Here is a 140,876-nt window from a genome sequence, read left to right on the forward strand (position 1 = left end):
TCCTAAGAACAACAACATTCTCTTGTATCAACCCAGGACATTTCACATTGATAGGAGACTTATCTATGCTCCATGCTCCAGTGCTAGCTATTACTCAATAGGGAGCCTGTAGTATGCGTCTTTCCAGCGTATGATCTAGACTAGGATCACATGTTTACTTCTGTGCTTCTGTCATCTGGAGCAATTCCTTCTCTTTCACCTTTCTCATTATTATTATTATTTTTTTTTTGGGTCCGGTCATGGGGCCTGAACTCTGGGCCTGGGCGCTGTCCCTCGGCTCTTCAGCTCAAGGCTAGCGCGCTACCACTTAAGCCACAGCGCCACTTCCAGCTTTTTTCTTTTTGCTATGTGGTGCTGAGGAATCGAACCCAGGGCCTCGAGCATGCAAGGCAAGCGCTCTACCACTGAGCCACCTTCCCAGCCCTCTCATTATTTTTTCAAAATCGAGCCCTTTCCATCTTCTTCTTTTAATCGATTATTTCTCACTTTACATTTATCTTTTCATTTTATTTACTTTTGATAGTTTTGGGATGGAATCCAGGGCCTTGCACAACCTAAGGCAAGGACTTTACCACTGAGATACATCCACAGCCCCTGTCTGTGTAGATTTAGAGCATGAACTCCTAGTATGACTGTAACTCATACTATATTCTTGGGGTGGGGATTTCCACCTTAAGGGAAAGGGATTCACAGAACTTTTCAGTTCCTTTTTGGGGATTAAGCCTTGAGTTGTCTTCAAAAAATCAGATTTTTAATGCTGGATGCAGGTAAGCTCATGCTTGTAATCCTAGTTACTCATGAGGCTGATATTAGGATCACAGTTGGAAGCCAGCCTAAGCAGGAAAGTCTGTGAGATTCTTAACCTCCAATTAACTAGCATAAAGCCACAAGTGGAGCTATAGCTCAAATAGGAGAGTGGTAACTTTGAGCAAAAAGTTAAGGGACCACGCCCAGGCTCTGAGTTCAAGTCCCAGTACCAGCATACACACACACACACACACACACACACACACACACACACACACACAAATCAGATTTTCAAAACTAATAACGGCACCATTTCCTCTCTGCTAATGGCCTATTGGTACTGGGCCTTGAACTCAAGACCTCATACTCTTGTTTGGCGTTTTCACTCAAGGCTGGCGTTCCACCACTTAAGCCAAACCTCTACTTCCATGAAGCATTTTCTTTTTTTTTTTTGGGTCCAGTCATGGGGCCTGAACTCTGGGCCTGGGCGCTGTCCCTCAGCTCTTCAGCTCAAGGCTAACGCTCTACCACTTGAGCCACAGCGCCACTTCCGGCTTTTTTCTTTTTGTTTATGTGGTGCTGAGGAATCAAACCCAGGGCCTCAGGCATGCAAGGCAAGTGCTCTACCACTGAGCCACCTTCCCAGCCCTGAAGCATTTTCTTTAAATGTATTATCTTTTTTTTTCTTTTTTCTTTTTGTCAGTTGTGGGGCTTGAACTGTGGACCTGGGAGCTGTCCCTGTGCTCTTCAGCTCAAGGCGAGAACTCTATCATTTGAGCCACAGCACTACTTCCGGTTTTCTGGTGGTTAATTGGAGATAAGAGTATCATGGACTTTCCTGCTTGGGCTGGCTTTGAACTGCGATCCTCTCAAATCTCAGCTTCCTGAGTAGCTAGGATTAGAGGTGTGAGCCACTGGTGGCTGGCTTTAAATGTATTATCTTTAAATAGTTGTTCAAGGGGGTTTCAATTAACATTTCAGTTTATGTGTACAATGCATCTTGATCGGTTTGAAACCTTTGAGAGCATTTTCTGAAGGTCACAGGGACATCTTCATTGCAGGATTCAATTGTCTTCAGAATCCTCAGATCATGTGGTCCACAGCATCCACCATGGCTGTAGCCTCCCTGGGCCACACTGGGCTTCCCCAGGCTCTGCCCCATCTCCTTGTCAACAAATGATCCTAGCTGTGGGGGCTGCAGGCTGCTCTTGCAGTGTGAAGGAGCTGAGGGGCCACCTCTGGAGGTTGCTGATCTTGTGTAACCCTTTGACCCTCCCTTCCTGTCCTCACAAGGGACCTGGACTGGTTCACAGCCTCCTGGAGAGCTCGGCTTTCTAGGAGTTTCAACATCCCCTCTCTTCTTCTTTTTCTTTAATTGGTTATGGGGCTTGAACTTGGCTTGGAGGTTGTCCCTCAAGGCTAGAATGCTACTACTTGAGCCACTACACCATTTCCGGTTTTCTGAGTGTGTTTTTTCTTTTTCTTTTCTTTCTTTCTTTCTTTTTTTTTTTTTGGAGCTGAGAGTCTCATGGACTTTCCTGTCCAGGCTGGCTTTCAACTGAAATCCTCAGATCTCAGCCTCTGTAGTAGCTAGGATTACAGGTGTGAGCCACCAGTGCCCGGCAACATCCCCTCTCTTCTTCCTCACCATGGCTGAGTTACTTCTCACCCTTCTATCAAAGCCATGTCTTTCAGGCCAAAGACCTCTCCCTTCTTCCCTTCTGCTGCTTCTTCCTGGGTTTGTGGTAACAACAACAACAACAACAAGACATCCCTGGTGGTTCACACCTGTAATCCTAGCTACTCTGGAGGCTGAGATCTGACCATTGTGGTTCAAAGCCAACACAGGTTGGAGACTCTTATCTCCAATTAATCACAACCGGTGGTGCTCAACCACTTGAGCCACACCTCTACTTCCAGCTTTTTTTGCTAGTGAATTAGAGATAAGAATTTCTTGGACTTGTCTGGCCAGATTGCTTCTGAACCTCAGTTCTCAAATCTCAGCCACCATAACCAGTTTATTAGTTGAGATGGTATGTGTGTGTGTGTGGGGGGGTTCTCAAGGACTGTTGGCCTTGAACCTCCTGAATAGCTAGGAATACAGATTCAAACCACCTTGCCCACCCAGCACATCTCATCTTCTATCTATCACTTCTAGTTTTCCTGAATAAACACCCTACCTTGTTGCTGTGCTCAGTCCTTTACATAAAATTTCATTGAATATATTTTAGGTTTTTTTCTTTTTTTTTGATGGTCATGGGGCCTGAACTCTGGGCCTGGGCACTGTCCCTCAGCTCTTCAGCTCAAAGCTAGCGCCCTACCACTTGAGCCACAGTACCACTTCCGGCTTTTTTTCTGCATATGTGGTGCTGAGGAATCGAACCTAGGGCCTCATGCATGCCAGGCAAGCGCTCTACCACTGAGCCACCTTCCCAGCCCTGAATATATATATATTTTATTTATTTATTTTATTTTATTTTTTTTTTGTCGGTCGCGGGGCTTGAACTCTGGGCCTGGGCGCTGTCCCTCAGCTCTTCAGCTCAAGGCGAGCGCTCTACCACTTGAGCTACAGTGCCACTTCCGGTTTTTCTGGTGGTTTATTGGAGATAGGAGTCTCACGGTCTCTCCTGCCCGGGCTGGCTTTGAACCGCGATCCTCAGATCTCAGCCTCCTGAGTAGCTAGGATTACAGGCGTGAGCCACCAGCGCCCGGCTCAGCCCTGAATATATTAAAAAAAAAAAAAAAAGAATCTATGAATTCTTTTGGCCATGTTTTCAGGCTCAGGGCATTTATAGCTGGATTCTTCCTCTAACATTTACTGGTTGTGTGACCTGGAGTAAATTGGTCACTCAAGAGGACACTGAAGAGGACAGCAGAAGTGCTGTCTGGCTCAGTGTAATACACCAAGGCTCAAAATAGGTCAGTGGCCATTGCTGTCTGAAGGAAGCAGATACGTGCCTGGTATGGGGTATTGGTTTCCTCACTGAGACATACCAAGTGACAGTTACTGGGTGATGTGAAAGGCACAGATAGCTCTCTGACCCCAGCCTTTTAAGAATGGCTGAGTTAGGACACTTGTGTTACCTGGGTGTGGCTCCTGTGGAGCTGAGCACTGTCCTTAGGAGAGTCCTGTGGGAAGGAAGAACACACCAGACTAGGGCTGGAGGCGTGGCTTAGTGGTAGAGCTTTTGTCTAGGGAGTGTGAGGCCCTGAGTTCAAGCCTGGGTACCACAAGAGAGAAAGAAAAATAGAATTAGGACAGATTTATACCTGTAATCCCAGTACTTAGGAAACTGAGGCAGGATGATTAGATGCTTGGGGTTTTTGTTTGTTTAATGCTAGCACTGGGTCTTGAACTCAGAGCCTCTAGATCTTGCATGGCTTTTTCCACTCAAAGCTGGTACCCTGCCACTTGAACTCTACTTGTGGCTTTCTGCTGACTAATTGGAGATAAGAGTCTCCTGGCTTTGTCTGCCGAAGTTGGCTTTGAACCTCAGACCTCAGCCTCCTGTGTAGCTCTAGGCCAAATTATGAGTTACAGGTTCTAAGTTCTAAGTCAGCTTGCCACATGAGGGGACTGTCTCTAAAAACAAAACCAAACAACAAACAGATTAAAAGGAAGAGATAGTAAAGTGACTCACAGGTTGCTCTGTGAAGGGATAAAACCACATTCCTAGATGGACTGTCAAAAACAACAGCAATAAGAAGAAACAAACCCATTCCTTGGTTAGAAAAAATTTTAAGTTGTTGTTATTTGTTCTGTGCCAGTCCTGGGACTTGAACTCAGGGTCTGGGTGCTGTCTCTGAACTTCTTTTGCTTAAGGTTAGCACTCTACCACTTGAACCACAGCTCCACTTCTGGCTTTCTTGGTAGTTTAGTGGAGGTAGGAGTCTCACAGACTTTCCTTCCCCAGGCTGGCTTCAAACCCTCAGATCTCAGCCTCCTGAGTAACTAGGATTACAGGTATGAGCCACCTGTGCCCATTTTTAAGTTTTTGAATAGTTAACAGATACACATGGTTCAATAATCAAATGATAAATTCACTGGGAAGCCTTATACTCCTATCTAGTTGTTAAACTGAACTCAAAATTAAGTAAAACTATTATTATTATTATTGTTATTATTATTATCGGAGTTTTTTTGTTTTGTTTTTGTTTTAGTTGGTTGTGGGGCTTGAACTCCGGGTCTGGGCGCTGTCCCTCAGCTCTTCAGCTCAAGGCTAGTGCTCTATCACTTGAGCCGCAGCACCACTTCTGGTTTTCTGGGGGTTTATTGGAGATAAGAGTTTCATGGACTTTCCTGCCTGGGCTAGCTTTGAACCGTGATCCTCTCAAATCTCAGCCTCCTGAGTAGCTAGGATTACAGGTGTGAGCCACCAGCACCTGGCATCAATGAGTTTTTGATACTGGAGTTTGAACTCTCACCTACTAGGGGCAGGTGATTACCACTGAGACATGCCTCTAGCCCTGGTTTTGCTAGTTATTTGATTTTACTTCGTACACTAGTGGGGCTTGAATTCAGGACCAGGTGTTCTCTCATTTGGCTTTTTTCCTTTTTTTGGGGGTGTGTGTGTCAATCCTGGGGCATGAACTAGGGCTTGGGCACTGTCCCTGATCTTTTTTTTGCTCAAGGCGAGCATTCTATCACTTGAGCCACAGCTCCACTTCTGGCTTTTTGATGGTTAACTAGAGATAAGAGTCTCATGGACTTTTCTATCCAGGTTGGTTTTAAACTACAGTTCTCAGATCTCAGACTCCTGAATAGCTAGGATTACAAATATGAGCCACCTGCGCTTACCTCATTTGGCCTTTTCACTCATGACTGGTACTTGACATTTGGGGTGCTCAGTAGCTGTGACTGTCCATATTAGACAGCACAAGTAGAGAACGTGTCCATCTTCACGGAAAATTCTGTCAGACATTACAAATTGAACTAATCCCCTATGTCTGGACACGTGGTTTGTTTCTAGTCTTGGAGTAGATCAGAAAGAATAAGGCCCAGCCTTGGGAAACAGGAAAGATGGTGGAAATTATCCCATGAATTTTTGATCTTTCATCTTAGATCTTGCCAACGTAGGAGGCCCCTACTGGAAGAAGGCTTTTGGATTTGGGGTAGAGTCTTGATCAGGCCTGGAAGACAGACTGGGTCTCCTGCTCGAATCTTCTTTGTGTGTGTGTGTGCGCACGTGCATGTACATGCACATATACCAGTATTGGGACTTGAACTCAGGGCCTGGGCACTATTTCTTAGCTTTTTTATTCAAGGCTAGTACTCTACCACTTGATCCACAGGTCCACTTATAGCTTTTTTTTTTTTTTCCACTTCTGGCTTTTTTGATGGTTAATTGGAGACCAGAGTCTCATGGGCTTTCCTGCTTGGGCTGGCTTTTAACTAGAATGGGGTACAAAGCCAGCCAGTTTTGAATGAGCCAGCTTTATTTTTTGATTATGTATATATATATTTATTGTAAAAATACTGTACATAGGGGTTACAGTTACATGCGTAAGGTAATGAGTACATTTCCTATCAAGCATTGTTACCCCCTCCTTTGTTTTTCCCCTACCATCCCTTTCCTCTCCACTTCCCCAACTCCTCTCTTCCCCCTAAGTTGTAAAATTTATTTTTCACATAGTGTCTGAACCAGCTTTATGAAACTGGAAGTGGAGGTGTGGCTCAGGTGGTAGAGCTCCAGCCTGTAAAAGGTTGATAAAACTTAAACACTCTGGAGAAAGAAGAGGATGGGATAAGTAATGGCCCACCTATAAGGTAGAAGAGCGTAAGGCAGGTATATTTGGAGGAAAGAGAAAGATGCTCAGTCACTAGATCCAAGTGTCCCCAGTGATTGCACAATCCTTCCATCAGAAATGACAAAGTGACAACAGGCTGGAAATGTCACCCCTGCTGTGGCTCCATTCATCACCACAGGAAGATGCCACTTGTCTTGGTTGTCATACCAACTTTTCTCAGAAGGGGGCAGCACAGACTCATTAAAGCCCTGTTCCCAGGCTTAACCACTAAGCCTCCCTCCAAGAATTTCCTCCTCTGTGGACTGTTCTTGGAAAGGCCCTTCCTGCCAAACCAACCAAATTTAATAGATAATCATTGATTACATTTCTCTTGTTTTTTTCTTTTTGTAACTCATGGTCTGGTCAGCAACAGGCAGAGATGATGTTGGCTTGCTGAAACGGTAATCTTCCATACAAGAATTCCTACTTAGTCTAGCCTAGCTTTATTTTTGCTAGGGTGTGTATGTGTGTGTGTGTGTGTGTGTGTGTGTGTCTGTCTGTCTGTCTGTCTGTCTTTCTGGTAGTGGCCTGAAGACCCCAGGGTATGAGGATAGTCTGGCACTGACTGAATTTGTTCTCCCCATCTCAGATTTTGGCTACAACCCCCCCCCCCCCCCCCCCCCCCCCCCCGCCTCTTAAAGAGGTAGTTCTGGGCAAGAAGAAATGTGACCACTTGGTCCTAGGCTACCTGGAAGTGGCCCATCTCTCAGATATGTCTAATCTGTCCTTGGCTAGGCTGTTAGCTGTCCAAGAACAGGAACTCTTTTGATGGGTCACACAGTTCCTGGGATTAAGAGCAGTGCTGGGCACACAGCTGATGTTAGTTAAAGGATTGTTGAGAGGGACAGCCATTGAGGAATCAGGAACTAGATTGCATGTGAATGTGCCAATCTTGGAGGCTTGTAATCTGGGCCTCTGGGCCTGGATAATGTCCCTGAGCATTTTTCTCAAGGCTGACAACTCTATTTATTTATTTTTATTTATTTATTTATTTTTTGGGTCTGGTCGTGGGGCCTGAACTCTGGGCCTGGGCGCTGTCCCTCAGCTCTTCAGCTCAAGGCTAGCGCTCTACCACTTGAGTCACAGCACCACTTCCGGCTTTTTTTCTTTTTGCTTATGTGGTCCTGAGGAATCAAATCCAGGGCCTCAGGCATGCAAGGCAAGCACTCTACCACTGAGCCACCTTCCCAGCCCCGAGGCTGACAACTCTACCACTGAAGCCACAGCTCTACTTTCGGCTTTATGATAATTAATTGGAGAGGAGAGTCCTGCCTAGACTGACTTTGAACTTCCATTCTTACACCTCAGCCTCCTGAGTAGCTAGGATTATAGGTATGAGCCACTGCTGCCTGGTCAGGAACTAGATTAAACAATAAGTAAAAAAGATTAAGAAATAAAATGAAAGGGAAGGGAAGGAAAAAGAGGTTCCAACCCCTTTCAAGGACAAGGATCCAAGGGCAAAGCTCTGGTCTTTTCTGGATGGGGGTATGGCAAAAGGCAAGAACTGGATCCTCTTCCCAGCAGACTCAAGGAGAATCCCACCTTGACCCACCTTGGAGGTCCCTGGCTGTAACAAGAAATAGAGACGACTTTGCTCATCACTCATCACCTGGGGGTGCTAGTAACCTTGGCAGAGGAAAGGCATAAATGGGGTCAGCCTTGGGGGAAAGGGCTGGCTCACTACAGGGTCTTCCTCAAAAATAAGATAGTCCTTCCCCTCCGCCCCCCCCCCCCCATTCCTACCAGAGTGCTGCTAGTCAGTGGTTGTGACTTCCAGGACCGAGGGAGGAGGGGCACTATGAGGAGGGGCACTATGAGGAGGGATCACTTATGGCCAGCCCCAGGCCTGATCTGGCCTGGGGACAGTGCATGGCTCACTCCGTGGGTAGAGTGGGGATAGGACAATTTGAGGGGATTCTCACAAATTAAATGGGGAAAAGGCAACTGAAAAAGTCAAATTCAGGCTAGAGATCGAGCCAGCCCCAGCACGGAGGGCCTACCTCCTCTTCACTAAGATAAAAGGAGCAGTGGGGGACCAGGACAGTAACTCCAACAAGACTGTATATTTTGGAGGTGTCTGCCCTATATTGGCCATGTGCCTTGGGCAAGTCATTTTACCACTCTGAGCCCTGGTTCCCCAATTCTAAAACGAGAACATCCATACCTACCTTTGCGGGTCATTGTCAGGATGAAGGAGAGAAAAGCTTGCAAGTCTTTCTGTAATTAGCAGGCATCAGAGATGACTCTTCTTGAAGGTCAGAGGCCACCCGGGGTCCCACTTGGTGACACTGCTAAGTGTCCCCCACACACACTCTCTCTGCGGTCTGCAGTTTTTTAGCCTGCCCTGTTCCATAGATGTCCCCATTCTAAAGCCACTGTGGGTGCAGACACAGGTACCGCTGGTTGAAGTGGGACAGGTATGGATCTTTGCCCAGCTCCCAATAGGTTGGGGGGAGGGTTCATGTTTGCAGATGTTTCCCTCTGGTCCTTAGCTCATCTCGGTGCTAAATAGAGGAGAGACGTAAGAGGTGGGGGACCTGGAAGGGGGTTCCCTACCTTCTCAGCCGGCAGAGCCCCAAGAAGGGGACGCAGCCGTCGCGCCCCCACGTCTCCCACTTGGGGTCTCCAAGCCGCACCCCGCATTTGTGCGCGATCTTGCAGCACCCCCAAGCCCTCGACCCCCTTTCGCCCATCCGCTGCCAATCCCCCTGCCTGCCCACCCCTTCCCCCGCGCCCCCCGGGCCCCGGTTCCTGCCTGGCGGGGACTCGCGGTTCTAGGACCCGGAGGCGCCGGGGAGCGCGCCCGCCGCCGCCGCCGCCGCCGCCTCGGCCTCGCCTGGATCGCCGCGGGCTCGGGCAGGTGGAGCGGCGCCCGCGGCCTCCTCCGCGGCAGGTGCGGCGGCTCGCATCCCCCTCCCTCCGGGCGCGCGATGGCCGCGGAGGACCCGGGCCGGCGCCCGGCGCCCGCCCCTTCCCTGCAGCCCGCCCCCCTGGGGCCGGGCGCGCGGCGGCGGCGGCAGCGGTGGCGGCGGGGAGCTGCGGTTTGCGCGCACCGGGAGCGGCAGCAGAAGTTCGAAAATCGCCGAGGGGGGAGCGCGCGCCGCAGCTTCCTGCCCCCCGGCCCAGCCCTCGGGCCCCGGCGGCCGGCAGCCTGACTTCCTCCCCGCGCCCCAAGCTCACCGCCCGCTCCCATCGGACCGGACCGGGCCGCCCCGATGGGACGCCGCGCCCCGGCTCCTGCGCGCCGCTAAGCCGCCTGCCGCCCGCCCGCCCGTCCCCGCGACACCCTGGATCTCCGAGGCTGGAGGCGCCTGGCCGGCTGGGTGGGGACCACCATGGGCAACGCGGCCGGCAGCGCCGAGCAGCCCGCGGGCCCCACCGCGTCGCCCCCCAAGCAGCCCGCCGCCCCCAAGCAGCCGATGCCCGCCGCCGGGGAGCTGGAGGAGCGATTCAACCGCGTCCTGGTGAGTGCGCGGGGTGTCCGTGCCCGAGCCACCGGGCGAGGGGCGGCGGGGGCTCCGCGCGCGTCCCCGCCCTCCGGGGGCTCAGGTGCCGCTTGGAGATCCCCAGCCCGGCGGCTGCCCCCCTCCGGGAGGGTGGGAGGGACAGTGGCTTCTCTCCGTGACTTAGCACTCTCCACTCCCCTCCTCCCCCCCCCAAAAAAACTTTCTTCTGCAGTGGCCCAGGCTGGCCCCCCCACCCCCAGCCCGCACCCTCCTCCCACCCTCCTCGGCTTGAAGGTCTTAAGCAGAAACGTCCTGCGGGGAGGGTGGAGCGGAGCTCTCGCGTGGGGAGCTCTCCACGCCACGCAGGCCCAGCTGTGGGGTGCAGGTCTGGAGCATCCGCCCTTCTGTGTCTCAGGGTCAAAGATGGAAGGGTTACGATGCAGCCTCTTACAAGCCCAGGACTCAGTGAGAGCTCTTGGTTCTGGTTTGCTCTGGTGTCCCGGCAGCTGGGAGGCGGGTGGGTAGGTGGTCAGATCCTGCGGAGCCAGCCGGCACTTGTGTTTCTCCTCCCCCCCCCCCCCCCCGCCCCCGTGACCCTCCCCCTCCACCCATATGGCCCAGGAGGCATGTGCCCCTCATCCGGGTGGGGTCTGCGTGGATGGGTCACTCTGGCTTGAGGTGAATGAAGCAAAAGTCAAGAAGCTCTCATCCCTTCCTCTTATCACCTGCCTGGGAAAATATTTTTTTGGAATTTACTCTTTTTTGGGGGTGGAGGGTCAGTCTTGGTGCTTGAACTCTGGGCCTGGGCACTGTCCCTCAGCTCTTCAGCTCAAGCCAAGTGCTCTACACTTGAGCCACAGTGCCACTTTCAAGGGAAAAAAAATTTTTTTGGGGGGGGGGTGGAGGGCTGGGGAAGGTTGCTGAGTCTTTACCACTGGGGAGAAAGCCATCAACTCAAGCTGAGTTCAGAACAGTCAAAACATGTCTGGGGTGTACAGGCCAGTGCAGTGAGGGGTCCCCAAGACAGATGGGAGGCAGAAGATGCAGGGAAGAGGAAGGGCCACCCATTCTCACTTCCCTCTCCCTACCTCAGCCCTCTTCCCTGCTCCCTTTCTCTAACTAATTGCCTGGTGTGGCCTGTCTGCTGTCAGCTGTCTCTTACTGGACACTGGTGACAGGCAGGAAGGCAGGGTTGTTTCCCAGAGCACTTCTCAGTCTGAGCAGGTTGGCACTGCAGGTCTGAGGGTGGAGACCCCTGCTGGGGGAGGAGGGGCACAGGCCACAAAGTGGTGTTGGCTCCATCTTTGGCCCTTTGACTCCCTCTACCCTTTCCCCCCACCTTCAGCCCATCATTCAGCGCTACTTGCTTGATCCTCTGCATGGCCCCCAGGGGGGTCATCTAACAAATAGTTCCTGAGAATGCTGACAGCTGCCCACTCCAAGGGAAAGTTAAGAGGGGCTCTGGAGGAATGTGTGGTGTGTGTGTGTGTGTGTGTGTGTGGTGTGTGACCTTGTGAAGGCACCTTGCTTGGGTGGGGAGGAGGAGGGACTCAGGCCAGTCCCTGATTAACCCATCTCTTCACCTGCCCTGAAGAGTCCTATCCCAAACCCAGGCCTCAGCAAGGCTAAGCTGACTGACTAGATGGGGGAAGGGAACATGAGATACAAGGTTTGGGGACCCTCTTGGGGGAGCCTGAGTTGGTGATGGTCCCAAGATCCCCACAACCTTATGGGGTAACCATGAGTGTGTGACCATCTCAGCCCCCTGTGTGTGTATAATAGGGGTAGGATGGGCTTTGGAGGTGAGGGGTGAGGTCTAGGTTCTAGGCTGTTCTCTGTTATGCATGGTAATGGGGAGGAGTCATGTGAATAATTCAGATCTGGGAAAATCCAAGTCTAGTGTGGACAGTCCCACGCAAGTATGGAGCCTTACTGTCCCAGGTGATTTGTGGCTGTAACTGACTGGCTAAGTCAAACAAAATGTCACTGGAGTTGGGTAGTCCAAACAGGCTGTCTGTGTCACTTACACTATTTTTGCCTGGAATTGTGTCCTTGTGGCCCTCATCTTAGGCAACCCCTCCTAAGCTGGGTGCTGGTGGCTTATGCCTGTAATCTGAGCTACTCAAGAGGCTGAGATCTGAGGATTGTGATTTGAAGCCAGCCTGGGAAGGAAAAGTCTATGAGCCTAGTATCTCCAATTTAAAAAAAAAAAAAAAAAAGCTAGAAGTGGATCTGTGTGTGGCTCAAGTGGTAGGGTGCCAGTCTTGAGTGAAAAGCTAAGGGACAGAGCTTAGGCCCTGAGTTCCTATTCAAACCCCAGTACTGGCATATGCATGTGTGCGCGCGCGCGCGCAGACACACACAGACACACACACAGACACACACACACACACACACACACACAGATACACACACACACCAGATGGACTGGGTTAGTGTGGGTTGGTCAATCTGCTTTCTGGCTTGGGGTGGAGCAAATTGTAGCAGGGGTGGAGAGGAGGTCTAGAGAGGGATCTTAGAGGTGTTCTGGTGGCTGGGCAGCAGCACCCACTGGGCCTCCTCCCCCTAGGCTCCCAGGAACCCCACTGTGTTTATACCTTCTTCCTGGGGAAGATGCATCTTTTGCCCTGTTATGACCAAGATCAATCTTGGCTAAAAAACGTGGCTCTTCTTACTCTCTACTAGCAGGGATATGACAACCCCCCCCCCCCCCACCTCCTGTGATAACCTTGTCCATCGCTTGAGGCTGCCCAGGACAAAAGATCTGGCTGAACCCATAAGTCTGGCCATGAGTATTTCAGAGAGTAGCTCCATTTGACCTCCCCATTTTAAGGGTCAGAGCTGAGTCTCATCCCTAGGGTATGTCTTAAAAGAAGAATCTAGAGAGGGGGAAGGGGCACACCTATAGTCTGGTCAGCATGGCCTCAGAGCACCTTTCCCTGTCATTTCATTGTGGCCCTTCCATCCTGGTGGGGAATAGGTCCCCATACCCCAAACTGCTCCTTTCCTGGACATGGGATTCCTCTTCTGGATTTGGGGTATCTCCAGCAAAGTCTCCCCATCTGGGCAGGAGGTGCAGAGAGCCCCTGTGTGCTAGGCTGTGAGAGAGGGGTCTCCTGCTTACAGTGGGGGTGGGGAGGAAGCGCAGGTTGAGCCAGGGTTTCCGGCTGCTGCCTTAGCAACGTGGAGGAGCGTGGCTGCCCAGCTCCATGGGCCTGCTGGGATGGTGGGAATGCCAGCCAGCCAGGCTCCAAGCTCGCGCCTCTCCTACGCCCTGCCCGAGGCTGGGTGTCTTCCAACGTCTTCCTGCCTTGGGAGGAGGCATATGGGGTGAGGGTTTGGGATGGCTTGCCAGGAGTGTCATGGGTATAATGGGGCATAGGGTACCCCGACCTGCCTGGGCAGAGAGCAGCCTGTATCCTAGGGGCTCAGGGATAAGTGGAGGTGGGGCTGAGAGTGATGTTTGCACACAAGAGAGCATATCCTATGGGTAAGGATTTAGCCCTTAGAGTGATCTTACCCATGTCCAAGGACCTGGACACTTGACCAGGCTACATGGGGCAGTCACAACCGTTCCAAGCAGGGCCTGGGCCCTGGAAAGCTTGACTCTCGTCAGGCCCTTTAGAGCAGGCTGGTGTCTCCATTCTGCCAGCCTGTGATGGAGGTGCATCTCCCAGGCCAGCAACTCCTCTGGGGTAGAGCTCCTCAAGTTTTGGGCCTGCAGCTAGGGGTAAGGGTGGGGTGGCTCAGACTCTACACTTCCTTCCCTCTATCTCCCACACACTCACTGGGGTGTCATCCTGTGGTCAGATGCTGGGCTGGGCAGAGGCTGTGGGTGACATTCTCAGCAGGCAGGCCTGGCATAGACTGGCCTAGAAATGCAGAGATGTGGTGGACATGATTCACAATGGCATCTGGGGCCTTTTGGCAAAGAGCTGGGTAAGATGGGCAGGAGCAGGTGTGGTTGCTCTTAGGGGCCAGCCATCTTGGTACTTTTCCTGGGAATACAAAGTTCTGGAAGGTGGCTTGGGCCTCCCTGCCTTTGAAGGGACAGAGGTTGCTCAGGAGAAAGGCAGGGAAAGTTTCCCAAGTTTAGGGGGCAGAGGTAATCAAGTTTGGAGATTGAATCTTATCTTTACCAATTACTATCTTTGTGACCTAGGGCAAGTTACTCAACCTCTCTGAACTTCAGTATTCCTTACATGTAAGGGGAACATGGTAACTACCACACTGTGAAGATAATTTTCTTTTTTCTTTCTTTTTTTTTGGTCATGGGGCTTGAACTCTGGGCCTGGGCACTGTCCCTCAGCTCAAGGCTAGTGCTCTACCACTTGAGCCACAGCGCCACTTCCAGTTTTCTGGTGGTTTATTGGAGATAGGAGTCTCACGGTCTTTCCTGCCTGGGCTGGCTTTGAACCGCGATCCTCAGATCTGTCTCCTGAGTAGCGAGGATTACAAGCGTGAGCCACCAGCACCTGGCTTAATTTTCTTTTTTAAAAAAAATAATTTTAGTGGTTATTTTTCCTTTTATTTTATTAATCTTATGTGGTATCAAGGAATCAAACCTAGGGCCTCATGCATGCTAGGCAAGCACTTTACCACTAGGCCACCTTCCCTGCCCAAGATAATTTTCTTTACATGTAAATTATACATTTATTGTTATAAAGAGGATTAAATAGAGTGCTTCACACAATGCCTGGTCATGGGGAAATGCCCATAGCTGTGCTTCATGGTGAGCAAGAGGGTGCTGATCTGGTTCTCTCCATGTTGGAGCCCCTTGTCTCCTCTCCTCAAGAACACCCTGGGTTGCCATGCAGGTCTTCAGCTCTGATAAAGCAGGCCACCTCCCACCCAGCCATTACACAGGTCTGCAGCAGCGAGGCCTAGACTGAAAACTGCCTGGTGGCCGGAAACCACGAGAGGGAGGGCCTACCTCTCCTGGAAGGTGGGGCTGCGGTGGGGCCAACGGCAGCTAGCACGGCAGCTAGTGTGTGCACATGAGGAGGGGTGGCAGGCCTCCACTTCCCCACACCCAGGGGTGCTGGTGGGGGTGTTCCCCAGTGAGTAAGAGCTCAGTATGGGCAACAACAGGAAGTGTAGGGTGCTGGGTGGCAGGAAGAGGCTCTGGCTGGCTGTTATGGGTTCTTCAGAGCTGAGGGGACTGGGGCCGGGCTATCCACAGCAAACCTCTGGGAGGAGGAGGTCAGCATCCCATTGGTCTTTCTTCTGAGGAAACTGAGTCCTGTGCAACCAGTTTGCCATCTAGATATCCTTGGGTAGTTAACTTAATCGCTCCATACCTCAGTTTCCCTTTCCTGCAATAAAGGTTGTAATAGCATCTTCTTTGCAAGCTTTTTGTTGAGATTTAACTGAGTGAATAGATGTAGAGTCCTTAGTTGGCGTTAGCCCAGAGGAAATGTTTTGGGAGAATTTGTTTTATTGCTGTTGGGTTCCTGCAGCCTGGATAATTTGGACAGGGTCTGGTATCTTGGTTCCTATTCTTGTCCTATATTTGCTTCCAGGGACACAGACCTGCAGGGGATGCTGGGGCTCAGATGGGAGGAGCTGTTAGCCTTAGGAGATCTCAGCACCTGAAACAGGGTGGGTCACTCCCATAGCTTCCTGTAAGCCTGTAAGAGCACCACAGAGTCTGTATCCGGAGATTTTAAGAAGTGGATTCAATTGATTGTTTCTGCAGATGTGCCGAGAGCTTAAAAGCCAAGATTGAGGCTACACAGCGGTGTAGGGGGGATATAGAATAGAGGCTGGGGGTTTGCCTGATTTCTGGCCTAACAGTGGGCTTGATATCTATATTTGGGGGCACTTTGGGGCTTGCAGGGGAGGGTGGGATTCAGCTATGGGGAAAGGATGGGCTGGTGGGTTGGGGCCTAGATGCTCAAATGGAAAGTGAAACTGCAGGGCGTGGCCCTATCCAGATGTGGCTAGAGCTGTCAGCCTCCTGGGATCGCACCCTGGGACAGAAGTCAACACAGGGAAAGGGGGGGGGGGTGTTCCTAGTATGAAGTAGGAGCCTGCAGGGGCTGAGTGTGGATGTATAGTGTCTCTCTCTGACCTTAGGAGGCACAGGCAGGGAGGACGATGGTCACCATACACTCTAATAGAAAAGGGAGGGAATTAACCCCTTTCCTTGACCATACCCCATATCCTTCCTCATCTGACCCAAAGCACTAGGGCAGCTGGGAAAGGAGCTGAAAGTTCAGGGACAGTGCACAGGCCTTGAGTTCAAACTCCAGCACCAGTGTGCACGCACACACCCACAAACCAAAACAAAAATAACAACAACAACAACAAAACAGTTTCTAGCGCTTTACCACTTAGCCACAGCCCCACTTCCGGTTTGCTGGTGGTTAATTGCAGATAAGAGTCTCACAGACTTTCCTGCCCAGGCTGGCTTTGAGCTGTGAGCCTCAAATCTTAGCTTCCTGAGTAGCTAGAATTATAGGATTGAGCCACCGGTGCCCAGCCAGAGCCTGGGTCTTTTGAGTCCCACTCTGGTCCCTCCACATTACAGATGTACCCTTCACCACACATCTGGACTGCTTGGCCCTTCCTGTCTTAGCTGAGCGATGTTTGCTTCCCCCAGCACCCATGCCATCCCTCTTTGCTGAGGGGCCTGGTTAGGGCCCTGCCCCTGTTTTTCAGAGTGGCCTCATGTCACCCTGAGTGAGTGGCATTTGCTGGCCCCTCTCCCACTCCCTGGGTGCCCATCTCCTTGGTGGGCACAGCCACAGCTGGGGAGCAGCTGCTAATTAGCGCTCAACGCTGTCAGAGCTATTTCTGATTTCAGAGCCTAAATTTAGCACGTCTAGCAGGCTGGCACATGGGACTGGGGCCTGAGGAGGCCCCAGGTGGGGAAGGGGCACCTTGCCCTCCACCACTGTTGGGATGGATGCTCTGAGCAAGACCCTGGAGAGGTTTCTCCTTTCCATTGCAGCATATACCCTGAGACTGCTCGGGAGGAGAGGACCAAAGCTGTGGCTCAAAGCCAGCAAGCTTCTTTTTTTTTTTACTGGCTTTGTAGGTGACCTTGGGCAGGTCAGGAGACGACTCAGTGCACCTGTGGGATGGGCATAGCAGCAGTGCCAAGGCAGGCAGGGGGCAGAAGGCCTGCCAGCAGCATGCAGGGCACTGAGTGGTGCCTGGCATAGTACACATTCAGGGAAAGCTGGCTGCCATGACTGTTGGGTTATGATCATGACTTGAGGGCCATTCCAGCACCACACATTAGGTGAGGACCCAGAAAGTACCTGTTAGTAGGTGGCAGTCCCTTCTGAGGTTCACATGCTAGGGCTCTGTGCCTTCCTCTATCGCCTGGCATCAACTTCCTTCTTTTTCCCCAGGCCCATTCACCTCAGTGCCACTGCTTCCCTTTGTCTCTGTACATTGGGAGTGGATCAGAAAGGGAGGGACGTTAGCCTCCAAGCCCCCTAGCAGAGCCTCCTCCCCCCCCCCCCATAGCCTGAAGGCCCCTTCCTGGACAGTCTCTCTCTTACTGCAGGAGAGGGCCCCTGGTCTGGCCCCAGGCATGGGGGGGGGTGGGGGGGTTTGCAGTGGTTTCCTCAGATCAGGCTCTTACACAATGCAGGGGTGGGGGTGGGGGGTGAAGATGACGTACCCTACCCCCAGCTGACCCAGGAGTCTGGTGGGTGAACAATTTCACCTCTCAAGTAGGGCCCCAGCCGGAAAAGTTAGGCAATGGGGGATGAGAACACCCCGTTTCCTGTTATGTGACACTAACTCAAGGCAGTGATTTGGGGGTGAGGTCTAGCCAGAGCTCCAGCCCTAGGCTTAGCAACCAAGAGAGGAAGCTGGCTGAGGAGCCTCAGGTGGGTGTGGCTCTCTGGCTGTCCCAGCCATGTGTGACCTTTCCTTAGAGCCACGTGATGGCGTGTGTATGTTCCTGATGGCCAGGGCTGGTGACAGTCCAATACTGGGTTTGTACTCCCCTGGGAGGGGGTGTCCCATATCGTCCCAGCTTGACTGAGAACTCCATGAAGACAACTACTGGTTTTGGGGGCTTGCTATAGACTTAAGCCCTCCATAAACTGGAGTTTCCTGAATTTCCTGAATGAACTAGCTTGTCTTCTGGGTGTGTTAGGGAGATTTGCCAAATGCTGGGGTCCAGAGAGCCCCAAATTCTGGCAACACATGGTCAATTCCGTAGCTCTGAGCTGGACTGTATTACAGGGGCAGCATGGCCAGGAAAGGACCAAGGCAGAGCTCTTGCTGAACTTTCTTAGCCTCTGAGGAGAGTTCCATTCTGGGCCACCAGCACCACTGCTTAGTATTCTACCTATGCCTTCTGGCCTCTGACACACCTTCAGCCATGACACAGCTTCGCTGCCCCTTGTGTCCTGTCTCATTCCCTCCCTCCCTGAAGGGACCTGGTGGGGGTACTGGAGAGGGTTGGGGAGGGTTGCCTCTGCCCTTGCTGGCATTGACACTCTGGACTGAGTCTGTGCTCGTGGGATTGGGGTGTCTGATGGCATGTGGGAAGGGGGTCATTGCCTGATGGCTGCAGCCGTACCTGGCTGGTGAATGCTCCTTTGCTAGCTTCCTGCCAGGATAGAGGAAGCTAACACAGCTTGGGGAAATGAGCCCAGGGAAGGCATGTGACTGTCTCATGCCAGGTATGCCAGGGAGACAGTGTGTACGTGTGTGACAGAGCCCAGTTAGATTTGAATTCAGATCCTGAGTCCAGGAGAGCCAGGTGTGGTAGTTCACACACAGAACTGCATCACATGAGAGGCAGAGGCAGGAGGATCACAAATTTCCATATGGAGTTTCAGGACAGCCTAGGATACATACTGAGACCCTGTCACAAGCACACATAAAACCCTGGGTCCAGACAGGGAGGCAGTAGCTCACGCCTGCCTGTAATCCTAGCTACACAGGAAGTTGAGGTCTGAGGATTGAGGTTTGAAGCCAGCCTGGGCAGGAAAGTCTGTGAGACTCTAATCTCCAATTAACCACCAAAAAAGCTAGAAGTGGAAGAGTGGCTCTAGTGCTAGAGCTCTATCCAGCCTTGAGTGAAAAAGCTAAGGGACAGTGCTCAGGCTAAGGCTGAGTTCAAGCCCCAGTACTGGCAAAACAAACTGTGGGTCCCTTTCTAGATGCTGGGTTATGGGGGATATGCGCTCTGCCTCTCTGGGCCTCGGTTTTTTCCATGGATAATAGCACTTATTTCCTGGGTGAAAGAATGACACAAGCCTTCCGAGGGAACTTAGTTTCCTGACAATGCCCTAACATTCTCATCATGTTGGGGTCCCAAGCTCAGGCATCTTTCCTTTGTTTCTCCCCTCCCAGAACTGCATGAACTTGCCCCCAGACAAGGTCCAGCTGCTGAGCCAGTATGACAACGAGAAGAAGTGGGAGCTGATCTGTGACCAGGTGGGCCACCCTTCCCTGTGCCTTGATGCTCGTGGGGCTGAGATCCTGCTCAGAGGCTGGCTGGGGTATCGTCTGGAAATGCTGGTGGGGGGCTCTGAGGGACTTTGTATCCCCATCTCCCCAGAGACTATGGGAGATGTGAAATGGCAGGGGTTGGGCCTCTCTTTACCCTCCTGTCCTGGGCTGGAGAAGGAAAGGGGCAATCCTGGGTTGCCTACTGTAAGAGAAGAGAGGGAAGGGATCCTTGTCCCCACCTTTCCCTGTGGGTCCGAGGAGAGAAGATGAAGCAGCAGCCTTCAAGGCCAGACAGTTCAGACTGCTGCCCCTTGGAAGTCAGTTTAAGCTCTGGGCTCACAGTTGGGCAGCTGCCCAACTCAACTGGGCAGTGTCCAGCTGCTGGACACTGGAGTGGACTTCTCCCAGTACTGGGGGGGGTAGGGTCTGACCGCTTTGGGATCTAGAAAGGCAGGAGGTGAGTGTGGCCTCAGGCTGAGGTATGAGAACTAGAGAGTGCGAGTCATCCCCCCTCTCCCCCTCCTCCCCGGGCCTGGTGAAGCTTCCTGCTAATGGAATGGGCGGGCTGGCTGGGCAGACATCTAGCTGGGGTAAGGCTGGGCTGAGGACAGAAGTGGAGAGTGCTCCTGAGGGGCTTAGCCTGGCATCTCAGAGGGGTGGAGCGGGTGGCTGGGCACATTTGAATGCTGTGGGTTGGGCTGAGTGGGAGTTCCTATGGGTGGGGTCATCTGTGAACTCTCGGTCTGGGCGCTGTCCCTCAGCTCGTCAGCTCAAGGCTAGCACTCTACCACTTGAGCCACAGTTCCACTTCTGGTTTTCTGAGTGGTTTATTGGAGATAAGAGTCTCAAGGTCTTTCCTGCCCGGGCTGGCTTTGAACCACCATCCTCAGATTTCAGCCTCCTGAGTAGCTAGGTGCCCCAGGGCAGACAGGTGACAGGATGGATCCTCTGCACTATGCCTCCAGACAGCTCTGGGATACTCGAGGCCAGGTCTTTTGGGTTTGTGCCTTAGGTATTTCTGATGTAACTTAAGATAGCCTGACTGGACTGGGAATGTGACTTAGTGGTAGAGTGCTTGCCAAGCATTCATGAAGCCTTGGGTTCGATTCCTCTGTACCACATAAACAGAAAAAGTTGGAAGTGGTGCTAAAGCTCAAGTGGTAGAATGCTAGCCTTGAGCAAAAGAAGCTCAGGGACAGTGCCCAGGCCCTGAGTTCAAGCCCCAGGACTGACAGAAAAAAAAAGCCTGAAAACCCAGGAGAGAGAGAGAGAAAAAAAAAAAGGAACACTGGTAGGGGACCTGGTCAGTGGCTCTGCAGCAGCTCTGGCCAGCTCCCATTGGATACCCCATTTATCTCTCCAGGAACGGTTTCAAGTCAAGAACCCCCCTGCAGCCTACATTCAGAAGCTGAAGAATTACCTAGATACTGGTGGGGTCAGCCGAAAAGTAGCTGCTGACTGGATGTCCAACCTAGGGGTATACATCTCCCCTTTTATTCTAAACCTGTCCCCTACCTGCACCTTCCAGGCTCTGGGCAGCTGGATTAGCTATATGTGTGTGTATGTGTGTGGGGGGGCATTTACAGGAGACACAGAGTGCTTTTGGTGGGAATTTTATAGGTTCCTTTGTGTATCCTGTCTACATTTACATAGGTACGCTTATATGTGTATGTATGCACTCTGTCCTGCAGAGATGTGTGTGTGTGTATCATGGGTGTGTTTTTGGATGTATGTGTCTTGTATACTCCTGAGCCCATGAATAGAGGAGAGAGTGAGAACAAGGATGGGGGTGGGGTGGAGAGAAACATACTCATGTGCCATGTGTCCATGTGTGGGTGTGTGGGAAGCCCTGTGTGTGTATCCAGGGTGTCACGTTGGCTGTTTGATGTGTGTATGTGTGCATGTAAGCTGTATGTCCATGTAGAGGTATGTACGTGCATATACCTTGTGTGTCCCCTGTATGTGTGGGTGAAGAATGCAGAGCCCTTGAGCACGCATTGTTAGGGCAGGCATGTGGAGGTGGTGGGGGAGGACAATCGTGAAAGGCCTTGAGTGTAGGGTGGGAGTGGGTACTGCTGGCTGCTGCTTTAGGACTTGATGGGCCTGTGGGAGGTGGGGCTTCACCCACCAGACTCTGTTCTTGGCCCCTAGTTTAAGAGGCGAGTTCAGGAGTCCACGCAAGTGTTGCGGGAGCTGGAGACCTCCCTGAGGACCAACCACATTGGGTGAGCCAGAACTCAGGTCTCCCCCTCTGGGCCTCCCACAGCCTTAGGGCTTCCCCATCCAACTCCCTTGCCCCTGGCACAGGGCTGGCTGGGCCTGTGGACGTCCTCCAGGTGGAGGCCTAGATGCTTTTCTCCTCTGCTCCTCCCCATCCTGGAGCTTACGCCTGAGCTCAGTCCCTAGCATCACAGAGTCTCTTGAGGTGGAGGGTAGGGTGGGGCTCTTGCTGTGCCTGCTTGGTGCCCACTCGGGCAGGCCTACTTCCTGGCTGGAACTGAGCGAGTTCTGTGCCCTGCAGGTGGGTGCAGGAGTTCCTCAATGAGGAGAACTGTGGCCTGGACGTGCTCCTCGAGTACCTAGCCTTTGCCCAGTGCTCTGTCACGTAAGCCCCCCCCCCCCCCCCCCGATGCCCCTCCTCAGACCCTTGATCCTGCTCCTCAGACCCTCAATCCTGGCGTCCCTTGGCTTTGTGCCTTCCTGCCACTTCCATGTAGCCCTTGCACTTGGCTTGGGACAGATCCCTTCCTGATGCCTTCCCTGATCAAGAGAGGATATTCTCTCTCCCTCCATTGTGCTCAGCACACAGCCCAGAACATAGTGTCCCCTTCTACCCCAGGCTTTCCTGCAGATGTCTCACCTTGCAGTTCTCTCTGCCCACTCGTGTCCCCTGAAGTCCCTGCGTCTCTTCTCCAGGTATGACATGGAGAGCACAGACAATGGGACCTCCAGTGTGGAAAAAAGCAAGCCCCTAGAGCAGTCCGTAGAAGATCTCAGCAAGGGACCATCCCCGTCTGCGCCCAGAAATCGTCACTTGACCATCAAGTATGTGTCCCTAAGACAAGGTGGTGGGAAAAATGGAGGATTCAACCTTACAAGGCTTCTTCTAGCCAGGCCCATCCAGAGTGCTAGCTAGGGGCTGGGGAAGGGGCAACCAAGCATGGGGGATTCAGAATCAGCCTCATGCAAGGCTCAGGATGCTGATATGTTAAGAATCCTTCAGAGGCTGGATTCTGACTGGGTCTGGGGTAAGGAGGGGTTTCTGGGATGGTGGAACCCTTCTTGTATACATCTAATCCTTGTTTTCTCCCATGCGGCCTCCAGGTGCCCCCCTTCTCCCCGGTACGTAGCCACCTGGTGGCAGGTGCATGCCTGGCTGACTTCCTGGGGTGGTGGTGGGTTGGATGAGGCATTCAACTGATACTATTGGGCTGGGTTGCTGTGACCCTAGCCTGGGTGTCCTGCAGGAGGCAAAGAAGGGGATGGATGTGACCCTGGAGCATCATGGGGGACTCAGCTCTTAACTTTGGGTCAAAGGACCAATTGCATGTTAAATCCCAAACACTCACAGTTTGTTTGTCAAGTTAGACACTTTTGTTAGCATTTTCTATGTTAGGTATGTGGCAGATTACCCTCCAAAATAGATCATGCTGCCTTTTAGGGGCTCACAGTTTAGAGGGGGAGGGAGTCAGTTCGGTAACAGGTGGTCACAGAGATGTGACTGGAAAACTGCATGGAGCAATCAGGAAGGCTTCCCAGAAGAGGTGACACTGAAACTACCCAGATGGAAGGGGCCTTTTGAGCAGCATGAGGGCAAGAAAGGGCATTCCAGGAAGAAGGAACAGAATGAGCAAAGACCGAGACACAGTTCAGCAATGATGGGAAAGGGCAAAGGGGAGGACTGGGCTGGGTGGAGGTGAGGGGCTCCAGAGAAGTTAGGAATGTGATAGAATCGTCAAGATTGATGGACATGTGGAAGTCACAGTTGGCAGTTCTGCAAAAATGAAAACCTCACACTTATGGGCCAAATGTAATTCAGCATACTCCCTGATAGAACTTACTAGGTGCCAGGCGCTGTTCTGAGCTCATCTCATAGTTCCAATAGCCTTGCAAGAAGGTACTATTGCTGCAATTACTTCTTACAAATAAGGAAAATGAGGCTCAGGAAGAGAAAGTTACCTGTGTAGTAAGTGAACTGGAAAGTTTTTGAACCACAACAGTCTGCATTCACAATCCGCCTCTCAAGATGGAAGAGGAGCCCAAGGAGCGGCAAGCGCCACCTTGTGGAGAGCTTTCTCACCGCTGTTTCCAAGTGTTGGCTGGTCTTCTCCCTGCCAGATTTTTACCCTCACAACACAGCAGCCCTTCTTCATGCCTTGGCCTGTAAGGGCCTCCCCAGTGCCCCCCATAGCAAGTGAGATCCCAGGTTTGAGGCCCGATGACACCTACCTTACTCCAAACTGGCCTTTTTGGTTGGGTAGATAGGAAGCCATTACCTGAGGTTCTCGGAGTTCCTTGTCTCTTACTTGCTGGTAGAAGAAGCAGGAAGTTAAGGCTTGGGCTGATTCCTGCTGCCTCTCCCATACCTGCCCAGGATGACCCCCACTCACAGCAGGAAGGCCCTACGGAATTCTCGGATCGTCAGCCAGAAGGATGATGTCCATGTTTGCATCATGTGTCTGCGTGCCATCATGAACTACCAGGTCAGTGGGGGGCATGGGGTTGGTGACCTGGGGGACTAGTCTGGGGCTTGAGGTTCCGAATTCAATTGTCCCTTTGTCCTGTCCCTCACCAGAGAACCTTGGGGAGAGAATCTAGGTGGTTTGGCAGAGCATCTTGAGGCTGATGAGTCTTGAGAAGAAGCCCATATTTTTGTTGTCTATTTGTCAGGTCCTCTTGAGTGGTCCTGGGTATCGCTGGGGTATGCTTGGGTGTCACATGGGATACCATGCAGGGTTCACAGAAGAGCACTGGAAGACCCAGAGTGAAGCTTATCTCTCTTGCGTCTCTGGCCCATATGGTTTCACTATGTCAGGGTGCCCAACCCTGGCTTCTGAACAATATGAATTTTAATGAGGGGCAGTGTTAAGGTTTGGCTGCTGCAGAGGAGGTTATGGCTGAATAGAAAGACTTGCTGAGCTTGAGAGTATTACAGACACGAACTGTCATGGCTCTGATTATGTTGGAGGTGCTGCTAGTCTCAGGGGCCTGCCTGGAGTGCTAACATCTCCTCTTTTCCTAGTCTGGTTTCAGCCTTGTTATGAACCATCCAGCCTGCGTTAATGAGATTGCTCTGAGCCTCAACAACAAGAACCCTAGGTGAGGTCCACACTCATAACCTGTCTCCTGCTTCACCCCAGTCTACTCTGTTCCCACTCAGTTCTCAGGATGGCCTCCCAGACGCACCACCCTCAGTGCCCCATCCTCCTCTAGCTGGGACATGCCCACCTTTACTAGAGATTGTTGTTCCCTTCTCTCCTCAGAACCAAGGCTCTGGTGCTGGAGCTGCTGGCAGCTGTGTGCCTGGTGCGGGGAGGACATGACATCATTCTCGCAGCCTTTGACAACTTTAAGGAGGTACTGGAGTGCCCATCCACACACACCTGCCTGCCCCTCTGGTGTTGCTTAGAGCTCCGTTGCTGACATTTGGAACCTTGATGGGATAGCTGGGGATGCAGGATGGGAATTTGGGGGATCCAGAGGATAATCTGGCACAGGGAAGTTCTGAAAGACGGGTACAGAGTCAGGTAAGTATGACAAGGACAAGGTCAGCCTTCCCTCAGCCTTACAATCCAATCAATCCTTATCAATCCAGTCATCCTGGGGTTGCCAATTCTGTTGAACAGGTTTGTGAGAGGCAGATGCAAGGAACTGTGGAGCATAAGGATGTATATGTGCAGTTATTCCTTTAGTGAATATTTACTGAGGGTCTACTATGTATCGGGTAAGGGGTGGATCCTTGCCATGTGTCAGTGAGCAAAAGAAACAAAAAGGAGGAGATGACAGATAACAAACTATGAAATTAAGAAGAACATGATATAGTGCATGGAGCCAGGCACCAGTGGCAGACATCTGTAAACTCAAGGCTGAAATCTAATGATAGGGGTTTGAAGCCAGCCAGGACAGGAAAGTCTATGAGACTTACCTTTTTGTTTTTTTTTTTTTTTTGCCTTTCTGGGGCTTGAAATCAGGGCCTAGGTGCTATCCCCAAGTCTCTTTGTGCTTAAGGCTAGCACTTTACAGCTTGAGCCACAGCACTACTTCTGGCTTTTTCTGAGTAGTTTATTGGAATTAAGAGTCTCACGGACTTACCTGTCTGGGCTGGCTTAGAACTGCAATCCTCAGATCTCATCCTCCAGAGTAGCTAGGATTATAAGCGTAAACTACTAATGCCTGGCAAGACTTATCTTTAGTTAACCACCAAAAAGCCAGAATTGGAGCTGTGGCTCAAGTAGTAGAACACCAGCCTTCAATGAAAAAGCTGAGATAGTGCTCAGGCCCTGAATTCAAGCCTTAGTACTGGTATGCATGTGCATATGCATGTACACATAATAGAAAATAAGAGTTTTGGGTGAAGAGATGTTGAGGAGGCAGGAGAACAAGTTTCAGGGTAGTCAAGGAAGACTTCATTGGCAAGATGAGACTTGAGCGAAGCTGGAAGGGAGTAAGGGCCTGAGCATGGTGTCTGTGTTAAGGGAGAACATACTACACAGTTTAAACAGCAATTGCAAAGGCCCTGAGGTGTGAGGGTGCCATTGTATATAAGGAGAATGAGAGTGGAGTGGGGTTTAGAAGACTGATAGGACCTGATAGAACTAGAGAGAAGCCTCTAGAGGCACAAGAGATATGACCCAAACATGGAGGTTGAGCCACTGGGTCCTCAGTGAGTGTCATCCCCCTGACCCAGGTGTGTGGGGAGCAGCACCGCTTTGAAAAGCTGATGGAATATTTCCGGAATGAGGACAGCAACATTGACTTCATGGTAAGCTTGACAGCACAGGGCTAAGGCCTGTTGGGTACAAGGAGTGGTTGTGGGGCTGTGCTCTGGGCTTTGTTCTAGCCAAGTGTGAGATCTGATTGGACAGTTGGGGGTTAGTGTGGGGGTGGGAGGGCTTGGGCTGCAGAGGACATGGAGGTGACAGACCTGGGTTAGTAGAGTGGGAACTGTGGAGAGGAAGACTTGGGGATTGATAATGAAGTCTGGAAATCACTGAACACCAATCCAGTGGATCAAGACTTGCTGCTGTCCCTGGTTCCCAGGTGGCCTGCATGCAATTCATCAACATTGTGGTCCACTCGGTAGAGAACATGAACTTCCGCGTCTTCTTGCAATACGAGTTCACTCACCTGGGTCTGGACCTGTACTTAGAGGTGAGTGTTGCAGCCATCCTGACTCACCTAATGCAAATTTGGGTTCAAATCCTGATACTGCCAGGATGTACTGATATGCTACGGCCTTGGAAACTTATCAGTGAAAGAAGCCAGATACAAAAGGCTTCATAGTATACGATTTCTGTATATTAGATGTCCAGAATGAGTAAATCCACAGAGATAGAAAGTAGATTAGTGGTGGCCAGAAATGGGGAGGAGAGAATGGGAGTGGCTGCTAATGGGTACAGAGTTTATTTCCAGGCTAATGAAAATGTTCTGGAGGCCTTATATAGTGGGGGCTCATGACTACTTCGAAGGCAGAGAATGGAAGATCAGGGTTGAAGGCTAACCTGGACAAAATGTGAGACCCTATTTTTTAAAAAAAGCTGAGGACTGGGAAGGTAGCTCAGTGGTAAAGTGCTTGCCTCCCATTCATGAGTCCCTGCGTTTGATTCCTCAGCACCACATAAACAGAAAAAGTGGGAAGTGGCATTGTGGCTCAAGTAGTAGAGTGCTAGCCTTGAGCTGAAGAGCTGAAGAACAGCACCCAGGCCCTGAGTTCAAGCCCCATGGCCAAAAAAAAAAAAAAGCTGAACCACACACATACTGGCTTTAGCCAAGAGCCAGTGGCTCATGCCTATAATCCTAGCTACTCAGGAGGCTGAGACCTGAGAACTGTGGTTTAAAGCTAGCTCAGGCAGAAAAGTCTATGAGACTCTTAGTTCCAGTAAACTACTTAGAAAAAGCTGGAAGTGGCACCATGGCTTGTGGCTCAAGTGGTAGAGTGCTAGCCATGAGCACAAAGAGGCTCAGGAACAGCCCCTAGGCCTCAGGACCTACTTAAAGAAAAAAAAAAAAAAGGTGGCTTTGGTGGTCCATGCCTGTAATTCCAGCTTGGAAGGCAGAGGGAGGAAGACTGTGGTCCAAGGCTGGTAAAGAAATATTATCCAAGCCGGGCGCTGGTGGCTCATGCCTGTAATCCTAGCTACTCAGGAGGCTGAGATCTGAGGATCGCGGTTCAAAGCCAGCCCGGGCAGGAGAGACCGTGAGACTCCTATCTCCAATAAACCACCAGAAAACTGGAAGTGGCGCTGTAGCTCAAGTGGTAGAGCGCTCGCCTTGAGCTGAAGAGCTGAGGGACAGCGCCCAGGCCCAGAGTTCAAGCCCCACGACCGACAAAAAAAAAAAAAAAAAGAAATATTATCCAAGGAAAATCAAGTGAATGGGGCTGGGAAGGTGGCTCAGTGGTAGAGCGCTTGCCTTGCATGCCTGAGGCCCTGGGTTCGATTCCTCAGCACCACATAAGCAAAAAAAGAAAAAAGCCGGAAGTGGCACTGTGGCTCAAGTGGTAGAGCGCTAGCCTTGAGCTGAAGAGCTGAGGGACAGCGCCCAGGCCCAGAGTTCAAGCCCCACGACTGGACCCAAAAAATAAAAAAATAAAAATGAAAAAAAAAATATCAGGCTGGAGCTACCCCAGTAGTGGTGGGGGTTGTATGGAAAGACCTCTACCCACCCCAGGCCTCACCTCCTTCCTTCCATCTGGGGACAGAGGCTTCGGCTCACTGAGAGTGACAAGCTGCAGGTGCAGATCCAGGCGTACCTGGACAATGTTTTTGATGTCGGGGCGCTGTTGGAGGACACAGAGACCAAGAATGCTGTGCTGGAGCACATGGAGGAGCTACAGGAGCAGGTGGCACTGGTGAGCGCAGTCTCCGAGCCCAGCCCAGCGCACAGTGGGCCCACAGGATGTGTCTGTTGCAGGCCCTGAATGGCAGATCTGTTCTGGGAATGAGTTGGATGTGGCTGTCTGCCTGGCACCAGAGTTTGACCTAAATCCAAATCCCAAATTGGTCGTCTTTCTCAATGAGGATTCAGTGCACTCCCACGCTGCTGCGTGGGTCTGGTGCGGAAGCCAGGCACCTCCTCCACGGATGCATGGACCCCAATCCCTGACTGGGGGTCCTGGGGCCCCTCCTGGCTCAGTCTCCTCCTCCCCACCCACTGCTCCCCCTCAACCCGTCCATGGTACCTTAGTTTCCCCTCCTCATTCACTTGGGTCCAAGTGCCAGGCTCGGCCCACCCTTGGCACGCCGGGCTAAGCGGATGTGGGAGCCTCCCCCAGCCATCCAGGCAGGCTTGCCTGATGCCGCCCCCTCGCCGGCGGTGCCATTGCTTGGCCGAGGGTGGTAGCTCACCATGTGCTGGTGCCACAGCTGACAGAGCGGCTTCGGGACGCGGAGAACGAATCCATGGCCAAGATCGCCGAACTAGAAAAGCAGCTTAGCCTGGCTCGGAAGGAGCTGGAGACCCTGCGGGTGAGGGTGGGGACCACGCGCACGCGCGCGGGTGGGCAGGGGCTGCGGGCTGGGGCAGGGGCGCACGGCGGGGCCGGCCAGGGTCTCCACCCTGGGAAGAGGTATAGGGGCCCTGTCGGTGGGTGCTTACCCCTCCCTTGGGGCTCGCAGGAGCGCTTCAGTGATTCCACCGCCGTGGGCGCCGCCAGACGCCCTCCAGAGCCCGAGAATGACCCGGCACCAGCCCCGGCCCTGGGGCGGCGGCGGCCGTCAGCTATCGAGCTGAAGGTGGAGGAGCTGGAGGAGAAGGGGTTAATCCGCGTCTTGCGAGGCCCGGGGGATGACGAGGTCTCCATCGAGATCCTTCCAGGCTCCGGGGTCACACCGAGTGGTGGCTGCGACGATGCTCCAGCCCCGAGGGTGCCCACCGGCCTCCCGACCCCAGGTGCGCAGTAAGCCTCAAGCCGGGGGCGGGGGCAGGGGGATCGGGCCTGGGGAGGAGATCCTTGGGTCACACGTTGGATAGGGAACGGATGGAGCCGGGACGGTGGGGGGGGGGGGGGAAGAGGCTGGGACTGGGGGCGGGGCTCAGGTAGGAGCAGGTGGGTGGAAACGGCCCCCCCCACATGCATGCGCATGCGCATGCGTAGGGCAAGGAGGAGGGGAGACCACCCAAGCCAAGGAGTTGACACGCCCCTCCCCACCCCTCTCCGCCCCTCCCTGGTCCCGCCTCGCCCCTGATGCGCTCAGCTCCCCCACCTGCCACCAATTCGGAGTCGAGTCCAGGAGCAGCACCCCTGCCGCCCCCGCCGCCCCCACTGCCCGGCCAGCAGACCTCGCAGGAAGCCCCACCTTCGGCGCCCCCACCGGCTCCTCCCCTCCCGGGTAGCCCGGAGCCCCCACCCGCGCCGCCGTTGCCCGGAGACCTGCCACCCCCACCCCCGCCGCCTCCTCTTGGCACTGATGGGCCTGTGCCGCCCCCGCCCCCACCGCCTCCGCCTCCAGGAGGTCCCCCACATGCACTCGGGGAGCCCAGCCCAGAGATGGGCTCAGGTGAGTGGATCGGAGTCAGCGAGGAGGGAGGGTGGGAGGACCGGAGGTCGCAGAACCCTATCCCTCACATCCTCCAGGACCCTCTGCACCTGGCGGGTTACCTAGTGTCAAGACCTTACTGGACAGGTTCCTTCCGGCGCCCCCCCCCCCCCCCCCCCCCCGCGGCTCACCACTCCTTTTCCCATCCTAGGAGTGAAAGCCAAGAAACCCATCCAGACTAAGTTCCGGATGCCCCTCCTGAACTGGGTGGCCCTGAAACCCAACCAGATCTCAGGCACTGTCTTCACAGAGCTCAATGATGAGAAGGTGTTGCAGGTGAGTGGCCTGCCTTGCTCCCAGTGTGGAGGCCAGAGGAGGGGCCTCGTGTAGATCACGCTGGGCCATTGGAGTGGTCATCTTCTCCACCCAGTTTTTTTGTTTTTGCTTTTTGGTCGGTTGTGGGGCTTGAACTCTAGGCCTGGGCGCTGCCCTGAGCTCTTCAGCTCAAGGCGAGCACTCTACCTTTTGGGTCACAGCGTCACTTCCAGCTTTTTCTGATTATGTAGTGCTGAGGAATGGAAGCCAGGGCCTCATGCATGTAAGGCAAGCACTCTACCACTGAGTCACCTTCCCAGCCCCATCCACCCAGTTTTATAGATTGCGAGTCCTGGGGATGGGCATTAGGCAGAGTAGATTGCATGGAGGAGCAGGATTCCCTAAAGGCTTTCTTCTTCCTCTAGAGGGGTGCATCCCAACCTCCTCACTCCCCTCCCCCTGTCTAGCCTCTCCTTTCGAGTCCCTTTCCCACAAAGCAAGCCTTGGCCCTCCTTGTTGGTAGATTGTTTTCCAAAAGAGGTGGTGTTCTGCTTCCAGGCTGTTGGACATACTGTTCCCTCTGCCTTTCCTTTGGCTTTCTTTCATGGCCTTGGTCAGGGTTCCCTGGGTTGGGTGGTCATCTCACATTTGTGTTTCTCCTGTATCTCTACCTACCATCAGGGCCCGTGTGGTCAAGCTGGCTCACTGGTTTTTCTCTGCTGGTGGATTGTCAGTGCTAAGCTAGTGGGCTTCAGAACCAAACATAGTGCTCAACTAGGAGTAGGAAAGATCTTAACCCCACTCCCTACTTTTCTCCTTGCACCTTCAGGAGCTGGACATGAGTGATTTTGAGGAACATTTTAAGACCAAGTCTCAAGGGCCCAGTCTGGATCTCAGTGCTATCAAGGGCAAGGCAGCGCAGAAGGCCCCCACCAAGTCAACACTCATTGAGGCCAACAGGGCTAAGAACCTGGCCATCACCCTACGCAAGGGCAACCTGGGGGCTGATCGTATCTGCCAGGCCATTGAGATGTGAGTACCTGTGTTTCTAGACTTGAACACAGCTCAGTTCTTCTGTTAAGCCAAGGTCAAGCAAATTCCAGTACAGAGCCCACAATCATCCTGGTCAGGGAAGCGTGTCCTGTTTCTAGGCTAGGAAAACCGAGGCCATACTGTGAATCCATACCGTTTGAGACATCCTCACTCTCTCTTCCTCCTTCTGCCCAGGTTGGGCACTCAGGCTGAGGCATCTAGAGCTGGCCATCATCCACTAAAGTAGGCGGGGACCCAAACTTCCAATTTTCCTTGTTCTCTGAAGCTATCAGCCAATAGGAGATATTAAAGTCCAGTTATTCAAGAAGGGGTGCCATCTTGGTCTAAGGGACTGGTGGGTGTAGAGTGAGTTCCACTCTCTATTCCATCCAATAGGTATGACCTGCAAGCTCTTGGCCTGGACTTCTTGGAGCTGTTGACCCGCTTCCTGCCTACAGAGTATGAGCGAACTCTGATGGACCGTTTTGAGCGTGAGCAGCGGCCAATGGAGGAGCTATCAGAGGAAGACCGCTTCATGCTGCGATTCAGTCGAATCCCACGCCTGCCTGAGCGCATGGCCACACTTACCTTCTTGGGCAATTTCCCAGATACTGCCCAGCTGCTCATGCCGGTGTGGATGGGTGGGCAGGGTGGTGTGGCCTGGGCTGGGGGTGGGGAGGAGACATCTCCCAGCTTGGGCTCCAAAGAGAGTACCTGGGAGAGTACTTGTGGCTCCTGGTGGGATCTCCAGGCTCCAACCTATCTCCTCACTTCTCCCATCCCATCCCCAGCAACTGAATGCCATCATCGCAGCCTCCATGTCCATCAAGTCCTCTGACAAACTCCGGCAGATCCTGGAGGTGAGCGCTCAGGGAAAGGGTGCTTATAGATTGGGCCTACCCTTACCTGTTTGGGAGAGTATGAAGGAGACTCATATCTTGCCCACCTGGGATATAACATACATGCCCACATTCATGCTCAGAAAGCAGCTAAGGTGAGACTAGAGATTATTACCATGTGCACCTGAGATCGGCAGAAGGCTGAGATGCTCTCAGGATTATGGTGTAAGTTTGAGAGCAACCACACTATATCCAGCCAGAATGATGGCTGTTAGGAGCTGGCCTAGGAGATGTTAGAAACTCAGTTTGGGGTCAGACTAGTAGAGGAAAATTGGGTGTGCTGTGGTGTTGACAGTACATACATGTGAGATACGTATACATACATGTACATGTGCGGTGAAAAGTCCACTCAGAATTGTGGTGGGATGTGTGTGCAGGCTTCCTTCTTGCCACCGTTTCTCCTCCTTGTACAATATATACTCAAAGGAGCCTTCTCAGTCCTGGCACCATGTTGAATTTCTCCCATCCCTCCCAGATTGTCCTGGCATTTGGCAACTACATGAACAGCAGCAAGCGAGGGGCAGCCTACGGTTTCCGGCTCCAGAGTCTAGATGCGGTGAGCCGGGAGTACCTGGCCTGGGGCATGGGGGTTGGCTAGGGGCCTGTCCCTTACAAGGCATCCTTGTGCAGTTGTTGGAGATGAAGTCAACTGACCGTAAGCAGACGCTACTGCACTACCTGGTGAAGGTCATTGCTGAGAAGTACCCACAGCTCACAGGTTTCCATAGTGAGCTGTACTTCCTGGACAAGGCGGGCTCAGGTATGAAGCAACAGGGCCTTGGGTGGGGGCGGGGGCTCAGTCCAGGGGCCACTAGGTTGGGAAGACTACAGGTTATAATTTGGTGGGAGTGCTATCTGATTTCCTGACTCCATTCTTCCCTACCGCCTCCCCCACGAAGTGTCCCTAGACAGTGTCCTGGGTGATGTACGCTCCTTGCATCGAGGCCTCGAGTTGACACAGCGGGAGTTTGTACGGCAAGATGACTGCATGGTTCTCAAGGAGTTCCTGAAGGCTAACTCACCCACCATGGACAAGCTTCTGGCAGATAGCAAGACAGCTCAGGTGGGCTGGCAGCTGGCCTGGCTTGGCCTGGTGGTGGGAGGCTGGGCTGGGGGATGAAGGAGAACTTGCCATTACACACCCAATGAGGGTGTGGCTATAGGTGGGACCCCCCCTCCTTGGAGGGTGGGAGTGGGGGACCACCCTGCCTGGAGGAGCAGAGATGAGAGATGAAGTAAGTGGCTAGTATTCTGAGGCTGCATGAGTCTATGCTGGTGGGGCTGACGGCTGTGCCTGCAGGAAGCCTATGAGTCTGTGGTGGAGTACTTCGGAGAGAACCCCAAGACCACATCCCCCTCCATGTTCTTTTCCCTCTTCAGTCGCTTTACCAAGGCCTACAAGGTACATGGGTCTGGTGGCTGGGCTGGAGGCCCTATGGCTTCTATACGGGCAGTGGTAGGGGCAGGGGTTTCCTATAAGGAAGGGGGGCTGCCCTCACCAAGATCCAACCTTGGCCCTGCAGAAAGCTGAGCAAGAGGTGGAACAGTGGAAGAAGGAAGCAGCTGCTCAGGAGGCGGGTGCTGACACCCCAGGCAGGGGAGAGACGCCGGCACCCAAGGTAGGCAGCTATGCAGGAGCTTGGTGCAGGGGTGCAGGAATGAATACTACCTTCATCATCCTCTGACATCACCCCCCACCCTCACAGGTACTGCCCAAGAACAAAGGCAGTGCCCCAGAGGCCAGGCAAGGAAGTGGGTTCCTTGTGCACGAGCCACTGTCCTAGCTATGAGAGCCCAGGCAGATAGATACTCTAGGGTTGGGTGAGGGCAGAGATCCTGGAGCTGGAGCTGTATATTCCCCTAGTCTCCACCCAAGGCCCGGAGACAACAGATGGACCTCATTTCTGAGTTGAAACGGAGGCAGCAGAAGGAGCCACTCATCTATGAGAGTGACCGAGATGGGGCCATTGAAGACATCATCACAGGTGAGGGCTTGGCCCTGTTGGCCATGTTTCTTTCCTGACCTCAGTTCCGTTTCTCTCCCCCTAGGGGGTCTGACTGCCTTACTGCTTCTTGCTACTTTTTCTGTTTCTCTTTTTCCTTTCTCTACCTACCTCCTCTCATCCACCAAACCCCAGTGCTCAAGACCGTGCCCTTCACTGCTCGCACCGGCAAGAGGACATCCCGGCTCCTCTGTGAGGCCAGCCTGGGAGAGGAAATGCCCCTCTAAGCCCCCCCTCCAGGTACCTGCATGGCCTGGTTTCCAATCTGAGGACTGTGGGAGCAAAGTCATGCTTTCCTCTTCCGGATCAGTCCAGCACGTAGCTCAGATGTTTGGGGGTGGGAAAGGGGAAGTCAGATAAACCATAAACAGTGGCCTCCTCCACATGAACAGAGCCTCCATCCCTAGAAGGGTGAGCCTGTGCCCTGGGGTCTGATCCTGCTCTGGACAGACTCCTGAAAGGCCCACGTTTCCTCTGATTGCCAGATCTGCGGAACCAGCCTTACATCCGCTCGGACACAGGCCGCCGCAGTGTTCGCCGGCGCCCCCCAGTACCGCCCATGCAGGTCACTGCTGACCTCTCGCTGTAGCCGCTGCATCTGCAGGTGGATTCTGTAATGGGTGGCGCTGTGGGCAGGCTTGGGGCACCGGAATGGTGGGCCTCAGCTTGCCTGGGCCTGGCATCCCCATCAAGCAGGCACATTCTCCTTGCACAGAGGGCAGTGTTGGCCGCCTCCTCCTAAAAGCTGCTTGCAGCATCCCATCTCCCCATAGCCATACTTAGCCTGAGCAGGAGCCTGGCCTGTAACTTATGAAGTGTACTTTTGCCTCCACCGCCCCCCCCCCCCCCCAATATGCCCTTGACCCCGAAAACTCTCCTTGGACCTTATTTTTATACAAGATTAATAAAGATGTTTACAAAAGATCTTCATCTGCTCCATGCCTGTCTCCACCACACCCAGCTTATTTCATTCCGCAAACGCTTTACTTATAAGAGCTCTTCACAGCTGATCTCTGGGAACAGGCTGGCGAAGGGGAGAAGGGCTGCTTCTGCACTAGAGTTGGTGGGGAGGGAGCCAGCTTCAAGGGACGAATTTGCTCTGATGGCTGGCTCACTAAAGCTGCAGGAGGGAGCGAGGGAGGGAGAGGGGGGAGAAGGGAGGGAGGCCAGGCTGAGTAGCATTGCAGATCCAGAGGCAGCTCAAATTAGACACCCGCAAATCCTTACTACCTCATCCTGCCTTCCTGCTGCCAGCCCACTTCCGCCTTCCCCACCCTCTAACCTGGGTGCCTTTCCCTGATTTTGCCCCCTCTTCCTTACCGTCATCAAGCCTCGCTCTGTGCCTGTTGAGTCCCATTTCTTTCGGTTCTGCTCCCACTCTTTGCCTGCCCCTCCTCCTGCCCACCATCGTACCCCATCTGCTCTCCCACCCCCGCCCCATCTGCCCAGGACAGATTCTCTCATCCTTCTAACTGCAGGGCAGCTGCACAGCTGGTGCTCTGGCTCTTACCTTTGCATAGTGGCCTCAGGTTGATTGAGATCCTGGGGCGGTTGGGTTGATGGGGCTTGGGAAGGCGGACGTCGGGCATCGCTACGGGTATTGCACTCCGTGTCCTATAATCTGGCTGCATCCGCCTGGTCAGGTTGGGTATCTGAGAGTAGGGACTGCGTGAACCTAGGGGTGGGTTTGAGCATTGGGAAGGATGGGACAGTGCTCTGTGTGTGTGTGTGTGTGTGTGTGTGTGTGTGTGTGTGTGTGTGTGTGTGTGTGTCTACCTTCCACAGGCTGACCCAGCCTGGCATTTCCATTCCCCCAAGTCCCTCACCACAGACCACTGGAGTGCGCACCCGTTTTGTGCAGTTTGTGTAGTGAGAGTGCCAGCTCAGAGCTGGACAGGCCATTGACACGAGCTGCCTGGCAGAAGAAATTGAGGCCGGCATGGGAGCGCGAGGGATGGCCCTGGCTGTTCCGAATCTTCAAGCCTGGGGTCAGCCGCAGAGCCCGCTGCTTCTCCTGGTAGTAGCTTAGGGGGAAAAGGAGCAGTAGTCAGCTCATCAGACACCTCTCTACCTCACAGGTGAGGAAACCCAAGTAGCTACTTGTCTTTGGCCTGGGATTGACTTGGGGCCCAGGAAATGGGCCCAGAATTCAGGAATCTCATCTTAGAGGCAGGCCAATCAGAGTCTCTTCAAGGGACCAGCTTTGCCCTCCAGATCCTGGGCCTAGGAGCTAGGGAGGGAGAGTTGTATACACCTTGTCACCTCCTGCCCAGACTTGGAGGGCAGAAAGCCCTGGTGCAGTAGCTTGAACAGCACCTCTAAGAACAGTGTGTGCAGGCCCTGGGGATCAGATACTCGGTTGCTCTTCATTTGACCTGGGGGAAAAAGGGGAGATGAGAAGGGGCCTCCCTCCTCTGAGGCCAGGCCCACTCCCAAGGATCAGCCCTGTCCCTCACCCATGCACTGAGCCAGCCGGTTGTTGTCAGTGAGAACACCCAGAAAGTCCTTGAAGCTTACGATTCCATCACCTGAGATGAGAAAGGAGGATGCTGGGGGTGTTTGCCCCTGCACAAAGCCTGCCTGACACACACTAGAGACCCAGTCAGAATGAGAGTGAACTCAGCAAGGTTTAAGGCCAGGGTAATGACCAGGGCCAGCTTCCTGGGAGACAGAACTTTACAATGTAAAGACCAAGCCAGTAACTCTGTGTGTATGTATGTGCTGGTGCTGAGGCTTGAACTCAGGGCCTGGGTGCTATCCCTGAGCTTTTTCTCTCAATGTTGGTGCTCTACCACTTGAGCCACAGCTCCACTCCCAGTTTTTGGCAGTTCATTGTAGCTAAGAGTCTTATAGAATTTCCTTGTTGGGCTGGCTTTGGACTTAGATGCTCAGGTCTTTGTCTCCTGAGTAGGATTGCAGGCATGGACCACTGGTGGTCTGTTCAGGTCAGAGACTTTTGTAGACTGGGTGGCACTCAGTGCCTAGAGATGAAAGAGGACAAGAGAGCAGGGATGGGGGCACTCACCATCCAAGTCTGCCAGACGAAGAGCCTCACACATCTCCTGGGGGCCTAGTTGGATACCTACATTGCGCAGGGCAACTTTCATGCTGCGCATGTCCACAGTGCCTGTTGGGCTGCAACTGAACAGTTTGAAGATGTCCTGGAAGGCTGAGGGTAGAGAGTTGGGCAAATAGCCAGGTGAGCAGCACACATGGGAACCAGCAGAGGTTGGATTGTCCATTTGGACTAACTCTACACTGAGCATTATTATAGCTTTCAATACAGACTGTGGCTACTGGGCGTTGACATTTAAGTGCCCATTCAATCCATTTCCAAAACTCATGCTTGGATGCTAGTATAAAAAGCATTTAAAATTCACGTCCAAGGTCCCACTAGGCATTCTTCTGCCTCTGGAGCTACATTACTCTGAAGCATTGTCAGTGCCTGGTTTTAGAAAGCAACTATTGAACATGGTTGATACAGAATAAGTGATTCTTGCATTGAGGGGTCCCTGCCAACATCAGGATGTGGTCAGTGGAGAGCATTGGGTCAGTGATTCCTTCTACCCCCAACCTCCACCCCTCATTCTACAGGAATGGGAAGTGGAGAAACATTCATTTTTCCATCCTTTCTCCCTCTCTGCCTTCCTTTCTCCTTTTCATCTTTCTCTCCATAGATTGAAATGCCTTCATCCATATATCCACTAATCCATCTATACTCTCTTTCTCTCTCTCTCCCTCTCTCTCTCTCTCTCTCTCTCTCTCACACACACACACACACACACACGAGAGAGATTCTGGAGCAGGTATATCAGTGTGTCCTTGGGTTATAGAGATGAATGAGTTAGACTGGCATGGAAAGAAGGGTACAAATATTGGCTTTTGCCAATATATTTTGCCAATTGGCTGATCATAATCTCAGGGCAGGCAACCCCTTGTAGTTCTGCCCTGAGCTCCCCCTATTCATCCTATCTGTTCCCTAAGGCCCTTACCTGCCAGCTGCCGAGGTGTCAGGGGCAGCAGGTTCTCCTCTGTCAAGCTGCCCCAGGGAGGAGAGATTGAAACAGGACTTTGTATCTGCTATAAAGGAATGCCAGGCCCAGGAAGGCCTCACCCCAAACCCAGCACTCCCGGCTGGGCCTACAGCCCCAACCTTACCTCTGAGAACTTGTATCTGGATCTGACTGAGCCCGATTGGTAGCCATAGGGTCCTTGAATTCTTTTGCCTTCCGTACACTTCCCTCATCCTTTGTGGCTGTGGCTGTGGCTTGCTCCACGTGTGTCTGCTGGGCAGGACGAAGCTGCATCCTCCCTTTCTGCACACTGCCGGCCCCCTCCCATGCATCTCGTGTGAGCAACTTTCGAGGCTTCTGTGGAGACCTTAGAGGCAGGAAGAAGACAAGACGAAGACTCCAGGAGACCTGGGACCAGGCATGTGGCTGCACAGCATCCTTCTAGTATATTTCACATGAGGCTGCACCCACAGTCCTCCACCCAGGGGATTCTGGGGGTAAGGTGTGACATCCTCCCTCCCCCCAGCCTTAGTCACCTGTACCTTCTCTGTATAGATGGGGATCGCTTGCTCTTCTGCTCTCTGCTGCCTGAAAGGCAGAGTCACAGGCTCTGAGGCCGCTCCAGTGCCCCAAACCCACAGGCCCCAGGCTGCTTTTGTGGTAGATTTTTTTTTTTTGGCAGGAGGTATACCCTCTCCTTCACTAGCTTCTCCCTTCTGGGGCACCTGCTGTTTTTATTCTGCCTCCCTTTAAAGGCCTTTGAATTTGCAGATGCAAATTCTGGATGCCACTCAAGATGGTAGAAGCGTAGAAGGAGAAGCAGGCCACAGTGTCCCAAAGCTAGATTATGGGGTAAAACTGAGATTATGGGGTAAAACCCAATATAAACCCACCAGACACATTAAAAAAATTCCATGAAACCTTAACAAATTCAATAGGCTAGAAATCATACAATGTCTATTCTCAGATCAAAATGGAGTTAAATTAGAAATTAATAACAGGACTGGGAATGTGGCTTAGTGATAGAGTGCTTGCCTAGCATACATGAAGCCCTAGGTTCGATTCCTCAGTACCACATAAACAGAGAAAGCCAGAAGTGACACTGAGACTCAAGTGGTAGAGTGCTAGCCCTGAGCAAAAGAAACTCAGGGACAATGCCCAGGCTGAGTTCAAGCCTTAGTGTTGGCAAAAAAAAAAAGTAAAAAATAACAGAAAGAAAATCCTTAAGTTCTGAAGATTAAACAGTAGACTTCTAAATAACACATGGGGTCAGGCAGGGATGGTACATTCCTATAATCTCACCATTCTAGAGTCAGAAGCAGAGGATTGTTCCAGGCCACTCTGGGTGACAGAGAGAGACCTTACCTCAAGATCAAGTCAATCCCACACATCGGTCAAAGAAAAAAATCTTAAGAGAAATTTTAAAATATTTATTTAATTTTTTTTCTTTTTGTCGGTCATGGGGCCTGAACTCTGGGCCTGGGCACTGTCCCTCAGCTCTTCAGCTCAAGGCTAGCACTCTACCACTTGAGCCACAGCACCACTTCTGGCTTTTTCAGCTTATTTGGTGCTGAGGAATTGAACCCAGGGCCTCATGCATGCAAGGCAAAGCACTCTACCACTGAGCCACCTTCCCAGCCCTATCCACCCAAAATGAAAATAAAAATAGAAAGGAGAAAAGACAAACTACCAATAGCAGAATGAGAGAGGAACATTACTACAGATCTTGTGGACACTGGAAGAATGATAAGGAAACTTATGACTGTGCCAACTAATTTGAAAACTTAGATGAAACAGACCAATTCCTTGAAAAACACAATCTGCCAAAACTCATATATAAATAACCTGACTATACCTGTATCTCTAAAGTTGAGTCAATAATAGAGTGTATCATACCCAGATGGACTCACTGGTGAGTTATACCAAACATTTAATAAAATATTCTCTACAATTTCTTTGAACAGAACAAAGTCAAAGGAATATATCACTACTTATTCTATTAGGCCATCACTCTCATAATACCAAAACCACTTCCAGAAAACTACAGACCACTGTCTCTAATGAATATAAATGCAACAACCTTTGACAAAAATATTAGCAAATTGAATACAAAAATGTATAAAAATAGCTTCCCAGCTGGGCACTGGTGGCTCATGCCTGTAATCTTAGCTACTCAGGAAGCTGAGATTTGAGGATCCTGTTTTGAAGCTAGCTTGGGCAAGAAAGGCTGTAAGATTCTTATCTCCGATTAACCACCTGAAAACAGGAAGTGGAGCTGTGGCTCCAAGTGGTAGAGTGCTAGCCTTGAGCAATAACTAAACTGAGGCTGTGAGTTCTAGCCCCATGAACTACCCCCAACTTCAAAAAAATATATATATAACATCACAATCAAGTGAGATTTATTCCAGGAATGCAAGACTGCGTCAACATTTGGGAATCAATACAATCCATCACATAGATTAAAGAAGAAAAACTGCATGATCATGTCATAAAGAAAAAACATTTGGTAAAATTAATAACCTATTCAGTTTTTGGAATATTTAAAAACTCTAAGAGAACTTCCTTAAATGGGTTGAAAGCTTAAGTCATCACAAAAACCTGCACATAGGTATTTTTATAGTAGCCCAAACTTGGAAGCAACCAAGATGCCCTTCAGTAGATAAATGGATAAACTGTGGGACATATGGACAGTGAAATATTATTCAGTGCTAAAAAAATAACTGAGCTATCAAGTCATGAAAAGAATGGAAGAAACAAATGCATATAACTAAGAGAAAGATGCCAATGTGAAAAGGCTATGTACTCTATTATTTCCAACTCTTTCTAGAAAAAGCAAAAGGAGACAATAAAAGGATCAGAGGGTAACCAGTGATTGGAGGAAGGAGGGATAAATAAGGACAGATAAGGAACTTCTTAGGACAGTGAAACTATTCTGTGTGATACTACCATGTTGGTGTGTTATACATTTCACAAAGCCCATAGAAAGTACATTACCAAGAGCGAGCCCTAGATTAGGGGTTTGGGTGATGATAATGTGTCAATGTAGGTTCATGACTGTTCAATTGTGAGGGAGGTTGTATGAACAGAGACAGGGACTATGTATGCATTTTCTGTGCTTCAGCTGACTTGTGCTGTGTACCTAAAACAGAAAATTAAAAAAAAGAGAAAAGAACCAAAAACCAGTTGAGTGTCGGTTGCTCACGCCTATAACCCTAGCAACTCAGGAAGATATCTGAGGATCACTGTTCAAAGCCAGCCCAGGCAAAAAAGTCTACAAGAATCTTATCTCCAATGAGCCACCAGAAAACCAGAAGTGGTGCTATGGCTCAAAGCAGTAGAGTGCTATCTTCAAGCAAAAAAGAGCTCAGGGACAAGTGGCCAGGCCCTGAGTTCAAGCCCTTGAAACAACAGAAAAAATAAAATAAAAATCCTTAAACAAAAACTCCAGAGAGCCGGGCGCTGGTGACTCACACCTGTAATCCTAGCTACTGAGGAGGCTGAGATCTGAGGATCATGGTTCAAAGCCAGCTCAGCCAGGAAAGTCAGTGAAACTTTTTTTAAGAAATAATATATATCATTATTACTTTTTTTTTTTTTTTTTTTGTCTGTCATGAGGCTTGAACGCTGAGCCTGGGTGCTGTCCCTTAGCTCCTCAGCTCAAGGCTAGCACTGTACTGCTTGAGCCACAACACCACTTCCGGCTTTTTCTGTTTATGTGGTGCTGAGGAACTGAACCCAGGGCCTCATGCATGCGAGGCAAGCACTCTACCACTGGGCCACCTTCCCAGCCCCTCGTGGAACTCATCTCCAATAAACCACCAAAAAGTGGAAGTGGTGCTGTGGCTCAAGTGGTAGAGCGCTTGCCTTGAGCTGAAGAGTTGAGGGACAGCATCCAGGCCCAGAGTTCAAGTCCCATGACCAACCGAAAAAAAACAAAAAAACTCCAGAGAAATTCTGAGGGCCTAATGATATTTCTGACCCAGCCCTTTTTCCAACCCTCAGTTACACATCTCTTCTCAGTGTTTAGCTTCTGGCTCCTAGTCCTGTCCTTGTCCAATTGCTTCTTTTCCTCTTGCCTAATGCATTCTTCTGATTCTGGGCCCCTTTCTCTTCAAACCTCTCCTGGAGTCTTGAAACTGATTGTGGCCTTGGCAAGGAGCCTGAAGCCCAGAGCTAATGAAGAATTCAACTAGGTCTTGGCATTATAGCATACGCTTGTAATCTCAGCACCTGGGAGGTTGAGGCCAGGAAGATGCCAAGTTATAGGCCACACTAGACTAGCTAGTGAGGCCTTGCCTCCAAAAACAAAACAAAAGCTGGTGGCTCATGCCTGTAATCTTGGCTGCTCAGAAGGCTGACATCTAAGGATCTGATTCAAAGCCAGACTGAGCAGGAAAGTCTCCTGAGACTCTCATCTCCAATAAACTACTCAGTGCCCAGGCTAGCCTCTTCTCTTTCTCTAAGGCTTCCTTTTCCATGCCCACATCCATCTCACACACTCTGAATTCTTTTTCCTCTTTTGTAGCCATCACCTTGCCAGAAGCTCCCCAAGGCCTAACCCCAAACATGGGATGGCTTATACATTTGTGTGCATGCATTGTATCTGTGCCTGGTACAATGAGCCTCAGTTTGCCCTTCTTCAAGCTTTTGACACCATCCCTTTCCCATACCACGCCTCTCAAGAGACAAAAAGAACTCTCCTCAGATTTGTTCTTGCCTGCCAAGGCCCACTCCCAAGGGGAGCACCCCAATGGACAATCTCAACATGTCCCTGGCTTTGGGCTTAAGTAACTGAACTCTTGGACAGAGCTCTGCATTTTCTCAAGGGTGGTATGGAGTCTTTCTGGGGGGGCTAGTAGGTGGGAGTGGAGCAGTCCTACCCATGGGGAGTAAATAGGCAGACAGGCTAGGAACAGTGTGCTAGAAACCTCAGGAGTAGGTAGGGTGGGTACAACTAAAACATAGGGGTATCATCCTTAAAAAAATAAAAAAAAAATTGAGAACATTTGGGTACTGGTGGCTTACACCTGTAATCCTAGCTACTCAGGAGGCTGAGATCTGAGGATCTGGGGTTGAATCCAGTCCAGGCAGGAAAGCCTATAAGATACTTATCTCCAATTGAGCACCAAAAAAGGCTGGAAATAGGGCTGTGGCTCAAGTGGTAGATCACCAGCTTTAGCATAAAAGCTCATGGACAGCACCTAGGCCCTGAGTTCAAGCACCAGGAACCTCCCCTCCCCCCGCCCCACACACATTGAGGACAGAGCCCAAGCACAGTGGCTCATGTAATTCCAGCTACTTGGAAAGCTGTGATCAGAAGGATCATAGTTTCTGGCCAGCCTGAGTAGAACAGTTGGAGAGACCTAGGTATGGTGGTATGCACCTATCATTCCAGCTATAGCAGGAAGCATAAAACAGGAAGATGGAGGTATAGGCACTAGCTCAGGCAAATAACCAGTGCTAAAAAGTACTGGAAGTGTAGCTCAACAATAAACAGTAGAGCACCTGACCAGTAAAGGTGAGGCCTGGAGTTCAAACCCTAGTATCACCAAAAAAAAAAAAAAAAAGGAAGAGAGAAAAAAATCGAGACCAGGATGAAACAATCAGGTGAACTCATTGGTCCAGAAGGATTTACACAAAAAGGCTGGGGCCAGCACTGGAGGTTTTAATGGTTCTGTCTAGTCATTTCTCTGGAGTTCAGGGGATAACAGCTTAAAATGGATTTTCAGCAATAATGGACTCCCTTTCTTGGTTCCTGGTGGCACGGAGCTGTAACACAAGAGAGACAGTGTCACTGCAGTCCGGGGAAGAAGATAGGGAAGGGGAAATGGGAGGGGCCTTGCAGTTTGGAGGAGGCTATTCCAATAAGGGAATCTCCTCTTTGCTGGGCAGCTGGCACTCTGCTGCGTCTATGTGTTACCAGAGGCCAGGAACACTGGAGCCCTGCTCTCTCACTCTCTCTCTCATGGAAGTATCCTGGGCCCCAGGGCTGTGGTCATCCAGCTGGCTTTCTAATGCCACATGACCCTTTCCACCTTGAATCCAGGTGCCCACCCCAGTCCTGGAGAGCTCACCCTCCATGGTCCCCAGGCCTCCTCTGGCCCTGGCCTTGGCACTACACCTCAGTCCACCAGAACCTTATTTCCAGTATCCTCTATGAGGTCACTGAGGTTGGAGCTCTACTGAGCTTCTCCCAGGCCCCTGTTCCACTGTTGGAAACCCCACTGGGTTGTGTCAGGCATCCATCCTAGGGAACCCACCCACATAGACCAGGGCAGCCCCTGGTGGAGGAGCTGTGGCTTTGTCTTACTTACTCATCCTGGGATTCTTGGGAGTTCATGGTTGATGTCTGGACAAACTTCACTTCCCCTTCAAGGGTGGCTGTCTTGATCCCTGGCTTGCTGAATTCTAAGAAAGGGTGAGGGAAGTTTGTTTCTTGTTCAGCCCAAGTTTTCTGGAACTTTACAGTTTTGAGTTTCCCTGTCAGCTCTTGCTTCTCTTCAGCGGGCTGGGAGGGCTTTGTAGAAGGTTCTGGAGTCTTCTGTAGTACAGGTTTGAGCATTTTCTCCAAACTGGGCAAGTTCATGTTGCTAGTAGAGGCTATGGCCAGGGAAGATGCAAAGTTGATCAGATCCGATAGGCCGATGGGCGGTGAAAGGTGGGAGACAGGAAGAGAGGAGCTTACAGGTGGCTTCTGGGAGCATGCAGCTGGGAGAGTGGGAGTGGCAATGGAAATGGATTTCTTTTCTGGGTGGCTTCTGGTAGTCTTTTTGCTACTACCTTTGTCTTGGATTTCAATCACCTTTTGTAGGCTGTTCTCTGAGGCCTGGACAGTCTTGTCTGACCAGAAGAGGTGTCTGGAGGTCTGTGCATGGATGGAGCGACTTTGGATTAGTACCTTGTCCTCCTCTGAGTTGCTGCGGATCGAGTCTATGCTCCATTGGTTGAAGCTCTGCATCTCTGCCAGCTCCTCTGTGGTGGGATGGAAGGTTTCAATAGTATATTCTGGCTTAGAGCTGTCACTGCAAGATTCCAAGCTGTCCACCTTCCATATGGGATCCATGTTCATTTTCAGGCCAAAGTTTTCTTCCTGCTCTGGGTTTGGATCTTGGAACAGGGGTTTCTGTTCTACCGATTGTGCCCCTACCTGAAAGATTGCAACTAAAAGCTGAAGTAAGAACTAGGTACCCCCCTACCCACCATTCCAGGTCTCCCCTAGCGCCACGCCCCCCCCCACTACCTCTATCTCACTCACATTCTTCTGAAAGCCCCCTCCCCCATTTACCCTTTTTTGGAGACTTATGAGGGACAGAAAGGCTGGTGATGAGAGTAAGGACGTGGGCGAATGGGCCTTGGGATCTAGAGCCAGTGGCTTACACCTGTCTGAGGATTACAGTTCAAAGCCAGACCAGGCAGGAAAGTCAGTGAGATGCTTATCTCCAAGTAACTGCCAAAAGCCGGAAGTGGAGCTGTGACTTAAGTGGTAGAGCTCCACCTTTGAGCAATAAAACAATGGGGCAGTGCCTAGGCTCTGAGTTCAATACCCAGTACTGGCGTGTGTGCGCGCGCACGTGCGCGCACACACACACACACACACACACACACACACACACACACACACACACACGAGCTGATCAGGATTTTAGAAAAAGGAGCCTCAAAGAGCCCTGGCCCTTAGACCTTTCCATATCAGGGGACACTCACTTCTGCTGAATGATGGGGATGGCTGGGATCATTCCTAAGACAGAGAAAGTCAGGGTAAGTGATAGGTGGGCAATAAGGTGAAGAGGGTAATTTTAGGGAGAAGGGGGATCTCTGGAACCCTTGAGTCTCCCACAGGGCCTCTGTCAGGATACATCCAGTTTATCCACTCTGCTATCCCCAACGTACCTCACTGGGGTAAGTACTTCTTCCTTCCCTGAGTTTCAGAAGCTGGAGAGCTTGCCAATCCACCCCCAGCCCCAAAGCAATCCTCATTCTTATCACTCATTGTAGCCCAGACAGTGTGGCTCAGTTGGTTAACCAATGCTCAAAAAGTGTTCCCTATGGAGGTGAAGTCCAGGGCAATGCCTACTCATCCACCCATCTTCCCAGAGGTGGGAAGCTGTGTGTGTGTGTGTGTGTGTACATGGTCTTCTCAGCCCTTATCCTGAGTGTTCAACCATTGTGATCTCTGCTCCTTCTATAGCTACTCTCACCTATAGCTCTAGCCTTAATTGGGCAGCAGATTTTGAGGGGTCAGGCCCTATCTATGACACCTTCAGTGTCAGGGGCTGGACCCTGCCCTGTGGAGATTTTAGAAAGGAGCCAAATGGAGGGAGATCCTATAGGTGTGTATGAGGTACATGGTGTCAAGGGGAAAGGGCTAGAGTTGCTAGTGGGGGAGGTCCTACAATGATGGAGGGCTGGCTCTCACTGTTTCTCCACGATTTCCACCGAGGTCTTGCCACAGCAGGGAAATGCATTGGCACCTGTCAGGGAGAAGGAGGTGATGGAGGGAGCTGCAGGGTGGGTGGACAGTCCCTGACAGAACCTGGAACCAAGGCCAGAGATGCTGCCCGCCACCTCCTCCCTCTCCACTCTCACTCTCCTCATCTCTCCCATCCTCCTCCTCCTCTTCTTGCCCTCCTTCTAATGCTCTCAGTCCCATCGAGTGGAGGACTCCACTCAACATTCTGCCCATGCCTTGACTCTGGGATCTATCACCACCCTCCACCAGAGTTAGTGCCTCCTGCCTTCCTCCCTCCTGCTGCCATACCAGTATATTTTATGTATTTCATTGGCTACACAAAAAAAGAGAGGGCTCATTTGCCCAACATATCATGGCTGCTGAAGTGAGGACTTGAACATAGGTTTAAGAAATGAAATTCCTGCCAGGTACCAGTGTCTCACACTTGTAATCTTAGCTACTCAGGAGGCTGAGATCTGGACGGTTGGAGTTTGAGGTCATCCTGGGTGGAAATTTCTCTGAGATTCTGTGCTCAAGTAATCAGAAAGAGAACTGCAGAGAGAGAGAGAGAGAGAGAGAGAGAGAGACAGAAAGAGAGGGAGAGAGAGAGAGAGAGAGAGAGAGAGAGAGAGAGACAGAAAGAGAGGGAGAGAGAGAGGCATGCAAAGTACCCTGGCCCAAAATTTCACAAGACCCCCATCTCAACAGAAATAGTTGGGTATGGTGGCATGTGCGTGGCATTCTAACTTGAGCAGGAATGTAAATAGGAAGACTGTGATACACGCTAGGTGGGGGGAAAAGTGAGAGCCTATTTCAAAAATATCCAGAAAAAAAAAACAGTTTGCAACTGTAAGCCTTAAGTTCAATTCTCAGTACTTCCCTCCCCCAACATAAAAACACAAAAAATAAAAACCCAAAAAGCCCCCATGAAGTTGGACACAGTGGCTAATGCCTGTCATTCCAGTTACAGGACTAAATAGAGGATCATGGTCCAGGCCTCCAGGTCAAAAAAAAAAAAAAAAGAGACCCTATTCAAAAATAAAACAAAAAGGGTTTGGAGTCTGCCTAGTAAACACAAGGCTTGGAATGTAATTCCCCATAATGAAAAAGGAAACAAAAAACCCCCAAGCCAAACCAAATTTAAGCACCCTCCTCTCACCATAGAATGGGATGTTATGAAAATAGAATTATAAACGCAAAGATCCTACCTCAGTAATGGAGATTGGACACAAGTTCTTACTAGGTAAGTGCTCTACTACTGAGCTATATTTTCAGGCCCCCCTACTTTTTTGTTTCATTATGGAGCCCAGGTTGGCTTTGAACTCTCGATTCTCCTGCCTCTGCTTCCAAAATGCTGGGATTACAGGCATATACTACTATGTCTGGTAGAAAGACATAGTTTTGGCAAGTAGAATTGGTGAAAATCAAACAGAATAGCCCCAGAAAGTAGAATTAAAAGAAGATGCAGCTGGGTGCTAGTGGCTCACTGCTGTAATCCTAGCTTTAAGTGGCTGAGATCGGAGGATAGTAATTCAAAGCCAGTCCAGTCAGGAAAGTCCATGAGACTCTTATCTCCAATCAACTACCAGAAAACCAGAAGTGGTGGTGTAGCTCAAAATAGTAGAGCACTAGCTTTTAGCAAAAAAGCTTGAGGACAGGGCCTAGGCCTTGAGTTCAAGTCCCATGACTGACCAAAAAAAATAGAGATGCAAAATGACAAAAAAAAAGAATCAATCGGACATCTGGTTTTAAATTCTAGAAAAGAGATCCAAAAAGAATAGAGGATATGAAGAGAAAATTTTCTCTAGGCTGAAGGATGTTTACTGAAAGGCCAGTAGCACAGATGTTGAAAGATCCTTCCTGTGAAAATTTATTAAATCAGGAATAACTAACTCCTAAATGCTTCTGAAAGGTAAGACCTAGTAACCAACAAAGATAGGAAAATCACACTGGTGGCAAAGTTGGTTATGATTGTCTTTAAAATTCTGAGGGAAATGGTTTTTAACATGGAATTTTACATTCAGCAAAACTATCATTTCAGCCATGGAAAGACTCATAAAATGTACTTTCTCTTTTTTTAGGAAGATATTTGATGTACTGAAATAAGATGAAGGCATACAACAGAGGTCTATGACCATTCATTTTGGTGTGGAAAGATGGTACATGTTGGGCAGTAGATCTGTAAAAAAGAAGGCCAGATAGAATAATTGACTAGGGCTGGGAAGATGGCTCAGTGGTAGAGCGCTTGCTTTGCATGCCTGAGGCCCTGGGTTTGATTCCTCAGCACCATATAAGCAGAAAAAAAATTTTTTTTGCGCCGTGGCTCAAGTGGTAGAGCGCTAGCCTTGAGCTGAAGAGCTGAGGGACAGTGCCCAGGCCCAGAGTTCAGGCCCCATGACCGGACCAAAAAAAAAAAAAAATTCAGGTTCTATTTCAACATGTAGCTGTATGTGGTGGTATACATCTGTCTGTCATTCTAGTGACATGGGAGGCTGAGATTGGAAGGACTGAGGTTCTAGGCTAGACTGGGCATTGATACTCTAGTGCAGTGAAAGAAGCTGAGCATGAGGGCACACGTATGTTACCTCTACTATGGTGGGAAACCGAGGTGTGCACCTAGGCAGAAAGTAAGATCCTATCTCAAAAGCAAGCGGCATAACAAAGGATTGGATGCATGGCTTAGAAGTAAAGTGCCTGCCTAGCATGCACGAGGCCTGGAGTTCAAAACTCCAGTATTACTCCTGCCCTTAAAAAAAAAAGAACCAAATCAGATTTTATATCCACCTGAAGGTGTGTTGGTTGTTTACTTCAAATCCTTGACACAGGGCTGGGAAGGTGACTCAGTGGTAGAGTGCTTGCCTTGCATTCATGAGGCCCTGGGTTCAATTCCTCAGCACCACATAAGTAGAAAAAGCTGGAAGTGGCGCTGTGGCTCAAGTGGTAGAGCGCTGGCCTTGAGCTGAAGAGCTGAGGGACAGCACCCAGGCCCAGAGTCCAAGCCCCAGGACCAACAAAAAAAAACAAACCTTGACACAAACTCTGTGGATGCTTACTAAATAAATGTCTTTGCAAATAAACATTTCTTTCTTTTCTTCCCTCCCTCCCTCCTTCCTTCTCCTCTCTTCTTCATTCCCTTCCTTCCTTCCCTCTTTTCTTTTCTTTTTTTTTTTTTTTTTTGGTCAGTCGTGGGGCTTGAACTCTGGGCCTGGGCGCTGTCCCTCAGCTCTTCAGCTCAAGGTGAGCGCTCTACCACTTGAGCTACAGCGCCACTTGCGGTTTTCTGGTGGTTTATTGGAGATAGGAGTCTCACAGTCTCTCCTGCCCGGGCTGGCTTTGAACCGCGATCCTCAGATCTCAGCCTCCTGAGTAGCTAGGATTACAGGCGTGAGCCACCAGCGCCCGGCCCCTCTTTTCTTTTCTTGTGCTGGTACTGGGGCTTGAACTCAAGGCCTGGGCGCTGTCTCTGAGCTTTTTTTGCTCAAGGCTAGTGTTCAGCCACTTGAGCCACAGCTTCACTTCTGGCTTTTTGGTGTTTGGAGGTAAGTGTCTCAGAGATTTTTCCTGCCTGGACTAGCTATTTTTTTTTTTGTCAGTCGTGGGGCTTAAGTGCTGTCCCTCAGCTCTTCAGCTCAAGGCAAGCGCTCTACCACTTGAGCTACAGCACCACTTCCGGTTTTCTGAGTGTTTATTGGAGATAAGAGTTTCATGGACTTTCCTGCCTGGGCTGGCTTTCAACCGAGATCCTCAGATCTCAGCCTCCTGAGTAGCTAGGATTACAGGTGTGAGCCACTTGTGCCTGGCTTTAGCCCACATTTCTTACCTCAAGTGCACACCCTGTGCATCTAGACTAACATGGCCAATAGTATTCTGATGCTTGACCTTTGTCTTCCTTTCTAGTCTTTTTATTTATTTATTTATTTATTTGCCGGTCATGGGGCCTGAACTCTGGGTCTGGGCACTGTCCCTCAGCTCTTCAGCTCAAGGCTAGCGCTCTACCATTGGAGCCACAGCACCACTTCCGGCTTTTTCTGTTTATGTGGTGCTGAGGAATCGAACCCAGGGCCTCATGCTTGCGAGGCATGCACTCTACCGCTGAGCTACCTTCCAAGCCCTCTAGTCTTTTTATTATCATCATTATTTTTATATTAATATTAGGAGCTCGGACTCAGGGCTTTGAACTTGCTAGCTAGTACTCTACCATCTGGGCCATGCTCTTAATCCTTCTATCTACTCCTTCTTACAGCTGAGATTACAGCTTGTACCACCACACCTAGCCAGTCTTTTGTCTCTTGGTAGCCTCCCTCACAAAGCTCAGTTCATCCTACATTCATCTGAAATAGAAACCTGAGTCACCTATGACTTCTTCTGTAGCATCCTACCTTCCACTTCTGACTTGACCTTGGATGTGTCCCTTTTCACTCTTACTGCTTTGGTCCTCCTATCCTGGGTACCAGAGCCAACACAAACCTGTTTTATGGCCTGCTGACACTCGATGCTGCGTGATGCCTCCTTATTATGCACAGTGGCCCCAAGTTTCCTCTCGAGGTGGAGAAACACGTACAAGGTCACACGGCTACTGAAAACAGCATCCACTCCACTGAGTGCACTGAAAACAGGTCTAATGGCTCCCAACTCTGGGATGCTAATTATTGTGCTGTCTGCCAGTACTGGGGCTTAAACTCCCCAGCAGAAGCGAGAAGTGGGAGGGACTTGCCTTGGAGCCAATCTTGCGCCCTCCACCCGCCCCCTCCCCTGCATTCTCCCCTCCTCCCACCCTGTCTGGACCCCTGATCCATCCGCTGCTCATTTCCCCCATCCCACTCGCTTAGCAGCGCCACCACCCACCTCGCCGGCAGAGCCTCACCCGCTCCCACCTGTTACTCCCATGCTGACAGGGGGAGTCTGTGTCTGGGTGGCCGGGAGTGGGCTGGTGGTTGCTCCCCCTCCACCTCCAGTGCGCTTTTTGGCGGAGGGGGTAGGGGACCGAGAAGATACAAGGGGCGCAGGCGCCTGTGATGTCGCCATCTCTGTGACGTTTCCCGGGTCCCGCAGACTGAAAACTGCGTGGTTTTCCCAGTGGGTGGAGGCGGCCAATGGCGCTGTTCCCAAGGTTGCGGGAGGCCTGGGGCAGCAGGGGCTTCTGCAGCTGGCAGATCGGGAGGAGGGTGAGCATGGGTCCCTGGAATGTAACAGGGCACATGGCCTCTGCTCTTCCTTATGTGGGTGCAGAGCAGGCTGGATTGAACCCAAGCTGTGCACAATGCACACACACTTGTGCATAGCTTTAAAAAGGAGCCAGATCAGACAAGGCATCCTGTGCAATGGCACTTCTTCTCCTTCAGGCTTTGCTCCACGACCAAGGAACTCACTTCAGAATCCCAACCCTATGCAGATAAGCAAATGCACAGCAAGAGCTTAGACCCACACTGCTGTTAGGTGGTTTTTGTTGTTTTGTGCCACTCTACCACTTGAGCCAGGGCTTCGCTTCTTTTTGGTGGTTAATTGGAGATAAGAATCTCATTGATTTTCCTGCTCTGGCTGGCTCTGAACCACAACTTCAGTTCTCAGTCTCCTCAGTAGCTAGGTACACGTGTGAGCTACTGGTATGGGGCTGTCAGTTCTTTTGAATCAAGCATTGGGTGGGTGGGTGGAGGGTGAATGGAGGCTTGCCTTATACCTACCTTGGTATCTGGTCAGTGCCCAGGCCACTTGACTTCCTTCTTAGTGGTACTGGTTGTCTGCCTTGGTAAAGTATGTAAAGTACGTAGCCTTGGCATCTCCCCCCTGCTAACTTCCCTTTTGCCACTGAGTGATGGATGTCTACCCAAAGGTAGAACTGGAAATACTGGCAGGAGGAGCCCCAAACAAGGGCGGGGAGGGGGTGGGGGGGGACTTGCAGAAGGCTAAGGAAGGCAGCTGTCAAGAGTCCAGTGAGCAGACAGGCAAGCGAGGAGACATCTAAAGAGGCCCAGAAACATGTCATCACTGCAAATTTTATTGCTTAAGAGCTCTGTACAGTTGAAGGCTGCAGCACCAAGGCTGTGGTTTTTTTGTGTGTTGGGGCCAGGGTCTCTTCCTGGAGCAGCTTGGATCCATGGGAAAAGCTGAATAGAGGCCACCTTGGCTAGACATCGGGTCCTAATGTCCCTTCCCCCAATAATTCACAGTTGATTTAATGCTACATGAGTTCTAAGCAGCTCCCCCTAAGAGAATAGGCTGGGCTGGGACCATAGGGTAGGGGTAAGGAGAGGCTCATATTAAATCCATGGGGCTCCAGAGGTCAGGCACATGGGGATGGGTGAGGACTGTATCCCTTCACCCATCTCCAGGCCTGCTTGTGCCCTCCCAGAGGGCATCCAGGAAAGTGCTTGGAGGTTATCAGTGTGCAAAGTGCTGCTGGCAGTGCCCTGCATCCAGAAAGCTGGCATGTTGAGATCGACAGCATGGCCTGGGAGCAGTAGCGCTGACATCTGCCTCCTTCATCATTTATCATGTCTCTTTTTTGTTGTTGTTGTTGGTTGTGGGGCCTGAACTCTGGGCCTGGGCACTGTCCCTGAGCTCTTCAGCTCAAGGCTAGCACTCTACCACTTGAGCCACAGTGCCACTTCCTATCATGCCTCATACACAGGCCATTCCTGTCAGGTGGCTCCCCCATGACTTTTCATTTTCATAGATGAAGGAGTTGAGTGCCAGCTAGTTGGGCTGGATGCTAGGTCTGCTAGACCCAGGGTAGATGTGGTGGCCAGCAGCAAGGGAGACACATGCTTGGGGGCTGCGAACAAATTTACTTCAGTACCTTCTCTGGTCCTTGGCTAAACTAGAGTTCAACTCAGGACCTGTGCTGTGACAGCTTAAAGGGGGGTGTATTCTATCAAGGAGCCTACTCAGTGTCAGCCATTCCTTATGTGTCATCCACTGGAGGTTGATGGCCAGGGCACCAGGTATGGGGTTAGAGGACCCACTAACCCCAGGGTGGGCATATTTGCTGCCTTGCAGCTCTACCACTTGGGTGTGAACCTTTAAGACTCTCCTACCTGCCTGGGCTCTGAGAGGCTGAGGGGCTCATCAATCCCCTGCAGACCTAGGCTGGAAGTGATTCCCCCAGCTATGGGCAAGTGACCATTGGTTCAACTTGTTTGGAGCAGCTCAAAGAACCCCCTCTCTGCTCCTGGGACTCCTGGGGGAAGCTCCTCCTGCTTACTGCATCTCCTCACGCAGGTGGAATATTCTCTTGGCAAGAGCTTGCAGGACTCAGATGGAAGTCCTAGGAGGCAGTTCATAGCCCCTCATATCAGCTCTGTTTTCACCATTGAGCCCAGGGACAGCAGATCCCCTGCGTCTCAGGGCAGCAGTGAGCACCAAGAAGGAAGGCTGCTCTGGGTAGAGTGGAGCCAGTTGTGGAAAGCAGGGCTAGGGTCTGTTCTCTAGCTGGCCATGTTTGATCCTCCAGTTCCAGGCAAAGCTGCAGTCAGGGGCCAGGGTGCACTGCAGGTCAATGCCGGAGTCTGGTACCTCCATGTCATAGCGAACAGGCTGTCCATCTTTGGTCACCAAGCTGAAGGCTGTGGCCGGAATCTGAGGGATGAGCATACCAATGGTCTGAGAGGATGGCATGGGATTCAGAAGCTACTTAGAAGCATAAAGCTGATGCAGTCTCCAAGCATGTTGGCGTATATCTCCTTCCAGCCAGCCAGGCAGCCCTAAGGCACTGTCTTCCTTTCCTTCTGGAAGAGTGGGAGAATCCATCCTGGCCCAGTGTGGGTCCTGAGGAACCTCAACCACCAGGGCCCATTTTGCTTTGATACCCCTCAGGGAACACTTGAGGCCATGTCTAGCTATTCCTTAGGGTCCTACTTCTACTTATTTGAAAGTTCTCCTCCTAGAGGGCCAGGACTCTGCCTCTAAGTGTGTACATGTCCACTTACCTGGCTGCTAATGCCAGTGGCGATGTCTCCCACCTTGACCCGGTGGAATTCCCGGATGTGCAGATGTTCACCATTGAGAGACTGTATTTGGACTTTGACACCTAGAAGGTAGGCAAGGTGACAGGAGGCTGTTGGCTCCCTGAGCTGAAGTGGCCTTTGGCGTGGGCCATGGAGGCTGTGAGCTAAATGACACCTTCATTCTGGTAAAATCACAATATAAACTATACAACCAAGCTTCAAAATGAAGACTTTTACATGGCATCTTTTTTTATCAACTGACCCAAATCCCAGGAGAGGATGTAACAAACTTGTTGCCCAAACTTGTAAGGCACCAGTGGCTCATGCCTATAATCTTAGCTACTCGGGAAGCTGAGATCTAAGAACTGTGGTTCAAAGCCAGCCTGGGCAGGAAAGTCTGTGAGATTTCTATCTCCAATTAAATAACAAAAGCACCAGAAATGGAGCTGTGGCTCAAGTGGTAGAGTGCTAGTTTTAAACCTGGGACAGCACCCAGGCCCTGAGTTCAAGCTCCAGGACACACAAAATAAATACTTGTGGGTCCTGGTCCTGTCTTTCAGAAGACATTCATTTCAGCTTCCTTCTCAACCCCAGGAGTGGCTGCTCTCCTCCCCAGGCTGGGGACTTTCTGAACCTCCTCAGCAGCCAGTCAGGGGACAATAGTTCTCTACTGGCCTACCAGGAAAGGCTTGTGAGCCAAGAACCTCATGTTCTGGGTGCTAGGCTCCTTTTCCCCTCTCCCTCAGTGTCAAGGCAGGCCTTGAACTCTGCCCTGCACCAGGGCCCCCCATCTGGTATGAATGGGTCCTTGGAGGGCAGGGAGGAAGTTTGCCGTACCATTAAAGTAGCTCGGGGTGTCAGTGGGCCGCCCCCGGGCCAGCACCATGCTACAGCTTGAGCTTCGAGCCTCTGCCTGGCTGTTCCATGAGTGCACGCCGGAACTCAAGGTGTCCTGAGAATTCTGAGAGGCCTTAGATGGGTTCTGAACACAAGAGTGGACACAGACTCAGGTCCCTGTGCTCAGGGCTTCGTTTCCTTTGGGGCAAAGGGGCCCTCTCCCACACCCTCTGGAGGTGAGACAGTTCTCAAGTCCTAGGCTGCAGGAGGGCAAGTATATTTCTGTGGGGACCAAAACCTACCCTTTGCCAGTCCTAGTGGCTTAGCCCTTTCCTGATTCCTAGGTGTGATGGAGATGAACTGTCTGTCACGAAATCATGACCTTGTGCTCCAGTGAGGATCTCCTCCCTTCCCCTCTCCTCCCTCTCCCCCTCCTACTTGTACACAGCTCATTCCTCAGCTGGATATAAAATCACCTGCTCTGTCAGGACTTCTGGCCCCTGAGTGACTCACCTTCTCACTGTCCTCTGATAGGGAGAGGCTGTCAATGCTGAGACATGAGAGGATTTGCTCCTGTTCCTCCAGAGAAAAAGGCTGGGACAGGCTGTTCAGAAATAATTCTGCAGGGAAAAGCAGAAGAGAGCTGTGAGAGGCTAGGAGGAGGCACCATGTTGTTAGGGGGAAGGTCTTTCTGCACAGACTGCAGGAGCTGATCTGCCAGGGAAGGGGTTGGAAGCAAAGTCAGGCTGAAGTAGGGAATAGAAGCCCAGCTTTGCTGCTATACCTGTTTCTAGCTGCTGCAGCTCCAGCTCAGAGCAGGTCGCTCTCCGCTCAAGTGTGCTGGGGCCCTTGGCAGGGGCTGGGTCTAAGGAGGATAGAGGCAAGGGTTCCCATGTGCCACACTCCTCTTTACTCAAGTTCCACTCTGGAGGCTCTGGTGGTAGAGGAGGCTGAGGCTTAGAGGCCCAGCCTGTGGGGTCCTCCACTGGTAGGCGCCCCGCTGACTGGGTATTCAGGAACTGGTGATGGTTAGCCTGGCTTGAAGGTGGATGTCTTGGTTCTTTATATTCTCCTCTCCAAGGGCTCTTCAGACCTCCCACTGTTAAGACAAGAGAGCATACCAGGGAAGGTGCAAATGTGCCAGCTTGATGTGCCAGGTCTCCTTCTATAGTTTCCTGATTTCTCTCAGCACTACATTATGGCCTTCAGATCAGTAGTCATTGCTCCGTGAGTATTGAGTGTCTTTAAGTGTGCTCCACTCATCTAGTAGAGGACTCATGATCCCGGCCAATTCCCCTCCCACCAATGAGGCTGCATGGTGAGTCCTCAGGCATGTACACTTAAGGAGCTGGTGGCTCTCAGCACCAGGAGTGAAAAGGGGCCTGAGTGTGGGACATGGGCCAGGCATTCTCCAGAATGGCTGCAGCCTAGGCCATGCTTCCTCCCTCAGTGTCTCGAAGTTCTACAGTCCCCAAAGCTTCACCAGTACTTTGTGATTTTTTTTTACCCCCAGCAGAATGACTATCAAGTAATGCCTGGCTTTATTTTATACTCTATCGATAAGAGTTTCCTCCCCTGTTGTAGCCCCTTCTTCCCACCTCCCAAACACAGCCTCTGCCCTATGCACCAGTATTCACATCATCTCAATCATCCCTATACTCCAGATGAGAAGAATGAGGCTCCAAGAGGCCGGTAACTCATTTTCCTCCATCCCTGCCCTGTCCTCCTCTTAGTCACTACTGCAGGCTCTTACCTTGCTGCAGTGCCCAGCTGACCTTGCCCCGCAACTCCTCAGCAGATGCTCGGTGGCTAGGCTCTTTCCTCAGCCCCTCTTGGATGGCCTGGGCTGTGAGTGGGGTGCAGGAAGGCGGGATCTCTCTTACAGGTGGAGGCTCGTTGGCAATCTGGGGGCCAAAAGACAACATGAGAGGCCTGCCTCCCCCTCATTCTCAGCAGCCAGATTTCTGTTCCTGCTCTCTGCCATCAGGCTGGGCTTGGGTCTTGGGCTTGTCTCTCTGGAGAAACGAGAAGTAAGGAGCCAGTTAGGCTGGCTAGGGCCTGGCAGCAATATGCCCATGTGTTCTAGGTCTTGACTGTCAGGAGACCGTGGAGGTGGTCCAGGGCATGGGCAGGAGAGCTCGAATTTTGCTGTGACTTATGAGGTCCCCTCAACTTGGATCTCCCCTGATATCCACATGTTTGTGTGACTGGCATTTTAATCAGGATCTCACATTTATGAAGAGACAGAAGAGCAGCTACAATGAGAGGCCTTCTCAAGCCCAGTCACCCTGCTGGCCTCCCCGCTAGCCACGCTGGGTGCTATGCTGACCTTGAGGCAGAGCGGACCTCGGAAATACTGAGTCCAGGGGTGGCAACCATTGAGCATGTGCAGCATCATGCAACAGCTGCTCCAGATGTCCACCTTGGCATCACAGGGCTTCCCCATCACCACCTCAGGGGCCATGTGTGTCTCTGTGCCATGGATGTAGTCACCTGAGGAGGCCAGAGTGAGACAGAAACATCAGCAGTGGATTCAAGTGGGCAAGAGCTTAGGCAAGGCCTACTGTAGCTCATTCTTGGAGGTGATGTTAATTCATTCCAGCTGAAGCTCTTTAAAGAACTAGTTTCTACGTACACTGCTAGTGGGTGTGAAAATTAAGTACAACTACCCTAGAATTTTGTGCGACAATGTGTGATATATATGAATATATGTGCCATCTAGGATGTGGCAATTTCACCCTGAGGTATTTACCCCACAGAAATAAATATAGATGTACTTGAAAATGTATAAACTGTCCAGAGTCATTATCAATAACTCCCCAAACTCAGGGCTGGGAAGGTGGCTCAGTGGTAGAGCGCTTGCCTTGCATGCCAGAGGCCCTGGGTTCGATTCCTCAGTACCACATAAGCAAAAAGAAAAAAGCCGGAAGTGATGCTGTGGCTCAAGTGGTAGAGCGCTAGCCTTGAGCTGAAGAGCTGAGGGACAGCGTTCAGGCCGAGTTCAGGCCCCAGGACTGGACCCAAAAAAACAAACAAAAAAAACCCTTAAACAAAACAATAACTCCCCAAACTGAGACTTTGGCAGTGTACATGAAAAAAGGAAGTAAAGCTTCTCAATCAAACCCACTGATGATGTGACCAGACCAGCCGGGTCCTTTGCTGGTGCAGAATACTACTTTATCACAGGTACACCTTGCCCTTTGGGGGAAGTCCTAAAATGGGGAGGAGTCTAGACACTAGAAATTTGGTTGTAGCCAGGAGCTGGTGGCTCACGCTTATAATCCTAGCTCCTCAGGAGGCTGAGATCTGAGGATCACAGCTCAAAGCCAGCCAGCAGGCAAGTTCATGACACACTTATCTCTAATTAACCACCAGAAAACTGGAAGTGGTGCTGTGGCTCAAAGTGGTAGAGCGTTAGCCTTGAGCAAAATAGCTCAGGGAGAGTACCCAGGCCCCAAGTTCAAGCCCCATGACCGGAAAAAAAAAAGAAAAAAGAAAAAGAAATTTAGTTGTAGAATATAATGATATATTGTAGAAAAAAGGTAGAAAATATATTGCTATGACATTCCTCAACTATTAGTTACATGTCAAAGAAAAACAGATAATAGAGACTTAAGATCTGGGCAGGGGGGTAGTATGGCTCAAGTGGTAGAGTGCCTGCTTGGCAAATAGGCCATGAGTTCAAAATCCTAGTACCACCAAAAAAAAATTATGGCTTGAACTCAGGGCCTGGGCACTGTCCCTGAGCTGCTTTTGTTCAAGACTAGCACTCTACCACTTGAGCCACAATGCCACTTCCAGCTTTTTCTGTTTATGTGGTACTGAGGAATCGAACTCAGGGCTTCATGCATGCTAGGTGAGCACTCTACCACTAAGACACATTCCCAGCTCCACTAAAGTTATTTCAAGAGTCAGAGTACAGGAGTCCAAGTTCAAGTTACATTTTCAGATTAAAAAACACCATCCTTTAGCAGCATACTATCCATGTTAAGTACAGAAAATGCTTGGAACCAGGACCATTCTGGACTTCAGTTTTTTGTTTTGGTTTTGGTTGTGGGCCTTGAACTCTGGGCCTGAGCACTGTCCCTGAAGTCTTTAGCTCAAGGCTAGTGCTCTACTTGAGCCACAGTGCCACTTCTGGCTTTTTCTGCTTATGTGGTACCGAGGAATCAAACCCAGGGCCCTCATGCATGCAAGGCAAGCCCTCTACCACTGAGCCACTTCCCAGCCCTGGATTTTGATTTTGAAATATTTCCACATACACAATGAGATATCTTGGGGATGGAACCCAGGTCTACACAGGACATTCATTTATGCATTATACAGACCTTATTGTATAATCTGAAGGTAATTTATACAGAATTTTTACTGAGCTCAAAAAGTTGCAGATTTTGGAGCATTTTTAGGCTAGGAATATTCAATCTGTATTTCTAAAAGATTGCCTTTCCTTTGGTCAAAATAGAGCCATTTTGTGCTTAAGGCTATAATGAAAAAGTCAGGGTACAAATGAATTTATAATGGCTTTAACCAGACGTAGAGGACAGAAACATAGAATTATGTAAATTATTCACTATTATCTCTGGGCCAGAGGAGTGGTGAGAATTCCTTTTTTCCCCTCCTTTTTTTATACCACTTAACCCTGTTCTTGCCAAATAATTTACAATGGGTATGGCTTATTTTAACAGAAAGCCAGAAAGCTCACAATCCCAGTACTCATGTGGCTGAGGCCGTAGGATGATGAGCTCAAGGTCAGCCTGGGCTACGTAGCAATAGCCTAGCTCAAAAAATAAATCACATAAAAAACATAAGTTAAAAATAATGGCTATTTCACCAGCTGCAGAGTCAGGGCAAGGCTCTTAGCTTTTCTGTTTTCACTGGGTAAAGGAACATCTGAAATGAGCACTTGACATCCATTACTACATTTATGTATAACAGGGACTTTGTAATAACTCAGTGGTGGTTAGTGAAATCTACTGGGGGACATAAAATGTTCACATCACTTATTCCTACTACAGAAGCAGAGAAGGCACAAATGACCACTGGCTACGGTAGGGTGGGAAAGGATGATCTGGGGGCCTTACCTGTGAGCAAGGACTTCCCCAGGCCATCTGGTTGCAGGCACACAGCATGACCAAAGTCACAGAGGGCTGCTCGGCTCCCATCACTGGACAGTAGCACGTTGTCAGCTATGGGCCCGCATGAGCACAGAGGAGGAAGGGAAACAGGTGAGTCACGTCGGCCCTAGCCTTACCCTGGTTTGGCTTGGCCTCCAGTGATGTGATTTTTCTGGCTAAACCTACATGAACAGCTGCTGCAGTTTCATTAGTCATAGAAGAAAGCTAGAGACAGGCAGCAGAAAGAATCTCTGGAAAATGAGGTAGGAGCTCAGTTCTTGGTTGGTACCACCCACTAACAATGGCAGTGCCAGGCTGAGGGTTTATAGAGTATTATCCCTTCTTACTGGGCTTACTTACAGCTTATCCTGGTGGTGGACATGATCAGGAAGATCAAGTATAGGGAGAAAGCAGGAAGACAGGGAAGAATTTGATGGAGACCCCCACTGAGCAGGGGAAGAGAGGGCCTGGTGGGTGGAGGGTGGGGTTGGGGGTAGAGGCTCACCTTTGACATCTCCATGCAGAATCCTTCGTGTGTGGAGGTATTCCAACCCCTCAAGAGCCTGGCCAAGGTAGTAGAGGGCCCGGTCCTCTGGCAGACAGCCTTTTTGCTTTATGAGCTGGCCCAGTGAGCCACCTAGGAAATCAATGGATGGCCTTTACATAAAGTTTTCCAAGGAGGGCTGGGAAGGTGGCTCAGTGGTAGAGTGCTTGCCCTGCATGCATGAGGCCCTGGGTTCGATTCTTCAGCACCACATAAGCAGAAAAAGCTGGAAGTAGGTGCTGTGGCTCAAGTGGTAGAGTGCTAGTCTTGAGCTGCAGAGCTGAGGGACAGTGCCCAGGCCCAGAGTTCAGGCCCCACGACCAACCAAAAAAACCTTTTTTTTCCAAGGCCTCCATGCAAACTAGAGGCAGGAGTGGGAAAGGGGTAGGGGGCGGGGATGGGGGAAGCAAGTCCTTCCTACAGATGCCAGAAGGTCAAGAGGTTATACGTGGACTGACTGGATAACAAGGTCAATCTAGGCAAGATTCTGGATGCCCTTGGCCTCAAGAGAAAAAATGGGATCTAGCTCCTTACCTTCCAGAAGCTCCATAAAGATGTTGATCCAAGGACCTTCTCTCACAGCACCATATAAAGGGACAATTCTGGGGGAGGTCAGTCCTGCACATGCCATCAGTTCTTCTGCCCGGAACACCTCAACTCGCACCTGAAAGGCCCAGAAGCTGAGTCAGGGGTGGGTTGGGTACAATGCTCCCGTGATGTCACCCGGGCTAGGTAGAGCCATTTTTCCACCTATCTGATGGATTCTGTCAAGTGGCTGTTTATGTATAGACAGGTCTCACTGTTATGCTCAAGCCAGTCTCAAACACACTCCTGCTGGGATTACAGGTGTGTGTCAGCACTCCTGGCTCTATCAGGTTCCTCTGGTGCCTCTTGTAGTACTTTGAATTTCTTTTCTTAAAATTATTTGTTTGTTTCCCAGAGGAAAAGACACAGCCTAGCCTGTGTTTAGATTTATTCTGCAGCATTTTTCCCCAGCACCTGGGCACATGCAAGGCTTATTGGGTTTGACCAGGGGCTATGACCACCTTAGATTGGCAGCCTGGCAGCATTGTGTACAGACATGCTTAGATTCTGGCTAGACCATTAAAAGAATTGTGTGCTTCTATCTGTCCAAGTTTGCACATTTGCACTTGGGGACATTGGTACCTGTTTCAGGGCAGCATAGCGATGTAGAAGGATACTTGCCAGTACCACACCTGTGACCAGTGGGCTCTTAATGTCCTGGTTCCCCACTAATAAGAGCAGCTTATTAAAAATGTAGTCCTTGGGCTGGGAAGGTGGCTCAGAGGTAGAGTGCTTGCCTTGCATGCCTGAGGCCCTGGGTTCGATTCCTCAGCGCCACATAAGCAAAAAGAAAAAAGCCGGAAATGGCGCTGTGGCTCAAGTGGTAGAGCGCTAGCCTTGAGCTGAAAGAGCTGAGGGACAGCGCCCAGGCCCAGAGTTCAGGCTCCACGACTGGACGCCCCCCCCCAAAAAAAAAGAAAAATGTAGTCCTAGTCCAGCACCGGTGCTAATGCTGTAATCCTGGCTACTCAGGAGGCCGAGATCTGAGGATTGAGGTTCAAAGCCAGCCTAGGCAGGAAAGTCTGTGAGGCTTTTATCTCTAACCACAGAAAACTGGAAGTGGCACTGTGGCTCAAAGTGGTAGCGCGCTAGCCTTGAGCAAAAAGAGCTCAGGGACAGTATCCAGGCCATGAGTTAAAGCTCCACGTCTGACCGAAAATTAGTTAAGTAAATAAAAAATAAACTTGGAGCTATCCTTGCTGGTCACTGCTAGTTCTTGAATAAGCCTGGAGTGGTGTCACCAGGGGGCGCCAGTAGCAACAGTCCAGCCTGTCAGGAGCGTGGGAGGGTTTTATTTAGGTGGAGACTTGCTGACTTGGCAAATGGGAGCTCAGTTTGTGGGCCTCTTGGACCTTTTTTTTTCTTTTAAACGATGTTATTATGATTAAAGTGTGGTACGGGGGGGGGGGGCAGGGGGTTACCATTTCATAAATCAGGTAATGAGATGTTTTTTTTTTTTTGATAATGTCATCCTTTCCTTTGCTTTCCCCAAATTTCCCCCTCTTGTCCTTGCCCTATACAATTTGCATAGTTCGTTTTCCACATAATGTCTAAAAGAGTAATAAAAACAACCACCACTAACATCTATCGCCCCCCCCCCCACCATGTTTCCATTTCCTAGAATTAGTATTGATAAATATAATTTCTTTTTCTTTTTGTTGGTCATGGGGCTTGAACGCAGAGCAGGGGCGCTGTCCCTGAGCTTTTTCTGCTGAAGGGTAGCACTCTTCCACTTTGAGCCACAGTGCCACTTTGGTTTTCTGGTGGTTAATTGGAGATAAGAGTCTCATGGAGGGCTGGGAAGGTGGCTCAGTGGTAGAGCGCTTGCCTTGCATGCATTGAGGCCCTGGGTTCAATTCCTCAGCACCACATAAGCAAAAAGAAAAAAGCCGGAAGTGGTGCTGTGGCTCAAGTGGTAGAGCGCTAGCCTTGAGCTGAAGAGCTAAGGGACAGCGCCCAGGCCCAGAGTTTAGGCCCCACGACCAGACCAAAAAAAAAAAGTCTCATGTACTTTCTTACTCAGGCTGGCTTCAAATTGTGATTCTTACATCTGAGCCTCCTTAGTAGCAAGGATTCCAGGCATGATCCCAGTGTCCAGCACAGGCAGGATTTTGATCAGGCAAGCCTGGCCTGGTTGCTGCCAGCTGTTGTCCTTCTGGAAGAACTTTCCAGACAGCCTTTACTCCTGGCCATCTCCAAATACGATGTTCAGGAGGGAAATGTGACAGTCTAGCCTTAGGCCAAGTGGGAAGTCCCTTCCCTCTACTTCATGACAGTGTGCCTGGGCTACTTTTTCTTCCTCAAAACTTTCCCCAGGCCAGGCGCCGGTGGCTTATGCCTGTAATCCTAGCTACTCAGGAGGCTGAGATCTGAGGATCATGGTTCAAAGCCAGCCTGGACAGAAAAGTCTGTGAGACTCATCTCCAATTAACCACTAGAAAACCGGAAGTGGTGCTGTGGCTCAAGGTAGAGCGCTAGCTAGCCTTGAGCTGAAGAGTTCAGGGACAGCACCTAGGCCCAGAGTTCAACCCCCACGACCAACAAAAAAAAACCAAAACAACAACAACAACAAAAAACCAAAAGACCACAAACTTTCCCCTTGTTTTCTTTGGTATTTGTACTTGTAGTCTATCACTAAAAAGGGGGACATAAGCAATCTTACATGTTCTTTTGAAGATTCCAGGAATATATGAGAAAGTGAGCAACACAGGGGTGGGCAAGAGACTACTCAGTAGTTTCTCCCTACCATGCCCCAATCCTCATCATCACTGAGTCAGTCTCCCCTTGATCCTTGTCCTGATTTCATTCTAAACAAATGTCTGGGAATGATGGCTGCTTGGTCCTCACATCATGCAAAAGCTTATCCCTGGCTACAACTTGAGTTCTTTCAGGTCAGGCCTGTGGATTCCACATCTCTGTCCCAGCCCTTGCACAGTGTCTGGGATAAAACAGGTGCATGGTGACAGCTGGTTTGACTCGGTCAAGGCTACACTACATCCAGATCAGTGGCAGAGCCAAAGGGAGGCTCCCAGAATGCCATGCTTATGCCAGATGTCCTAAAAGGAACAGTTCTTAACCTTTCTTGGGCCACAGACCCCTTTGAGAATGTGATAAATTACACAGACACTCAAAGTTTGCCAATATTGGGGCCTGATCACAGGGGCCTCAAACTCACTTGGCACTTACTTACTTAGGCTGGCTCTCTATGACTTGAACCACACCTCCAACCCAGATTTTGATGGTTACTGGAGATTAAGTCTCAGGTTGTCTTCAAACTTCAGTCCCCAGATTTCAGTTTAATAAGAGGCTTACATGCATGAACCATCAGTGCCTACCTTAGCATCTCATCTTTATTTAAAACAAACAAAAAAAACAACAAAATGCTCATATAAAAAAAGTCTAAAAACACACGTCAAATGATATTTATTCCTGAGAATAAGGAAGGTAATGGAGAAACTTTTGCCTTTGTGTATGTGTGTGTGTGATTTCAGTTCTTTTATGGTGAGCCTGTATTTGTTTGCAATTAAAACATTAAAAAAAAAGTCTTTCTTTTTTTCAGTCTGAACTCGGCCTGACACATGCTAGGCAAGCACTCTTATCATTTAAGCCACAGCCCTAGCCCTTTTGCTTTTATTTATACTTTGTTCACATTTTTTTTTTTTCTTTTTGGGTCTGGTCATGGGGCCTGAACTCTGGGCCTGGGCACTGTCCCTCAGCTCTTCAGCTCAAGGCTAGTGCTCTACCACTTGAGCCACAGCACCATTTCCAGCTTTTTTCTTTTTGCTTATGTGGTGCTGAGGAATTGAACCCAGGGTCTCAGGCATGTAAGGCAAGCGCTCTACCACTGAGCCAACTTCCCAGCCCCACATTTTGTTTTTGGAGACTGCCTCCCAAATAGCTGGGAGGTATGCCATACTCAGCAGAGATACCTTAAGAAAAAACATAATGCATTAAACCTTGGATCTGTGCTCACCAGCATGTCATCCCAGGTGAAGGATGTTCCAGAAGGAAGCCCTCGGGAATGTTGGAGTCACTATGTGACATCACATGTTCCAGATCCTTCCTAGGAATACTCTAGGGACATGGACATATTCTGACTACATGTGTATTCTGACCTCTGATCCTTGGCCTACTTTTCCCTTTTCTACCTCTTTATTAGGAAACTTTATTATTTATTTATTTATTGTTTTGGTGGCACTGGGAATCAAACTCAGGGCCTAATGCTTGTGAGGCAAGCCAATACTCTACCATTGAGCTAGACCCCTAGATCAGGGAACTATTTCACAGTTAGTCTTCAGGTTAAAAAACGTACAAGACACAAATGCTTGCCCTAACCTCTTCTCTTGAGAAGGGACAGTCTGTCTGTCCCACCAATCAAAGCTTGTGTGGCCTGCCAACAAGCGATTTCCACCAGGTGCTCCTGTTAGGAAGGAGATGGAGTTCTGAGTATAGTCAGCCATGGATGGCATCTTGAACTGAGAGCTTTCCCAACTTCCCTGAGTATAAGACATGAGAAATGGAGCACTTGTCGTCTTCCACTGTATTCAAGTTGTTTACCTCATCACCCGGGACTCAAAGGACCTCAGCAGAGAAACAGCTGAGGAGCCAATGACTAAGCTCCAGCACTGGGCACTGTCTCTAGGACACTTCACACTCTCTCACCCTCCTCCCTCTGCCTTTCAGCAGGGACAGCTGAACCTTCTCTGGTGGCCTTGGGGAGGAGAAATGTAGCCGAGGAGGTTAGGCACGTGGCTCTGGTATCCAAGTGGAAGATGATGATCCATGTTGGCAAAAAACTCAACACATTTCTGTTAGGGGAGTAGAACCAGCTCATTTGCCAGTTGTGAATTTAGGGTAGAATTTACTGATTGCTCCTTCTCTCATCCCACTATTCTGATTTTCAAAATGGAAGACAGGAAATCAAGTCTATTCACATCCCAGCTGAGGACTCACTCTCAAAGCCACAAGCAGCCGTGATGGCAGTGGCGGAGTCCATTTGGCATGGAGCCTGAGTGTGCTACCACTGTCTGGTTTGGCTACTTGCTCCCTTTCCTTTTGGGGGTGTGTGTGTGGGGGGGCGGGGCATCCAGCCAGAAGGCCTACAAAATCATTTGGTCTGCGGTTGGTTGCCAACCGCAGGCAGGACCAGAAGTTAATAAATCTAGGAACTGTTTTCAAAGTGAAATTCAATAAATCTAGGCCCATAAATGATGTTATATATATCCAAAATTGGTCTTGGCAGAAAAAAAAATATTCCCCACTGCTGCTTTTGAGGATCTGAGCATCTTTAATATGAGCCACATTAACAATGTCAGGCTGACTTCTTTCATCCTGTCCTATGGACCAAGAAAATGGGCTACAGGGGCTGGGAAGGTGGCTCAGTGGTAGAGGGCTTGCCTTGCATGCCTGAGGTCCTGGGTTCGATTCCTCAGCACCACATAAGCAAAAAGAAAAAAGCTGGAAGTGGTGCTGTGGCTCAGGTGGTAGAGCGCTAGCCTTGAGCTGAAGAGCTGAGGGACAGCGCCCAGGCCCAGAGTTCAGGCCCCAAAAAAAGAAAATGGGCTACAGTAATGAAGGTTCTGAGTTTGAGTTGGGGACCAGATAGCTTTCAAAGGTAGGACTCCTAGTTGTGGTGGGACAGCAGGTACTGAATGGGACAGAGCTGACAACCTTTGAGGGACATGGACTATGGCTTCCGGACGGTGTGCTGTGCCTTAGCTCTCATCATTGGAGAGTATAAGGAGTGGGGTAGGTGATGTGAGTCATGACTTTTTCCCCTCTCCTTTTCTGAAGAAGGTTCAAAGCCATACTCTTGTCAGTTGAACCTGGATGTGAACCATGGTTCTCTCACCAGGCTAGCTCCTTAGGCTCCTGCTGAGCTATACTTCCTTGTGTTATCTGCATCATAGGGCTGTTCTACACCTGGCCAACAGGAGGCAGGGCTCCAATGTCATACAGATCTAATTCCCAGTGTCTACTTTCTTCCTGGGAGGCATGTGACAGGTGGAAATTACTACTTTAATCCCCTTCTGGTCCAGGTGTGTGGTGGCCCCTGTGTTTGGCTTAGAGTTTTAATTCAACACGAATTTCTTGAAGGCCTGACCATCTTCTACAACTGGACTTGCTCATTACAGGCCCTGGCATCAGGAGTGGCCCAGGCTGTATTCAGACATGATGCTGTATGCTTGCATACTGCCTCTCATAGACACTCATACTGAGGGAAACAACCAGGCCAAGCCACATAACAGACTGCCTCCTGCCAGTTCCACTGATCCAGGGCAGCTAGTTATGGCTATTATCAAGTCATCACTGGGCCACCCTGTGACTCTAGCAGCCTTTGTCTGGCTTTCCTGGAGTACCTTTAGCCTACCTTTTTGACAGCACACTGGAAACCTGTCTGTTTGTCCTTCATCCTGTGGACCTCTCCAAAGGAGCCTCTGCCTAGGCGGGGCTGGTGTGTGGCCCAGTGGACTTCTTCTCGGTACTCGTAATCTACCGGCTTGAGTTTCTGGGGTTGGCAAGAGAGAGAGAGGCCAGTTTCAGTAATTAGAGTGGCAGAGAGATGGAGGGTTACAGGGGCTGAATGGTCCCAAACAAAGATAGTGTAGGGTCTAAGGAAAGGTACTGGGAGGTGCAGGCCCAGAGAGGTACTTAGAGGATTAACAATTTACAGGCTGCCTGAGGGACCAGTTGATTCTTATAATTGTGAGACCAAAATGGAACTACCAACAACTTTGACAGTGAAAATATGTAACTTAGGAGCTAGAAGATGGAAGAAAGGAAGGAGCAATGAAGAGGTACAGGGGCCAAGGGACTCTATGTTAAAAGTGAATGAAAGCTTGGCACTGGTGGTGCATGCCTACAATCTTAATCTGTGGATCAGTTTAAAATCAGCCCAGGTAGAAAAGTCTGAAAGACTCCATCTCCAATTAATCAGCAAAAGGCCAGGCTGGAGGCTTGGATCCTGTGGTAGAGGGCCAGTTGTGAGTAAAAATGCTGAGTAAGAGTGTGAGGACCTGCATTCAAGCTCTAGAACCAGCATTTTAAAAAAAGGTTAACAAAGTAGAACATAGAAAGTAAAGATGAATGAAAGCATTCAGAGTTCCAAATTTATTTGGAAGAGAACTAACTAGAGGAAAAGGCAGGGAAGCAGTAAGAAAGGGAAAAATCCTTACTCTTCCTGCCACTTGTTTATTCCTGTTTCCAAGAACATGCATTATTCATATAATACACAACTCAGCAATAATGAGGTGACCAACTGGGACAACTTAAAACAGAAACAGAAAGGCTGTGGAAAGAGAGGCTGCAAGTGAAGGGAGAAAACAACCGAGTTTAGATCTTGAATATTCAAAGCTTGGTTACCAGCCTATGGGACTACTGGGAAGGAATGGAACCTTTAAGACGTAAGGCCTGCTAGGCATCAGTGGCTGAGATCTGAGGATCACGGTTCAAAGCCAGCTTAGGCAGGAAAGTCCATGAGACTCTTATCTCCAATAAACCACCAGAAAACTGGACGTGGCACTGTGGCTAAGGTGATAGAGCACTAGTCTTGAGCTGAAGAGCTGAGGGACAGCGCCCAGGCCCAGAGTTCAAGCCCCAAGAGGAAAACAAAGAAAAAAGAAAAAAAAAAAAAGGAGATAAGGCCTAAGCCAGGCACTGGTGACTCACACCTATAATCCTAGCTATTCTATTCAAGAGGCTGAGATGTGAGAATCACTGTTTGAAGGCAGCCCAGGCAGAAAAGTCCCCATGAGACTGTTATCTCTAATTAACCAATCAGAAACTGGAAGTGGTGCTGTGACTCACAAGTAGTAGAGTGCTTTGAGTACAAAGAGGCTCAGGGACAGTTCAAGCCTAAGTTTAAGCCCTGCAACTGTCAAAAAAAAAATAGTGGTAAGGTCAATTGGGAGGGTCAGGTCTTTGGAAGTTTGTCCTTGAAGAGAATATTAGGACCTTGACTCCTTTCGCTTTCTTGCTTCTCAGCTACTGTGAAATAGGACTGTTATACCAGGTGTTCTTGCCATGATGTACTGAGCTAGCACAGGCCCACAGCCACAGGGTCAAGTGACCATGGATTGAAATCTCTGAAACTGAGGCAAAATAAATCTTTCTTCTCCTTTTTTTTTTTTTTTTTTTTTTGTGGGTTGTGGGGCTTGAATTCTGGGACTGGGCATTGTTTCTGAGCTTTTCTGCTCAAGGCTCGTGCTTTACCACTTTGAGCTACAGTGCCACTTCCAGTTTTCTGATGGTTATGGTTAACTGGAGATAAAAGTCTCACATAGTGGGCTGGGAAGGTGGCTCAGTGATAGAGCACTTGCCTTGCAAGCTCGAGGCCCTGGGTTCGATTCCTCAGCACCACATAAGCAAAAAGAAAAAAAGCCGGAAGTGGCGCTGTGGCTCAAGTGGTAGAGTGATAGCATTGAGCTGAAGAGCTGAGGGACAGTGCCCAGGCCAAGTTCAGGCCCCACGACCAGACCCCCACCCCCCAAAAAAAAAAGTCTCACAGAGTTTCCCACCTAGGCTGGTTTTTAAACCATGACCCTCAGATCTCAGCCTCTTGAGTAGCTAGAATTACAGGCACGAGCCACTGGTGCCTAGCTAAGTCTTTCTTCTTTAGTTAATTATTTCAGGCATTTTATCACAGTAATGGAAAGCTAATACATGCAATTCCAAACAAGTACTTTGCTGCCAAGTGATCCTGATAGGGAAGGAACCATCCCCCAAGGTCTACTTGTTTAGTGAGTGATACTCTCTCTTCACAGCAGGCTCCACCCCTAGTTGTGGCTCCTGACCTGAGAGCTGGTGGTGGAGGCATGTGTACAGGAATCGGAAGATTAGTTACCTCAGTAAGCAGAACTCCCTCGTTGTCCTCAGTTTCAGGGCTGAGCCTCTGGGGCCTGGAGTTCCCTGCTGACCAAGTCTTGGCCAGGCTGGTCAGGCTGTGGGCCTGGCCTGAGCTCACACTTCCTTGCAGAGCATGCACCAGGTATTCCTCCACAGAAAATTTCTCATGGTTGCCATGAGATGAGAAGTTGGGCTCCAAGTGTGGGCCAGGGGGAGGTTTCTGATGTTCTACACAGGCCAGTGTTCTCAAGTGAGGGCTATGTAGGGTTTTCTGGCTGTCTACACCAGCTAGTTTGTCCAGGAAGGACTCCAGAGGGTGAGGTTTCCAGGGCTGGAGAGGGTGGAATGGGAAGGGATGGGGCAGTCTGCTGTAGGGGAAGGGGTGAGTGGAATGGGGCAGGGGGCGCATGTCCTGGGGATGGTGGAGTTTCCATACATGGTTTAGACACTGCAAGGGGCTGATCAGTTTGTGGAGTTCTGGTCGAGGCAGTGTTGGCTGTAGGCCCTCGCTGAGTTTCTTAAAGTAGAGGTGGCCAAGCCCTGGTTCTTTCAGAGGCTTTGTGAACTGGGGAGTATTTCTGACATACAAGGGGCTTAGTGGAGACTCATCTTCCTGTGGGGAAAACACAGGGGTCAGAACACAGTGACAGGGCCACAGCAACAGGGCCAAGGCAGAGGCCCTGTTCCGAAGGCCCAAGAGTTGAGGCAGAGTCACAGGTATTGGGTCTCACCTGCACTGGGATTGTGCAGCTCTCCTGCTCAGGGGTTCTGGGCAGAGGCTTGGCCAAGGCCATACCCGCCTTGGCTGGGCACTTGGAGCTCTTCTTCCGTTTCTTTCGGGCTTTGCTGTGACGCTTTCCCTTCCAGCACACACGGGCCATTTTGCCCTCAGTTGCATGAGCCACATTGTTAGGGATTTGATCAAGACTCTCAGACTGGCTGTCAGAAAAGAGATGGATCCACATTTTGAAACAAGGAAGCAGGAAGGAGGAATGGTTCAGAGAACTGGATTTGGAGTTAGACTGCAGTGCAAACCCCAGCTCTGTTATAATTGCCAGGCACGACTTAAAAGGAACACATCCTGAGAAACAGCATTAGCTGTGTGCATAAGGTGCACTTACAAACTTAAGGCAGCTTTAATGTTACTATGGGTCCACTTTTATGGATGTCGTCTCTTGCTGACCAAAATGTCATTAAGAGGAACATAGCTGTATTTGTACAAGTGTGGGTAAGTTCCTAAACCCCAGGGAATTTCAGGTTTCTCATTTATGAATGTATTTTCTTCCACGTAGGGTGGAGACATGGCTAAATGAAATACTTCACTTAAAAAGCTTAGATCAGGCCTGGGAAGGTGGCTCAGTGGTAAAGTGCTTGCTTTGCATGCATGAGGCCCTAGATTAGATTCCTCAGCACCACGTAAACAGAAAAAGTCCGAAGTGGCATTTGTGGCTCAAGTGGTAGAGCACTAGCCTTTAGCTGAAGAGCTGAGGGACAGTGCCCAGGCCCAGAGTTCAGGCACCACGATCAAAAAAAAAAAAAGATTAACTCGGCCAGGTGTAGTGGCTCAAGCCTGTAATTCTAGTTATTTGGACGACAGAGATTGGGAACTATAGTTTAAAGCCAGACAAGGCATAAAAGTTACTAAGACTCCATCTCAACCAACAACTGAGTGCAGTGGGTATGCCTGCTATCCAAGCTATAGGGAAAGCATGATGGCCAGGTGCCATGGTACACACCTGTCATTCCCAGGGACACAGGGAAACACAAATAGGAGGATGACAGTCCATACTGGCTTGGGCATAAAGTGATACTTTTTCTTGAAAATAACCAAGGCAATTCTATGCCTCCATCAGAAAGAATGGCATTGCCCCATTTGTTAGGAAATGGAAAGACTTAGAAAAAAGTATATTAAGTGAAGTAAGCCAGGCCCAAAGAAACATAGGTCCCATGGTTTCCCTTATTTGCAATAACTAGTATATGTTTGAATCAAGCAGAAAAGGTCAGATAAGTTGGTGTTAGGGGAATGAACCCCAAGATAAGTATTCAAATGTTTTTTGGTTTTTTTCCTTTCATGCAATTGTTTCTATCATATTTATAAGATGATTTCTATGATGCTTTGTATGTTCCTCCCCCACAGTATAACCCATACTTTCACTGTTTTTGATGTTGGTGTAATTTGTGGAGGGGAAGGGGAAAAAAAAAAAAACCAAATCGTTAAACTAGGGATACAGGTGGACCCATTGCAACAATGAGATGTACAAATTGTTATATCGAAAAATGAACTTAACAACTTTGGGGGGCAAGGGGAGGATCGGGTGGGGGGAGGAGAGGAGTATGGGAAGGGATGGGAAGGGGAAGCAACGAGGAGGCAAAAATGCTTGATAAGAAATGTACTCGTTATCTTGTCCATGTAATTGTAACTCCTCTGTATGGTATTCTCACAATTAAAAAAAAAAAAAAAAAGAAAAGAACCAAGGCAAAAAGAGGCTGGAGTGGTAGCTCAAGTGGCAGAGCAGCTGCTTTGGAAGCATAAGGCCCTGCGTTCAATCCCTAGTACGCAAAGAAAAAAGCTTAGCTTAATACCTGACCCAAGGGCAGGCTGCCCACAAATGGTTACCACTGGTGCGTGTGGGGTACACTCAGCTTCTTTTTGCTCCCCAGGTAGGCTGCCCCAGAAAGGGGTCACAATCGAGGCAGGCACTCTCAGCTCTGATGGAGGACAGTAGTTATTTTTATTATCTCTATCCTCACTAGCTCCTGGGGCTAGCTAGTTGCCATAGGAAGGCTGGGAGTTGCCAAACAGAGTCCTTCTATGGCTGGTGCTCAGCTACTAGGGTGCCTGTTATTCTCTGGTGGCACTACAGAGGCTCTGCCAGCTCCTGCCCTTGCCAGACATGAAAGAAACTGGCAACAGTGGAGTTTTAGAAAGAGCAGCTGCAAATAGTCATGGAGCAGCCCAGAATGTCAGCAAACCTCTCTTGGCCTCATTTTCTGCCTTCATAAAGGTGGCAGATTCCCTGAATCTTAAGTGTGCTGGAGGCCTGCAGTCTTCTCTCATGCAGTTGAAAGAAACCCCCTTCTCTGAGCCAAAGGCGCCTTGTGACAATATAAAGAATTAACCAAACACTGGAATATTTCTTGGGTCTAGAGCAGCAGCCTCTCACCTGCCCCCTCCCCCCTCAGACCCTGGTATTTACTTTGTAAATACCAGTAAGGAAATTGGCTTAGATTAAGAAAGGGAACTATTTCTACATTAAACTCTTAGTTGCCAAAAGTCATCTTTAGGGCAACGACCCACACTTGGTCACTAAGCAGCTCAAATCTATGTCCCTTCTGTTTCTACAGCCTTCATGCCTGCATGGTAGATGTCACAGGAATAAGACACTTTGGTATCTCCTGCAAGGACAGGGACAGCGGCCCCTCTGTGCCTGAGCTCATGGCCCCACCACCAGGAAATAGCTGCTGTTCTTGACATTCTCCCTGTTTATGGGAAATAGGGTGCATCAAGGACTCGGAAGAGAATAAAAATAAAGCATCAAGTTGATGGGAGCCAGGGTCAGTCATCCACAAGCTGGGAACAGCCTTTGAAAAGCTGATCTGGCAAAGAGAGTAGCTGGGCCAGAACCGCTGGAGAGTGGCCAGGAACACAGCCCAGGTGCTGAAACAGAGCCAGGAGCTGAGTGGAAGCAGCCCAGGTGGGCAGCTGGGGGGAGGTGTCAGGAGTGTTAGTTTTTTCCTACTCCAATCCACCTTCTTACCTGTACTGCTGCGACCCTGCAATGAAGATGCGTTCTGAAAAGGTGGGACTGAACTCTTGGCTATTCTCACCTTTAAGTCAAGAAAAAGGAGGTGAATTAGCATAAACAAGAACAGGAAATGTGAATGGAGCAAAGAACTATTTTAGAGAGAGCACCCCCCCTCCACTACACCCCCTTCTCAGACCACCTATGATGGCCTCCCAGCCATCACCACCTTCTCTCACTGGTGTCACCCTTCCTTCAGCATACAGGTCAAGAGAAGAGGGGCTGTCTGTAAGATGAGGATCAGAGAATACCTGGCCTACTCTGCTTACCGTAAAACTTCAGTGAGACCGGCTACCCAGCATGATCTACATAGCACCTGCTACACAGTGAATACTCAATGTATGCTACTATGTTTATGTGTGCACTGGCGCAATTTAAATTTCTGTTCTCTCCTCAAAAACTAACCAGAAGGTAGTGAAAGACAAGCAAAGGGATATATACATGTGGAAAATTCCACTATGAGCTGTCAGTCTCCAGATTGTAGCCTAGAGACTTCCCAGGCTGAAGGGGTGGATATCAAGAGAACACCGCTAGGCCTTCCTGGCCTGCTTGGTGGCAAACACCCATTCTTGGCCAGCCACCAATTCTTAGGAGAAGGGGAAGGCCAGACTTGGTCTCACCTTGTGGAGGCTGGCTACCTCTAGACCAGCCCAGCAGGCCCAAGAGCAGGGCATTCATTCTTTGGGGTGCAGCCATCTCAAGTAGAAGGTAGTGAAGGACCTGCAGGCCCCAATGGGGCTTTCCAGGGGACCTGGCCTTTCTTATCTGGGCCTCTCCAGTTACGGGAGAAGGGAAGGTTAATGGCTATTTGATGATCCTGCAAAAAGCCCTCAACAGTCTTGCATGTCAGTTTTTTCCCCCTGCACGGTTGACAGTGGGCACAGCCTCTATTTGCCATGTTCTGCCCTGATACCTTTACAATTCTTATTGTACATTGTCCCTCGTGAGAATCTCATGGAGTTCGCACTCTGTTCTCTTCCCTAGAGGACTTAGAAGATGGTCGCCTTCATGCCCATCCACGTACCCATAGGTCTGCCCTCTTGTTCCCATGCCCACAGCTACCCTACACTCTTACATTCAGCTTGGGCAATGATGGAGATGGCGGATGGCCCGCCCTCAGAGCCTTCTTTGGCTGTGCCTTTGGTAATCACATCGTTCAGTATCTCCCACTTCCCACAGAACACAGAGCTCTTCTCCACAGCTTCAAGCTTGTAGACGCAGCTCTGTGTATTCTCCAGAGACTGTGCCTTCTCTTTGGCTTTGGCAAGGTCCTTCTGATGCCCAACTGCAGAGCCAGGGGCACTTGGGCAGGCCACTTCCATCACTGCCATCTCCCAGGCTCACACTCGTCCTGAGGAAAGACAGAGCAGATCATTCCATGTGGCAGCACAGGTCAGGTTTGGGTTGAAGGAGAAACACAGTGGGCTTTTTATGCTTTATACGCATGTATCTTCCAAACACTCTGAGCAGTCAAGGGACCAACCTTGTAACATATATACACATTATCTATGTGGCACCCCAAGCCCTACAGGCCACCCAATATAAACAGACTCCTCCACTGGACCAAAAACAAAGAATCCAGCCTCCCGCCTCTAGGACAATGATGAGCCAAACAAGTGAGCTGGTGGTTTCCTGCCTTTACAATGGCTGCATCCTCTCCTACTGTTTCACAAATATTGCTTCTTTAGGACAGACTGATGAATCCCATCCTCCAAAACCATCGCCTCATTGACTCCACATTCACCTTGCCCTCAAGGAGAACATATCACACTGTCCACAGTGGCTTTTCTCCCAGGGAGAGAATCTAGCACAGGTAGGTATATGGACTTGATATAAATATCAAGCACTGCTTAATGATGAGGACATATTCTGAGAAATGTGTCATTAGGCGATTTCATCATGGTATGAACATGATAAAATGTACCTATATAAATCAAGCCAAGCCATCATTTCATGATACAATCTTTTTTTTTGTTGTTGTTGGTTGTGGGCCTTGAACTCTGGGCCTGAGCGCTGTCCCTCAGCTCTTCAGCTCAAGGCGAGCGCTCTATCACTTGAGCTACAGCACCACTTCTGGTTTTCTGGTGGTTTATTGGAGACAAGAGTTTCACGGACTTTCCTGCCCAGGCTGGCTTTGAACCACAATCCTTAGATCTCAGCCTCCTGAGTAGCTAGGATTACAGGCATGAGCCACCGGTGCCCGGATGATACAATCTTATATAGTCATCTATGCATCCTACTACTGATCATGTAGTGTATGACTGTAAATAAACATATACATGTGTATACATCTCACAAAGTCTAAAATACACAGCCTGCAAAATAAATGGCACTCAGTCCTTGGCTCTTTTTCCAAAATGCATTTGTTTGTGGCTATCTAGAAGGAGCTGCCATGTTACCTCCTAATGTCTAAACCTATTTGCTGAAAACTTGTAGGTATTATTCTTCTTTCAGTCAACGTTATTATTACTGAAGGCTCTCACATCAACCTGTACTCTTAGAGATCTGAGGACAAAGCTTGAGATTCCGCCTTTCTCTGGCTTCCATCTTGACCAATCTGTGTCTTCCCTAGGAAGCTGCATAGGATGGCAGCCCCATGCAATGCAGCCCCATGAATGGCTAACAGTCTGTGTGAACAGCCTGTAGACTAGAATTGCCATGAAAGAGAATAGTGTTCAGCTGAAGTTGTTCTGACTTCCAATTTGGTGAAAGGTCAATAAGGTAGGCTGGTTTTCTTGCAATGATTTCTTATCTCTATAGCCCTTCCACCCTCAGAGATGAACTAAGCGAAGGCCTAGAGTCTTTCTTTAGCCTTTCCTCCAAGGGAAGTGTGATCTAAAAACAAAGCAACAACAACTACCGTCTACACAGAACAGTAGTATGTGTGTGCTTACAGTTGCTCTATTCTCTTTATTTCCACATGATGAACCTGAGGCTTCACTAAGTGGGAACCTGCTCAGGGTCACCAAGCCCATATGTGGCAGAGCAGGGCCAAGGCCCAGAGCCTAGGGTCTTCAAGCTGAGTACCCATTCCCAAGTCTCCAGGGTCACAGGCAAACTCAAGGATAGGAATGGATGGTCCAGGCTCTTGAATGGGGAGGACGGGGGGGGGGGGGGGCACAAAGGAGAAGCGATCTATATTGGCTGAATGAGAAAGATCAAAGGACAAAGAAGAACTTTCCATGATCTTCAGAAACAGGATAATCCTAAGCATGAAGGGAGCACTGAGTTGACAACTGAGGAAGATGAGGCTGAGGGAAGTGCCTTGCTGTTCAGAGACTTAGTCCTCTGGCTCAGACAGTCTTTGTCTGTCCAGCATGGCTTAATTACGTGTTCTGGAAAGTTCATTTAGAGCAAGAGCTCCTCCAGAGAGGCTGTGGGGTACTCTCCCTCACCCTAGGAGTCATTTTTTCATCTTGGTGGCTAGTTGGGCAGTGGGCCAGGAACCCTGATCCTTTTCCACACACATACCAGGCCCTCTTTTTCCGGGGAGAAGTTGAGGCCAAGGCCTCTTGTGCACTGCCCAGTGACTCATCCCCAGCTTGGCAGGCAGATTGGCAAGGAGGCTACTGAGAAGCTGACCCAGCAGATGGCAGCTGAACCTGTGAAGGGCATAGGGAAAACAGGCTGACCCTTACCTCTCAGGAGCAGAAAATCAGAGCCCTGGAGCAGTAAAGCTTCTCCTGTGGCTAGCTTTCTTGTGCCACATGACCATGACTCAGACCCTCAATAACAACCTCCAAGTTCAAAAGGCTGTTCTCCGGACATTCTGCCCTGATGGCAGCATTCCCCCATGTACACACAGGCTTTCTCTCTTCCTCCTTCTTGCCTTTCCTCACTTCTCATTGGGTCTGGTCCATAAAACTCAGGGCTCTACACTAACTCTGGGAGGGCTGGCCAGGTGGCTTACCCAGCCTGGGCTTTGACTGCTGGCTTGCCTCCCAGTTCCTGCAACATGTGGGGGAGTGGTGACTAAGTGAGGGTCAGTTATGCCTCTGCCTTTGAAGAGAGGTCAAGATCTTGCTCCATTACTCAGCCTGGACCCTGACCCCAACTCCCTCTATCTCTGGTACATTCAGCCCCCTGCTCTCTTGTCACATAGGGGCTGAGACTGGAGCAATGGCAAGGGCTATTCCCACAAGGAAAGAAGTTGAATTTCCTCAGCAATCTTTCAGGCCTGATGTACACTTTCTACCTAATCTCCTGTGCACGGCTGATCCTGCAGAAATCTGGGGGTGGGAATGACTGGGGTGCTACCAGATCAACCCAGGGCAATATCTGTAACAGCAACTCAGTCTATGTTCAAGACTTGTGAGCTCCAGAAATGATACGTGGCTTGTATTTTTCCAGAATAGGGATCCACAGCATTCACTGAATTTACCAAAGGTCTGTTGTTCCAGAGGAAGTTGTTCTAGTCTCCCTAGTAAGTAAGTCATGGCCAAGAATCCATTCCTGATTCTGTCTCTACTCTTCTACTCCAAAGAAGAGCTCTCAAATGCAGTGGTCTCCAACCTGGGTGCAAGTTAGAATAACCAAGTGGATTCTTAAAATGTACCCTTCCACTGGGCTCTGGTGGCTCAGACCTGTAATCCTAGCTACTCAGGAGGCTGGTATCATGGTTCAAGGCCAACCCCAGGCAGGAAAATCCATAAGACTCTTATCTCTAATTAACCACCAGAAAACTGGAAGTGGAGCTGTGACTCAAAGTGGTAGAGCGCTAGCCTTGAGCAAAAAAGCTCAGGGACAGTGCCTGGGCCCTAAGTTCAAGTCCCATGATGGGGGGCGGGGAGGGAAGGTATACCCTTCCTAGACCTGCTGAATCAAATGATTGGTCATTAGTCCTAGAATCTATTCTTCTGACAGGTTCATCGATGATTCTCTATACCCTAAAAGCACTGTCCAAAATGGTAGCTGCCAACAGTATGTGGTTTAATTACAATTAAATCAAATTTAAAAGCTAGTTCCTTTGTGACAATAACTACCATAAAGGATAGTACAGATGGAACACATTTCCATTGGGTAGAAAGTCCTGTTGGGCATTGCTGGTCTAAGGCTATGCTGGCAATTTTTTTTCTGACAGAGAAATTTCTGTTCCTAGGTTTCTGGGACTGGAATGAGGTTTTTATTCACAAAGGTTACAAAATTTATATTACATTTTAAATGTTGATCTTTAAAGAAGATTACCTTTCTGTTTCCTTTTGTACTAAGAATTGTGCTATTGTTCAGGGCTTCCCTTGCACTTTGGCTTGGCTTTTCCACTCAAGGCTGATGCTCTACCACTTGAGCCACACCTCCACTTCTGGTTATTTGCTGCTTAACTGAAGATAGAGTCTCTTGGATTTGTCTGCCTGGGCTGGATTCCAACCTTGATCCTCAGATCTCAGCCTCCTGAGTCGTTAGGATCACGGGCAGGAGTCATCAGCATCCAGCAAAGATCACTTTTCTAAAGTATATCACACTTTAGTTCTCTCTTTTGGAAGTACAGTACTGTGAAAGCGCTGGCATTGTTTCAGCCTTGTCAACTTCAAAAAAGAGCAGTAGGGCCATTTTCCTCTTCTTTAAATAATTTTTTTACCCCCAAAATATGAAAGAACATGTAACCTGCTTTAGAAACGGCTGCTCTGAATAAGGGGGAAGGCAAAATCTTTACCTGCTCACCTCCCCTCTTCCACCAAGGACCCAGGTCTCCAAGAAATGAGTGTGGAAACCAGTGGCCTTGAAAACCTTCTGAGGTTTCTTCTATTTGCAGATAATGTCAGGATTAGGTGAAGGCCAGATGCCCCAATCCAGAATAATAACAGTCAATATTTACTAAGCACCTATCAATATTGATCTTATTTTCAGATGCGAAACTATAGCCTAGAGAAGTTCAATTACATGCCAAAAAGGTTACATGGCTACAGGAGGTGGGGTTGAACTTGCCTTCTGTCTCCTGAACCTACACATTAACCCTGAACAGGTCACCTAACTGCTCTCAGCTTCTACAGGGATGTGTCGAGATCTGGGGGAAGGAGAGTACACAAACAGCCAACCAGGTGGCCTGGCTAATAGATGCAAAACAAATGTTTATTCTCTTGCCATTGACCAGGCTGCTAAAAGCCATCACTGAGCCACTGGAACTTCTTAGCCTCATTGAAGGCATTCCATACTTGGGAGTCTTGGCTCTCCTTATATAAAAAAGGGAAAATAAAAATCTCTGTCTTTCAGGATCATCTGGAAAATGTCCACTAAGAGACCAAAACAAATCTCTCTCTTGACTCTTTCATTCTGGAAGTAAAACTTGTCCTTCTCTGAATGCCCACAGGGATAAGCAGCAGAAGTAGAATGACTCAACTTCCTTAATAAGATATTGGTTGAAAACCAATGTCATGTTGATGCTTCCCCTTTTCAGCCTGACCATCAAGCTACCCAAGGCTCATCAAAAAATGAGGGGCTGTGTAAAAGGAAGAACCTAGGGAAGTGCCAGACAGAAAGAGCAGGCCTGGCAAAACAGCCATCCGGCCAGGTGCACCCTGAGGTCCCCAACAGAGCAGCCATGGGCAGGGCAAGCCTCTGATTCTCTTCCCTTGCTCACTCTATTCCTCTTTTATGAGGAAAGCCTCCTCTCCTCCTCTATCCTTTCAGACCTATCTCCTCGGGGAAGCATTTTTATGGCAGCCTCCCACATACACTTAGCAAGTGTTCACTGAGTGTGTAAATGCTGGGGAAATGTCTTCACCATTAGCATTCATGAATAACTTTGTATGCTAGTTACTCTAACAGAAAGCTGGAGAGGAGGAGAGGGAGAAGAAAGCAACAAAAGTAGGTAGAAAGAAGCAAAACAGATGATTTTTAAAAATGAATGTAAAGTGGCCAAAGTAGGTCATTAATCATGCTATACATGAATTTAAAGAAATACAACTAGATACTGACTAAAAGACACAAAATACAATCATACAGAACAGCTGAAAGTAAAGGGGCAGAAAGAGGCATGGTTATGGTTTGTATATGAAATGTCCTTTGTAGGATCATGGGTTGAAGACTAGTTCCCTCCATGGTGGCATTGTTTTGGGAGAAGCTAGAAACTTTAGGAGGCAGGACTTAGCTGGAAGACACAGGTCAATGTAGGTATGTCTTGGAACTATATCCTGCGCAGTCCATGGTCCCTTCCTCCTTCTATTTTCTGTCTACCATGAGGTTAAGCAGCCTCTGCCACATGTTCCCACCACCATGATATTCTGCTCACCAAGACCCAGAAACACAGGAGCCAATGACTGTGGGCTGAAAGTATGAGCCAAAATTAAAGACTTCTTGCCTTTAGATTATTTATGCCAAGTATTTTGTCATGGCAATGACAGTCCAAGGAACAGATGCTAGGCTCAAACTAACCAGAACCATGTAATACTCATACTAGAAAGAGTACTCAGGACATGGGCATAATGATAATTTATAATGCCCAACAAAGAGCCTCAACGTCAATGACAGGACAATAAGACAAGCTTCAAGGCTCTGTGAGGCTTGCTGAATTCTTTCCCTTGGATGGGGAGACAGCATGGCCAGTAATTATGGGAAGGAAGAGAAAGGGGCAACCCTGGGCCCCACATTTGGGCACTCCTGAAGAAACTCAGTTAGTGGAATTAGAAACTGCCTCCCTGGCCAGCTTGAAGCCCACTTCCCAGTAGAGTAATTTCTGCATAAGAATTTCCCATTAAGAAGGATATAAAATGTGAAAGCTCATTAATCATTAAAATCGTACCCATCAATTATCAAAAAAAAAAAAAAAAAACCAACATGCCCACAACTACTTGGCCTTACTGCTAATCCCACAGGTCCAACTGCAAGGCAAATAAAATCTCTGGAATAAAACTTACAACAGTCTTCCAGTCTCCACCACACACCTGGCAACACCAATAGAACACTGATAGAAACATTGCTGCCTACAAGGTCCCTTTTCTGAGGTTTAGGACAGTCTATTCTGCTAGCAAATGTCTTATCCACTTCATTTCTTCCTGACCTCTGACACCACGCCCTGAGACAACCTCACCTTCTATTGACATCTGTTGGCTCTGCACTGCTTATGGGCCCAGCCCCAAGTCTGCTGTCTATAATCTATTTGACCATGGTTTCCCTAAACAGGGCTTGGCTCTGGTAGTTTGATTTCTCTACAGGCCCCAAGCTTCTTAACTCTAATGGCTTGCTCTGTGGGCCCTGTTCTTGAGTGGGTCACCTGACACTTCTGCTTATCCTTCACAGAGACTCCCAGGCTTCCCACCGCTAGGAAATACCTCCGAAGGCTCAGCCTCTTTTTCTGACTGTCCATAGCACCTAGTGACCTCTCTACACACCTCCAGGCTGACCCTTAATCATGGCTTCTTCCCCTTTTATTTATCAGATGAAATAATGTAGCTACAAGACCCCTAAAGATGGTGAAGCTTTATACAGAGAGACAATATCCACTTTTTATGCTCAAAACTCATACAGCAAATAGAAATGCAGAAAAAGATGCATAATCAAAGATGTTAAAAACCCCTACTATAATTTAAAAAAAAACTGGGACAAAAATATCTAATAGCTACTCAGGAGGCTGAGATCTACAATTCAAAACCAGTTCTGGCTTTCCAATTAACCAGCAAAATGTCAGACTGGAGGTGTAGCTCAAGTGATAGAGGACCAGCCATGAGTAAAAAAGCCAAGTGAGAGCACAAGCCCTGAGTTCAAGCCCTGGTACTAGGAAGCACACTCTCTCTCTCTCTGTCTGTCCCTCTCCCTCTCCCTCTCTCTGTCTCTGTCTCTCCGTCTGTCTCTCTGTCTCTGTCTCTGTCTCTGTCTCTCTCTCTCTTTCTCTCTCCCTCTCACTTCTAAGGCAGTCACTGAACTTTGGCAACTGGGCTACTAATACAAGAGGCTACAGCCAGCAAGCTTGCCCCTCCTGGTTTTGTTTTTCATTTCTCGCTACTCTTGTTCTCCCTGGGGACTATGAGTTGTATCAGTGGTGACTCAGAAGTAAGAAGATGCTTAGAGACTGTTCCATTAGCTGCTCTCAACCTCAGTGGCCACTGCTTCCCTGCTTTTATCCATGCTTATCAGTGATGAGTGTGTGAAGTGGTTATAGATCTGTACTCCTGTGGGCTACATGGATATTCTTAGCTTAAGCAGCTCCAGAAAGACTATGAAAAATGGAAAAGCTGGACCACATAGAACACTACTGGCTGTCTTACTGTCTACATGGAAGGTAATATTGGAGGGCTGGTCTTAGATGGGAAAATCAAGGGGACAAATTTTTCTGGCCAGCCAGTCCTATCTTCCTCATATATAATCAATGGTCCTCCCTCCCTCTCTTTCTTTCATTTTCTTTGTGGTACTGAGGTTTGACCTCTGGGTCTTAATCTTGCTAGGCAGGCCACTTGAGACATGCCTCTAGCCCAGGGCTCTGCTTTTTTTCCCCCCGTCAGTCATGGGGCTTAAACTCTGGGCCTGGGCACTGCCCCTAAACTCTTCAGCTTAAGGCCAGTGCTCTAACACTTGAGCCACAGTGCCACTTCCAGTTTTCTGGTGGTTAATTGGAGATAAGAGTCTCATGGACTTTTCTGCTTGGGTTGGCTTTGAATTATGATCACCAGATCTCTTTCTGAGTACTATGATTATAGGCATGAGCTACCAGTACCTGGTAGGGCTCTGCTTTTCTTTAAGACAACATCAAAAATAAAATATTTGTTTATTAGAAAGTGTTATATCAGGGCTGGGAAGTTGGCTCAGTGGTAGAGTGCTTGCCTTGCATGCCTGAGTCCCTGGGTTCGATTCCTCAGCACCACATAAGCAAAAAGAAAAAAGCTGGAAGTGGCGCTGTAGCTCAAGTGGTAGAGCGCTAGCCTTGAGCTGAAGAGCTGAGGGACAGCGCCCAAGCCCAGAGTTCAGGCCCCACGACCGGCCCCCCTCCCCCCAAAAAAAAGTGTTATATCATAAGAGTCTCTGCAGTATTTCCTTTCTCCCTGCAACCTATGAAACTTAAATTTGGTATATATCATCTGCTCCATTACCATAATACACAAACAACTAGGTTTTCAGATAAACATACCATAAAACATACCTAATTATTATATATACCTAATAACTGTGTAACACAGACTACATCTTTCACTTATGAATACAGTTTCATTTCAGCCTATAGAAATCGATTTCACTTTTCAAATGATGCTATGAGATTCCGTGGTGCACATGTACCATCATTTCTCCATCTTTTCTTCTATAGTTGGAATTGAATCCTAACTAAAGGAATCCCACACTGATCTTAGGAACAGAAGAGTTTTGGAGATGATTTATTCCACAATATCATTTACTAATGCTGAAGGACAGCCTTCTAGCTGTGTAACAGGAATAAAGAGCCAAATGCAAATCGAAATCCCTCAACACTAGTGTGTGGCCTTGGGCGGGCCATTTGATTTGTGAAACAGATATCCTCAAATCTACATAATAGGATTTTACAAGATGAATCATTGCAAGAAACACTTTAAATATGCCATACTTTGCCTGCATGCAGTGACACCTCATAAATGTTAATGAACTTCCAGTGAGATTGAAGCTATTTCAAGATGTGCAGTCTTCTATCCATCCAGGTGCTTGTGGCTCACACTTACAATCCTAGCTACTCATGAGACTAAGATCTGAGGATTGAGGTTCAAAGCCAGCCTGGCAGACAAGTGTGATAGACTCTGATCTCCAATTAGCCAGTAAAAAGGAAGGGAGATGTAGTTCAAGTGGCAGAGCCCCAGCTTTGAGCAAAAAAACTAAGGGAGAGCATGAGACCTTGAGTTCGAGACCCATTATGGGGGCTGGGAATGTGGCTTAGTGGTAGAGTGCTTGCCTAGTATGCATGAAGCCCAGAGTTTGAATCCTTAGTACCATATAAACAGAAAAAGCTAGAAGTGGCACTGTGGCTCAAGTGGCAGAGTACTAGCCTTGAGCAAAAAGAAGCTCAGGGACAGTGCCCAGGCCTGAGTTCAAGCCCCAGGACTGGTAAAAAAAAAAAAAAAAAAGACCCAGTATGGGCATACATAATCCCCAACCCCCCACACAAAGATGAACCGTCTTTTTTGTTGTTATTGGTGGTGGTGGTGGGGCTTGAACTGAGGGCCTTGGTGCTGTCCCTCATCGCTTCAGTTCAAGGCTAGTACTCTTCCAACTGAGCCATAGTGCCAGTTCTGGTTTTCTTGTGGTTTATTGGAGATAAGAGTCTCATGGACTTTCCTGCCCATACTGGCTTTGAACCATGATCCTCAGATCTCAGCCTCCTGAGTAGCTAGGATTACAAGCATGAGCCACTGACGCCTGGCTGAGCAGCCTTCCTTCTTCCTTCCTTCCTTTTTTTTCTTTCTTCCTTTCTTTCTTTCTTTTCTTCTCTGAATGACCTTGCCTATGCTGAAATCTCTTTGCATTCTTCTAACTAGTAGTCCAAGTGTCAGACTGAAAGACTGGAACAGTTTTGCCAGAGGAGGAGGAAAAGAATCTTAAGGGCACAGGGGCAGAGTGATCAGTAATCCCTATGGATGTCTTTGGAGAACCTTCTGCACCCTCATCTGGCCCCTGTTTCCACAGCAAAAAAAGAGACTTGGCAGTGAACTAGTGGTGCGAAATGAGCTGGGACCCACAACTCCTTGGTAGAGTTAGTCTTGGTTATTCTTTGGGTAGTCATCTTTGGGTGGTTTCAACATCTGTTGCCATTTTGTGTGTACTGAAATACATACTGCTGTCAACACTAACACAAACTAACAATGGCAGCTATATTATTAGCTACGTATTATGCATTATTTCTTAAATCCTCACAACTCTGTGAGCAGGATACCCTTGATAGAGAGGAAGAAACTGAGGATCAGTAGGTCAAGTAATTTTGCCCAAGACCACATTACAGGGAAGTGACAGGAGGAAGATTTGTACATGGGATTTCTATGTCAAAGCCATACTCTTAGCCCTGGCACTGAAGCTCCTTATCAATGATCTAAGCATTAATAATTGGGACCCAAATGCTGAAGCTGTCACAGGGCAAAGATCTGCTAGTGAAAACCCAGGGACTGACCCAGGACGAAGCATCTTAAATCAGGAAGCATGAATAACTGCTCATGTTCTAGAGAAAGGAGTAGAGAAAGGGATTGGAGGTGTGGCTCAGGTGGTAGAGCACCAGCCAATGAGATACCACATTAGTTCTAGTCTTGGACCAAAAAAGAAAAAAAAAAAAGAGTAGAAAGCAAAGGCTTTAATATGGACTTGTAGTGACACTGAGTTTCTTAGCCCATATCTGCAATTTCTTTGCACCCCAACTTCCTATTGATACACAGATTTTTTGCACATCATTGCAATGTATTTCCAAATTATTTATGTTCCATTCTTTCTTTCCCTCTCTCCTTCCCTCAATCTCCTAGACAGACCCAAAGTTAGATTGATGTTCTATGTATATGCATATAAAATTTGTACATATAGGTAAACATACAAATGTAAATGTCCATGAATATGTACATCTTTTAGGTCTAGCTTCCATATGTGAATGAAAATATACCCCAGTTGGCTTTTAGAGCTTGACTTATCTTGCTCAGTATAATGTCCTCTAATTGCATCCATTTTCTTGCAAATGACATGATTTGATTTTTCTTAATCAAATTTGCTGCTCATTTTTATAAAGTCTGGCTCTGAGCTTTTGTAGTCTGTGTTATTGTTCTTTTGCAACAAAGCCTTGGGAATCAGCTGCCAGATCAGAACTTTGTCTCCAGGCCCTTGACACTGATCATTTGCTCAATTTCAAAGAACAGTGTTAGGATGACACTTTCTATTCAACTTTCTTTCAGTAGGAGAGCCAATGACAAACAGAAAGGATGCTGTAGGGAGCACCATTGATCAGATCAATATGGAATTGGAATGGAGGAATAAATAGAACATTTTTTTGGGGGGGGGGGGTCCAGTCGTGGGGCCTGAACTCTGGGTCTGGATGCTGTCCCTCAGCTCTTCAGCTCAAGGCTAGCGCTCTACCACTTTGAGCCACAGCACCACTTCCGGTTTTTTCTTTTTTGCTTACGTGGTGCTAAGGAATCGAACCCAGGGCCTCATGCATGCAAGGCAAGCCCTCTACCACTGAGCCACCTTCCCAGCCCAATAGAACGTTTTTGTGTGTGTGTGTGCCAGTACTGAGGCTTGAACTCAAAAGCCTAGGCACTGTCCCTTAGCTTTTTTTGCTGGTTAATTGGAGATAAGAGGCTCATAGACTTTCTTGCCTAGGCTGATATGGAATTGAGATCTCAGATCTCAGCCTCCTGAAAAGTTAGGATTGCAGGCATGAGCCACTGAAGCCCAGCTCAGTTTTTTTTTTTTTTTCTTTGTTTTTGGCTAGTCCTAGAGCTTGGACTCCGGGCCTGGGCACTGTCCTTGAGCTTCTTTTGCTCAAGGCTAGCACTCTACCACTTGAGCCATAGTGCCACTTCTGGCTTTTTCTGTGTATGTGGTACTGAGTAATTGAACCCAGGGCTTCATGCATGCTAAGTAAGCACTCTACCATTAAGCCATATTCCCAGCTCCAGCAAAATCTTTTTAATGTATGCTATGAAAAAGAAATCCACAAGCTGTTAAAATCTGCAAGTAAGGGTACTTTTTGTTTTTTGTTTTTAGTCGATCGTGGGGCTTGAACTCTGGGCCTGGGCGCTGTCCCTGAGCTCTTCAGCTCAAGGTGAGCGCTCTACTGCTTGAGCCACAGCGCCACTTCCTAAGGATACTTTTTGTATAATTGGATATTCTCATGAAGTTGGACGGCAACGTATGTATACTATTCAACAATGACGTTTCCAAAGATTATAGAGCCACAAGCCACTTTCAACACTAGCCATGACAAACAACTAGTTTCTTTCTTTCTGTCCTTTTTAAATTTTTTTTTGGAAACAGGGTCTCACTGTATAGTCCAGGCTGGCCCTGAACTCACAATCCTCTAGCATTAGCCATTGTAGCCACCACATGGCTACAATCAACTTGTTTGATAAGTGAAAATGTACTTACTTCTTCGGGGTAGGGATATAACTCAGTGGTAGTGCACTTGCCTAGCATGTGCAAGGCCCTGGGTTCCAACACAAGAAATGAAAATCAAACAATAAAAGTTTTATAGGTCATCATTATAAGCAACATTCTAGCTACATAAAACAATTGTCTTTATTAATCTTTTGGACTGATTCTGAGCTAGAAGCAGTCCCAAGCCACAGTTAATCCTGTTGAAAGTAGACCCAATGCCTGACTGTATTAATAGAGTGTGAGCTGGGCACTAATGGCTCATATTTGCAATCCTAGCTACTCAGGAGGCTGAGATCTGAAGATCACAGTTTGAAGCCAGTCTGGTCAGGAAAGTCTGTGAAATTCTTATTTTCAATTAACCATCAAAAAAGCCAAGTGGAGATGTGGCTCAAGTGGTAGAGCACTAGCCTTGAACACAAATGCTTAGGGATAGCACCCAGGACTTGAGTTCAAGCCCCAGGACCAGCACATACACGAAAGAGAGAGAAAGAAAGAAAGAGACAGAGAGAAAGGGAGGGAGGGAGGGAGGGGGAGAAGGAGGGAAAGAGGGAGAGGAAAGGAGAGAAGGAGAGAGGGAGAAAGGGTGAGAGAGAGAGAGAGAGAGAGAGAATATGAAAGACAAACTCAGCTTCCTATAAAGGAGGAGAATTCAAGTTCATTGTAGTCACTGGTGACCAGTTCTGAAATTGAGGAACTAGTTTGAGGAACTTCAGAATAAACAAGAAGCCCAAATAGCTTTGCTTTCCACAGAAGACTTCCAATGCCTGGGGGCGGGGTGGTGGTGGTGGTGGTAGTGGTGGTGGTGGTGGAGGAGGGAGTGGGAAATGGCAGAAAGCACATGGCCTATTCTGCTCTTAAGACAGTAAAAACTGACCATGGCATAGTTTCAGACATTGTTCTACATATACTTAGACCAACTAGCTAGAATGATCAGCTTGAGTAATGAGCAGCAAGAGTACATGTGATACGTTCACTTACTATAAGGGGTCCTTTCTCTCCAAAAAGGGAGGAAAAGGGTTTGGGATATGAGACCTTAAGGGAAATGTTCTCAGAAGATCTCATACTGATTCTCTGGTAAAGGGCAGAAAACTGGGCAACAGCCTATGGCTTTCCCACGTCTCTCACTCAGATCAGGAGGATCTCACAGAGGAGTTTGCACTTTTACTCAATGACAAATGCTTATCCAGTAGCTACCATGTTCCAGGAGCTGGGCTGGCCAGTGGGAATAGGTTAATGACTGAGATAGGTAAGGGAGCTTTCCCTGTTGTGACCCTGAAAGGTTTTCTTGGAATCCTGACCCTGGCTGTCAAGAAATTATGGGCTTTTTGGGCACTGGTGGTGGCTCATACTTACAATCCTCAGTTGGAAGCCAACCCAGGCAGCAAAATCAGAGACACTCCATGTCCAATTGACCAACAAAAGGCTGGACTGGAGGCCTGGCTCAAGTGGTAGAGTGCCGGCCATGAGCAAGTAAGCTGAATGAGAGCATGAGGCCCTGAGTTCAAGCCACAGCACTGGCATACACAGAAAAGGAAGTCAGGGATCAGACTTTGTACCTTCTAACTACAAGTCAGACTGAGAGGCTCAGAGCATAGGATTTGCCAGTCCTCTGTTCCAGCCTGTCCCTAATAGCTGGCCATTTACTCTCTGCTTCTGCCTTGAACTATGTTTGAACACATCCCCACCAGCAATGACTTTACTTATTTATTTATTTAGCTATTTCTTTTCAGGGCCTTGTATTTTCTAGGCAGGCACTCTACTACCTGGGCCACACTTGCTGCTCCAGCACCATCACTTTTGAACACATACTGCTTTCTCCTGAAGTGCTAAAAGTTTCCAGATTGTTATCAAGCCCTTGTTCTAAGCTGACAAGTAGAATAGGCCCAGGGATGAGAGAAATGCTGAGGTGTTCCCATTCAGACACCCACAGAGGCTAGAAAGGGGGCTCTTCCTGCCAAGGAGCTCTGTGCCTAGCGGTTACCAGTGGTCAGTCTGGGGAAAGGGTATCCAAGGGGATCTGTATGGTGTCTCCTTCCGTGTTCATCTTCCCTCACAGTGAGCTCCTTGAAGGAATCATATGACAAGTTACTGGGTTTTACAGGTGACTCTTGACTCATGATGGTTTTATGTTCCAAGAATCTAATCATAAGTGAAAATGTTATAAACCAATACCTCTAACCTATCAAATGTCATAGCTTAACCACACAGCACATGTTAGAGGGACAATTAAGTCCCCTCTGATGCTGGGCTGACTGGGGCCGTGGCTCACTGTTTCTGCCCAGAGTTCCCAGAGACTTTTGAATCATTACTGCTAACCTAGGAAAAGATTCAATTCAAAATTCTTCCTAATGGGCTGTGAGTGTGGTAGAGTGCTTGTCTAGCATGCATGAAGCCCTGGGTTCAATTCCTCAGTACCACATAAACAGAAAATGCTGGAAGTGGTGCTACAGCTCAAGTGGTAAAGTTCTAGCCTGGAGCAAAAAAGCTCAGGGACAGTGCCCAGGCCTTGAGTTCAAGCCCCAGGACTGGCAAAAAAAAATTTCTCCCTAATGCCTGTCACTTCCACATCATCATTACTTCAAAAAACTCTAAGTTGAAGCACCATCAGTGGAGGATATCTGTGTCTTGTAGTACCTACTTGAGCTTGGCTGAATTGTTTATCCTTAGCAAGTATTCTCAGGATTAAAGAATAACTGATAATAGTCCTGAGAAACAAATGAGAGTCACGGGCAGAAAGCCCACTAGGCTGAGTGGGATGTGTAGGGCCTCATCTGGCATACTCAAGAGATGGAGCAAGATCCCTGAAGAAAGAGGTTACATCATGGTGGCTGTACCCCAAGAAGACAGTATCCTACAAGATGTCCTACAAGCCCCCTAATTGGCCCATTTCCCAAATGCTGACCTGGAAACCCATTTATCTCTAACTGTGTGAGAATATGAACCCCTACCTGGTCTCAGGTAGATATGGGTGCTATGTGGGAGGTGGTTGGTACATTGGTACATGGGTTTCTGTCTTTTACATTAATTTCTGTAGAGCTATTCCTGCCTCTCAAAGCACTGCGATTTACTGTTGAGCCTGCTAGCCAGGCTTACCCAACTAACTCTCCTGGGGCAAAGGACTACAGATGTGACTTTTTTTTTTCTCATAGGACTTGAACTTGGAATCTGGGTGCTCTCCCTGAGCTCTTTTGCTCAAGGCGAGTGCTCTACCACTGTGAGCCACAGTGCCACTTACGGTTTTCTGGTGGTTAACTGGAAATAAGAGTATCATGAGCTGCCAGAGCTGGCTTTGAACTTCAGTCTTCAGATCTCAGCCTCCTGAGTAGCTAGGATTACAGGTGTGAGCCACCAGCACCCGGCTTGCAGATGTGATCTTAGTCGGCAATTGCACCATCATTTGAGGCTGGCAAAGCCCTCCCTGCTTCCTCTTAAGCCTGCCAGCTATCCCTAAGTATCCACAGAACACTAATTATCATCTAGTAAAAACAAAGGTGAATGTTGGCAGGAGTGTGGTAGATCTCAACTACTATAACAGGGGCCACCATCTAGATATGACATTACATTTGTTTGTATATGTTTGTAATGTTTCTCGCTGACAGGAGCCAGACATATCCAGCTGGGATGATACCTGACTACTTAGGCTCCTCTGGGTACCTGCAACCTATGAGCAACCTGCCAGTTCTTCAGAGAAGAAAGATGCAAAAGAGCTTCTCGGTGCCTGGTTTGAAACCTCCATCGATTACCCACTCTGGGTGAGACACTGGGGACCTAGGGAAGTGCCCTGAAATACAAGCAACCTTTGAGACTTCTGGCTAACCCTGCCCAGAATCATATAGTTTTATCAACCTTGGCCTCTTTTTGATCACATGACCTTCATGGTACAAGAAAGCGTCAAATAAACAGCTTTCTGTTTACTTTTTCTTAGACGCAGAGCTGCTGCTGCTCAGGTTCCACCCTTCCCAGGCCTGGCGGAACTTGCAGGAAGGTTCTGGGTGATGGAGTCGGGATGGGGGAATAAGGGCAGGAACTGGAGTAGTTCCTTTATCCAGTGGTGGAAGTGCACAGAGCAAAGAGCCTGGCTTTTTTTTTTTTTGCCGGTTGTGGGGCCTGAACTCTGGGCCTGGGTGCTGTCCCTCAGCTCTTCAGCTCAAGGCTAGTGCTCTACCACTTGAGCCACAGCGCCACTTGTGGCTTTTTCTGCGTATGTGGTGCCGAGGAATCGAACCCAGGGCCTCATGCATGCAAGGCAAGCACTCTACCACTGAGCCACCTTCCCAGCCCAAGAGCCTGGCTTTTAGCCATTAACTAGTAGCTTTAGGCAACTTGCTCATCTTTCTTGGGCCACCAATCTATCTTCTGCAAAATAGAGGTTAAAAATTCTTTCTTGTCAGTGTAGTTAAAGCCAAAGATTATTTAGCTATGCCAGCCTGAAGTTTGCTGAAAGTTGACTGATAGTTACCCCAGACTGTTGGGATGTGGGTATTGGAGCTGGGGAAAACTTGGGAATACGAGTTCCTTTTCTATAGCTTTATAAAGTCAAGCTCATCTTATGGATGATCTTAATCTTGAATGAGCTTATAGACAGATCTGACCATCAGTGGTCAAGTTCAATACCAACTGCATATTCTAAGAACATCAGTATGAGCCAGGTGTCAGTTACTTATACCTATAATACCTACTCAGGAAGCTGGGATCCACGGGTCATGGTTCAAAGTGAACCTAGGCAGAAAAGTCCAAGAGACTCTTAACCAGCAAAAAAAAAAAAAAAGCCAGAAGTGGAGATGTTAGCTCAGGTGGTGGAGTGCCAGCCTTGAATGAAAAAGCTAAAGGATAATGCCCAGGCCCTGAGCTTAAGCCCCAGTATTGGCAAACACATACAAAAAGAACACAGTGTAAACAAATGTGTACCTGATGGTAGTTTTAGTGGGAGAGGGTCAGCCACCAGAAACTGGGCGGCAAAGATGGGTCAGGCTCCCTCAAGCTACTTCCAAATCCAAACCCTGGCCTTGGAAATGTAGACAACTGATGGCGAGGTAGGCCTGGAGTTCCATAAACTTTCTGAAATCCAGGGTGAAATTGATCCTTTCCAGTCACTGGAGCTCTTGCAAGCTCCCAACTCAAGGGAGTAGAGGGGTAAAAAAGGGTTCCCCAAAAGATCTTTCATATCAAAGTATAGTTTGTATTTTTCTCTTCTCTGCCAAGGGATTTCCCAGCTCCCTGGGGCCAAAGCTCCCCTCCTGTAGCTTCGCTGACTGTCATTGGACATGGGCCATTTTCCACTCTCAAGGTGGCTGGACTCAGGAGTGTAGTGACACTGCTGACTAGGGCTCAGTGCCCTGTCCACATGATCCAGCCCCAGCAACCTCCCATTCTTTCTCTGCCTGCAAACCATTGGGCTGGAATGAGGGTGCTCTTGGGCAAAAGGGTGTTCAATCAGGCCTGCTCAGAACTTCCTGTGCAACTGTGTGTGGAGAGGGGGGGGCGCATGGAGGGGGGAGAGAAGATCAATCTGTCAGCTACATCCCTGCTTGGGTGACTCACCTTCCAGAGAAAGTGCCCTGCTCACCTAAGCAAAGCTGCTTGGAAAATGACTAAGACACTTATCAAATGCAGGCTGTGGGGCCAGCCAGAGGCTGAGCAGGGTCCATGCGTTCTGCTCTCACCTCAGCCTGAAGGCGAGTGCTCCTGCCACCTGCTTTCATTTTCATCTGAACCCAGCTCCACATGAGGCTCCACATCCGGTGATCTACTTTTTCTAAACACTAGCTTCACTTTAGAAATGACTCTTCAGCCATCAAGACAGCTTCCCCAAGAGAAAACAAAATGTTATTTAAAGGGAACAGCAACCTGATTGGGAGCCTCGAGTTTTGTTTTATATTTGGGAAGAAAAAAAAAAAGGAATTTAAAATCTAACATGAATTTTTAGTTTTTGTTTTACTCTCTTGTCCCTTGCAGATTCAGAGCACTCAGATCTAGGTGTAAAGAAAAGCAGACAAGAAATTACTTTCAAAGGGGAAAAGTGGGGTAAGGTGGGGTACTATGTGCTGGTGGGAGCTGTTCCCCAGAACCCTTAACATGGCCTTCTGACATTGGCTCCTGCCTCCCAAAGAACAAGCCTTATTGACTTACATTCTACAGTATTCTCCTTTTCCTCAACCCCAGAATTAGTGTTGGGACCTATTTAACTATACACAGGATACAAGGGAGTGCCTGGGAGACCCAGGGATTCCCCCTCTTTAGGACTGCCAACTTTCACCGGGAAGATTCTAGGTCTTTTGTAGGACAAGGTGAGGGTAGAATTTAATGTTAAGACTGGGAGGATGTGACAGCTAAAAACTCCAGGCTAAGGAGGTCCTACTGAGAAAATGACTCCATCTTGTCAGGCAATCTGACTTCTTGACATCATCTTATAGAGAACAGGTCTGTAGTAATCGACCATTGCTACTACAACAACTATTATTATCAACAACAACAACAATAAAACAACAACAATGATACCACCATGCTCAGTACCGGACATGCAGTCTTTCATTTGCTTCTACTCAAGGTAGCTCCATGAAGGACTTCAGGCCCTATTTATACATAAGGCAGCCCAGGCTTAGAGAAGTAAAGTGATTTTCCTGGTCTGTTTAAGCACACAGCCTAAAACTACTAAATCACTACATAGAACATGAAGATATTACAGACAGACTCTATTCTTCTGGACAGATTACTTGACTTCTCTGCTTTAGTTTCTACATCTGGAAAATGGGCAGATGCAGACTTATCCCAATGATAAGCTATTCATCTTTTAGGCTTTTATTAACAGCCAGGATCAATTCATAGTAACTTGATTGCTGATAACAACTGATAATCCATTATCACAGTAAGTAGACAAAGCTGCTTCTCTGGCTTAATTAGGCTCAAAATGGACATAATTTGGGGAAAAACCAAAACCAAAAAAACAAACCCTTATAGTTTCTTGAACAAGTTAGTTGAAAATGTAGTCAAGTTTTGAGATTGCGGATATGATGACGATTTCCTAAGGGATCTTGTTTACTTCTTATCAGACTTCACTTTTCTGTACCTTGTCCCTGCCTTCTTCATGTAAGTACTGTAAGGAAATACAAAGCTTGGCTAACAAGTTATTCCTGATGCACATAATCAAAGGGATTTATATCAGGCAGTGAAAGGATTGAAGTATATATAAAAAAAGGACAGAGACACCTTAAACTAGAATAAAAAAAAAAACCACATAGGATAGAGAGAACTTACTTTTTCTATACTATCACTCAGATGAGCCCCGAACTAGGTCCTGGTACCCCAGTGTGCTGCTCAGAGCAGCTAAGATGCTTTCCTCTATGATTTGCCCTCTGTCTGGTCTTCCCTTTCTACTCTACTGCTATCAGTGTTCTGTCAGCATCTACCAGGTAAATGCAGAGCCTTTACACTTGAAATGTTCACCTTCAAGATGTTAAGCCCTGCTCCTTTCCCCTACTCAAGATCTTAGTGTGAAGAACCCAGGGGTCTGACTTATACTTAGAGCTCCTCAAATCCATTCCCCAAAATGTCCCATCATTTAACCAGGTACCATCAAAAATGCTCAGAGTGTTCAGATGCTGCTTCCAGTTTAACTGAAATACTAAAATGGGGCAAACAGGAAGCATCAGACACAACTGCGGTAGTGACTTATTAATCACGAAAGCAGAATTTTAGTTGCATTTTAACCTTTTGCCAGGAAAAAAAAAAACACAACAATGTTGAGATGAAGAAAGCCATTGGTAGAAGTATCCTGCCTGACTCTAACTTTTTATTTAGAACTGAATTTGGTGCTAAGATTTCAGCTTTTTCTCCCACAAAGGCCATCTGTCAACCCAACCAGGATGAATTTGTCAGCTCTTCCCAGGGCAGGCCTGTTAGGAAAGTCCATGTGCTGTCCACGGAGACAGGAAAATAATAGGAAACTAAAAGTGACTTCACAGGCTAAAGTGACACAACATTCCTAAGAGAGGGCAAAGCAAACAACCATCGAGGAAGCATGACCTCTTTCATACCTCTATAGGTCTCTCAACAGATCTTAGCTGGAAATGAACTCTTATCACTCACCCGAAAACTCATAAGAGCTGCCTAGAGTTGGACAATCAATCAGGGTGAGTCCTCTTCTTAGCAATAAATGATACACAAACACTCTAAGCAAATCACAAAGGAGTCAGTGTTCATCAGGAGAACCAAAATGAGGAACCAAACCTCCATCTGCTGAGGCAAAATAGCCCAACCAGACGTCTTTGTTTAATAGATGAAGGCTCCTTTGGCAGGATCTCTGTCTGTGGTGCCGCTCCCACAAACTTTACCAGACACCAGAGGCAGAAAACCCCCTTCAGAACTGCTCAGAATAATCAGAAAACAATCAGAAGATGACCTAAAGCTTGGCAGTCTATTGCTGATTTCATCAACTGCTAATACATATTTCTAGGTATATATACCTGGGTAACATTTCTAAAATTAAAGCCAGATGCTTAACTTTTATTTTGAGATCTTCTCAGAAGTTCATTGTACTCTTCCATATAAGTCAGGATGTCTTAGAGGTGTTTGAAAAAACTCTAAAGTCTGGCATGGCTCCAAAGGAACTGACTTTGACATCACTTTTAAAACATCAAGAGAAAATGTAAACACATCCTAAGCAAGACAAGCAGTTTGTAAATGTCCTCTGACATTAAGGGCATAAATATCACATCGAACAGTTCTCTCTCCTTTCTACATTGGGATTCTAGTACAACATCCTAATTCAGGGGCCTAAGGAACCCACCAGTTCTAGCTATAAGGCATCAGGCAATATACAAGCTCCTACACACACCTGTCTCAGGTGAGGGGTGAGGTCCCTAAAACTGAACAATACTGTCTATTGCACCATGCAGAGGGATAAAGCAAGGAGGGGGGGGAGAGGAGCTCATGGGTATGAAAATACTAAATTAAAAAAAACTTATCATTAATGTCAAGATACTATCTTCCTCTAAACTTTCAGAAAGACCATGTTTCTACTCAGGGTTTTCAACGTATTTTCCCCCAGTATAAACTTCAGCCTGCTAAAGTTCACTGAACATGGTTCTACTCCTATTTAATTTCATTCACTTTTCGAGTTCTTTTTTGTCACTGGTATTCATCACTTCAGGTTAACAAACATAATTTTGTCATTGACAAAACCTTTTCTCCATTCATCCTCTGCTCTCCACAGGCATTCAAGCTCCATCCAGTCTATTAGGGTTGAGAGCAACACTTTAGCCACAAGTTGGAAGGAAAGACTTTTTTTCTGAAGTTACCGAACTCGTACCGAGTTTCATTGTTATGAGACTCATGGACAGGTGGGACTCTCTTACACTATCTAGTGCCTGGTGGCTGCAAGCTGCCAGGACCACAGTGGGCTTCCAAGACGGGAATATGACATCGAAAAGGAGAGCTGAAATCTTAAAGAGCGAAGCACATAGAAAGAGCTGCACAGAATGGTTGGGGCCAGAAGGAAGGATGCTACGGGTGGCCGATACTACCTCGTTGGGACAGACTGCTCCTCCCGGCCGAGGAGTGTAAGCCTTTAGTCTCTTCTCGAGGAACACTGGAGGGTCCCACAGACAGGCAGGTGGGAGTGAGCACTTCTGTGGCTGGGGGCGGGGGAGGGCACCCGGGGCTCGGACCGGAGGGACGCCAGACTGGCAGCCGAGCGCAGTGGCTCGGGTGCTGGGGAAGGGGAAGCAGCGCGTCCTGCCGCGCGCTCGGAGCGACAGTGCGGCCTGTGAGGGCGCGCGGCCTGGAGACTCGGCGCAAGCACGGAGTGCGACCCTGGTGCTGGCAGCGAGGGTGCGAGGGACCGACCGGCCCCGGCTGGCGATCAGGGCCAGCCGCTAACCAGTCCAATCGCAGACGCCGGGGCTCCGATCCCTACCATTCCCGCGCGACGGGCAGGCCGCAGCCCGGCCCGGGGCTGAGAAACTACCCATCCCCGCCGCTCCCTCAGCGCCCCACCTCAGATCCCGGGGTCCTGCCCAGTCACCTACCGGCCGAGCGCCGATCTCCCCAAGCTAGAGACTGCGGCGTGTTGCTGGCCAGCTAACTCCCGCCGCTGGCCACCGACCGCCGAGCTCCCGGCCCACGGTCGCCCCGCCCCAGCCCCGCCCCGCCCCTAAGCCCCGCCCTCGTCACCGCCTTCACTGCCGCCTCCGGGGCCACTCCTCTCCCCGCGGCTGAGACTTTGCTTGGATTCCCGCCTCCTTTCTTTGGCCCCACCGCGACCCTTGGTCCCACCCATACTTGCAAACCAGCCAATGAAGAGGTTCATCTCTGCCTGCCCGTCATCCCTTTTTCTAGCAACGATTGGCTAGCGAGACCTAACTTCCAGAAATGGGTATTATTTCCGACCAAAGTTTATAGAGCTTTCTGGGCGGACCGGTGGGCAGAAGGCGGGGACCGTCGGGGTGTTGGTTGAGTTACACATGCGCGCTGGCCTTCTGGCACTAGTTACGGGTTGCATTCTTCTTGAGGTTACGGGAAGGAAGGGCGACTAGGGCGCATGCGTGGGCACTCCCAGCTCAGACTTCGGTTACCTTAGAGACTGTCAAGGCGCTATCCACCCCCCCACCCCCCGGGGTCGCTGTTAGGGCGTGGTTGCTGAGGCCGCCGAAGAGGAGCAGGATGTGCCCTGGAGTTTTAGAGTTCTAGAGAATGAGTGAGGAAAATTTGGGTAGCCAAGGGCCCAGTCGGAACAGGTCAAGTGTGTTGAAATTCAGGTGATTTTGAAGACCTTGACAGCTAGCTTAACATGCTGATGGGGTTGCCAGCACTGGAAAAGTAGCATGGTCCTGCGCTGGACCAAATATCATCTTGTTGGTCACATCAGTGAATGGATGACCTAAGGTTTGACTAGAGACCTAGGTATGTCAACAGTGCTGCTTTCTGAGTCGGGACAGGAGGGAGGAAAAAGTAGGAAGTTACAGATTTCCCCCTCCCCCAGCTTTTGCTAATACATTTTCTAGTTTCCACAATGAACTTGTGTGTGTGTGTGTGAGTGTGTGTGTGTGTGTGTGAGTGTGTGTGTGTGTGTGTGTGTGTGCGCGCATGTGCACACTGGAGCTTGGGCTTGAACTTGGCCTCACGCTTTCACATGCTTCCCCCCCCCCCCCCCCCCTTAAGACTAGTGCTCTACCACTTGTGCCATAGTTCTACTTCTGGCGTTTTACTGGTTAGTTGGAGATGAGTCTCATAGAGTTTTCTGCCCCAATAGGCTTCAAACCCGGATCCTCAGATCTCAGCCTCTTGAATAGTTTGGATTATGAGCTTGAGCCACCAGCACCTGGCTCAGACTTATTTTAACTTTGCAAGATGTGGTCCTACCCTGCCAAATCCATGGGGAGACTACTGCAGATATGGAGACTAGGTGTGTGTGGGGGGGAGGGGGTAGAAAGGGGAGAGCAAGGCTGGCTTGTCAAGTAAAGAGTTTTCTATCTCTAAGGCTGGGCCACTGTTCTAGACCACTTTGTAGGCATTCCTAGGTCGTTCATAGCCTCTTTATGGAGATCTGTACCCAACCGACATCTGTTGTTGGGGACTAGTGTAAACCATTTATTTAAGTACTAGATGAAAACCTACAACTTGCAAGCCTCACCCACTCCCCCAGGCCAGAAGTATGCTTTATTGGTCTGACCAAATGTTTCTTTGAATTTGAACTGAGCCTGAAATTCCTAATAATTCCTATCCCTTGTGACCCTACTCCCAACCACATCACCCTGAAGCATTTCTGGTTGTGTTAGTCTGAGAGCTGGGTTTTTATTTATTTATTTTTTTATTTTTTGGTCAGTCTTGGGTCCTGAACTCTGAGTCTGTCCATGAGTTCTTCAGCCCAAGGCTAGTGTTTTACACTTGAGCCACAGTACCACTTCCAGTTTTCTGGTGCTTATTTGGAGATAAGAGTCTCACGGACTTTCCTGCCTGGGCTGGCTTTGAACCTCGATCCTCAGATCGATCCTCAGATGGAGCCACAAGCGCCCAGCAAAGCCTATGCTTTGCAGCCTAATCATCTCTGAGGCACTTCCTAGCTTTGCCCGTGGCTGGCTCAGAGATGCTAGGCAAGAAAAGAGCTGGACTAGAAGCCCCTAATGTTCCTTATACCCCCAGGATTGTGCATTTCAGTGACTCAGGAAGACGAGCAGTTGAGCCAGATGTTTAGGCATCTAGGTGCCTGTCTTTTCCCTCCCACCACCTGTTTGCCTCTGGGCTTAGCACTTCTCAGGAAAGACATAGGCACAGGGCCAGATTCTGTGCAGCCTCCCTAGCTCTCACCTTTGCTGTCTCCCTATTTTACTCTTTCTTCTTTAGGATATTCAGGCCCAAGTGCTTTACCCAGCTTTCCTTCACATTTCTCTGGTCCTGGCTTTGCTGCAGTCTCTCCTTACCTATAAGAAGTGATCTGTCTTGGGTGCTGGTGGCTCATGCCTGTAACCCTAGTGACTCAGGAGGCTGAGATCTGAGAATCCTGTTTCAATGCCAGCCTGGGCAAGAAAAAGTCCATGAGACTCTTATCTCCAATTAGTCACCAGAAAACTGGACATGGAATTGTGTCTCAAAGTGGTAGAGCACTAGCGTTGTGTGAAAAAACTCAAGGACAGTGTCCAGTCCCTGAGTTCAAGCCCCGCAAACTGACCCCCCCCCCCAAATGCCTTGAGTGCTGATGTCTCTCACCTGCAATCCTAGCTAACCAGGAGGCTGAGATCTGAGGCTTGAGGTCTGAAACTAGCCCAAGCAGACAAATCTGTGAGACTCTCTCTTATCTACAGTTGACCACAATTAGCCACAAATGGAGCTCAAGTGGTAGAGTGCCAGCTTTGAGGGGGGGAAAAAAGCCAAATGAGAGTATTGTGAAGCCCTGAGTTCAATCCCCAGTACTGGCACACACACCAAAAAAGTGATCTGTCTTTAGACCTGTGCATTAATATTAATGTGTGTTAGTGAGAGAAAGTGAATTCTGTAGACCAAAGCTCTAGTGAAGAAATTTCAGTTCAAGTTGCAGGGGAAGAACAAACCACTATATATACTAGTAAGAAAGTTATTTGAGACTAGTCAACTTTTCCATTTCAGCTATTTTTCTCAGGTGCCCTGCTGTGTTTGAGGTGAGATGAGCAATAATACAACAGCCCCAGTGAACACTGGGGTATCTGAATCCTGGATTGCTTATATACCCCCTGGAATAAGAGCTTTAGGACAAAATTACTTCCTCCCAGACTAAATCATGCTAGCCTGGGAAGGCTGCTAGCCCTGAGTCACTGGTGCAGTCTCGGCTCTGCTTTAAATAAAAGAATTGACATTTACAGGGTGACTCACACCTGGAGCAGAGAGCTAGGTTCTCAGTACTCAGAGAGTTTCACATCCCATCTATTTCAAGTCTGGAAATACTGGGTGAGACTGCACCAAAGAAAAGCAGCTTCTGGTTTTTGAGAACTTAAGAATGTAAGCCAGCTACTTTCAAAGTGCTTTGTGTGCTTAATCTCACAGGGCACTTGCTCAACCTGGCAGTATTGACATTTGGGGTTGGACAATTGGTTGTCACAGGTGCACAGAAGCTGTTTTTGTTTCAAGGGCTACTACTTGGGCCCACCGATGAACTAAAAGCAGAATAAAAACTAGGCATTCCTGCCTTCCTTTTGTATCTATATCCTTTGACTTGATCCTTTCTCTCCTGCAGTCAGTTGGTAACCATCTTGAAATCCAGGGAGGACAGGACTTAATGGGGCCTCAATGTCTCAAAGGCTCCACCTGACCAATCCCGAGACAGTGGACTGTCAGACTACCTCTGACACCCCTCCCCCTCTGAAGGCAACTCTGATCACCTGAACACTTGGACATGCTTGTGAATGGGTCTACGTAACTTTTGTCCCCTGCCCCAAATTCTTTGTGTGTACCCTGAAGATGGGGCTAAAGTTCTGTCTTCCTGCAGCTATGAGGGAACCGACCTCTGCATTGTATGTTTAAGAGAACATTTATTCATTCCACTAGATTACAGTAGCACTCCTCCGCTCACCCTAGGTGACAACAAAAATGTCTCTAGTCATTGCCAAGTGTCCCCAGAAAGCAAGTGTCTCAGTTGAGAACTATTGCAGTTTTACTCTGTAGAGTAGGCAGTATTATTTCCAGTTCATAGATGGGCAAACCAGGCTTGGATAGAAGTAACTTTCCCAATGTCATTTTGCAATAACAGAAGATCCAGGACTCAACCAAGATCTGATTCTAGACACCCTGTGCTCCTGCATGCAAGGCTTCTCACAGTGAGTATGGACTTTACTGAGCCAATTACCAATCCTTTCTGTAGAAGACTGAAGAATGAGTAAGGTTGTTGCATAAGTAAGAGAATGTTGTTCTTAGATTATTTTTCCTTTACTGTTGGCCTTAGACGAAAGACATTACTCCTGGATTTTAATCAGCATAACTTACAGTGTCTAGCCAGGTCCAATGAGAAAGTGGTTGGTGAATCATTGGAATGTCTATGTATCTCCAGCCCCAAATTCCTGTGGGATCCTGATTTATAATTGAGAGAACTCTCACTTGAGGCTGAAATGACAATGACTAGAAGTGAGGAAGAAACAGTTTTACTTTTTCTACCAGGAGCCTACCCAAGGCTCTAGCCATGGTACCATTGCTGGTCCCCGATCTGCACCTGTCCTGTTATTTCAGTCTAGACATGGAGAGCCAACAGGTGAATGGATGGAGAAAGTGATGTGAAGGAGCTGTCTCTCATTCTCATATTGGTAGCTAAAATTGGGTTTAGTGAGAGTATTTACACCAGGAAAACGGGCATATAGTAGAAATCAGGGCTACTTACTGCATAAGCTGATTTTCAATGTTAACCAGCTTGCTGGTTCTGGCTTCTGCCTATTGCCAATCTTACCCCACATAGGGAGATAGAAAGGGTGCAATGAACCAGAGCCAATGGGAGAGAAGAGGAGCCATTGTAAGGCAAGTTGGGGGAGAAGAGATATCAGTCTTGGCAGAGAGTGGAGCTCCACTCTCTGGGTAGAGGTTTTTGTGGAGCATTGACGAGCAAAAGATGACCTTTACCACACCTTCCTTGACCCTTCCTCCCGCAACTTTGGATCTTGTTTAAGGAGTCCTGTTTTGGCTCAAATTCTTACTTCCTGGTGGGGTTTTCTCCTCCTAATTCACCTCCCTATCTCTAAGTCTCCTTGTTATACCTTAGCCCTCCTGGTGGGTTTCATCCTCCTAAGAGACCATTTAGGTCATGTTACTCCCCTCCCAATGTGCAAGCCTCTCTTACCCTCCTACATATCCTCCCCATTCCTTTGCCCTTTCTTTTCAACCTGCAAATGTGATCAGTCTACAAACAGCAAGCTAATCAAGCTATCAGCCAACTCACCCACTCAGTTTCCCCTAACTTCGCTTTTCCTCACACTGTTTGCAGATGTCTGCTGCACTCCTGCTTGAGTGTGCCCCCTTTGCAACCTGTTCTGTCCACACCCCTTCTCTCCATGATCACCCACTCACTATCTTCCAGTAGACGTTCCCATCTCAGTTCCTATATGAAGCTGACCATAGTGTGATGTACTGAGAGCCATGTCAGGCTCCTGGGAGGGACTACAGAGGATCCAAACCAGTCCCTCACTCAAGAGGCTTCTAGTCTAGTGTGTGTGTGGGGGCAGACTTTGAACAAATCATTGCAGATGGAGACATCGTGAGGTCATCCTATGGGAGGAAGGGTATGCCACAAGGGAATAGATGTACTGTATTGGGCAGGATCCAGCCAGGGAAACAGAACCCACTCTGCTTTTTTTTTTTTTTTTAACAGCATTTAATCAGGGAATAGGCTACACAGGAAATAGAACAGGGGAAAGACTAGATGAAGTGACCAGGAGACCACTACTGCCCCCTGGTGGGAGGGACTGGGCAGGGTTGAGAGTCAGGGTCACTCAGAAGAAACTGGAACCATAGCGCACACACCCACTCCACAGTTCCCAATGAACAAAAGACCACCTTTTAGTTGCCTATGACAGCCTCTCATTGGAGCCTGTTGAGGTCAGTCATTTGCAGTGAAATGCAGAGCAGAGAAGGTGAGGGCTACAGAGCCCAATGCCAGTATAGGTGTGGGGTGGGAGAGGTACAGGGGGACTAATTTAATGGTGGGGGCTCAGTGAGGGTGTCCTGGAAGACCTAAGCAGTGCCCTTAAAAAATGGAAATTAAAGAGGGGAAAGAATTCCCAGCAACCGTTAGCATCTATGGTCTCTTTCTGAAGCTTCTGAAATATTGTGCCAGCTATTTCCTTCTTTCATTCTTAAAATTTAAAGCACTGAGCCAGGTGCCAGTGGCTCATGCCTGTAAACATAACTACTCAGGAGACTGAGATCTGAGGATCATGGCTCAAAGCCTGCCATGGCAGAAAAGTCAGTGAGACTTTTCATCTTCAATTAACCAACAAAAAGCTGGAAGTGCAGGTATATCTCAAGGGGTGAAGTAAACAAAAAACTAAGGGACAATATCCTGGCCTTGAGTTCAAACCTCAGTATGGCACACAAAAAAAGAGAACATTTAATTGATTTTTTTTGCCAGTTCTGGGTCTTGAACTCAGGGTCTGTCCCTGAGCTTCTTTTGCTCAAGGCTAGCACTCTACCACTTGAGCCACAGAGCTACTTCTGGCCTTATCTGTTTATGTTGTACTGAGGAATTGAACCCAGGGCTTCATGCTAGGCAAGCACTCTACCACTAAACCACATTCCCAACCACAAAACAGTTGAAATACTCCCCAAATTTCAGTCCTAAGCCTCTCACTTCTTTATCTTCTTTTTCTTGGAATTTTGATCCATTCCTGACTTCACTGAAGTATTCAACAAAAATGGAATAACTACTATGTACTACTTGATTAGGCCCTGGTGACTGAGAGAGAAGGAGTCATGATACCTGCCCTCAACAGGGGAGAGAAACAGGTTAGAATACAATGGGAAGGATAGAAGGAATCCCTGGGTGGGGTAAGAACACATCAGAGATCAGAGAAAGCTTCCAGGAGGAGGTGATTCTTGAGCTGATTGATGCCAGGTATACTAACAGTTAGGTGAATGAAGTGGAAGGACATTCAGACAGAAATAGTAGCTCATGGAGCCCTGGGGACAAGAGCCAGTCAAGGCACACTTAGGGAACTGGGTGTCAGATGCATGTGATAAGGTTAAGAAATACAACTGGCCTTGTGGTGTATAGCTTTGCCTGTGAAGAGCGAGGTAGGCTACAATTAGTAGCCTGTAATACGTGTGGGCATGGCAAGCAGAGACCAGGAGGCCAGTGGAAGGCTTTGCCATGAGACATGGTGGACCTAGACTAGGGCAGTGGCACGAGCTGGAACAGATTAGCAAAATACAGCAATTCTGTATTAAGCAGTTGAGTAGAATGGCTGGTGTGGATAGGGATAGGAGGAAAGAGGATTCCGGGCTGAAGAGGAAAAGTAGAGTGTTGGCTCTAGACATTGTACCTCCGAGCTTCCTCTCATCCTCCTATTGTCATCTCTCAGCTGTTGACTTCCAAGATAACACTTTCATTCTGACCTTCGGCCTGACTTCTAAATCTGAATTTCTACTGCCCCATAGAACATCTCCACCTTCTAGTACTCACCTTCTAGTTACCTATCATCTCCAACTCCATATTGTCTTCCAGGTGTTCCTTAATCTCTTTTTTTCCCCCTTTACTTGGTGCCAGTACTTAGGCTTGAACACAAGGACTGGGTGCTCAAGGCTGGTGCTCTACTTGCTTGAGCCACAGTCCACTTCTGGTTCTTTGGGTTGTTAATGGGATATAAGAGTCTCATGGACTTTTCTGCTTGAGTGGGCTTTGAACTGTGATCCTGGTGGCCTCCTGAATAGCTAGGATTATAGGCATTATAGGCAAGGTCTCTGGATTTTTGTTGTTGTTTTGTTTTGTTTTGTTGGTTGTGGGGCCTGAACTCTGGGCCTGGGCACTGTCCTTAAGCTCTTCAGCTTAAGGCTAGCGCTCTACCACTTGAGTCACAGAGCCACTTCTGCTTTTTCTGCTTATATGGTGCTGAAGATCGAACCCAGGGCCTCATGCATGCAAGGCAAGCACTCTACCACTGAGCCACCTTCCCAGCCCTGTCTCTGGATGTTAATGACATTACTACCAACTTAAAGAGTCTATATTGCCTCTTGCCGTGTCTAGTCATGTTGATTTGATCTCAATGATAGCTCACCTTTTCTTTTTGCCTCTTGTCTTTTCCATGCCAATCCTTCCTTATTACTCCCTTGTTCAAGACTTTCAATAGCCCCTCTCCCGTTCACTGGCAAAGTTCAAGCTTATTATCTGGTCCTTACCTTTTATGCTTTAATTTTTCACAGTTCCCCTATGGGCACCCTTCTGTGCCACTTACCATTTGTTTGCACACCCAGAAAAAAAGCTGTCTTTTAAGCTGAAATGCACCCCTCTGCCTCTGCCTGTCAAATCACACCTGTGAGACTGGGAATGTGGCTTAGCAGTAGAGTGTTTGCCTAGTATGCATGAAGCCCTGGGTTTGATTCCTCAGTACCACATAAACAGAAAAAAGCCAGAAGTGGCACTGTGGCTGAAGTGTTAGACTGCTAGCCTTGAGCACAGAGAGGCTTAAGGACAGTGAGAAGGCTCTGAGTACAAGCTCCAGGACTGGCCAAAAAAAAAAAAAAATGTACCTGTGTATCATGTTCCTGCTGAAATTCTTCCTTTCCAAGACTGACATTTCCAAACTATTTACTTGCTTGTCTTATCTCTCTTAATGTACAGGGCACATCTTAATGGCAGATTATAATCACCAATTTGATATTCAGTAAATGTGTATTGAACTGAATTGGTTGGAAAACTATTCCTCAGATCAAAACTTGCATCTCCTTGCTGACAACTACTTCAAAGGCCTCTTCTGGCTTCCCAGGTTCCATCTTAGGTATCTAATTATCTCCTCTCTTACCCAAAAATAACTCATGTTCAATTTTAACCCCATTTAAGAATTGCAAACACGGGGGCTGGGAAGGTAGCTCAGTGGTAGAGTGCTTGCCTCGCATGCATGAGGCCCTGGGTTCAATTCCTCAGCACCACAAAAGCAGAAAAAGCCAGAAGTGACGCTGTGGCTCCAGTGGTAGAGAGCTAGCCTTGAGCTGAAGAGCTGAGGGACAGAGCCCAGGCCCAGAGTTCAGGCCCCATGACCAGCAAAAAAAAAGAAAATAAGAATTGCAAACACATACTATATCACCACTGCCAATTCACAAAGTGGATAAGCTATGCATAAAATAGTGAACAGAGTATAGGATTAGCTTAAAACATTATCTTTTGCTCAAAACTGATTTCATTCATAGAAGGTGGCTTGCTTGGTTTGGAATGCTTCCTTTATAGCTAGAATGAGTAGTTACTGAATTCCAGGTAGTAAGATAGATGGAAAGGGAAGTCTTTGGGTCAGCTGTAGGAGCCAACTTAGTTGATACATGCCTTTTTGTCTTTGACCTTTTTCTCTATACCTTTTCTTCTCCTGGTATGTGGACCCGGAATGTGGAGGTTTGGCAGTCAGCATCTGAGTATAAAAATGAAAACCTTGCTGGGCACTGTAGTTCACATCTGAAATACTAACTACTTAGGAATCTGAAATCTGAGGATCATGGTTGGAAGCCAGCCCAGGCAGGAAAGTCTGTGAGACTCTTATCATCTAGGAAACCGAAAGTGGCACTGTGGCTCAAACTGGTAGAGCACTAGCCTTGAGTGAAAAAGCTCTGGCACAGTGCCCAGGCCCTGAGTGCAAGCCCCACAACTGACAAAAATAATAATGAAAACCTTCATCTACGATGGTAGAGCAGAAAGCTATAAGGTCCTTGACTCTCCTGTGGGCACATGGAATTGTCGTAAGAATGTTTACCTTCATTTCAGCTTCTGGCCATGTGACTAACCTGCGAGGCAATACGGCTGATAGTGACATTTCCCAATGATGAAAAGTAGCCTTAGGATGAAATGTGACTGGCATTTTAAGGTAAAAGCGTCTATAGTGTATGCTTATTAGGGTGTAATAACATGGAGACAGGAAAGAGAAGCCAGGTCTGCAACCACTCCTATTTTCGGAGAAAGGAACCTCCCCTGTGAAAGCTGTGGACAGGATAAATGACTTTATGGGCTGGGGCACATGCCAGGAATGTCAGTGGAAGATTGTGTGACTCCTCCTTGCTACTGGGCTGATTAGGAGCAAGATATGTTTTACTCAGGTAAGATAAAGGATGCTCAAATTAGATGGAGGGAAAACCTCAGAGTTAAGATTTGAAGATTGCGGCTGATAGCTGAGTCTGGGAAGACAAGAGGGATTCCAGAACCCTGTGCCTTGCATCAAGACTGTCTCACAAAACTCCGCTCCCTAGAGGGGAGTGTAGGGTTCCCTCAAATAGTACTAGATGGTATGTGGTGGGCCACACCTCCAAGTCACATTGGAACTCAGGCTGAGCTTGTTCTCTTTTCAATTCCTGTTTCATTCTTTGCTGTGCACAAATTCCAGAAAAAAAAAAAATATGCTTTTCCCAGCTCCAATCCTCATTCTGACCACCAGCACCTCGGCTTCTTATCATGAAAGAGGTTTTTGTTGGTTGGTTTGGTTCTGTTTATATTCTTGGGGTTGGGAAGGTGGCCCAGTGGTAGAATGCTTGCCTCACATGCATGAGGCCCTGGGTTTGATTCCTCAGGACCACATAAGTAGAAAAAGCTGGAAGTGGGTGCTGTGGCTCAAGTGGTAGAGCTCTCCCCTTCAGCTGAAGAGCTGAGGGAAAGCGCCCAGGCCCAGAGTTCAAGCCCCCTGACTGACAAAAAAGAAAAAAAAGAAAAGAAAAGAAATTTGCATTCGTTCAGGTCTCCACTGACTCCTCCCAGCTGCTCCAGGCTCCCTGGCATTCCTGACTCTGTAGATACTTGTAGCTGTTTCTGCCAAAGGCCTTTCTCCAGTACCCTTAGTCAGATTTGCATCATCTGGCTGAGGCTTGCCCAGTAATTCTCTCATAATGTAACATGATGAAACACTCAGAGGTTCTCCAAGCCAGATCCTTCTGAACAATGCCCCCACACACCAAGGAGCCTGTAATCACCCACTGCTTGTTAGCTAAGGATACAAACAATTAGCTTCGTGGTTGGAAATGTAAACAAGGACATTTCTCAAATGTCAGCTCTGTGCCAAGTAGGTAGGAATGAGGCTCTAACAGTGGTTGTTGGCTTCCTTTGGGGGCACCCAGGATGGGTGGTCCCTCAAGGCCTGGGGGCAGAGAAATTCTCTGGAAGAGAAGCCAGGGTTGGATGGAGGGTTGGGGAACAAGCAGGGATCCAAGGAGATGGGAGGGGTTTCTGGAAGCTTAGAAAACAAGGAAACCACACAAAGTAAGAACATTAGTTCTTGAGCTTGGAAATCATGTGATTAACAGCTCACAGTTAATTACCCAGACCCTGATGTATGTATTTCCTAAATGTTTTTCACTAGCTCAATAATCTTTTTGCTTGCTCATAAAACCATTGAGGACCTAAACAGCTTTTGTTCATATGGACTATATCTTGTGTTATGAGGGTAAATGTTTACACAATTGGTTCTTTGGAAGAAAGTCTTGATTATAGCAATTGCCAATTTCCATGGTGTAAATACTTTGAAGCAGGGCCAAGTTCAAGATACCAACTTGACATCACTGAATGTAAAGTGGGAAGAGACAGGTGCAACTTGCCCAAGTAGGTGCAAGCTGACTTGACAACAATGATGAAATGTTTATTGACATTATCATGGGGAAGAATTTCAGACATGTTGAGGTAGAGACCAGGAAACTTTGTTCATAAGGCAAAGGAAAGCAAAGGACAGTTCATACCAGGACCTGGGTGCTGGCATGGGCTGGGGAAGTGGGATCAGGGATCTAGCAAAAACAAAAACATTCTCTACCCCCACCCCTCTTTCTGCAGTTGTGGGTCCTGAACTCTGGGTCTGGGTGCTGTCCCTCAGCTCTTCAGCTGAAGGCTAGTGCTCTACCACTTGAGCCACAGCACCACTTCCAGGTCTTTCTGCTTATGTAGTGCTGAGGAATCGAACCCAGGGCCTCATGCATGCAAGGCAAGCACTCTACCACTGAGCCACCTTCTGAGCCCTCAAAACATTCTTTTAGATGAGTGTCTTGTTTGTTCTGAGCATCTGGTGGATCCAATCATTTTTTTGTAGTTACAACATTTGTCATTATCAATCAGGCCCAATTACTTGAGCTAGGAATGTGGCTTAGTGGTAGAGTGTTTGTCTAGTATGCATGAGGACCTGGGTTCGATTCCTCAGTATCATATAAACAGAAAGAGCCAGAAGTGGCACTGTGGCTCATGGGGTAGAGTGTTAGCCTTGAGCAAAAGAAGTTCAGGGACAGTGCCCAGGCCCTGAGTTCAAGCCCCAGGACTGGCATAAAAAAAAAGTATGGTTAGTTTATGAAATTTGGGTCATTATAACATAGACGCCTAGTCTCCTGCAGCATCCCTTGGCTTTCCTCCTGTCAAGGCAGGTGTCCTTTTATTGTGCCATTCCTGGAGCTTGAACTTAGACACTGTCCCTGAGCTTTTATGCTCAAAGGTAGTGCACTATTATTTGATCTGTTCTTCTAGTCTAGCATATGTTGATTAATTGGAGATAGTCTTGCCAACTTTTCTGCCCAGGCCTGGCTTTGAACTGAGATCCTTAGATCTCAGCCTCCTGAGTAGTTGGGATTACAGGTTTGAGCCAATGGTGCCCAGGCAGAAGGCCTTTCTTAAGTAATTTTCTTTTTACAAGCATTTCTGTGCTGAAAGGAGTCATTTTACTAATTTTCTCTTTTTTAACTCCTTAAGTTGTCTTTCTTCAAGATGTGCTTGTCTAGCCAGGCCTAGTGGCTCACACCTCCTGCAATGCCAGCAATGACCTTCTAGGATTCTCAGAACATCTCAGAAGTGAGAAGTGTGCTTGTGGGAGAGGGCAGAGGGTGCAGAGATAGCAGCCAGGCTCCTGCTTGGAAGTGTGTGCGGCTGAGCTGACACCAAAGACCTTTAGAAGCAAAAAGGAACTGAGACTGTAGCCAGGAGTTGGCTTGGCCAGGAGTTCCTGGAATTCTGCTTTGCAGATGAGCTTCCTGGGGCAGCCCAGGCCTCCCCCTCCCCCTTTCCCCCTTCTGACTAACAGGAGATGAGAATGGGAAGTGAGGAGGGTGGGTAGAGAGCTCTTGGGCACCATCAGCTCCCCAGAGTGGCTCCAAGTTTCCTCCAAGAGCTGAGCTGGAGCTCCAGGAAGGCTCTCCCATGTGAGTGGGTGGCTGTCTGCTTGCTGTTCCAGGCTAAGCCAGTCTATCAGGTGGATCTAATTTTCTGCTTCTTTGGTCTGAAGTGAGCAACCAAAGTAAGAATGTTCCCTCTAGAAGGCCAGCTTAAAACCTGGTGTTTATGATTCAGTAGTTGCACCTTGGAAGGCACAATGAGCCTGGCTCTGGACACAGGATGACAGATTTCAGATGTGTGTGTGCACGTGTGTGTGCACACATGAACCTCTGGCAGGAATAGGATTCTTAGGGGAGCAGGGGCAACTGGAGATCAGGCCTGTCCCTGAGGTTGCAAATTCAGGGATCCTGTTTCTCCTTCCACCCAACATTATTGAAAGGGAAATTTTGCTCAAATAAAGAGCAAAGATAGTCAAGGTGCACCACTGACTACTCACACCGTGTCACTGTAGAGGGGCACACATCTGTCTCCTGGTAACGTATTAGCTCCTAGAGGAAGGGCAGGGCAGGGCTGGGCTCATTTCTGTGTACAGTGTCCTGTGCATGGGAGGCTCAATAAGTTACAGGAACCCTGATGAATGAATGAATGAATGAATGAATGAATGCAGCATGAAGGTGAGGGACCACAGCCAGGGGTGGGGTGTTTTTGGGAGAAGGCAGGGTGCCTGGGGGAGCTAAAAGCAAAGCAGCCAACTGTGCATATCACACACTTGTCCAGTGCCTACTTTTCTTATTTTAGCTGCTTGGAGATCTTCCTTCATTCTCCTTCCTTCTCTTTTTCCTCTTTCTCCTCCTGGTTCTTCTCCTGCTCCCTCTCTTTCTCCCTCTCTTTCTCCTATTCCCAGATCTGCTCTGGTCTCTAAGTAATAAGATAAGGAAATTTATTCATCTACTGAATAAATATTTATTGAGCACCTGCTGTGATAAACCATGGCTTTTCCAGGGTTGGGAATGAGACCGCATATTTCCTGCTTCCAGGAGTTGCCAGTCTTGGTCATTAAATAAGTGATGACAATGAGTAGTGACAAGTGCTGTGACTTGGGAAGCTCCAAAGAACTAGTGTGACTGTGTGTGCATTAACAGTCACACATTCATAAATAATAGAGGGATGTTTTTGAGAATAAATGGAATGATTGCAGGTTGAATTCCCTGGAAAGAAGATTGAGATGGAGATCAACTCAGAAGACTTTAGGGAGTGGCCCCTGTGAAAAGGAAAGGACAGGCTGGGCCAGGTCTGAAGCCAGTCCTGGAAAAAGCATGAGACTCTATCTGAAAAATAAGGAGAGCAAAAAGGACTGGGGGTGGGGGTGGGGGTTGTGGAAGGAGGAGGAAAAGGAAGGGGAGGGGAAGGAGGAGAAATACCAAAGCAAAGGACTGGGGTATGGCTTAAGTGATCGATTGCTTATGGGAAGAAGGAGAAGAATGCCTGGTGCTGGTGGCTCACACCTATAATCCTAGCTACTTAGGAGGTTGAGATCTGAGGGCCCTAGTTCAAAGCCAGCCCAGGCAGATATGTCCATGAGACTCTTTTCTTCAATTAACCACCAGGAAACTGGAAGTGGAGCTGTGGATCAAAGTGTTAGAGCTCTAGCCTTGAGTGAAAAAGCTTAGGGAAAGCACCTGGGCCCCGAGTTCAAGCCCTATGAGCAGAAAAGGAGGAGCAGGAGAAAGAGGAGGAGGAGGAGGAGGAGGTGGAGGAGGAGGAGGAGGAGGAGGAGGAGGAGGAGGAGGAGGAGGAGGAGGAGGAGGAGGAGGGAGGAGGAGGAGGAGGAGGGAGAAGGAGGAGGTGGGGGGGAAGGCCAGACAGCCAATGACACCTTACCTTACAGGCAGCATTCCTCACAGCTCTCATCATGCCATACATTAGTAGGTGTAAGTCAGGACTGTTTCCCATACTGCAGTAGGGACACATAACAACTCCCTCATCCATTTCCAAATCAGGATACCCTGACCACTGTCAGAGGGACATCTGGACTCCCCAGGGCCTGAACTAGCATTTTCCATAGCAGCTGGGTGAGAAAGAAGGTGGCTGTCGTGTGGGCATAGCCTATCATGGACTATTTTTGGCCCCCATGCATGAAGCCCCACTTTTAACATTTCAAAGTAGGAATAAGGTCACTGTGAAGATGGGGTGTGTTGGAAGGTGGACTTGAGACGGGGTGCTGCATCAGTATGTGCTGTTATGGCTGTGACCTTTCTGCCCAGGTGGCCACCAGGTTTGAATAGTGGGTGGTCCCCTCTCTGCTCCCACCTTGATTGACCTGAATCCTCTTGGCAGGTGGGCAGCCTCCGTAGAACCACTCTTTCCCCATATCCATCTCACAGATGGACAAATGGAAGCCCAGGAGGTGAGGGAGGACAGGGAGGCATTGTAGGGATCTGCAGGGGTGTTGGGGAAAAAGAGGCCTCTGTGTAGAAGCAAGTGTGGCTTCTATTCCTGACTTCTGCATGGCTGGTCCTCATGTTCCTTTCTATTACAGCTTGACCTTGTCCATTTGGAGAAAAATCAGGAAGCTAGGCTATGCCAGGAATTGGAACCTCCCTTCCTCTGCTCTGGGCTGTGAGGAAGATGGCATGATAGGGGAATGTGGGGCAGGGTGGGGACACCACAGGCTAAGCCAGCATGGCCTGGGCCTACTGGAGTTGGTTGGCTCCACCAGTGGACTTGTCCTGGCCTGGCTTGATGAGCCACTTTGAGGCCAAGAGAAGGCATGAGGTAGGGGGTAAGGAGAAGTTGCTCCCAGGGACAGAGCTCTGGGCACCAGGAACAGATCTGCTTTTTGCCTTCATGGTTCCCTTTCTCCATACTAAAAACAAACAAGCAAAAACCCTTAAAAAGTGTATTATATAGATTATAAGTGGCTCATACCTGTAATCCTAGCTACTCAGCAGGCTGAGATCTAAGGATCGAGGTTTGAAGATATCCTGGGCAGGAAGGTCTGTGAGACTCTTCTCTCCAATTAATCACTAAAGAAGCTCAAAGTAGAGCTGTGGCTTAAGTAGTAGAGCACTAACTTTGATCACAAAATCTCAGGAACAGTATACAAGCCCTGAGTTCAAGCCACACAAGCACACACAAGCATACACACACACACACACACACACACACATACACACACACACACACAAATGAACAATATGAACAAGTATGAGCAAATTGAAATCAAGATGAATATAATCTAAGATAGACTGATAACCACATTATTTATTATTATTTTATTCAAATTTTCTTCTGATTTTGAAATAAAATTAAAACATTTTCTTGGAGCTATAGGCACATGCCTACAATCCCAGCTACTCAGGAAGAGGAGGCAGGAGATCCATGAGTTTGAAGTCAACCCTAAGTAGTTAGTGAAACCCTATCTCGAGTACAAAAACAAACAAACAAACCCAAACACACAAACAAACAGGCTTGGGGTATAGTTCAAGTGGTAGAGTGCTTGCTTGCCTAGCATAAGCAAAAACCCTATCAACCAACTAACCCTCCTTCATATTTTCACAGGCTTCTTAAAGTATGGCAGGCCCTAGGCCTCACACCTTCTTGGCATGTGGGAGAGGTTGCAGTGTTTTCCAGCCTCCTTGAAACTGGGTACCCCACATGGCCATGCAGCACAGCGACAAATGGCCTGATGCCACAAGAAAATGATGCTCAAATTAAACAGAACCACACTGAGCCTCAGTTCCCTCTACCAGAAAATGGAGGAATGAGAATGCCGTCTGCGTGTTCTCATGAGATGACCCTGTACAGAATTTGACCCTTCTTCCTTTCCTTTCCTTCTTTACTTCTCCTCTCTTTTTTCCCTCCCCTTTCCTTCTTTTCTCTCCCTTTCTATCTCAGCCTCTCTCCTCCCTCTCCCACTTTCCCTCCCCCTCTCCTCTCCCTTCCTCTTCCCTTTGTCTCTCCCTCTCCCCTTCTCCCTCTCATTCCTCCTCCCCCTTCTCCCCATCACCTTTCCTTCCCTCTCCCAATCCCCTTCCCTTCCTCCATCCCTCTCCATCACTCTTTCTCCTTCCTTCCCCCCTCCCCTGCCTCTTTTTCCCTCCCTGCCCCTTTCCCTACTTCCTTCCCTTTCCCTTCCTCCCTCTTCTTTTCCCTCCTCCTCTTCTTGCCCCTCCCCCCCTTCTCTTTCCTTTGTCCTTTCCCTTCCCCTTCACTACCTCTCTGCAGTGCTCTGGATCCAAACCAGGTCTTCACACATGCTAGGCAAGCACTATGCCACTGGGAGACATTTCAGCACCCCCTGTCTGCCCCGCCCCCACACCCAGGGTTTACACAGTGCATGACCTCACCTTAAAGCCCCAGGAACCCCAGAAGCTTCAGGGTGCCTTACCTTTGGGGTCTGGAGACATTCCCAGCGTTCCCATATGTTTTGACTTCTTCCTCCTCTACTGGCTGTCCCTGTGGAATTCCCTGCTTTAGAGTCAGGCCCAAGGCAACCACAAATCTAGCAAATTGCCTTGGTTTGATTCATAAATCTCCTCTGAAATTCCGTGACTCTATCAGTCCTTGCAACAATCTATGAGGCATGTGTTGCACGCAAGACACTACTTACCCCATTTTCCTGGAAAAGTTGGATATCCTATTCAAGGTCATGCACCTGCAGTGGACAGGGCTGAGACAGTTTAGATCTGTCAACTTTGCCCTCAGATGGCTAGGATGTGTGTGTACTGGGACTTGAACTCAGGTACTTGCACTCTTGCTTGGCTTTTTCACTCATGACTAGCACTCCAACACTTGAGACATACCTCCACTGCTGGCTTTTTGCTTATTAATTGGAGAAAACTCTCATGGATTTGTCTGACCTGGCTGGCTTTGAACTTCAATCCTCAGATCTCAGTCTCCTGCATAGCTAGGATTACAGGTGTGAGTCACAGATGACTGGCTTGAGTCTGGATTATTTAAGCACCAAAGCCAATGACTGCATGGCAGAGTGTGGACTTTCCTGTGAGAGAGCTTGAAGTTGAGACCAGTTTCCAACTGGCAGGAATTTTGGGGGCTAACGTTTTCATTTTGGTGAGGTTTCTGATTAAAACCTTCCTTGGGAAAGGAGTGGGAGAGTAGGTGCTGAGACTGAATTGTCTCTTGGGGGGTGAATGACATTAAGGACACAAATCCCACCCTATCATTGCTCAGCCGGCAACCTCAGGGACATCTGATGGCTCTCCTGAGGAGGAAGGTAGCTGGGCTGCCCTGCTCCCTGTCCTGAACCAGGCTGGCCCTTCTCCTGACCTTCTTTCCTTTCTTCTTGTCACTCTGGTTCAGCAGGCCCTGGCGTTACTCCCAGTCCAGCCTCCTCTGGCTTCCTTTGCAGTGCCAGCATCTGGAGGCAGGTCTACAGAAGTGTAGCTAAAGCCCTTATGCTCACTGGCCATGAGCTTATCCTGAGTGGCTTCACCACTCCATACCCAGAGCCTGCACCCCAAGAAGCACTCAGCAAATGGATTCAAATAATATTTCCTGGAAGAGGGGCTGAGTGGTTGTGCTCACCTGGGTTCTGGTTTCTCTTGGTTGGTCCTGGGGCTTGAACTCTTTGCCTGCACACTGTCTCTCTGCTTTTGTGCTCAAGGTTAGTGCTCTACCAGTTGAGCCACAGCTCCACTTCTGGCTTTTTGTGGTTAACTGGAGACCAAGACTCACAGACTTTCTTGCACAGACTGGCTTCAAATTGTAATCTTCCAACCTCAGCCTCCTGAGTAGTTAGGAGGACCTTAGGTGAGAGCCACCGACGCCAGACTCTGGGTTCTTATTTTATCTTGGTAAGTGGCTCAACCTGAGTTGGGTTCCAGGTCAGTATCTTCACAGAGAGACAGCAACTCTGTCTGGCTCACTGCACAGTCGTGGGGAAAATGAGGCAGTGTGCACAAGGCCCTTGGCCTAAGCTGCCTTCAACAAATGCAGCTGCTGTGAGGCCGGTGTCCTTGGTGATGGAGGGGTGAGGGGAAGCCTAGGAACCACTGAAAAGGCTGGCACAGACTGAGCAGAGCAGACATGAACGGGGAGACACAGATATACGTAGGGCTGTTGACATTGGTCCAAGCCATGCCAAATGGATGGGAGAAAATATCCCAAGGGTTGGCCAGAGAGGTGGCGGGGGTGGTCCATAGGTCAGCTCAGCAAGAGGGAGAGAAGAATGGGGAGGAGGGGCACCAGCCAGGCTGCCTAGCCCAGGCCTACTTCCTGTAGACAAGCTGATAACCAGGACAGCCACAAACCCCAAGCTAGAGCTGGGGATCCGCCTCCAGGTAGAAACACTGCAAGGATGAAAGTAGGGATTTGGTCACCATGGATTTAGGCCCTAGCCAAGTGACTCTCTTAGTTCACTGGACTCAGGGTTTCCCTGAAGCTGCTATAGAGCAAAGAAGTTTGGGATATAGGCTCTGTAAAGTTAGAATCAAAGGTTCCAATCCCCGTTTTCCACTGACTATGGCAAGTTGGGCTAGGCATTTAAACTCTGTACTTCAGTTTACTGATCTGTTAAGGGGAGATAGATATAATAATATGGTTTCCATAGGAATACTGTAAGAATTAAGGTAGGTAATAGACATGAAATCTTGTACCCAGAGCCAGTGGTGCACATCTATAATCCTAGCAACTCAGCAGGCTGAGATCTAGGGATTGTGGTTTGAAGCCAGCCCAAGCAGGAAACTCTATAAGATTAAACACCAAAAATCCACAAGTAGAACTGTAGCATGGTGGAGCAACAGCCTTGAATAAAATGGCTAGGAGACAGCACCCAGGCCCTGAGTTTAAGCCCCAGTACCAGCGTAATAAACAAACAAACATTGTGATGCTTGGCTCTGGTGAGTACTCTTTAGTGTCTGTCTAGACATGTCATACACCTTCATCCGTGATGTCATTGATATCTAACAGGGATAAGATGCATCTCACTTTTGAAGGTGTAAAATGCAGAAAGTATACATCTCTTAAACCGAGGAAACAGTTTAAGACAGGTTGCATAGAAAATATCATTGTCGGCTCTAAAAGAATGATAATCGTTGATAAAGTTATTGAGGATTTTCTAGGTGCCAGGCACTGAGCCAAGACCTTATAAGCATTATATCATTCAACCCTTATGATAACTCTGTAAAGGTTATTAAATAATCTTCACTTTTCAGTTGAGAAGACAAAGCATCTAAAAGATTAAGTAACTTGCCTGAACTCACGTTTTTGTCTGCATAAATGGCCAACAACGACGTCCATCACTACAACCAGAGCTCATTCATCTTTTCATTAGCTTCCTCTGATCCAGAATGGTTTTACTCTATGGGTTCCAGAATGTGACAGGAATCACTGGGGTCCTTTGAGAAGTCCTGAAGCCTAGTTATCACTGGGAGAAATTCTGATGCAACTGGTCTGGGGTGTGGCCTGTACATGGACTTTTAACATGACTCCAAGTGATTCTGAAGTACAAAGGGCAGGGGGGGAATGGGAAAGGAGATTTACTGGCTTGCTCCAGACATGGCTTGAGGAGCCTCCTAAATTCTTCCCAGTTTCTCCACACCTGTCTGAAACTTGTGTGATATAGCACAGTTTCACTTGACAGGATGAAGGGAAATGACTTATAATGCAGAAGCCAGGTGAGGAGGGAAAGTGGCTGAATCTCCTCCCTTCCACCTGCAGCTGGCTAATTCCCTTCTGCCTTCCTAGCAGATGGGGCTGGGAGCAGAGGACCTGTCCTAGGAGTAGAAAGGGAAAGGGAAATAAAATCTGGGGTGTACAGGGATGTCTGTGAGACTCTTATCTCCAATAAACTACTCAGAAAAAGCCAAAAGTGGAGCTGAGGCTCAAGTGGTAGAGCGCTAGCCTTAAGCAAAAAGAAGCTCAAGGACAGCACACAGGTCCAGAGTTCAAGCCTAGGACTGGCAAAAACAAAGAACAACAACAACAAAAATCTGAAGTCCTAATATATCAGCTTTGTCATGTACTAATAGACTAATCCTCTCTCTTTCTATCCTGAACCCCTCCCCTACCTCTGTTTTTTTCTCTCCATGAAACAGTTTTCTCTTGAGAGCTAGAAACACAATCCCTAACAACCAGCTTTCCAGCAATTTCCAACCTACACATCCATGTAGCTTCCCCAGGGTCTAGCTTGCCCTATTTTTCTGATGTTTATTTGTTTAACATAACCGCCTGATTACCAAACTTAATTCCCAGGAGATATAACTGAACTTAGGATGTTATGAAGCAACTCAAAGAAAATTTATGAGGTATTGACAAGCTGAGGCCATGGGGGCCTAGTGTTTTTACTGCAAAGACTCTTCTGTGATCTGCTCCCAGCTTATCCCAGTTAAATGTGGCCGGGGAGAGTCAAAAATCATTTCCTTTCCTGAGCAGTTCGCATGGAACCACTGTGATAACTTTAAAAAAATTAAATATTTTTAAATTGTCATTATAAAGGTGACCTACAGAGGGGTTACTGTTTCATAAATCAGGTAATAAGTACATTTCTTTTCTTTTTTTTTTTTTTTGTCAGTCGTGAGGCTTGAACTCTGGGCTTGGGCACTTTCCTTGCACTCTTCAGTTCGAGGAGAGAGCTCTACTGCTTGAGCTACAGCGCCATTTCCGGTTTTCTCGTAGTTTATTGGAGGTAAGAGTCTCACAGACTTTCCTGCCCGGGCTGGCTTTGAACTGTGATCCTCAGATCTCAGCCTCCTGGGTAGCTAGGATTACAGGCGTGAGTCACCGGTGCCCGGCTATAAATACATTTCTTTTTGGACAATCTCACCCCTTCCTTTGCTTTCTCCCAGTTTTTCCCTCCCATCCCAACCTACAAGATATAGTGTCTAGTGAGTACCACTGCTGCATTTGTTCACTCATTGTCCCTCCATTTCTGTGCCCCTTCTTACCCTCCTGGTTTCTATTTCCAGGAGTTTATTTCAATAAATACCATTTTATATGATCAGAGGTACAGTGAATAACTTTTTCAAACAAGTTATTTGAAAGCTGGGTGCTGGTGGTGGTTCATGCCTGTAATCCTAGCTACTCAGGAGGTTGAGATCTGAGGATTATGGTTCAAAGCCAGCCCAGATAGGAAAGTCCATGGAACTTTATCTCCAGTAAACTACTTGGAAAAAACTGGAAGTGGTGCTGTGGCTCAAGTGGAGAGCAGTAGTTTTGAGCAAAAAGAAACTCAGGGACAGTGCCCAGTCCCAGAGTTCAAACCCCAGAGCTGGCAAAACAAACAAAAAAAAACCCAAAACACAAATTATTTGAAGGGGATCATGTTGTTTTGTGACTAACCAATTATTTGATGATGTTTTATAGTTCTTAGAATAGAGAAGAAATGGAAATTCCAGGGAAGAGACAGGAGGCTACAAAGTAGGCTTAATGAGATGCAGGGATGAGCGAGGGTGGGTCATGGGCTGTACCAGACCCGGACTGAGGGGCTGGTCCAGGAAGTTGTTCCTGGGTTACTACTCTGGGTTTGCAAATCTTTTTCCCAAAGTCACTGCCAAGGGCCTCCTGGCTGCGAGTCTAATCAGGCCAGGATGATTACACAAATCACAAACAAGTCGTACAGGCCTCATCAGATCCAAATCCAGCTTTTTTGGATGTTAGAACTTGTATATTTAAAGGTCAAGCACAAATTAGACACGGAGAGGAAGGGCATTCTGGAAAGGACATAACTTTTTCCAGAAAACTCTTTGGCACCCAACTCTTCTTCCTTCTCCTCATTCAGATCTGGGAGCATAGCCAAACTAAGACACCAATGAGATTGCTCAGAGACCTCAGGATGCTTTCTAGACGACAGGATTTATATCAACGTTGTCTCCTTGTGCCCAGTACTCTGCTAGAGGCTCCAGTAGGAGACTGGAGGCAGGTGTACTTGGTCCTATCCCTGATCTCTGAGAAGAGGTGAACAATCCATTCTGCCAGAGAGGAGGAGCTAAGAGGGAAGGAAGAAAGATCTGCCCCTCCCCTGGAGGGGTTCATAGGCCCATGAGAGACAGTAGACTTGGCACCCACCCCGGGGACCCTACCTTTGGGCCCAGTCATTAAGGACCCCTCCATGTAGTACCCTGCCTTCATTCCACTGGCTGCTGGATGCACCATCTGGTCAACCAAACAGTGATTTGTCTTGATTATTGGGTTCCTGGCGCCTCCTGAAAATTGGCTTACAAAGTGAATGTCTAACTTATTTAACCCAAATGGAGAGCCCTGACTGATCTCTGACTGATGGCAACATAGAGCAGAGCAGCTGCAGGCCAGAGGATAAGTGCTGACAGAAAAGGCTCAGTGGGGCTCAAGGGAAAGTTGAGAAATTATGGGACAGTGTTTCTCAAGTGTGTGCTGTGAAACAACAATCTTTTGAGATGCTTCTCCAAAATTTAAAAGTCAATTTTTTTGTTGTTGTTGTGAAAAAAAAAAGTCTGAGAAACACGGAGCATTCTAGCTCCCACTTAGATAAACAAATAAAGGCTCTAAGTTTATGGGATGAAATGTTACTTTTCTAGGACAGTCTCTTTGTGTACTCAGCTGGGTGAGCTTGGCTAAGACTATCAATGTTTTCTTCCTTCCTTCCTTCCTTTCCTTCTTTTTCTTTTCTTTTTGTCAGTCATGGGGCCTAAACTCTGGGCCTGTACACTGTCCCTCAGCTCTTCAGCTCAAGGCTAGCACTCTACCACTTGAGCCACAGCGTCACTTCCGGCTTTTTGTTTTCCTGCTTATATGGTACTGAGGAATCGAACCCAGGGCCTCATGCATGCGAGGCAAGCACTCTACCACCAAGCCATCTTCCCAGCTCCAACTATCAGTGTTTCTTGAAGGGAACTGAGGGTATTCATGGAAGAATTTTTCAGAGGTGCTTGTTAGCAGTAGGGTCTGAATCCTGTGCAGATTTGCTGAGTCAATCTCTGGAGCCCAGAAACTGAGATTCTACTTTGAACAGCACTCAGTTGATTGTCCTGTCTGTTCAAGTTGAAAACTTCAGATTCTGCTTCCCTCCAGAGTTCTGCTTTTTCTCATAGTACTGAGAAGGTCAGGAAGTATATTTGATTAAAAGGTTAGTCAAAAAGAAACACAGATACTTCCCAATTCATTCTATAAGGCCAGTGGTACCTGATACCAAAACTAGGGCAAGACTTCACAGGAAAAGAAACAACAGACCGTGATGTATCATGAGATACAGAATCTTTAACAAATATTAGTAACCAAACCTAGCAAAACAGGAAAAGGATTATATATCAAGATTGAATGAAATTTATCCTAGCAATGCAAAATGGGTTTAGCATCCAAAAATCAATTAATGTTTTACATCATCTCAATAGATGATCATCATAGATCATCTTAATACATATTGAAAAAGAATTTGACAAAATCCAATGCCCTCTTATTATATAAATACTCAGCAAACCAAGAATAGTAATGAACAATTTATTTTGATAAAAACAAAACAAAAAAAAACCCACTACCATTAGATGAGCACTTGCCTATTAAGTCCAATACCCTCAACTCAACCCTAAATTCTGCCAAAATCAAAAAGGAAAATAAAATACCCAGGGATCAAGATAATAGAAAAAGTGTAAATCATAAGGTTTGAAAACTACAAAACATTGTTGAAATGAAAAGATCTAAGTAAATGGAAAGGCATTCCATATTTCTGGATTGGAGGATTGAGTCTTGTTAATGATACTCTCCATATTTGACTACAGATTTAATGTAATCTCCATCAACATCTCAGCTGGCTCATTTCCAGAAATCAATAATAAGCTGATTATTGAATTGACTCAAGGAATTCATAATAACCCGAATAAATTTTTCAAATAATTTTGAAAACAAAAAAGAGAACTCACTTTCACTTTCTAATTTTAAAACTTAATACAAAGTTCCAAAATTCTGTGGTGGGCATAAGGATCAGCGTATTGGTCAAACACATAGAACTTGAAGACCAAAAATAATCTCACACTGATTGTCAATAGATTTGTGTCATAGATGCCATGACAATTCAATGGGAAAAAAATTTCAACAACTGCTGTTGGGAAACAGAATAACCTCATACAAAAGTATGAGCTGGGTCCTTACCTCATATTGAATTCTAAAGTCAATGAGAAATGAACACAGACCTAAATGTCCCAGATAAAATTGTCTTTTAGAAAAAAGACATAAAGGTAAAAATCTTTGAGATCTTGCATTAGGGAAAAGTTTCTTAGATATAACAACTAACAAAAGAGAGCACTGGTGGCTCAAGCCTGTAATCCTAGCTACTCAGCAGGCTGGGATTTAAGGATCATAGTTTGAAGCCAGTTCGGGCAGAAAATTCCATGAGACTATTATCTATGATTAACTACAAAAAGCCAGAAGTAGAACCTTGACTCAACTGATAGTGCTAGTCTTGAGCACAAAAGTTCAGGGACAAAGCCGGGCACTGGTGGCTCAGCATGTAATCCTAGCTACTCAGGAGGCTGAGCTCTGAGAATCAAAGCCAGCCCGGGCAGGTGGTTTATCTCCAATAAACCACCAGAAAACCGGAAGTGGCACTGTGGCTCAAGTGGTAGTGTGCTAGCCTTGAGCTGAAGAGCTCATGGACAGTGCCCAGGCCCAGACTTTAAGCCCCACTACTGACAAAAAAAAAAGTTCAGGGACAGAACCATGGCCCAGAGTTCAAGCCCTAGGACTGAAGGGGGAAAAAAAAAATCAAAGATAGCTGGTTGCCAGTGGCTCATGCCTGTGATTCTAGCCACTCAGGAGGCTGAGATCTGATCATGGGGCAAAGGCAGCCTGGGTAGGAAAGTCTATGAGACTTGTATCTCCAATTAACTGCCAAAAATGCCAAAAGTGGAGCTGTGGCTCAAGTGATAGAGTGTTAGTCTTGAGCAAAAGAAGTTCAGATGACCAGGCCTCTTGACTGGAAAAAAACAAAAGGAAGGAAGGAAAGTTGAGCTTCATCAAAATTAAAAACTTTGGTGCATCAAGAAACTAAAAGAAATATTTGCAAATCATTCATGTGATAGGGGCTGAGTATCCAGAAAAAATAAAGCACTCTTGCACTCATTAAAAAGTCAAACAAGGAGTGGTGCTGTGGCTCAAGAAGTTGAGCACTTGCCTTGAGCTGAAGAGCTCAGGGACAGTGCCCAGGCCCAGAGTTCAAGCCTCATGACCAACTCCCCCCTCCAAAAAAAAAGACAAGCAACCCAGTTTAAAATGAACAAAGGAATTTTTTTGGCCTGTTGTGGGGCTTGAACTCATGGGTTAGATGCTATCCCTAAGCTCTTTTGTTCAAGGCTAGCATTCTCCCACTTTGAATAACACCACTTCCAGTTTTCTAGTGGCGAATTGGAGATAAGAGTCTCAGAGACTTTCCTACCCTGGCAATCTTCAGATCTCAGCCTCCTGAGTAGCTAGGATTTGAATAGACACTTTACCAAAGAAGATATACAAATGACCAATAAGTACCCAGAAAAGATGTTCACCGTCTTAGCTATTAGGTAAATGCAAAGCAAAATGAGATGCTGATTGGTTGAAACCACAAATCCACAACAGGCAATAAGAATTATTGTGAGGATGAGGTGTAGCTGCTTTGGGAAGCAGTCTGGCAATTCCTCCGTAGGTTAAACACAGTTTTTATATGGCCCAGCCACTCTACCCTTAAGTATATACTCACAAGAATTAAAACATACATACACACAAACACAGACACTTCCCAATTCATTCTATAAGGCTAATATTAGCCTGATACCATGTATGTTCATAACAGTATCATTCACAATAGCCCCAAAGTGAAAGCAACTCAAACGTCCATCGACTGATGAATTGGTACATTCTATTGTATCTACATAGTGGGATATTAGTCAACAAAAGGAATGAAGTACGAATCCACACTATACTCTAGATGAACCTTGAGTACACTAGGCTAAGTAAAAGGAGCCAGACATTATTATAATTTATATGTAATATCTAGACCAGATAGTCTATAGAGATGAAAAGCACAGCCAGATGTGGTAGTATGTGCCTATAATCCCAGCATTCAGGAGACTGAAGATCACCAGTTTGAGGCCAACCTAGGCTACATAGTGAGACCCTATCTCAAAATCGTAAACAAAAAACACTAGTGACTGCTCAGGGCTGGAATGAGGGCATGACTGGCTCAAGAGCATCGGATGTCTTTGTGAGGTAAGAAAGATGGTCTACAGTTGATGGTAGGGATAGTTGCACAACTCTCTGAATACCCTCAAAACCCATTTACCTAGGACAACTATATGGGATGCAAATTATATTAATAGAGATGTTACAAAAGAAGAGAAAAGAATCCCAGAATGATACTCCAGTGGTGCTCCCTGACCAAGAAATCTGATCAGCCTATAAAATCATAATTAAAGTGAACTTGAATCATTACTCACCACCCCTTGCTTCCTCTTACTTCCCCGCTTTGTATTTTCCCTTGTCTTACCATCCCACCCCTGACCACACTTACCGACACGACAAAGGAACCCCAGCTGCAACTACTGGCTGGTGCTCAGCCTGCGTCTTTGCTGTGCCATGTGGACACTTGTGGCTCACGCTCAGGCTCCTGTTCATCTCCACAAAGCATTTATGTGGAATCTGTGTTCTGCAAAACATTTCAAAGAACATAAATCATCACTTCCCTTAAGTTGCTTGAAACCTACCATCTAGGATTCATTGATTCATTTGTTGATAAAAGAGGGAAAAATATTTTTAAAAATCCAAATTAAAAAAATCCAAACAGTGGCTTAAAGGACATCAAACTTATTTTAACATGGAAGAAACTTACACGAAAGAGAAGCCTGAAGGTAGATAGGCAGGCCTATAATTCTTTGGAGCCATTGGTGAGTTATCATTGTTTTCCTCCTCCTCCTCCTCCTTTTCCTCCTCCTCCTCCTCCTCCTCCTTTTCCTCCTCCTCCTCCTCCTCCTTTTCCTCCTCCTCCTCCTCCTCCTCCTCCTTCTCCTCCTCCTCTGCCTTTTCCTCATTTTCCTCCTCTTCCTCCTCCTCCTCCTCCTCCTCCTCCTCCTCTTCCTCCTCCTCCTCCTCCTTTTTCTCCTCCTCCTCCTCCTTCTCCTTGAGCATGGGACCAGTATTTGGGTGACCATGGATCAACAGTGACTTCTTCCTGTGAATAAAGATGCAGGGATGATGCTCTGATAGTCTAATGTTCTCTTAAGGAGAGGGGGGGAAAAAAGATCCAGACTATGCTGTCAAAGATTTTGTGTTTTTACCTTTGATCCAAAATATTCTATTATAAAAATTTCCCAATACATAAAAACTTGGAAAGAATTATACAGTGAACATTAATATACCTAGTACCTAGGCTCTACATGAACACTTTGCTTTATTTGCTTAAACACTTAAACATTTTTTCTCTCTCCATCTCTCTCTCCATCCATCCATCCATTCATCCATCTATTCATTCATTTATTTGTTTGTTTATTGCTGCCCATCCTGGGGCTTGAACCAGGGGCCTGGGTGCTGTCCCAGAGCTTTATTTGTCAGCACAAGGTTAGTACTCTACCACCTGAGCCACAGCTACACTTCTGACTTTTTTCTGTGATTAATTGGAGATAAGAGTCTCACCGAGGGCTGGGAAGGTGGCTCAGTGGTAGAGCGCTTGCCTTGCATGCTCGAGGCCCTGGGTTCGATTCCTTAGCACCACATAAGCAAAAAGAAAAAAGCCGAAAGTGGCGCTGTGGCTCAAGTGGTAGAGCGCTAGCCTTGAGCTGAAGAGCTGAGGGACAGCGCCCAGGCCCAGAGTTCAGGCCCCACTACCGGACCCAAAAAAAAAAAAAAAAAGAGTCTCACCGATTTTCTGCCCCATTGGCTTTGAACCACAATCCTCATCCTCCTGCCTGGGAGTATGGGCTCCAAGCTTTATTTATTTGTTATTAAGCAGTTCAAAAAAGCCACAAATATCAGTATATTTTACCCGCAGGATACATGTAATTAACTGGCATTAAATATATTTATCCCCTCCCTCCCCACGGTGCAGGAAATCAATTCAGGGCTCAGGCCAAGAGAGCACTTTTTTTTTTTTTTTTAAATCATTGAGTCACACACCCAGCTCCATCTGTTTATCCTTTTTTTTTTTTTTTTAAATTAAGAAGTTGAACAGGGGCTTGGGAAGGTGGCTTAGTGGTAGAGTGCTAGCCTTGAGCAAAAGAAGCTCAGGGACAGTGCCTAGGCCCTGAGTTCAAGCCCCAGGACAGGCAAAAAAAACCCCACCACAATAAACAAAAAACATAAAGAACAAAATAAAAAAGAAGTTGAACAAAGAGGCTATAATTTCACTATGTCAGGTTATGAGTATAATGCATCTTGATCAATGTCACTCCTTCCATTGTTCTCCCCCATTTTTTCCTTATTTATCTGTGTGTGTGTGTGTGTATGTGTGGGTGTGTGGGTGCATGTGTGCCAATACTGACCAGGGCTTGAACCCAGGTCCTGGACTTAAGCTTTTCTTTCTTTCTTTCTCTCTTTCTTTCTTTCTTTCTCTTTCTTTCTTCTTTTTTTCTTTTCTTTTCTTTCTTTTTTGGTGTGTATGTGTGAATGTGTGTGAGTGTGTGTGTGTGAGAGAGAGAGAGAGAGAGAGAGAGAGACTTGTGGGGCTTGAACTCAGGGTCTGGACGCTATACCTGTGCCTCTTTGTGCTCAAGGCTAGTTCTCTACCACTTGAGCCACAGCACCTTTTCTGGTTTTTGAGTCGTTAATTGGAGATAAGTTTCACAGGTACTTTTCTGCCCTGGCTGGCTGCAAACTATGATCTTCAGATCTCAGACTCTTAAGTAGCTAGGATTGCAGGCATGAGCCACTGGTGCCTGGCTTTTTTCCCCCATTATTTAGAGAATACTTTATTAGTTTCTATAATCAAACTCACATATATAAGACCTTACCTATTTAATACAATGTGTTTACCCGTGTACAAATGGAAAAAAATTAAGTTTAATTATTGTTTCTAGACCAATATGGCTATTAATTTCTGTACAATGCCAACTCAGTATGTTAAACTGGGATACTTTTTCCAAAGTTGACAGCACAACTGAAGTTTCAACAAACTTAAATGACTTTAGCTTTTTTGTCCCTTTGCTTTTTTTGCTCAAGGGCCTGGAGTTCTACCACTTGAGCCACAGCCCTGCTTCTGTTTTTTTCTGGTTAATTGTAGATAAGTCTCATGGACTTTCCTGCCCTGGCTGGCTTTGCACCTTGATCCTCAGAAGTCAGCCTACCAAGTAGTTAGGATTACAAGTGTGAGCTACCAGCGCCCAGCCAGAATTTTGACAAATACCTGTGCACATGGAATTTAACCCCCATGAAGATACAAAACATCATTGCCATTCCAGAGTCATCTCATGCGATTCCAAGTCATTCCAATTTTTCTTTCATCACAGGTTAATTTTAACTTTTGGAGGACTTCAAACAAATTGAACCATGTTATAAAAGTACATTCTTGCGTGTAGTTTCTTCTCATCATGGAGATTCATTCATGTTGCTGCATGTATTGGCAATTTGTCCATTTTATTGCTGAGTAATATTCTATTATATGATTGTATCAGAGTTATTCATTCTTGTGTTGATAGTCATTGGAGCTGTCTCTATTTCTAGTGATTATGAATAACACAGCTCTGAACATTCTTTCTTGAACTTTCCCGTGGACATATGTTTTCCTTGCTCTTAGGTAAATACCTAAAAGTGGAATTGCTAGGACATGTTTGCTTACGTAAGCGGTTCAGTTACATAAGAGACCAGATCTTTACCAACAATGTGTGAGTATTCCAATTGCTCCACATCCTTGCCAGCATTTCAGGTCAGCCTTTAATTTTAGCTATTCCTGTGGGTGTGTGTTGGTATCTCGTTGCAGTTTTATTTTCTATTCTCCTAGTGACTAAGGATGTTGAGCACTTTTTCAAATGCTTCTTGGCCATCTGTATAACTTCCTTTGCAAAGTGTCTATTCAAATATTTTGCCTAAATTTAACATTGCTTTTTAATCTTTTTTATTTTATCAAGCTGTAGGAATTCTTTACATATTTCGTGTACGTGTCCTTGGCCAGATGTTTCACAAATGTTTTCTCCCAGTCTAAGGCTTGCTGTAGCTTTGTTAAAGGTATCATTTGATGTACACACGTTTTTAATTTTGATGCAATTGAATTTATCTGTCTTTAAAAAGAATAATTACTTTCTGTGATTTCTTTTGGGGGGTGGGGATCAGTCATGGTTTGAACTCTGGGCCTGGGCGCTATCCCTGAGCTCTTTAGCTCAAGGCTAGTGCTCTACCACTTGAGCCACAGCGCCACTTCCGGTTTTCTGGTGGTTAGTTGGAGATAAGAGTATCAGGGACTTTCCTGCCCGGGCTGGCTTAGAACTGTGATCCTCAGATCTCAGCCTCCTGAGTAGTAAGGATTATAGGCATGAGCCACTAGCATCTAGCTTACTTTCTGTGATTTTTATCTGAAGATACTTTGCCTACTTGAAGTCCAAGTTACTTTCTGATGCTTTCTTCTAAAATTGAGTAGTTTTAGCTTGCTGTTGATTTTTTCACTTCTGTGATGTTTTTGTTTTTATTTATTTAGTACTGGGGTTTGAACTCGCGGCCTTGAGCTCTTGCTTGGTTTTTCTCACCCATGGAATGACACCTCTACTTCCAGCATTTTCCTGGTTAATTGGAGATAAGAGTCTCTTCATTTTGTCTGTACCGGCTGGCTCTGAACCTAGATCTCAGCCTTCTGAGTAGCTAGAATTATAGGTGTGAGCCACCAGCATCTGATTCTATGACACTTTTATTAATTGTGGAAGAGGAGAGGTTGATATTTTTTCTCTGTATGAATACTTACTTGTTCTAACACTATTTGTTAAAGAGTTTCCTTTTCCTACTTATCTGCTTTGGTGATGTTTTAAAATGACTATGGAATTGTGGGTCAATTTCTGGATTCCCTGTTTTGTCCCATCAATCTGCTGGTAAGTGCTAGAATGCCTTGATTGCCTTAGCTGTACTATAAGACTTGAAGTCAGGTAGGGTATATCCTCCAATTCTGTTCTATTTCAAGATATGTTGGTACCCCAGATCCTCCTATACATTGCTCTTTACACACACACACACACACACACACACACACACACACACACACACACACCCCTATCAGCACATCAGTTCAACTGGGATTGCGACTGAAGCCACATCAAAATGACTCCCCCCACACCCTCGGGATCCTGGGGCCTGAACTCTGGGCCTGGGGGCTGTCCCTCAGCTCTTTAGCTCAAGGCTAGCACTCTACCACTTGAGCTACAGCACCACATCCAGATTTTTCTGCTTATGTGGTGCTGAGGAATTGAACCCAGGGCCTCATGCATGCAAGTCAAGCACTCTACCACTGAGCCACCTTCCCAGCATATGCTGTATTAACACAGTGGATAACTGGTCAGCAACAACTAATTAAATATTTCCAAACAGCAAGTGGGAGAGGATCTTGAATATTCCCAACACAAAGAAATGCCACATGTTTGAAGTGTCAGATGGAAATTTTCAAAATCTTGTTTTCTATTAATCTCAATAGAGCTGTACACCAGAATAATGGAAGGACCATTCATGAGGATTCCCCGAGTGTGGGGAAGCAGCAATGGCAGAGATGATACTGAATTACAGGCAACTGGAGAAGGTTCTAAGCATGGAAAAGAAGGAGGCTTAGAAGCCTCTCCATCTTTTTCTTCAAAAACTGTCTTTTCTCCCTTTCCTCGATACTCCAGGAAGGGGAAAGCAAGGCCTGGGAGAGTGTTCTTGTTCCCTAGAGCCTTCTGGGCAGCATCATCCATTTGGCCCTTTGTGACAGGTGAAATGGCTTCAACAGTATCCTGTGGTACCTTCTGCCCTCCTAGGAAAAGAAACATGATCTCTCTCCTTGGTTGGTCCCGTCTGCAGGCCTAAACTCTTGTGCTGTTCTTACTTAAAATATCACAGCCCAACTGGGCATGGTGGTACATACCTATAATCCCAGCCACTCAGGAAGTAGAGACTGGAGGATCATAAGGTGGAAGCCACCTGGACAAAGAAGGCTAGATACTATCTAAAAACACAAACAAACAACAAAAGTAGCTATAGGGAGAAAGTATGAGACCTGGGTTGAATCCAGAATAGTGTATGTGTTGGGGGGCGGGGCGGGGGCGGGGCAGGAACCACAGCCCAGATCTTACTTTTTCTCCCACTGGCTGCTACCAGCCCCACTTCTTCATGTTGTCCCACCCAGGTTTACAGCCAACTGCCCACATCTCTCAACAGGGCCATTCTATGAGGAGTGATCCTCCTTGGTCCTGCCCCAGTCTCACTGGGAAGATGGTGGGTGGGGATGAAGAGAATTTTCCTGTTATTAGACAAAAGGACTATATGGGGGTAGGGCAGTGCTAAGGGAGTTTCCATCCCTATGAACCCTCACAGTGCTTCCACAGTCCCTTCAAAGAAAGATGGACCTACTCTGCTTAAGATCACGTTAGATGCTGGAACATATAAGCCCACAACTAATGCCCCCACCCCACCCCGCAACAGCAGGGTTATGCTCAGACTGTGAGAGCTCTGTGTCCCTAGGAATACATGGAAAGACTGGTTGAGGCATGGAGAAACTTCAGGACACTGATCAGCCCCTGGGGAGGGGCCCTGGAACCTGCTCTTTGTGTTCTGGCAGCTGTGTGTGTTTGTGTAGGGGATGATGGAGACAGAGGGCTGGACCTAAGAGGAATGGATTTGGAAGCCAGCAGTGGGGACAAGATTAATGCAGGGCAGAGGAGAAACTGTCTGGGGAGGCTGACAAAGACGTTCTATTTCCTTCTTTCTTTCTGTGTGTGCGTGGGCAATCCTCAGGCCCATCTTTACTCTAGAGCACTACAGAGTTTACAAAATAAAGTGTCTCAGGACAATGTGCTGCCAATAGCCCACTGGGTAGGGCCCAGCTGGCGTCCTGGTTTGGTGTGATGGTAGGGAAAGGCTGCAGGATGCTGCGGTTACTCCCCCAAATCTCAGTGTCCTCTTCATATGACCAAGGTGTATTTCCCTGGGTGTAGGTGGCTCATGTCTGTAGTCCTAGCTACTTAAGAGATTGAGATCTCAGGGTCATAGTTCAAAGCCAGCCCAGGCAGAAAAGTCCATGAGACTCTTCCCTCTAATTAACTAGTAAAAAGCCAAAAGTTGAGCTGTGGCTCAAGTGGTAGAGCACTAGCTTTGAGCAAAAGAGCTTTGGGACAGTGGCCTGGCTCTGAGTTGCCCCACAACCAACCAGTTTTGGAGGAGGAAGGGCTGGGAATGTGGCTCAGTGGTAGAGTGCTTGCCTTGCATGCATGAGGCCCTGGGTTCGATTCCTCAGCACCACATAAGCAGAAAAAGCTGGAAGTGGCATTGTGGCTCAAGTGGTAGAGTGTTAGCCTTGAGCTGAAGAGCTGAGGGACTGCGCCCAGGTCCAGAGTTTAGGCCCATGACTGACCAAAAAAAAAAAAAAAAAAGAGGCGGCGGAGGAGGAGGAGGAAGCAGCAGTAGTGGTGGAAGAAGAAGAAATTTCTGTTATCAGGAGTTGATGGCTTATATCTATGCTCTTAGCCATTTAGGAGGCTGAGATCTAAGAATCAAAATTCAGAGATAGTTTGGGCAAATTCAAAAGACTCCTATCTCCCATTAATCAACAAAAAGCTGGAAATGGAGATGTAGGTAGAGTGACAGCTTTGAAAAACAACAAAAAAAAGCTAAAAAGAAAGAGTACTAGGCCTTGAGTTTAAGCCCTGGTACAGAAAACATAAAAAACAAAACAAAAACAACCAAGTAGCTGTTCTCTCCTCTGTTCCTGCCCTGGAAGCTCCATTCTCCTCCCCAGCAAATGGACCCCTGCCATTTACTCTCCCAAAGGGAAACATCTCTGCTCCCCCCTGGCCAGGCACACACATCTGAAGCTTTGGTGGGATGCTGAAGAGAGAGACTTGGTCTCAGCTGAAGGGACCCCCAAACGTAAGTGTACAGATGAAAGAAGGGAACACAATCTCCCCAACATTGCTCCCACATCGGTTTATGGCGAACAGAATATCTCATAAAAAAATGACTTGAGTGTGGATATTAAGATCTCTAAAGAGTCTCGGAGGAGGTTAGATCTCCGGAAGCATCTAGAAGGAGGAGGAGCCTTGGATGGCTGAGCAAGGAGATGGAGGAGAGAGCGAAAACCCATGTTCGGGACCGAGGACAAGACAACCCTTTGCATCCACAGCGCCCCCTACAGTCTAGAAAGCAAGGCCACCACATGGGTGTGAACTTGAGCTCAGTTGGCGGGGACAGCTTTCCAGTTGGAAGCAGTTGCCAAATCAGGACATTTCCCAGGCTTCCTTGGCCTCATGACAAGCTCTTACTGATAGAATGTGAGCAGAAGCAACATGTGGCGCTTCTGAGCCAAGCTTCTGCAAAGTGGCTTTCATGGAGGTCTCCTTCCCCTGCCAATAGCTGGATGCAGAAGGGGACAGTTAGATCATGGGACAATAGAGCCTCAGAACTGTGTGGAAGAAAGCCACTTGCAGGCCAGGAACACCTACTATAAACCCCAGTAACACGTGAGAGCCAGGCCAGGCAAGGGAAGAAGGTGGAGGGCAATTCGGCAAAGCCTCATTGAACACACCTGTGCCTGGTCCAGCACATGCTACTTTGGAAACACAAAGGGCACAAAGGTCAGAGCACCTGCTTTCTGGAAGCTTCTGTCCTATAAACTCATGTAATATAGGACATTAATCTTAGAAACAGACAAGGGAACATAGGGTTAGAGATTTTTCACTTAAAGTGACAGGAGCCATTCAGAATCAAATTTTTCGTTTCCTATATATATTTATTGTGAAAATACTGTACAGAGGGGTTACAATTACATGGGTAAGATAATGAGCACATTTCTTATCAAGCATTGTAGCCTCCTGCTTTGTTTCCCCTTCCCATCCCTTCGTATCCTCCCTGCCCCCCCCACCCCCGGTCCCCCCCACCAAAGTTGTAAAGTTTGTTTTTTGACATAACAACTTGTACATCTCATTGTTGTAATGGGTCCTCATGTATCCCTGTTTTAACAATTTGTTTTTTCCCTTCCCCTCCACATATACCAACAGTATATATAGTGAAAGCAGGGGTTATACCATGGCAGAGGGACATACAAGGCAACAAAGACATAATCTTATAAATATGTTAGACCAGTTTCCTATTTTTAACTTGTCATTATAAGGTGATATACAGAGGGCTGACCGATATATAAGTCAGGTAATGAGTACATTTCTTTTTTGGGTAAAGGTCACCCCCTTCTCTTACCCAAAGTTATTATTTTAAAAGAATATGTATGCCAAAATTAGAGTACAATTTTAGGTTTTCTGATTGCAAGATTCTAGATGAGTTTATCAAAGTTGAAATTTTCTTCCTTCCCTTCTTCCCTCCCTTCCTCCCTCCCTCCCTTCCTCCCTCCCTTCTTCTTCCTTCCTTTCTTCCTTCCTGCCTGCCTGCCTGCCTGCCTGCCTGCCTGCCTTCCTTTTTTCCTGTTGGTGTGCTAAATTAACTGATACTCTAAGACCCTGCTGTTAGTTTTCCATCATTGATCCAAACTCACTGGACCCGAAGTCCTGTGCTCCGACTGCTGGACTCAGGGAAGTCCACTATCCCCATACCATCAAGCCTGCAGCTTTGCAGATTGAGAAGTGATGGTTCACACTTGTAATCCTAGCTACTAAAGAGGCTGAGATCTAAGGATAATGGTTCAAAGCCAGCCCAGGAAGAAAAGTCTCTGAGATTCTTATCTCCAATAAACTACTCAGAAAACTGGAAGTGCTGCTGTGGCTCAAGTGGTAGAGCACTTGCCTTGAGCTGAAGAGCTGAGGGACAGTGCCCAGGACCAGAGTTCAAGCACCACGACTGACAAACAAACAAAACAAATAAACAAATAAATAAATAAATAAGAAAGAGGTGAGCTGAGGGTCATGCACAGAAGGCCCTGGGAAGTCAGACTGTGCTAATACTGCTCTAAGTGGAACCCTCTCAGCCTCAGTTTACTCCATCAGTCAAGGGATCCTGGTGGCACTTTTTTAGGGTCTAGGCTTCCAGAGACAGACCTTTAGGGGCTGGGAAGGTGGCTCAGTGGTAGAGCGCTTGCCTTGCATGCTTGAGGCCCTGGGTTCGATTCCTCAGCACCACATAAGAAAAAAGCTGGAAGTGGTGCTGTGGCTCAAGCGGTAGAGCACTAGCCTTGAGCTGAAGAGCTGAGGGACAGCACCCAGGCCCAGAGTTCAGGCCCCACAACCGGACCCCCAAAAAAAAAAAGAAAAAAGAAAAAAGCCGGAAGTGGCGCTGTGGCTCATAGTGGTAGAGCGCTAGCCTTGAGCTGAAGAGCTGAGGGACAGCGCCCAGGCCCAGAGTTCAAGTTCAAGCCCCACAACTGGACCCCCCCCCCCAAAAAGAGACAGACCTTTAATGTGGTGACTACAAAGCCAGGTGCATAAATAAACCATTCAGTGAAATGCTGCCCCTCAATACAAAGAAACAGACTTAAATATGCTGCAATATGGAGGAACTGCAAAAACCATTATCCTCAGTGAAAGAAAGATACATACAAAAGACCACTTACTGCATAATTCCATTTATATTATACTCCAGAAAAGGCAAATATATAGCCACAACCAGAACACCCTATCTTCAGGGTTTATGCATGTTATACTATGTGTCAAAATGGCCTCTTTTGGCCTCAGCATCTCATGAGTTCTACCACTGGCTTTTTGTTGCAATTGTTGTTAATTAATTTGGAGGTAGAGTCTAGTAGACTTATGCTAAAGTCTGGCTTTCAACCACCATCCTCTGAATCTCAGCCTGTTGAGTAGCTGGGATTACAGGCATGAGCCATTGTATGTGGCTCAATTTGTTTTCCTTTTATAAGGAAGTGACATGTCATTGCCTGGAGGTGACATTTCTTGCTATCCATCTGCTTCTTTCTTTCAGGGCACTTGGTGGCTTCTACCTTTTGGCTAATGTAAGTAGTAAATCTCTCTGACACATGTCCATTACCTTTTACATTTTTCAATTGTGAACATAGTATTTGAAATAACTTAAATATTAAAAGGACAAACTGAACAAATAGAACTGCAACTGTAGCAAATCTTCTAGGTCCTATTTTGGAGACCCCATCCTGGCCTTTGAGCTTCTGAGAAGGATGATCCCTGGGGAAAGCGGGGATCAAGGGGGGATTCCCCCTCAGTCTATTCTCCCCTGTTGCAGGGCAGTAGCCCTGCTGGATGGGGCAAGACTCTCTCTCTTTCTCTCTCTCTCTCTCCTTCTCTCCTTCCTCCTCCTCTTTCTGTATGTTTGGGCTGGGACTTGAACTCAGGGCGTGGGCACTATCCCTGAGCATTTTTGTTCAAGGCTGGTTCTATCACTTGAGCCATACCTCCTATCTGGCTTTTTGGTGGTTAATTGGAGATAGCCTGTTTGGCTGGCTTTGATCTGCAATCCTCAGATCTCAGCCTCCTGAGTAGCTAGGATTTCAGATATCCACCTGGATTGCACCTTTAGTTCTCTTTGATGTCTTGATTTCTTACCATGTACATATTCATTGATTTGCTGAGAAAATTTACATATGCCTGACTCCAGGGTGCAGCCAGATCCCAGAGCGTGCTATTAACATATACACTGTGGGCAGGAAATTTCTTGTATAAACCCTGAGAAGTTCTAAGTTCCAAAACACATCTGGTCAGAGGATGGTAAATTAGAGACTGTGGACTTCACAGATCCATTTACAAAGCAGAGTCAAGGTCACAAAAGTCAACTGTGTCCACCTCCTCTCCTGTCCCTCCTTTAGGAAGCTTCACTGGCCCACCACAAAGCTGTTGTCCTTAGCAAATCACATTTCCCTGCTGGGTTCCTGAGTCCAGCCCAGCGCCCATCTTTATGCACTCTTGTTGGGAAGCACGATATCATGGTGACCTATGCTAGGTGCTGGTGGCTCATGCCTGTAATCCTAGCTACACAGGAGGCTGAGAGCTGAGGATCGCAGTTCAAAGCTAGTGTGGGCAGTAAAGTATGTGACACTCATCTCCAATTAAGCACCAAAAAAAGCTGGAAGTGGACCTGTGGGTCAAGTGGTAAAGAGCTAGGCTTGAGCACAAAAGCTCAGGGACAGTGCCCAGGCCCTGAGTTTAAGCCCCAGGATCAGTACCAAAACAGAAAGAAGAAAAAACGACAGGCCTAAGCATTCTTTAGCTAACTTTTCCATTGAGTGACCTTGGATACCCTTGTGTGTTTCTCAGTACTCTCATCTGTTAGTTAATAATAATAATAGTCATAGTAATCATAATAATATATCTCTGTGCCAGGGTGAGCTAGAGAATGCAGCCTGTCATAGAGATACTCAATTCAGAACAGGACACTACTTTTGTGTGTGGTGGACATGTGCTAATTCAAATTAAACTGAGGCTCCTTCATTTTAATTATGTTTGACAACTTATTCAGCCTGGCATGAAGTTAATTCCTAGTATCTACTAGCTGGTATATTAATAATAAATGTTGTGGGGCTGTGAAGATAGCTTAGTGGTAGGATGTGTGCTCAGCATTCATGAGGCCCTGGGTTCAGTCCCTAGCACTAAATAATAAGAAGAATGTTCAATGATGTGGGCAGAGTTTGGTTTTTTTTTAAATCATAGTACTTGCATGTAGCTAGCCTTCCCCACTAGATTAAAAATGCCCTGAGAACATTTATCTATTTTTTCCCTTAGCAATTCATTATTGGAACCCTGTACATGCAAGTCACAGTTCCTGGGCTCAGAGATATACCGGGGAACCATACCTGACTCCTGTCTCGAGCAGCTCCCAGTCTGATGAGGAAAATGAATATTAAATATGCACAACGATTATTAGTCATGGTGACAAGCTCTAGCAGCAATGACAGTTTTTGATAAGGGCGAGTGAATGGGAGGTGGTAGCACAAACTTTTGCTGACCCTGATGGCACAGTCCTGCTTCAGCAGTCCCCATCCCAGGGGTTTCCAGATAGTGCTACTGAGAAAGAGGGTCTTGGTGAGAAGTGAGGACCCTGGGAAAAAGGGGTCATGTGTCCCCTGTGCCATCAGTGGGGATATGGGCCCACCCCAGCTGTCCATACTCTCCCTATTTCTCCCATAAAAGTAGCAAGTTGTGGGATGGGAATGTGGCTTAGTGATAGAATGCTTGCCTAACATGCGTGAAGACCTGGGTTCGATTCTCCAGTACCACATCAACAGAAAACGCCAGAAGTGGTGCTGTGGCTCAAGTGGTAGAGTGCTAAAAGAAGCTCAGGGACAGTGCCCAGGCCCTAAGGTCAAGCCCCAGGACTGGCAAACAAAAAAGTATCAAGTAGGAAGTTTAAGAGGCAATGTAATAAGATGCTTTATACAGTACTGTATCTGGTGAATGGATCTTTGTTTCTGCCTCCTTCTAGCTGAGCTATTCCCTATTGCCATCTCTCTGCAATAACATGGAAAGAGAAGATTCAGCATCATGTGTGGAAGTAAACTTCCCCTCAAACAGGCAATACTCTCTTCTTATCCTTGTAAGGCCAACAGCCCCAAACTTAGGAGCCCACCTTCTTTCTATTCTGTTCCAGTAACAGCTAACCAAGCTGTGATTTGGGACTGTTGCAATAATTCAGATCTTTCTTACCCTTTCCCCCTACTTCTTCGCATTTAACCCGAAGCCAGCCAATGTCTACTCCAGAAGATGGCTGGAGATGTACTGGAATGCTGTCTTCTGCAAGGTAATAATCTTTTCTCTGCCTTTCATTGTGGCTTTTTACTTGACATATGGTGGCATGGGGGAAGAGGGGTCAAACCTCACATGGGACTCTTGGACTTTGGGACTGGTTTTAGAGTGGGGACAGATGGAGCTGAGGAGAGACCCCACTTGAGATTGTGGGGAACAGCACCCCTGTCTTTGGAACAACTTGGTGCTTATCCAGCCAGCAGGCTCTGGGTGGGGGCTTTGAGAAGGAATTTGGGGTGAGCGGCTTTCTGGTAGTGTCAGGGGACAAAAGGGGCCTTAAAGATCGTTTGAGTTGACATTTGATAGATGAAGAAACATCCCTGGGGAGGGAAGTGACTTCTGAAGGTCATTCAGATCTTTCCTGATGGTGCTGCCACCAAACCCCAGGCTGCCTCCCTGCTGAGTCCCTATCCCACCCCACCCCCAGTATGGGGCTAAAGGAGAAGGGCTTGAGTTCATGGTCCTCCCCCCAAACTGGGAATCCCCAGTGAGGGTTACTTGGGAGACCACAGCCCCTTCTCTCCCACATCCCCCAGGCAAGTTTCACTCCTCTGAAGCAGGGAGCTCCTGACAGCCAACCTCAAGCAACAAATAAGAAAGTTGGCCCTGAAAGAGTTTCACTTCCCATGAGCTATGGCGGCCATAAGCTTGATGTCCCTAATGCTCCCTCACCACTCCTGGCAAAAGTCTATCTAGCAAGGCTTACAGAGGTTAGGGAGTCCCCTCCCTTCTTTCATGGCTCCCTCAGCCAGGGGAGACATGCTCCCTGAGCACATGTACCCCCAAATGCCAGAAGAACCACCCATCCAGCTAGTGGTCCCTAACCCTATGTATGCCCAGCTTTGATGTCCATGGTGAATAGGGCAGCACTTGCTCCTTAGTGTAATTCTCTCCCTGCCCCCTCTCTGGGCTCCCATCTTCTATCTCAGAGAAGACCTCTTCTCTCTTTTCTGCAAGCCTAGCATCATGTGAGGTCACAGGACTCAAGGCATAGGCTCTGCCATGAGACAGACATCCAAGGTTCATCTTCTGATGCACCACTCCTAGCTGTGATTGACAGCTCTGAAGGGCGCCCACAAAGTTTTTTTTTTTTTTTTTTTTTTTTTGGTCGGTCGTGGGGCTTGAACTCTGGGCCTGGGCGCTGTCCCTCAGCTCTTCAGCTCAAGGCCAGGGCTCTACCACTTGAGCTACAGCGCCACTTCCGGTTTTCTGGTGGTTTATTGGAGATAGGAGTCTCACGGTCTCTCCTGCCCGGGCTGGCTTTGAACCACGATCCTCAGATCTCAGCCTCCTGAGTAGCTAGGATTACAGGCTTGAGCCACCAGCGCCCGGATTAGTTTTTTGGTTTTTTTGTTTTGGCACTTCTCCCTTGAAAACTGGTGTCTCTGTCTTCTCTC

At 48.0% G+C, this 140,876-nt stretch overlaps 4 protein-coding genes across 6 annotated transcripts; 1 reads left to right on the forward strand and 3 right to left on the reverse strand.

The window, feature by feature from the left end:
• The first annotated feature begins 9,596 nt into the window (after window positions 1–9,596).
• Fmnl1 (formin like 1) lies at window positions 9,597–35,276 on the forward strand. 3 transcript variants are annotated; one of them, XM_042673766.1, is made up of 27 exons: window positions 9,602–9,998; window positions 19,308–19,391; window positions 20,770–20,883; window positions 21,558–21,631; window positions 21,928–22,011; window positions 22,323–22,451; window positions 22,731–22,748; window positions 24,001–24,109; window positions 24,649–24,725; window positions 24,890–24,983; window positions 26,314–26,388; window positions 26,667–26,777; window positions 28,327–28,476; window positions 28,991–29,092; window positions 29,243–29,516; window positions 29,822–30,124; window positions 30,315–30,439; window positions 31,248–31,450; window positions 31,847–32,081; window positions 32,242–32,310; window positions 32,825–32,905; window positions 32,980–33,109; window positions 33,249–33,412; window positions 33,650–33,751; window positions 33,873–33,968; window positions 34,214–34,334; window positions 34,838–35,276. In XM_042673766.1, exons 1-27 carry the CDS (start codon window positions 9,870–9,872, stop codon window positions 34,939–34,941), a joined length of 3,357 nt encoding a protein of 1,118 aa, XP_042529700.1. In that variant the 5' UTR covers window positions 9,602–9,869; the 3' UTR covers window positions 34,942–35,276. The 3 variants fall into 3 exon arrangements, with proteins under 3 accessions (XP_042529702.1, XP_042529700.1, XP_042529701.1); XM_042673768.1 differs by lacking the exons at window positions 22,731–22,748; window positions 34,838–35,276 and adding an exon at window positions 34,488–34,825 and having other exon boundaries at window positions 9,597–9,998; XM_042673767.1 differs by lacking the exon at window positions 22,731–22,748.
• A 59-nt stretch (window positions 35,277–35,335) lies between these two features.
• On the reverse strand, window positions 35,336–38,960 carry LOC122103584 (EF-hand calcium-binding domain-containing protein 3-like; the record flags this gene model as incomplete). The annotated part of the gene is made up of 9 exons (XM_042674193.1): window positions 35,336–35,492; window positions 35,862–36,027; window positions 36,201–36,376; window positions 36,607–36,727; window positions 36,809–36,880; window positions 37,378–37,521; window positions 38,345–38,391; window positions 38,511–38,732; window positions 38,908–38,960. Coding segments are annotated over 9 exons (1,158 nt in total), but the record flags the coding sequence as incomplete, so codon positions are not given.
• A 5,083-nt stretch (window positions 38,961–44,043) lies between these two features.
• Spata32 (spermatogenesis associated 32) lies at window positions 44,044–51,987 on the reverse strand. Its single transcript, XM_042674195.1, has 6 exons — window positions 51,689–51,987; window positions 51,194–51,390; window positions 46,782–46,866; window positions 46,070–46,103; window positions 44,680–45,512; window positions 44,044–44,134 (listed from the first exon to the last, which is right to left on the reverse strand). The coding sequence occupies exons 1-6, from the start codon at window positions 51,985–51,987 to the stop codon at window positions 44,044–44,046; spliced, it is 1,539 nt and encodes a 512-aa protein (XP_042530129.1).
• An 804-nt stretch (window positions 51,988–52,791) lies between these two features.
• Map3k14 (mitogen-activated protein kinase kinase kinase 14) lies at window positions 52,792–98,609 on the reverse strand. The gene is made up of 16 exons (XM_042674001.1): window positions 98,526–98,609; window positions 75,560–75,835; window positions 74,440–74,509; window positions 71,413–71,620; window positions 70,680–71,294; window positions 68,208–68,345; window positions 61,787–61,916; window positions 61,214–61,345; window positions 60,676–60,780; window positions 57,924–58,087; window positions 57,348–57,498; window positions 56,379–56,693; window positions 56,108–56,214; window positions 55,595–55,739; window positions 54,740–54,840; window positions 52,792–54,389 (listed from the first exon to the last, which is right to left on the reverse strand). Exons 2-16 carry the CDS (start codon window positions 75,813–75,815, stop codon window positions 54,225–54,227), a joined length of 2,802 nt encoding a protein of 933 aa, XP_042529935.1. The 5' UTR covers window positions 75,816–75,835; window positions 98,526–98,609; the 3' UTR covers window positions 52,792–54,224.
• Between the last annotated feature and the right edge of the window lie 42,267 nt (window positions 98,610–140,876).

Source organism: Dipodomys spectabilis, unplaced genomic scaffold, assembly GCF_019054845.1.
Source record: "Dipodomys spectabilis isolate Male_0828 unplaced genomic scaffold, ASM1905484v1 ptg000018l, whole genome shotgun sequence".
NCBI classification, from domain to species: Eukaryota; Metazoa; Chordata; class Mammalia; order Rodentia; family Heteromyidae; genus Dipodomys; species Dipodomys spectabilis.

Coding starts and splice junctions, on each gene's coding strand:
- Fmnl1 (XM_042673766.1), top strand. CDS start 9,870: ATGGGCAACGCGGCCGGCAGCGCCGAGCAGCCCGCGGGCCCCACCGCG. Junction 21,632..21,927: donor CTGAGGACCAACCACATTGG/GTGAGCCAGAAC, acceptor TGTGCCCTGCAG/GTGGGTGCAGGAGTTCCTCA. Junction 24,984..26,313: donor CCTTTGACAACTTTAAGGAG/GTACTGGAGTGC, acceptor CCCCTGACCCAG/GTGTGTGGGGAGCAGCACCG.
- Spata32 (XM_042674195.1), bottom strand. CDS start 51,987: ATGCTCACCCTCCTCCCGATCTGCCAGCTGCAGAAGCCCCTGCTGCCC. Junction 46,867..51,193: donor GGTCAAGTCAGAAGTGGAAG/GTAGGATGCTAC, acceptor CCCACCCTGCAG/CTCCCTCCATCACCTCCTTC. Junction 46,104..46,781: donor GTGGAAATCGTGGAGAAACA/GTGAGAGCCAGC, acceptor TCTCTGTCTTAG/GAATGATCCCAGCCATCCCC.
- Map3k14 (XM_042674001.1), bottom strand. CDS start 75,815: ATGGCAGTGATGGAAGTGGCCTGCCCAAGTGCCCCTGGCTCTGCAGTT. Junction 68,346..70,679: donor AGGGAGTTCTGCTTACTGAG/GTAACTAATCTT, acceptor TGCCAACCCCAG/AAACTCAAGCCGGTAGATTA. Junction 61,917..68,207: donor TCCAGTGTGCTGTCAAAAAG/GTAGGCTAAAGG, acceptor TGGGCCTTTCAG/GTGCGAGTTGAGGTGTTCCG.